The sequence below is a fragment of the Hyperolius riggenbachi genome, chromosome 5 (genome assembly GCF_040937935.1).
Source record: "Hyperolius riggenbachi isolate aHypRig1 chromosome 5, aHypRig1.pri, whole genome shotgun sequence".
Taxonomy (NCBI): Eukaryota; Metazoa; Chordata; class Amphibia; order Anura; family Hyperoliidae; genus Hyperolius; species Hyperolius riggenbachi.
The window spans coordinates 4,195,360-4,317,255 of record NC_090650.1 but is presented as its reverse complement, the minus strand read 5'-3'; the positions used below and the strand labels follow the sequence as shown (position 1 = coordinate 4,317,255).

Genomic DNA, 121,896 nt, shown 5'->3' with positions numbered 1-121,896 from the left:
ATGAGGCTTGGGTAAGAAAAACAAAGTTCTGATGCTGTGAAACTGTTAAAGAAACACCAGTCCTTTTCAGTGCTGCTGAGTAGATTTTTAGTCTGGAGGTTCACTTTAAGGCCGCTCGCAGCTCTGCAGGGAGGGAGGGAGGAGAGGAATCCGACCAATCAGAGGCAGGCCAGATTCACAGTGTATGCGGGCCATATACAACCTGTGCACTGTAGTTAGCCCAGCGATGCGCTAGACGCACACCCCACAGATACGGGAGGATTGCACTAGGCGCATGTCCTGCACACAGGATTGCACTAGGCGCACGTCCTGCACACAGGAGGATTGCACTAGGCGCACGTCCTGCACACAGGAGGATTGCACTAGGCGCACGTCCTGCACACAGGAGGATTGCACTAGGCGCACGTCCTGCACACAGGAGGATTGCACTAGGCGCACGTCCTGCACACAGGAGGATTGCACTAGGCGCACGTCCTGCACACAGGAGGACTGCACTAGGCGCACGTCCTGCGCACAGGAGGACTGCACTAGGCGCACGTCCTGCGCACAGGAGGACTGCACTAGGCGCACGTCCTGCGCACAGGAGGACTGCACTAGGCGCACGTCCTGCGCACAGGAGGATTGCACTAGGCGCACGTCCTGCGCACAGGAGGATTGCACTAGGCGCACGTCCTGCGCACAGGAGGATTGCACTAGGCGCACGTCCTGCGCACAGGAGGATTGCACTAGGCGCACGTCCTGCGCACAGGAGGATTGCACTAGGCGCACGTCCTGCGCACAGGAGGATTGCACTAGGCGCACGTCCTGCACACAGGAGGATTGCACTAGGCGCACGTCCTGCACACAGGAGGATTGCACTAGGCGCACGTCCTGCACACAGGAGGATTGCACTAGGCGCACGTCCTGCACACAGGAGGATTGCACTAGGCGCATGTCCTGCACACAGGAGGATTGCACTAGGCGCACGTCCTGCACACAGGAGGATTGCACTAGGCGCACGTCCTGCACACAGGAGGATTGCACTAGGCGCACGTCCTGCACACAGGAGGATTGCACTAGGCGCACTTCCTGCACACAGGAGGATTGCACTAGGCGCACGTCCTGCACACAGGAGGATTGCACTAGGCGCACGTCCTGCACACAGGAGGAATGCACTAGGCGCATGTCCTGCACACAGGAGGATTGCACTAGGCGCATGTCCTGCACACAGGAGGATTGCACTAGGCGCATGTCCTGCACACAGGAGGACTGCACTAGACACACACCTCGCACATACGGGAAGATTTGCTTCGCTGGCCGGGCGCGCTGTCACAGCCACCCTCACAGCAGCAGAAGGAAGATGATAAAAGCTACACGTCTTCACAGCTTGAGTGGTCGCTGAGGCTTTGCGAGCTCGATCTCCGAGTTTAATGACGATACGTCAGAGGTCATTGTCGGATGTGCAGCTCTGCTCATAACAAGTTCCTCAGAAAACGAGAGTTGTCCTGTACAGCCTTATTGGAGACTGTAGCATAAAGCAGCTTCGGCTGTCCGCTTCCCATAGAGAAACTATTTACACCAGAAGGTGAGACGTCGGCGCGGTCACGCACAGGCGCGGTGACGGCACAGGAGTGGTGACACACAGGCGCGGTGACGTCACAGGCGTGGCCACAGTGTCTATAAGAACATGAGGAGGAAGAAGACGCCACAGATGCACAGCAATCGCTTTAGCAGCGCTGCGCTGTCCTTGGGGACGATGATCTGCGCCAGGTCGTTGGTGATGTGCGAGATTTCGTGCGCCGCGCACACAAAGATGAAAGTACTGACGATGATGTTCAGCATGGGGTTCCCGGGGATGAGGACCAGGATTCCCTTGGTGTCGGCCGCCAGCCATATGTGGTACTGACAGATGAAGAGCTGCAAGGAGAAAATACCTGGTTAGTGGGCTGTTTCACACCAGGGTACTGCTGTACAGGAAAGGATTCTTTACAGTAAGGGTGCCCATGTATTATTTGATACTGCTGCCCAACCGACCGTCCGTTTCAATAGTTCTATCAACCGGAAGAGGATGGGTGTTGTGACATAACCGGATTGAGCTTTCAATTTATTTCCACCCAAAATTGGTGAAATGTCCGTTTCAATAGTTCTATCAACCGGAAGAGGATGGGTGTTGTGACATAACCGGATTGAGCTTTCAATTTATTTCCACCCAAAATTGGTGAAATGGATCGATCGGAAATGGTGGAAAAATGTCGGTCACAAGGGCTCGATCATGTGATTGACGCTAACAGTGTAGGATATTACGACAACTAACTGACCCCTAACCAGTGTATAAGGGCCCTTTCACACCAGAGGGATTTTTCGGCGTTTTAACGCCACGGCCGAAGTTGGCGTTTTCCAAGGTAAAATGAAAGTCCATAGACTTTCATTTTACCTTTCACATCTAACTCGGCGTTTTGGAGCGTTGCGTTTCAATGCTCCCAGGAGCTTTTTCAGGGCTGTTTACAGCCGAAGTTGGCTGTTGGCGTTTCAATGATAGTCAATGGAAAACGCCAACTTCAGCGTTTTCAAAGCCTTTTCAAAGTGTTTTACAGCTGACTTGTTCACTTATTTTTATAGAAGAAAAAAAAAAAAAGGACGTTTTCATATGAGCTGTAGTACGCTTTGAAAACGCTATGTATTGGCGTTAAGCAAAAGGCTGAGTTTCAGCCTTTTCTACCGCAGCCTCTAGTGTGAAAGAGCCCTTAGTGTCTCCTGTGGTCACCGTCAGTGCCGGTACCATGTGACATCACAACAAAATGCTGAGTCACATGGTACCCTCGGTGACACCAAACATGGGAGGAGTCCAGGAGCTGCACCGGCAGAGAGGGCACCTGGGGGCGGCCCTGCAGATCGGGACGATTTCCAAGACAATCGATCCCTCTCTGATCAGAATCGATCAGAGAGGGATCTATCTAATGGTGGATCTGGCCACACATCCAGTGATATATAATCAGCTGCATTGCAGTGTGGCTTCCGTTCTGCTGAGCAGCCCCCACACACGGCTACAGGGATTCAGCTGCATAAATCTGCAGAATGCCCTCCAGATTGGCACTGCTATGATATCTGGACGGAACGCCATTAGTTACATAGATTCAGACCGGATTCGGGAGCAGTGGAAATAGGTCCGGCACTAGTTTAGTTTAGGGGACCCAGCAGGAAACCTCATAAGGAACAGTTCTCCAATCACAGCCCCCTCTACAGCACCATACGTTGTGATTGGCTGGATAGAGTGGGCGTATTTTGGAAAGTGAGCAGTTGGAGAGGGCGTGGTCCACCCAATCACTTAAAGAGAACCCGAGGTGGGGGGGGGGGGGGGGGGGGGGCAAAAGGGACAAAGAAGGCATGTACCCTGCCTCATGACATGGCTGCCCCCCCCCCCCCCCCCCCACGCTATAACCACCCCTCCACTGAAATTGGTGACAATGATTGACGCTAATCTGGAGGGGAAAGGAGGAGAGGGATTCCTTGCTCAGAACACCCACTAAGGGCCTTCTTGCAGGCTCTCTCTCCCTGGCCACTCCCCCTGAGGCTCCCCCGCCTCCCTGCACACTGGGAGAGAATCTCTCCCCTTCCAGCGTTGTGACCCCAGAGGTCAGGAAGGTGAAAGTACGATGATGTGGATCACAGGAGCGGCTACCTGATCCGCTCAGCACTCCTGGATCAGGTAGCCCAGGATGTTTTCATTTGATGTCCCCACCTCGAGCTCCCTCTAAGCTGAATTTCTCTATGAGGTTTCCTGCTGTGCCCCCTAAACTAGACTAGCGCCATAGGACTAAATCTTACAGGGGAATGGAATATCCGATCACAAGAATAATAATATAAATCACCCCCACAGACGCTGTTGTACCGCACAGCTATACAATAGTCAGATTTTTGTAATATCACAATCAGAAAATTTTACTTGAATTCTTAAATTGAAAAGAAATGTATAAAATTGTATGGTGTGTGGCCACCTTCATGCCGTGCAGTGTTCTCCCCAGGCTTTTAGGCGGGAGCTCCACCCGGCTAGTTTTGGTGACCCCCCGGCTGTCATCGGCTCACCTCCTCCTATGCTGTAAGCAGAATTGCCCACAGAAGCACCGGCCCTGCATTCTCTCCTCTCGCCCCGCCCGGCTACTATTTCATGCCACCCGGCTGTCATTGGCTCACCTCCTCCTATGCTGTAAGCAGAGTTATGCAGAGAAGCACCGGCCCTGTATTCTCTCCTCTCGCCCCGCCCGGCTACTATTTCATGCCACCCGGCTGTCATTGGCTCACCTCCTCCTATGCTGTAAGCAGAGTTATGCAGAGAAGCACCGGCCCTGTATTCTCTCCTCTCGCCCCGCCCGGCTACTATTTCATGCCACCCGGCTGTCATCGGCTCACCTCCTCCTATGCTGTAAGCAGAATTACTCACAGAAGCACCGCCCTGCATTCTCTCCTCTCGCCCCACCCGGCTACTATTTCATGCCACCCGGCTGTCATTGGCTCATCTCCTCCTATGCTGTAAGCAGAGTTATGCAGAGAAGCACCGCCCTGCATTCTCTCCTCTCGCCCCACCCGGCTACTATTTCATGCCACCCGGCTGTCATTGGCTCACTTCCTTCTCTGATGTAAGCAGAATTGCACACAGAAGCACCGGCCTGCATTCTCTCCTCTCGCCCCGCCCGGCTACTATTTCATGCCACCCGGCTGGAAACATTTTTTGGGGAGGACACTGACATGGTGCGATTTTCACTACCACGTGCTGTTATTGTGGTACAAGGGTATGGGGGCGGGCTCATGCTTACCGTGGCCATTAGCTCCTCCCCCAATTGGTGGTGTATTCTTTCAAAAAGCAATCTCTGCACAACGTCGAGCATTCCCCTCCCCACACTGAGCAATCGGCTGGACTTACCTCTAGAGAGATTTTCCCGAACCAGGCGAAGAAGGAGCTGTAGACAGAGCGAGCGTAGCCAGGAATGTTCCTGATCAGCACAAAGGCTAAAATCTGCAGGAGAGACAACAGGTGAGCAGCCGACAGACAGCAAAGTCACTGCACAAAGGTGCCCATACACGGTACAATAAAAACGTTCAATCTTCCCATTTATTCTACCAAAGCGATCAAATCAAATGAAAGTTTAAAATAATCTTTTTTTGATCAAGAAACAAAGAATGGATTAGCCTGGTTTTTTTCAATGAAAATCCGATCAGACCTGTTGGAAAAATCTTTATATTCGATCTAACAGAATAATTGAACAAAATTATCTAATAAAACAAAATAAAAAATGGTACCATGTATGGGCACCATAAGAAAGCCCACCGAGGCTCCAGAGAGAGCAGAACCTGAACCGTGCGACGCACCTCTGCTGAGCATTGTTACTCGCGCTCCTTAGATCAGGCAGACCACCCGCATCACAACAGCGCCCCCCCCCCCCCCCTCCCTCCACAGGGCGGCACGTACAGTCCCAACCATACAGCCGGCAGCACACCAGCCAAATCCAGGAACTTTACTGGCCAGCCTGCTGAGCTGCCGGCTTCCTGGCTGAAAGTGGTGATCCTTGGATTGTAAAACTGTAATTAATGACAGCAAGCTTCCTCTATGTAACAACCCAGCTAATCCTCCCTCACACCACTAATGAAACGCTGATAAGCTGCATACGCCCAGCTAATCCTCCCTCACACCACTAATGAAACGCTGATAAGCTGCATACATCATAGTATAATATTTCACACCTCAAATTATTGCATAACCAGGAGTGAGACTAAATGGACTTTCAGAAGCTTTTTGTCAGACCACCTGCTGTGCGGACCATGAGAAGCAGATTCTAAAAAGCACTGCATTCTGTATGGTGGGCAAGCTTAAAGGACAACTGAAGTGAGAAAAATATGAAGGCTGCCATATTTATTTCCTTTTAAACAATACCAGTTGCCTGGCAGCCCTGCTGATCTCTTTGGCTGCAGTAGTGTCTGAATCACACGCCTGAAACAAGCATGCAGCTAATCTTGTCTGACTTCAGTCACCTGATCTGCTGCATGCTTGTTCAGGGGCTGTGGGAAGATGTATTAGAGGCAGGGGATCAGCAGGATAGCCAGGCAATCTGCATTGAGTAAAAGGAAATGTGTCAGCCTCCATATCCATAGCAAAGAAATGAACAGCGCTACTTAAAAACAGATGAATGCTTACCTGCAAAAAAGTGCAGACCCCACTCATGGGATACAAATACACAATGAGCACACATACAACCTGTCTACCACTTGGAGGATGTTAGTTTCCACTAACAGCTTGCATGCAATTTGTTAGGTACTCGTCCCTCCCACTGTCGAAGAAGTCTTTCCTCCATGGGAGGGGACCTAACACTAACTAAATCCTACCTATGCATATGCATAGCCTGGGGGCGCTACCAGTAAAATTAAGAATTGCGCAGAAAAAGTGGGATCAGCGCATCACCAGGCCGCCTCCGAATGGCCTCAGCTCAGAGATGCGCTGAGCCCCCCCAGGAACTACAAACGCACCTTGAACCCAAACAGAGGCTCTGCATATACACCAAAGAAAAACTAACAAGTGGGAGCAGCTGACCAGAATTAAATCAAACATAGCAAAGAAATGAACAGCGCTACTTAAAAACTTCTTCGACAGTGGGAGGGACGAGTACCTAACAAATTGCATTGCAAGCTTGTTAGTGGAAACTAACATCCTCCAAGTGGTAGACAGGTCATGTGTGTGCTCATTGTGTATTTGAATCCCATGAGTGGGGTGTGCACTTTTTTGCAGGTAAGCATTCATCTGTTTTTAAGTAGCGCTGTTCATTTCTTTGCTATGTTTGATTTAATTCTGGTCAGCTGCTCCCACTTGTTAGTTTTTCTTTGGTGTATATGCAGAGCCTCTGTTTGGGTTCAAGGTGCGTTTGCAGTTCCCAGGGGGGCTCAGCGCATCTCTGAGCTGAGGCCATCCAGAGGCGGCCTGGTGATGCGCTGATCCCACATTTTCTGCGCAATTCTTAATTTTACTGGTAGCGCGCCCAGGCTATGCATATGCATAGGTAGGATTTAGTTAGTGTTAGGTCCCCTCCCATGGAGGAAAGACTTCTTCGACAGTGGGAGGGACGAGTACCTAACAAATTGCATTGCAAGCTGTTAGTGGAAACTAACATCCTCCAAGTGGTAGCCTCCATATCCCTCTAACATGGCTCTGTGCAGAAGCTCCTCTCTATTCCTCCCCTACACCCAAATCCTCTTCCCCCCCTGCAATTCCTTATTCCAGCCCTTCTATTCCCCCTCCACCCTGGCTCCTCCCATTCTTCATCTCTGGCTCCACCCCTTTCTATTTCCTCCTCCCTCTGGCTCCTCCCATTCCTCCTCCCCCAGCTCCTCAGCACTTACCTGCACCACAGAGACAGACGGGTGCATCTCGTTACACTCAGTCTTGTTCTTGCAGCTGCTGGCCCAGATGGAGTAGGTCTAAAGGAACAATAGACATCGGTTATTTTTCTATAAATACCTGAATATAAACCTAAATGTCGCTGAAATAAGGGGCGTATTACTGAAGTGAGCGTAAGACTGAAAACCATGAATTAAAGCTATAAAAATACTAAATCACGCTGCGATTTTCCCTGCCAACATTTACAAATATATAATAAATGTACCATAACGAATTGCACCAATTCAGACATCCTCAGTGACCTACAGCTGCCTGCTAATGACTGGCAACCTTCCCTCCCCCCTGCAATGACAGGTCATCAGTCAGCAGGGAGGCGTGGCTTACACAGTCTGCATAATCACCCATGTGACCGTAGGGGGAGTATGTCAGGCTGATGGGTGTGTGCAGGCAGTGGTCAGTCGCTGAGGATCTAAGAACTGGTGGAGCACACAGGTTCCTTGTTTATTTATCACTGTAAGGATAAGGTAAAAATAACACTTTGCGAAATGCATATAAAAGGCGGAGTCTGCCCTGGATCGTCCAGCAAAGACGAGCTCATTAAAAACGTCTCTTCAGGTTTGGTCAGTATGTGGGAGGGGCCAGAATACCTCTTTACCGCTGTATTTGGATTCACTACCACACCCCTTCCTGTCCCTCCCATAAAGTCTGGCGGAGGGAGGGTGAGAGGCGGAGACGTGCTGACCCCCCCACACACACACACACTTCCTGTCCCTCCCATAAAGTCTGACGGAGTGAGGGTGAGAGGCGGAGACATGTGCTGACCCCTCCCCTTCCTGTCACTCCCATAAAGTCTAGTGGAGGGAGGGTGAGAGGCGGAGACACGTGCTGACCCCTACACACACACACTTCCTGTCCCTCCCATAAAGTCTGGCGGAGGGAGGGTGAGAGGCGGAGACACGTAATGACCCCCCCTGTCTGTCCCTCCCATAAAGTCTGGCAGAGGGAGGGTGAGAGGCGGAGACACGTAATGCCCCCCCCCCCCTCTGTCCCTCCCATAAAGTCAGGGTGAGAGGCGGAGACATGTAGGCAGGTCAGTGTTTGGACTCACCAGGAAGGAGACCACAGAGATGAAGAGGAGTATGCTGGACACTTTGGTGGAGAAGAGAGGCTCGCCTTTCCCCTCGGACAGGACCTGCTGCTTCTGTAACGCCAGATACATGAACGCAAACAGCATCCCATAGAACACGGCCTGCGGAGGAGAGACGCAAACATCAGCCGACATACAACATCTTACATCAATAATTACACAGCACTGGTACGGCGGCAAAACAGATTCGATCTACACAAGTAAACTTACAGCAAAAAGGACAGTCAAAGAAAAATGAGTTTACAAGCCATGTACAAGAACTGCCTACTTTGGGGTGTCCCAAGCGGTCTTGGGGCCGAGACACACTGCAGAGCACATTTCCATACACTCATTTTTTAAAAACACGATCCATTGACTTGCATTAAATGCGGTGCCTAACCTTAAAACAACCCCCCCCCCCTTCCTTCCCCGTGGTGCATAACCCTAACACCCTCTTCTAAACCTTTCATCGAGCAGACAGACAAATGACAGCGCTCAAGGCTGCACCTGGAATGTAAACCAACAGAGGCAATGCACAGCCCCACTGGGATTAAATACATGCCTTGAATACAAAACAGATGCAAATTATGTACTAATTCTAATCTAGAAATTTTGAAAGTAGATTTGAAGCAGTGAATGCAGCTGGCCACTAGTATACTTACATTCAATTTGCACAACGGGAGAGATGGCAGCGCTTTCAAACAGAAGTTATACCTGAATGATCTATCTGCATTGATGAGTAGAGCTCCAGTAACTGGACTATATTACACAACTAGCACTCAAAACAGGAAAAGGGGGGGGGGGGGGGGTGTTAGCTTCAGTAATAATGTGTGCACAGATTATTACCTAATAGACTTCCCCACGGCGATTACGTACCCCCTGGGGGAAGGCCTAACATTAGTCTAGCAATAAAAACATAATATTCCTTGTGCTGCTAATCATAAATGGTATACATATTTCATCAAACAGACAGACAGACAAATGACAACAGCTGCACCTGAAATGTAAACCAACAGAGGCAATGCAAAGCCCCACTGGGGATAAATACATAAACAGATGCAAATTATGTACTAATTCTAATCTAAAAATTTTGAACCCACCACTGCATACCTGTGCTGTGAACCCATCACTGCATACCTGTTCAGTGAACCTGCCACTGCATACCTGTGCTGTGAACCCACCACTGCATACCTGTTCTGTGACCCATCACTGCATACCTGTTCAGTGAACCCATCACTGCATACCTGTTCAGTGAACCCATCACTGCATACCTGTTCAGTGAACCCATCACTGCATACCTGTTCAGTGAACCTGCCACTGCATACCTGTGCTGTGAACCCACCACTGCATACCTGTTCTGTGAACCCATCACTGCATACCTGTTCTGTGAACCTGCCACTGCATACCTGTGCTGTGAACCCATCACTGCATACCTGTTCAGTGAACCTGCCACTGCATACCTGTGCTGTGAACCCACCACTGCATACCTGTTCTGTTCAGTGAACCCGCTACTGCACACAAAAGATAATAAGGTCGTTGCTTCATTGTGGTCAGACCAAATTTGATCAGCTGGACAGTCACTGTTCTGTCATTCAGCTACATCAGCCAGGCAACCATATGGGCTGTAAAGCCACCAAAACCTGCACTCTCGCCATGGTGCGCACCAGTCCAGCACGGCCGTCACTACACAAACAGCTGTTTGCGGTGCGTTACACGGTGAGTTTGGTGTGTCAGTGTGAAGCAGTACCTTAATTACACTACCTGATTGATGTATACACATGCAAGATGTTTTAAAGCACTTTAGGCCTGTCATTTAGCATTCAATGTGATTTCTGCCCTTAAAACGCTGCTTTGCGTCAAATCCAGACTTTTCCCTGGGACTTTTGGCATGTATCCCACTCCGCCATGCCCCCCTCCAGGTGTTAGACCCCTTGAAACATCTTTTCCATCACTTTTGTGGCCAGCATAATTATTTTTTTTTTCAAAGTTCGCATCCCCATTGAAGTCTATTGCGGTTCGCGAACTTTAACGCGAACCGAACGTTACGCGAAAGTTCGCGAACCCGGTTCGCGAACCTAAAATCGGAGGTTCGGCCCATCTCTAGTGAGTGCTAGTTGTGTAATATAGTCCAGTTGCTGGAGCTCTGCACATCCATGCAAATAGATCATTCAGGTATAACTTCTGTTTGAAAGCGCTGCCATGTCTCCTGGTGTGCACTTCTTAGCCCCCCTCTGCTGCTAAGCTGCAGTATGCGACAAGGAAGGTAAATTTCGACGCCAGGAGGCACCTGATTAGTGGCAGTGACAGTATATTTCGGTGCCCAACACGATCGCAGGCCCCAGGGCTTGTGGAAAACCTGGAGAGGAGTGGTCACCTGTGCGACACAGGCCGGCCCCTGCGGTACAGACTAGGGAGAGGAGCGGTCACCTGTGCATCCTCTATGTACTGCGCATCACTCACTTATCTGATGTGGTCACCTGACTGGACACAGGCCGACCCCTGCGGTACAGACTGGGGAGAGGAGCGGTCACCTGTGCCTCCTCTATGTGCTTTGCATCACTCACTTATCTGATGTGGTCACCTGACTGGACACAGGCCGGCCCCTGCGGTACAGACTGGGGAGAGGAGCAGTCACCTGTGCGTCCTCTATGTGCTGCGCATCACTCACTTATCTGATGTGGTCACCTGACTGGACACAGGACGGCCCCTGCGGTACAGACTGGGGAGAGGAGCGGTCACCTGTGCCTCCTCTATGTGCTTTGCATCACTCACTTATCTGATGTGGTCACCTGACTGGACACAGGCCGGCCCCTGCGGTACAGACTGGGGGTGAGGAGCAGTCACCTGTGCATCCTCTATGTACTGCGCATCACTCACTTATCTGATGTGGTCACCTGACTGGACACAGGACGGCCCCTGCAGTACAGACTGGGAGAGGAGCGGTCACCTGCATGTGCTGCACATCACTCACTTATCTGATGTGGTCACCTGACTGGACACAGGCCAGCCCCTGCGGTACAGACTGGGGAGAGGAGCAGTCACCTGTGCATCCTCTATGTGCTGCGCATCACTCACTTATCTGATGTGGTCACCTGACTGGACACAGGCCGGCCCCTGCGGTACAGACTGGGGTGAGGAGCGGTCACTTGTGCGTCCTGCATGTGCTGCGCATCACTCACTTATCTGATGTGGTCACCTGACGGGACACAGGCCGGCCCCTGCGGTACAGACTGGGGTGAGGAGCAGTCACTTGTGCGTCCTGCATGTGCTGTGCATCACTCACTTATCTGATGTGGTCACCTGACTGGACACAGGCCGACCCCTGCGGTACAGACTGGGGAGAGGAGCAGTCACCTGTGCGTCCTGTATGTGCTGCGCATCACTCACTTATCTGATGTGGTCACCTGACTGGACACAGGCCGGCCCCTGCGGTACAGACTGGGGAGAGGAGCAGTCACCTGTGCCTCCTCTATGTGCATCACTCACTTATCTGATGTGGTCACCTGACTGGACACAGGCCGGCCCCTGCAGTACAGACTGGGGTGAGGAGCAGTCACTTGTGCATCCTGCATGTGCTCCGCATCACTCACTTATCTGATGTGGTCACCTGACGGGACACAGGCCGGCCCCTGCGGTACAGACTGGGGTGAGGAGCGGTCACTTGTGCCTCCTCTATGTGCTGCGCATCACTCACTTATCTGATGTGGACACCTGACTGGTCCTGTGGCTCCCGATTGGTGAGGAGATGGCGGTGCAGGAAACGCAGGTGTGTATGGGCGAGTGATATCTGCTGCCTGATACTGATGACTACCAGAGCGGAATTACAGTCCATCCTCTGTAGCAGTTACCCTGAATGGCCATATACTTCTACATATACACAAAGCAAGTGGTAGGGGCTAGTACTTCTACCTTCAGTTTTCCTGGGCAGGGTTACTGAAGGCTCCTCCCCTTTACTGCCTGGCAAATGACTCCTGATGGGCAATGCTAGATCATAGCAGGTCCTGATCTCTCCACCAAAATACATTGCCTGTGTCCCCGCCCCCAAACTTTCCAGCACGCCCACAACCCCCAGGACACGCTCTGAAGGGAAGAGGACTATAAACTAGTATAAGAGGAAACGGTTGATGACTTACATATCGATCTAACGACCATCGGAACCACCACTCGTAGACGTTGCCATTCAGCTCAAACAGTCTGGATAACGGCCAGATGGAAAAGATGTTCTCAAAAGCACCCTGAAAGGAAGGAAAGAACAGAATTCAGGTAAGACTGCATGTCCGATCACTGCCCACACACACACTGTACACACACACACACACACACACACTGTACACACACACACACACACACTGTACACACACACACACACTGTACACAAACACACACACACACACACACACACACACTGTACACACACACACACACTGTACACAAACACACACACTGTACACAAACACACACACACACACTGTACACACACTGTACACACACTGTACACACACACACACTGTACACACACTGTACACACATACACACACTGTACACACATACACACACTGTACACACACACACACACTGTACACACACACACACACACACACTGTACACACACACACACACACACACACACACACTGTACACACACACACACTGTACACACACACACACTGTACACACACACACACTGTACACACACACACACACTGTACACAAACACACACACACTGTACACAAACACACACACTGTACACAAACACACACACTGTACACAAACACACACACACACACACTGTACACACACACGCACACACTCACTGTACACACACACACACACACACACACACACACACTGTACACACACACACACACACACACACACTGTACACACACACACACACACACACACACACACTGTACACACACACACACACACACACACACTGTACACACACACACACACACACACTGTACACACACACACACACTGTACACACACACACACACACACACACACACTGTACACACACACACACACACAATGTACACACACACACACACACACACTGTACACACACACACACACACTGTACACACACACACACATTGTACACACACACACACACTGTACACACACACTGTACACACACACACACACACTGTACACACACACTGTACACACACACACACACACACACTGTACACACACTGTACACACACTGTACACACACTGTACACACACTGTACACACACTGTACACACACACACACTGTACACACACACACACACACACACACACACTGTATACACACACACACACACACTACACACACACTGTACACACACACACACACACACACACACTACACACACACTGTACACACACACACACACACTGTACACACACACACACACACACACACACTGTACACACACACACACTGTACATGTACACACACACACTGTACACACACCTACACACACTGTACACACACTGTACACGTACACACACACACACACTGTACACACACTGTACACGTACACACACACACATTGTACACACACACACTGTACACACACACTGTACACACACTGTACACGTACACCCACACACACACACATTGTACACACACACTGTACACGTACACACACACACTGTACACACACTGTACACGTACACACACATTGTACACACACACACTGTACACACACCTACACATACTGTACACGTACACACACCACACACACACATTGTACACACACACACACACTGTACACACCTACACACACTGTACACATAGTTACATAGTTATTTTGGTTGAAAAAAGACATACGTCCATCGAGTTCAACCAGTACAAAGTACAACTCCAGCCCGTCCCCCACATACCCCTGTTGATCTAGAGGAAGGCGAAAAAACCCTTACAAGGCATGGTCCAATTAGCCCCAAATGGGAAAAATTCCTTCCCGACTCCAGATGGCAATCAGATAAAATCCCTGGATCAACATCATTAGGCATTACCTAGTAATTGTAGCCATGGATGTCTTTCAACGCAAGGAAAGCATCTAAGCCCCCTTTAAATGCAGGTATAGAGTTTGCCATAACGACTTCCTGTGGCAATGCATTCCACATCTTAACCACTCTTACTGTAAAGAACCCTTTCCTAAATAAATGGCTAAAACGTTTTTCCTCCATGCGCAGCTCATGTCCTCTAGTCCTTTGAAAAGGCCTAGGGACAAAAAGCTCATCCGCCAAGGTATTATATTGCCCTCTGATGTATTTATACATGTTAATTAGATCTCCTCTAAGGCGTCTTTTCTCTAGACTAAATAAACCCAGTTTATCTAACCTTTCTTGGTAAGCGAGACCTTCCATCCCACGTATCAATTTTGTAGCTCGTCTCTGCACCTGCTCTAAAACTGCAATATCTTTTTTGTAATGTGGTGCCCAGAACTGAATTCCATATTCCAGATGTGGCCTTACTAGAGAGTTAAACAGGGGCAATATTATGCTAGCATCTCGAGTTTTTATTTCCCTTTTAATGCATCCCAAAATTTTGTTCGCTTTAGCTGCAGCGGCTTGGCATTGAGTACGATTATTTAACTTGTTGTCGATGAGTACTCCTAAGTCCTTCTCCAAGTTTGATGTTCCCAACTGTATCCCATTTATTTTGTATGGTGCTAGACCATTGGTACGACCAAAATGCATGACTTTACATTTGTCAACATTGAATTTCATCTGCCATGTATGTGCCCATATAGCCATCCTATCCAGATCCTGTTGCAATATGACACTATCTTCCTGAGAGTTGATGATTCTGCACAATTTTGTATCATCTGCAAAAATAGCAACATTGCTCTCTACTGCATCTACTAGGTCATTAATAAATAAATTGAAGAGCACTGGACCCAGAACAGACCCCTGTGGGACCCCACTGCTAACAGTCTCCCATTTTGAGTACGATCCATTGACCACAACTCTTTGTTTTCTGTCCATTAGCCAGTTCCCTATCCATGCACACAAACTCTTCCCCAGTCCTTGCATCCTCAACTTTTGCACCAGACTTCTGTGGGGAACAGTGTCGAAGGCCTTTGCAAAGTCCAAGTATATCACATCTACAGCATTCCCAATATCCATATTAGCATTCACTACCTCATAAAAGCTGAGCATGTTAGTCAAACAGGACCTGTCTTTAGTAAACCCATGTTGATGCTGAGAAATAAGATTATTTTCTACTATGAAGTCATGTATAGTATCTCTTAGTAACCCCTCAAATAGTTTGCATACAACTGATGTTAAGCTTACAGGTCTATAATTTCCTGGATCAGATTTTTTGCCCTTCTTAAATAATGGGAAAACGTGGGCTGTACGCCAATCCACTGGGACTCTGCTAGTTGCAAGAGAGTCACAAAAGATAAGATAAAGGGGCTTAGCTATAACTGAACTTAATTCTCTTAGGACCCGAGGATGCATGCCATCCGGGCCAGGTGCCTTGTCTATTTTTAATTTATTTAGTCTTGCCTTTACTTCTTCCTGCGTTAAGTATTTAATATTACAGTTAGAAGATTGAGACTCTTCTGCCTCTGTAATTTGCAACAGTGCTGTTTCCTTTGTGAAGACAGAAGCAAAGAAAGCATTTAATAACTCTGCCTTACCTTGGTCATCCACCATTGAGTTCCCACCCTCATCCTTTAGGATTCCTATACAGTCAACCTTTCTTTTTTTAGAGTTGATGTACTTGTAAAACTTTTTTGGGTTAGATTTGATATCCCTAGCGATTTGATTTTCAGCTTCGATCTTTGCCAGCCTAATTTCTTTTTTACAATTTTTATTGCACTCCTTATAATTGCTTAGTGCAGCCTCGGTCCCCTCCTGTTTTAGGACCTTATAGGCATTCTTTTTCCTCTTCATTTTATCCCTAACCTTTCTATTCATCCATAGAGGCCTTTTTTTATTCCTAGACATTTTGTTTCCATATGGGATATACATACTACAATATTGATTGAGAATACGTTTAAAAGCTTGCCATTTCCCTTCAGTGTCGTCCCCTTGTAGTACATTATCCCAGTTCACCAAACTTAGTGCCTGCCTAATTTGATTGAACTTTGCTTTTCTAAAATTCATAGTTTTAGTGGTCCCGCTGCCCCGTGGCCTATCAGTCACCAGATCAAACGTTATCATGTTGTGATCACTATTTCCCAAATGTTCTTGAACCTGCACATTTGATACATTATCTGGTCTATTAGAAATGATCAGATCCAGTAACGCATTCCCCCTAGTTGGTTCAGTTACCATTTGAGTCAAGTAATTGTCCTGTAGTGCTGCCAGAAATCTGCTGCTTTTACCAGAATGGGTAGCCTCAATACTCCAGTCAATGTCTGGAAAGTTAAAGTCGCCCATAATTATGACCTCATTTTTACCTGCAGCTTTTTCAATCTGCTGTAGTAATCGCAGTTCTGCAGCTTCATTAATAAGAGGTGGCCTGTAGCATACCCCAATAAGCAATTGACAACTTTTATTTCCACCATGAATATTTACCCAAATGGACTCCACATCTTCGCAATCTTCCTCCATCTCATCGTTGAGGACAGCTGTAAAAGAATTCTTAACAAAGAGACAACCCCCTCCACCTTTTCCCCCTGTTCTATCCCTCCTAAACACATTGTATCCTTTTAAATTAGCTATCCAGTCATGGCTTTCATCCATCCATGTCTCGGTTATTCCCACAATGTCATAGCCTTTGTCATTCAGAATGAACTCTAGTTCGTCTATTTTATTTGCAAGGCTCCGAGCATTGGTTACCATGCACTTTATATTTTTACCACCACATTTACCAATTTTGTTTACACGAAATGGGCTACTTGAAGTTTTACCAACCTCCTTAATCTTTACACTGTCCCCACCCCCCTCTCCACCCCCCATAATGTTAGGCTCCCACTGTCTTTTTACCTTATCTTGTCTACATATTGAGACTTTATCCTCCCGCCTCCCCCCAGATCCTAGTTTAAAATCTCCTCCAATCGTTTAGCCATCTTCTCCCCCAATGCAGCTGCACCCTCCCCATTAACCTTCCTGGCGGTAAGCCCGAGCTGAGCTCGGGCTATGCCGCGCAGGAAGATATCTCAGCCCCTGGTGGAGCGATTTGCTCCATTTAAAATGCTGTACGCGCAGCTAGCACTTTGCTAGCCGCGCGTACAGCTTGATCGCCGCCGCTCTGCGGCGATCGCCCGTACGCAGCGGCGCAAGAGGCCCCCCCCCCCCCGCCAGAGCCCTGCGCTGCCCGGACCAATGAGTTCCGGGCAGCGCTATGGGCTGGATTGGAGGTGTCTGACGTCAGGACGTCGGCTGACGTCCATGACGTCATTCCGATCGTCGCCATGGCGACAGGAGAAGCCAAACAGGGGAGCGCGTTATATACGCGTTCCCCTGTTTGCTATTGATGCCGGCGACGATCGCACTAGAGGGACACATGCGCCCTCTAGTGGTGTTTCATGTAGCTACCACTCTGGTAGCTTTACATGAAACACAAAAAAAAAAAATTAAAAAAAAAAGGATTTTTGCCATTTTGGCAAAAAAAATTAACCGCCAGGAGGGTTAAGGTGCAGCCCATCCCTGCTGTAGAACCTGTAGCCGACTGCAAAGTCTGTCCAGTTCTCCAGGAACCCAAACCCTTCCTTCCTACACCAATTTCTCAGCCACTTATTTAACTCCCTAAGCTCCCTCTGTCTCTCAGATGTAGCGCGTGGCACTGGCAGTATTTCAGAGAACACCACCTTGGAGGTCCTTGCTTTAAGTTTATCTCCAAGTACCTGAAAATCATTTTTGAGGACCTTCCATCTCCCACTAACTTTGTCATTGGTGCCAATGTGTACCATGACAGCCGGGTCTTCCCCAGCCCCACCCAGTAATCTGTCAATTCTTTCCGCTACATGCCGAACCCGAGCACCCGGGAGGCAACAGACTGTACGACATTCACGGTTTCTTCGACAGATTACCCTATCTGTGCGCCTAATAATTGAATCCCCTACCACCAGTACCTGTCTAGCCTTAGCTGCACTCCTATTCCCTTTCTCGTTACAGCAGTCTGCCCCTTGGTTGCTAAAGAGCACATCCTGCTGCAGCATTGCTACTCCTGAATCATCCTCCCCAATATTACGCAAACAAGCATACTTATTAGTGAGGGACAACTCGGGACTAGCCTCCCTGCCACTTTTTCCCCTACCCCTTCTAACTGTGACCCAACTAGCGGCTACCTCTGCTTCTTGCTCCGGCTGTACTCCACCCTCCTCATCTTCAACGGTTCCATCCAGTGTCTGGATCGTGAGATCCAAGCTCTTCTCCATGTTGTGTATGCTTCTCAGTGTTGCGAGATGCTTATTTAGCTCTGCGACTTCCGCCTCTAACTGAGCAACACGCACACACCCAGGGCAACAGTAAACACCCTCAATCCGCTGATCAAGGCATGCATACATGTTGCAGGATGTACACTGTACAGCATAGTCCAACATGATGACTATTGTGTGGGGAAATTTTATTTAAAGTAAACTGTGGCGGTAAAAGTTGAAACGGGAGAGGGAGTGAAGTTCGGGAGTGAGTGCAGCTGGGGTGGAAGAAGGGGAGGGGTGGAGGGGGAGTGAGTGAAGTTGGGGTGGAGGAGGGGGAGTGAGTAAGGTTGGGGTGGAAGAGGGGGAGGGGTGGAGGGGGAGTGAGTGAAGTTGGAGTGGAGGAGGGGGAGTGAGTGTACACACACACACACTGTACACACACACACACACACACACACACACACACACTGTACACACACACACACTGTACACACACCTACACAAACACACTGTACACACACACACACACTGTACACACACACACTGTACACACACACTGTACACACACACACACACAGACTGTACACACACACACTGTACACACACACAGACTGTACACACACACACTGTACACGTACACACACTGTACACGTACACACACACACACACACACACTGTATACACACACACACACAGACTGTACACACACAGACTGTACACACACAGACTGTACACACACACACACACACACACACACACTGTACACACATACACACACTGTATACACACACACACACACACTGTACACACATACACACACTGTACACACACACACACACACTGTACACACACACACAGTACACACACACAGTACACACACACACACACACAGTACACACACAGTACACACACACACACACACTGTATACACACACACACACACACAGACTGTACACACATACACACACTGTATACACACACACACACACACACACACACAGACTGTACACACACACACACACACACACTGTACACACATACACACACTGTACACACACACACAGTACACACACACACACACTGTACACACACACACAGTACACACACACACACACACTGTACACACACCTACACACTGTACACACACACTGTACACACACCTACACACACACACACTATACACACACACACACCTACACTGTACACACACACACACCTACACTGTACACACACACACACACACACACACACACACACACACTGTACATACACACATCTACACACTGTACACACACACACACTGTACACACACTGTACACACACTGTACACGTACACACACACACACTGTACACACACACTGTACACACACCTACACACACTGTACACACACTGTACACACACTGTACACACACTGTACACACACTGTACACACACACACACTGTACACACACACACTGTACACACACACACTATACACACACACACACACTGTACACACACACACACACACACACTGTACACACACACACACACACACACTGTACACACACACACACACTGTACACACACACACACTGTACACACACACACACACACGCTGTACACACACACACACACACACTGTACACACACACACACACACACACACACACTGTACACACACACACACACTGTACACACACACACACACACACACTGTACACACACACTCTATACACACGCACACACACTGTACACACACACTCTATACACACGCACACACACTGTACACACACACACTGTACACACACACACTGTACACACACACACACACTGTACACACACACTGTACACACACACACACAGTACACACACACACACACACACTGTACACACACACACACACACACTATACACACACACACTATACACACACACACTATACACACACACTATACACACACACACACACACACTATACACACACTGTACACACACACACACACACACACACACTGTACACACACACACACTGCAGTACAACAATCAACCCTCCTCTGACTGGAATCTGATCAGAGAGGGATCTGTTCCTTTCACACTTTACACACTGAAAACCGGCCAACATTGGAATTCGAACAATCGGACACTTGGTGCTTTACCGGCAGATTTGAGCAATCTGATCGGTTGGTCGCACCCTCCGTCATTGGGGCAATCACTGCATACCCTCAGTAGCAGGAAGTGCAGTGATCGGCCCAATGACAGACCTGAGGTCCCACTGACCATCAGCTCTCCAATTAAGAAGGGAGCAGTGAGTGGCAGTGATTGGCGGTCTGCGGCAGCGCCCCTCGCCTGATTGGTAGATGGCTCCCCAAAGCTGTTGCGGCTACTTCCTTAGATCGGACAACTGACAGCCGATCTCCCATGACTGTACCTGAGAGCGTGATAGGAGCGTGATACACAGCAGCAGGAGGGACAGCTTCAGCACCAGGCCGACATTCCACAGGTAGTTTGCTGCAGGAAAGAGAAAATACTGATCACTAATGTAACACTGGCAAGTAATGTAAAGGTGGGTACACATCAGGAGATTTAGCGGTCCAATCAGTAGAAGAAAGTCAGTGTAGCAACAAGCATGTCCGATTGGTGATTTGACTGAGTTTGGTCTGAAATCGGTTGAATTTATCGATCGAGCAAGCTGGAAAGTGTCAGTCTGAGGTGGTCAATCGGGTGCGCTGACGAGTGCGATGGACCATCAGCCACTGTCCTCCCAAATGTTAATGTCCCCCCCCCCCCCCCCCGCGTGCCGACTGGACTGTAATTCTGCTCTGGTAGTCATCAGTATCAGGCAGCAGTTATCACTCGCCCGTACACGCCTGCGTTTCCTGCACAGATCCCATTGCATTGTGGCCCCTCCCCCCCGGTGGTACACGCCCCCCACATGGTGGTGGTCTGTGTGACGGCGGCGCTCGGGGCAGACAGCAGAAAGGTCACGACATCAGGACAGGTGAGATCGCAATACACGGGTGCGGTGGGGGTACATTCGTTACCGTCTCCGGAAATTTCACCGCAGGGTGAAGCTGAAAGAAAGCTCACCCCCTGCCTGCATAAACTCCTGCCCGGCAGTGATTACTATTCACCGTCTGAGATCTACCAACTCAGGGGAGACATGTGATTTTGGCACTGGCTATTGCCGGCGGCCAAATAACCTTTTCTTCAAACCTATTTGTGCGGCGCCCAAAAGTAGCAACGCAGTGCTAGTGCTGAAATAATCCGTACAACACTGCGCCAACATCAGCTACCCCGTACCCGGGGGGGGGGGGGGGCTTCCAGACATTGTACACTTGGGAGAGGCCAGAATCTACAGCGTCACAAGGATGATTCCTGATCCATTTTATCCTGAAATGTATCGGAAACCGGTCTGCAGTGTATGGACAGCCAACAGCTCTCTCTCCAATCAGATTGGATCAGACTCGAGATCTGTCTTTTGGCTGATCTGCTCAGACATTAGCAGATCTATGGGCACCTGAATACTGAATGGTCAGTCAGTGAGATGGGCGGAGGTGTCTCTCTCTGTAAAGATGAACACACATCCCTCCATTTTCCTGATAGTTTGACCATTTTATCACATTGGTGGAGAACTGACCATGCTCCATTCTGCACGATTGATGGAGATTGAGCAGCACCTCGAATCGACCGATTGCCTCAATCGGGCAGGATAAATATCAGTGGATTGTAGAGGAAGTGGCTGCTGGTCACATGATTTTGATGCACACAGAATGGGTCTATAATATCTATATCCTACTGACTGCCTGCAACCGATCTCAAGCTCAATATTGATCCCTTTCTCCGTCGGTAGCAGATCGGACATGCTGGAGAATATGGATCTAAATACTGGCTATTGTTCCGTGTGCATCTTCCATTAATCTTCAATCGATATCGAATCGGAAGAAAGATTGGAAATCTGATCGGAAGTTGAAAAAATTGCATCCGTGTGTACATAAGCTTTCTTCTATATCCGATCTGATCACTCGCTCATATAGGGTCTGAGGTGAATATTGCATGTGTGTGTATCGGGCTTAAGGATACAAACACAACATAAAAACCACTGAGTGTACTGGGGGACGGCTGGGAGCGACTGGATCATTATATGAAATATCCCAACATGTTTTCTGTAGATTACAGATATAGGAAGCCCTCTGCCTATATGATTCCATAGTCCCTCTTATTAGCAGAGCCCCCCCATGTCACAGTGTGGAGAGATCTGTCACTTCATCCCACAGATAATGATCTCGTCAGGGGATATTATTACCATTTGCTTTCTTCTGGGTGATCTGAGGCCACAGCGCCATCGATGCATAGATGACCATGAACCAGAACGAGACCAACGGAACAAAGTAATAGAACTGGTACGGGCGATCCATAACGATGCACAGGACAACCACCAGGAAGTTCAAGCGGAACATCACCTGCAAGAGAACGTCGTGTTAACAGACTGCACACTGACACACTAACTGCATGACACACACTGCACACTGACATGATGACTGCACACTGACACTAACTACACACTGACTGCACAGCTGGGAGCGGCGCGTACATGAGGTCACATGGTAGGCGTGTAATCGCTGCAAGCTATGGGAGCGGCATTGCTGGAGTTGAGTTGCCGGCTGCCGTACACACGCCTGTATGTCATCCTCTTGCTTAAAGAATAGCTTAGCACAAAAAAATAAATAAAAATAGAACAGGGAGCAGTCATGTGTAGTGGGCTTTCCTCATGCCCACCTCAGCATGAGAAATATATAATGAATATATACAGTGGAGGAAATAATTATTTGCCCCTCACTGATTTTGTAAGTTTGTCCAATGACAAAGAAATGAAAAGTCTCAGAACAGTATCATTTCAATGGTAGGTTTATTTTAACAGGGGCAGATAGCACATCAAAAGGAAAATCGAAAAAATAACCTTAAATAAAAGATAGCAACTGATTTGCATTTCATTGAGTGAAATAAGTTTTTGAACCCCTACCAACCATTAAGAGTTCTGGCTCCCACAGAGTGGTTAGACACTTCTACTCAATTAGTCACCCTCATTAAAGCCAATGGGTACCGGTTAAAAAAAGAAAAAGTCAGATACTCACCTAAGGAGAGGGAAGGCTCGGTCCTAATGAGCCTTCCCTCTCCTCTCCCGGTGCCCTCGGTGCTGCGCTGGCTCCCCCGTTCGCGTCCTCCGGCGCAGGAACTTCGGAGGTATTCGGGAGCACTCTGGCTTCCGAAGACGGGCCACTCCATACTACGTACGCGCGAGCGCGTCATAGAGGGCACTCGCACATGCGTAGTATGGAGCGGCCACGTCATCGGGAGCCCGAGTGCTCCCGAAGGCTTCCGAAAGGTCCCTTCGGCATGCAGGAGTGGCAGTATTTGACCGAACTGGTCGAATACTGCCACGGGGGATCCTGCGCGGGACCGGGCACCGGGAGAGGAGAGGGAAGGCTCATTAGGACCGAGCCTTCCCTCTCCTTAGGTGAGTATCTGACTTTTTCTTTTTTTAACCGGTAAACATTCACTTTAAGGACACCTGTATTAATTAGTCACCTGTATAAAAGACACCTGTCCACAGAATCAATCAATCAAGCAGACTCCAAACTCTCCAACATGGGAAAGACCAAAGAGCTGTCCAAGGATGTCAGAGACAAAATTGTAGACCTGCACAAGGCTGGAATGGGCTACAAAACCATTAGCAAGAAGCTGGGAGAGAAGGTGACAACTGTTGGTGCGATGGTTCGAAAATGGAAGGAGCACAAAATGACCATCAATCGACCTCGCTCTGGGGCTCCACGCAAGATCTCACCTCGTGGGGTGTCAATGGTTCTGAGAAAGGTGAAAAAGCATCCTAGAACTACACGGGAGGAGTTAGTGAATGACCTCAAATTAGCAGGGACCACAGTCACCAAGAAAACCATTGGAAACACATTACACCGCAATGGATTAAAATCCTGCAGGGCTCGCAAGGTCCCCCTGCTCAAGAAGGCACATGTGCAGGCCCGTCTGAAGTTTGCCAATGAACACCTGAATGATTCTGTGAGTGACTGGGAGAAGGTGCTGTGGTCTGATGAGACCAAAATAGAGCTCTTTGGCATTAACTCAACTCGCTGTGTTTGGATGAAGAAAAATGCTGCCTATGACCCCCAAAACACCGTCCCCACCGTCAAGCATGGGGGTGGAAACATTTTGCTTTGGGGGTGTTTTTCTGCTAAAGGCACAGGACAACTTAATCGCATTAACGAGAAAATGGACGGAGCCATGTATCGTGAAATCCTGAACGACAACCTCCTTCCCTCTGCCAGGAAACTGAAAATGGGTCGTGGATGGGTGTTCCAGCATGACAATGACCCAAAACATACAGCAAAGGCAACAAAGGAGTGGCTCAAGAAGAAGCACATTAAGGTCATGGAGTGGCCTAGTCAGTCTCCGGACCTTAATCCAATAGAAAACCTATGGAGGGAGCTCAAGCTCAGAGTTGCACAGAGACAGCCTCGAAACCTTAGGGATTTAGAGATGATCTGCAAAGAGGAGTGGACCAACATTCCTCCTAAAATGTGTGCAAACTTGGTCATCAATTACAAGAAACGTTTGACCTCTGTGCTTGCAAACAAGGGTTTTTCCACTAAGTATTAAGTCTTTTATTGTTAGAGGGTTCAAAAACTTATTTCACTCAATGAAATGCAAATCAGTTGCTATCATTTTTTCGATTTTCCTTTTGATGTGCTATCTGCCACTGTTAAAATAAACCTACCACTGAAATGATACTGTTCTGAGACTTTTCATTTCTTTGTCATTGGACAAACTTACAAAATCAGTGAGGGGTCAAATAATTATTTCCTCCACTGTATATATATATATATATATATATATATATATATATATATATATATATATATATATATATATATATATATATATATATATATATATATATATATATATATATATATATATATATATATATACACACACATCTGTGCATTATTATGCAGCCCCACCCCTGTGATGACACAGCCTAAGCTGTTTAGCTATGTGGAGTTCTCCTCCCAGAGAATTCTGGTAGACCAAATATATTTTGTACTGGCTTCAGAACTCTCAGTGAGCAAACGTTCAGCAAAGCTCCACCTGTATGTAATGTAAATCGGGGTGAGGAAATATTTTACAATGGCTGTCACAATACGGATGACAGTTACAGGCCTGACATCCACCCGGCAGGAATGTTCAGAGCGATCCCCCCCCCCCTCCCCCGACATACCTGAGCGACGCGGTACAGTCCGAAGTCTCCCTTCAGCCAGAAGTAGAACAAGTGTCCGTAGCCCGTCTGGAAGAGATACGCTGCCACCAGGACCCGCACATGCATGTACACCGGCAGGAACTGGGGGAGAGAGGAGCGTGTTAGGAGAATGCTCATCAGGAGCTCCTGCTTATCCAGCAGGATCTGCCGCCTCCATATACCTCTAACCACAGGTTCTCTTTACAGCCTCCACATTTTCCTAGCCACAGGTCCTCTCCACAGCCTCCCTATTCCCCAACCACAGGTCCTCTTTACAGCCTCCCTATCCCCAACCACAGGTCCTCTTTACAGCCTCCATATCCCCCTAACCACAGGTCCTCTTTACAGCCTCCCTATTCCCAAACCACAGGTCCTCTTTACAGCCTCCCTATTCCCCAACCACAGGTCCTCTTTACAGCCTCCCTATTCCCCAACCACAGGTCCTCTTTACAGCCTCCCTATTCCCCAACCACAGGTCCTCTTTACAGCCTCCCTATTCCCCAACCACAGGTCCTCTTTACAGCCTCCCTATTCCCCAACCACAGGTCCTCTTTACAGCCTCCCTATTCCCCAACCACAGGTCCTCTTTACAGCCTCCATATCCTCCCTAACCACAGGTCCTCTTTACAGCCTTCCTGTCCCCTAACCACAGGTCCTCTTTACAGCTTCCATATCCCCTAACCACAGGTCCTCTTTACAGCTTCCATATCCCCTAACCACAGGTCCTCTTTACAGCCTCCATATCCCCTAACCACAGGTCCACTTTACAGCCTCCCTATACCCCTAACCACAGGTCCACTTTACAGCCTCCCTATACCCCTAACCACAGGTCCTCTTTACAGCCTCCCTATACCCCTAACCACAGGTCCTCTTCACAGCCTCCATACCCCCTAACCACAGGTCCTCTTTACAGTCTCCATATCCCCTAACCACAGGTAGAGATGGCTCAGACCTCAAACGCAAACTTCCGCAAAAGTATGTGTTCGCACGCACCATGCGAACAGCAATAGACTTCAATATGGAGGCGAACTTTGAAAAATACAAACTGTTTCTGGCCACAAAAGTGATGGAAAAGATGTTTCAAGGGGTCCAACACCTGGAGGGGGACGATGACTACAAGATGAAAAAACTTTTTTTTTTTTCAAAAAGACCTTATAGTTTTTGAGAAAATAGATTTTTAAAATGCTTCTTCTGACTGTGGGAAAATTAAACGCCCGCCGACTTTAGCGGTTAATTTTTCCTCTTATACCCACTGTCCCTATTTACATACGCTGCAATTTTGGTGTTTATAACATGTAATGGGGCTTAGCTATAAACCGTTAAAGTCAGCGCCATTAAAAATGCGAACACAAACTTTTTTGAAAAAAATTTGCGTTTCGTGGCGAACGCAAACCACTGAGATTCGTGCAAACAAGTTCGCCAGCGAACCGTTTGGGCCATCTCTAACCACAGATCCTCTTTACAGCCTCCATATCCCCCTAACCACAGGTCCTCTTTACAGCCTCCATATAACCACAGGTCCTCTTTATTCCATATCTCCCTAACCACAGGGCCTCTTTACAGCCTCCATATCCCCCTAACCACAGGTCCTCTTTACAGCCTCCATATCCCCCTAACCACAGGTCCTCTTTACTCCATATCTCCCTAACCACAGGTCCTCTTTACTCCATATCCCCCTAACCACAGGTCCTCTTTACTCCATATCTCCCTAACCACAGGTCCTCTTTACTCCATATCCCCCTAACCACAGGTCCTCTTTACAAACATGTCATCATTCTGGTCTGGGCAGATAGTGGACGGTTCTTCTGGTTGAGTTACAAGAACAAATCTATAAAACTGCCCACAAAACAAACATCATTCACATAAAAGTGCAAGGCCAGGAGGCGGAGCTTATGTGTGTCATCAATCCACAAGCCACGCCTACATCCATCTCACCTGGAGTGTTACTTATTGTTCGGTTATAAAGCGAGAGAGCAGCCAATCACATAGGGCTGTATGAGAAACAGCAATTTCCATACCAGCGTTATCCACCCTTGTGTATTTTTACAAAAAATGTCCAATAAACCCCGCCTTCAGCGCAAGCAGAGGTACCCTTTAAACTGATTGATTGCTGTAGGCTCGCACACTGTACACATGGTTTGGATAAAAGAAGAGTTATCCTTTAATCTGCCGTCTGATTGGCTTCCATAGACTCCTCCTCTGGTATACTTACAGAGCTGGCTCCGGAGATGTGATAGATGAGAATAACCAGCTGCATCCAGCCCTTCCATTCATCCGTCTGATCCCTGTTCAGCAGCTTCGTCTGCAACACAAAAACACAGGTGAGACGCCAACCAATCCCACGCTTCCTGACCGCCAACCAATCCCACGCTTCCTGACCGCTAAGCAATCCCACGCTTCCTGACCACCAACCAATCCCACGCTTCCTGAACGCCAACCAATCCCATGCTTCCTGACGAGCACAGCCAATCCCACTCTTCCTGACCGCCAACCAATCCCACGCTTCCTGACGAGCACAGCCAATCCCACGCTTCCTGACCACCAACCAATCCCACGCTTCCTGACCGCCAACCAATCCCATGCTTCCTGACGAGCACAGCCAATCCCACGCTTCCTGACGGCCAGCCAATCCCACGCTTCCCGACGGCCAACCAATCCCACGCTTCCTGACCGCCAACCAATCCCACGCTTCCTGACCGCCAACCAACCCCACTCTTCCTGACCGCCAACCAATCCCACGCTTCCTGACCGCCAACCAACCCCACCCTTCCTGACCACCAATCAATCCCACGCTTCCTGACGGCCAGCCAATCCCACGCTTCCTGCTGGCCAGCCAATCCCACGCTTCCTGACGGCCAGCCAATCCCACGCTTCCTGACCGCAAACCAACCCCACGCTTCCTGACCGCCAACCAACCCCACGCTTCCTGACCACCAATCAATCTCACGCTTCCTGACCACCAATCAATCCCACGCTTCCTGACGAGCACAGCCAATCCCACGCTTCCTGACCGCCAACCAATCCCACGCTTCCTGACCGCCAACCAACCCCACTCTTCCTAACCACCAACCAACCCCACGCTTCCTGACTGCCAACCAACCCCACGCTTCCTGACTGCCAACCAACCCCACGCTTCCTGACCACCAATCAATCTCACGCTTCCTGACCACCAATCATTCCCACGCTTCCTGACCACCAATCAATCCCACGCTTCCTGACGAGCACAGCCAATCCCACGCTTCCTGAGCGCCAACCAATCCCACGCTTCCTGACCATTAGCCAACCCCACGCTTTCTGAGCGCCAACCAATCCCACTCTTCCTGACCATTAGCCAATCCCATGCTTCCTGACCGCTAACCAATCCCACGCTTCCTGACCACCAACCAATCCCACGCTTCCTGACCACCAACCAATCCCACGCTTCCTGACCGCTAACCAATCCCAAACATCCTGACCGCCAGCCAATCCCACGCTTTTTCACCAACAGCCAATCCCACACTTCCTGACCGCTAACCAATCCCACGCTTCCTGACCATTAGCCAATCCCACGCTTCCTGACCTCCAACCAATCCCAAGCTTCCTGACCGCCAGCCAATCCCAAACTTCCTTACAGCCAACCAATCCCATGCTTCCTGACCGCCAACCAATCCCATGCTTCCTGACCGCCAACCAATCCAACACTTCCTGACCACCGCCAACCAATCCCACGCTTCCTCACTGCCAAACAAACCCACGCTGCCAACCAATCCCACGCTTACTGAAAGCAAACCAATCCCAGGCTTCCTGAGCGCCAACTAATCCTACGCTTCCTGAGCGCCAACCAATCCCACGCTTCCTGACCGCCAGCCAATCCCACGCTTTCTGACCGCCAGCCAATTCGACACTTCCTGACCGCCAGCCAATCCCACGCTTCCTGAGCAACAACCAATCCCACGCTTCCTAACCGCCAGCCAATCCCACGCTTCCTGACCGCCAGCCAATCCCACGCTTCCTGAGCGCCAACCAATCGCACGCTTCCTGACCATTAGCCAATCCCACGCTTCCTGACGGCCAGCCAATCCCACGCTTCCTGACCGCAAACCAACCCCACGCTTCCTGACCGCCAACCAACCCCACGCTTCCTGACCACCAATCAATCTCACGCTTCCTGACCACCAATCAATCCCACGCTTCCTGACGAGCACAGCCAATCCCACGCTTCCTGACCGCCAACCAATCCCACGCTTCCTGACCGCCAACCAACCCCACTCTTCCTGACCACCAACCAACCCCACGCTTCCTGACTGCCAACCAACCCCACGCTTCCTGACTGCCAACCAACCCCACGCTTCCTGACCACCAATCAATCTCACGCTTCCTGACCACCAATCATTCCCACGCTTCCTGACCACCAATCAATCCCACGCTTCCTGACGAGCACAGCCAATCCCACGCTTCCTGAGCGCCAACCAATCCCACGCTTCCTGACCATTAGCCAACCCCACGCTTTCTGAGCGCCAACCAATCCCACTCTTCCTGACCATTAGCCAATCCCATGCTTCCTGACCGCTAACCAATCCCACGCTTCCTGACCACCAACCAATCCCACGCTTCCTGACCACCAACCAATCCCACGCTTCCTGACCGCTAACCAATCCCAAACATCCTGACCGCCAGCCAATCCCACGCTTTTTCACCAACAGCCAATCCCACACTTCCTGACCGCTAACCAATCCCACGCTTCCTGACCATTAGCCAATCCCACGCTTCCTGACCTCCAACCAATCCCAAGCTTCCTGACCGCCAGCCAATCCCATGCTTCCTGACCGCCAACCAATCCCATGCTTCCTGACCGCCAACCAATCCAACACTTCCTGACCACCGCCAACCAATCCCACGCTTCCTCACTGCCAAACAAACCCACGCTGCCAACCAATCCCACGCTTACTGAAAGCAAACCAATCCCAGGCTTCCTGAGCGCCAACTAATCCTACGCTTCCTGAGCGCCAACCAATCCCACGCTTCCTGACCGCCAGCCAATCCCACGCTTTCTGACCGCCAGCCAATTCGACACTTCCTGACCGCCAGCCAATCCCACGCTTCCTGAGCAACAACCAATCCCACGCTTCCTAACCGCCAGCCAATCCCACGCTTCCTTACCGCCAGCCAATCCCACGCTTCCTGAGCGCCAACCAATCGCACGCTTCCTGACCATTAGCCAATCCCATGCTTCCTGACCGCTAACCAATCCCACGCTTCCTGACCACCAACCAATCCCACGCTTCCTAAACACCAACCAGTCCCACGCTTCCTAAACACCAACCAGTCCCACGCTTCCTGACCATTAACCAATCCCAAACATCCTGACCGCCAGCCAATCCCACGCTTTTTCACCAACAGCCAATCCCACACTTCCTGACCGCTAACCAATCCCATGCTTCCTGACCATTAGCCAATCCCACGCTTCCTGACCTCCAACCAATCCCAAGCTTCCTGACCGCCAGCCAATCCCACGCTTCCTGACTTCGAACCAATCCCACGCTTCCTGACCATTAGCTAATCCCACGCTTCCTGACCTCCAACCAATCCCAAGCTTCCTGACCGCCAGCCAATCCCACGCTTCCTGACCGCCAGCCAATCCCACGCTTCCTGACCTCCAACCAATCCCACGCTTCCTGAACGCCTGCCAATCCTACGCTTCCTGACTGCCAGCCAATCCCACGCTTCTTGAGCACCAACCAATCCCACGCTTCCTGAGCGCCAACCAATCCCACGCTTCCGGAGCGCAAACCAATCCCATGCTTCCGGAGCGCCAACCAATCCCACGCTTCCGGAGCGCCAACCAATCCCACGCTTCCTGAGCGCCTGCCAATCCCACGCTTCCTGAGCGCCTGCCAATCCCACGCTTCCTGAGCGCCTGCCAATCCCACGCTTCCTGAACGCCTGCCAATCCCACGCTTCCTGAACGCCTGCCAATCCCACGTTTCCTGAACGCCTGCCAATCCCATGCTTCCTGACCGCCAGCCAATCCCACGCATCCTGAGCGGCAACCAATCCCACGCTTCTTGACCGCTAACCAATCCCACACTTCCTGACCGCCAACCAATCCCACGCTTCCTGACCGCCAACCAATCCCACGCTTCCTGACCGCCAACCAATCCCACGCTTCCTGACCGCCAACCAATCCCACGCTTCCTGACGAGCACAGCCAATCCCACGCTTCCTGACGAGCACAGCCAATCCCACGCTTCCTGACCACCAACCAATCCCACGCTTCCTGACGAGCACAGCCAATCCCACACTTCCTGACCACCAACCAATCCCAAGCTTCCTGACCGCCAACCAATCCCACGCTTCCTGACCGCCAACCAATCCCACGCTTCCTGACCGCCAACCAATCCCACGCTTCCTGACCGCCAACCAATCCCACGCTTCCTGACCGCCAACCAATCCCACGCTTCCTGACGAGCACAGCCAATCCCACGCTTCCTGACCACCAACCAATCCCACGCTTCCTGACCACCAACCAATCCCACGCTTCCTGACCGCCAACCAATCCCATGCTTCCTGACGAGCACAGCCAATCCCACGCTCCCTGACCGCCAACCAATCCCACGCTTCCTGACGAGCACAGCCAATCCCACGCTTCCTGACGGCCAGCCAATCCCACGCTTCCTGACGGCCAGCCAATCCCACGCTTCCTGACCGCCAACCAACCCCACGCTTCCTGACCACCAACGAATCCCATGCTTCCTGACCGCCAACCAATCCCACACTTCCTGACCACCGCCAACCAATCCCACGCTTTCTCACTGCCAAACAAACCCATGCTGCCAACCAATCCCACGCTTCCTGAAAGCAAACCAATCCCAGGCTTCCTGAGTGCCAACCAATCCGACGCTTCCTGAGCGCCAACCAATCCCACGCTTCCTGACCGCCAGCCAATCCCACGCTTTCTGACCGCAAACCAATCCCACTCTTCCTGACCATTAGCCAACCCCACGCTTCCTGAGCGCCAACCAATCCCACTCTTCCTGAACATTAGCCAATCCCATGCTTCCTGACCGCCAACCAATCCCACGCTTCCTGAGCACCAACCAATCCCACTCTTCCTGACCATTAGCCAATCCCATGCTTCCTGACCGCTAACCAATCCCACGCTTCCTGACCACCAACCAATCCCACGCTTCCTGACCACCAACCAATCCCACGCTTCCTGACCACCAACCAATCCCACGCTTCCTGACCGCTAACCAATCCCAAACATCCTGACCGCCAGCCAATCCCACGCTTTTTCATCAACAGCCAATCCCACGCTTCCTGACCGCTAACCAATCCCACGCTTCTTGGCCATTAGCCAATCCCACGCTTCCTAACCTCCAACCAATCCCAAGCTTCCTGACCGCCAGCCAATCCCACGCTTCCTGACCTCCAACCAATCCCACGCTTCCTGAACGCCTGCCAATCCTACGCTTCCTGACTGCCAGCCAATCCCACGCTTCTTAAGCGCCAACCAATCCCACGCTTCCTGAGCGCCAACCAATCCCACGCTTCCTGAGCGCCAACCAATCCCACGCTTCCTGAGCGCCAACCAATCCCACGCTTCCTGAACGCCTGCCAATCCCACGCTTCCTGAACGCCTGCCAATCCCATGTTTCCTGACCGCCAACCAATCCCACGCTTCCTGACCGCCAACCAATCCCACGCTTCCTGACTCCCAGCCAATCCCACGCTTCCTGACCCCCAGCCAATCCCACGCTTCCTGACCGCCGCCAGCCAATCCCATGCTTCCTGACCGTCAACAAATCTCACGCTTCCTGACCACTAACCGATCCCACGCTTCCCGACCGCCAACCGATCCCAAACTTCCTGACCGCCAGCCAATCCCATGCTTCCTGACCGCCAGCCGATCCCACGCTTCCTGACCGCCAGCTGATCCCACGCTTCCTGACGAGCACAGCCAATCCCACATCTCCTGATCACCAACCAATCCCACGCTTCCTGACCGCAAACCAATCCCACGCTTCCTGACCACCAACCAATCCCACGCTTCCTGACGAGCACAGCCAATCCCACGCTTCCTCACCACCAACCAATCCCACGCTTCCTGACCGCTAACCAATCCCAAACATTCTGACCGCCAGCCAATCCCACGCTTTTTCACCAGCAGCCAATCCCACGCTTCCTGACCGCTAAGCAATCCCACGCTTCCTGACCACCAACCAATCCCACGCTTCCTGAACGCCAACCAATCCCATGCTTCCTGACGAGCACAGCCAATCCCACTCTTCCTGACCGCCAACCAATCCCACGCTTCCTGACGAGCACAGCCAATCCCACGCTTCCTGACCACCAACCAATCCCACGCTTCCTGACCGCCAACCAATCCCATGCTTCCTGACGAGCACAGCCAATCCCACGCTTCCTGACGGCCAGCCAATCCCACGCTTCCCGACGGCCAACCAATCCCACGCTTCCTGACCGCCAACCAATCCCACGCTTCCTGACCGCCAACCAACCCCACGCTTCCTGACCGCCAACCAACCCCACCCTTCCTGACCACCAATCAATCCCACGCTTCCTGACGGCCAGCCAATCCCACGCTTCCTGACGGCCAGCCAATCCCACGCTTCCCGACGGCCAACCAATCCCACGCTTCCTGACCGCCAACCAATCCCACGCTTCCTGACCGCCAACCAACCCCACGCTTCCTGACCGCCAACCAACCCCACCCTTCCTGACCACCAATCAATCCCACGCTTCCTGACGGCCAGCCAATCCCACGCTTCCTGACGGCCAGCCAATCCCACGCTTCCTGACGGCCAGCCAATCCCACGCTTCCTGACCGCAAACCAACCCCACGCTTCCTGACCGCCAACCAACCCCACGCTTCCTGACCACCAATCAATCTCACGCTTCCTGACCACCAATCAATCCCACGCTTCCTGACGAGCACAGCCAATCCCACGCTTCCTGACCGCCAACCAATCCCACGCTTCCTGACCGCCAACCAACCCCACTCTTCCTGACCACCAACCAACCCCACGCTTCCTGACTGCCAACCAACCCCACGCTTCCTGACTGCCAACCAACCCCACGCTTCCTGACCACCAATCAATCTCACGCTTCCTGACCACCAATCATTCCCACGCTTCCTGACCACCAATCAATCCCACGCTTCCTGAGCGCCAACCAATCCCACGCTTCCTGACCATTAGCCAACCCCACGCTTTCTGAGCGCCAACCAATCCCACTCTTCCTGACCATTAGCCAATCCCATGCTTCCTGACCGCTAACCAATCCCACGCTTCCTGACCACCAACCAATCCCACGCTTCCTGACCACCAACCAATCCCACGCTTCCTGACCGCTAACCAATCCCAAACATCCTGACCGCCAGCCAATCCCACGCTTTTTCACCAACAGCCAATCCCACACTTCCTGACCGCTAACCAATCCCACGCTTCCTGACCATTAGCCAATCCCACGCTTCCTGACCTCCAACCAATCCCAAGCTTCCTGACCGCCAGCCAATCCCAAACTTCCTTACAGCCAACCAATCCCATGCTTCCTGACCGCCAACCAATCCCATGCTTCCTGACCGCCAACCAATCCAACACTTCCTGACCACCGCCAACCAATCCCACGCTTCCTCACTGCCAAACAAACCCACGCTGCCAACCAATCCCACGCTTACTGAAAGCAAACCAATCCCAGGCTTCCTGAGCGCCAACTAATCCTACGCTTCCTGAGCGCCAACCAATCCCACGCTTCCTGACCGCCAGCCAATCCCACGCTTTCTGACCGCCAGCCAATTCGACACTTCCTGACCGCCAGCCAATCCCACGCTTCCTGAGCAACAACCAATCCCACGCTTCCTAACCGCCAGCCAATCCCACGCTTCCTGACCGCCAGCCAATCCCACGCTTCCTGAGCGCCAACCAATCGCACGCTTCCTGACCATTAGCCAATCCCACGCTTCCTGACGGCCAGCCAATCCCACGCTTCCTGACCGCAAACCAACCCCACGCTTCCTGACCGCCAACCAACCCCACGCTTCCTGACCACCAATCAATCTCACGCTTCCTGACCACCAATCAATCCCACGCTTCCTGACGAGCACAGCCAATCCCACGCTTCCTGACCGCCAACCAATCCCACGCTTCCTGACCGCCAACCAACCCCACTCTTCCTGACCACCAACCAACCCCACGCTTCCTGACTGCCAACCAACCCCACGCTTCCTGACTGCCAACCAACCCCACGCTTCCTGACCACCAATCAATCTCACGCTTCCTGACCACCAATCATTCCCACGCTTCCTGACCACCAATCAATCCCACGCTTCCTGACGAGCACAGCCAATCCCACGCTTCCTGAGCGCCAACCAATCCCACGCTTCCTGACCATTAGCCAACCCCACGCTTTCTGAGCGCCAACCAATCCCACTCTTCCTGACCATTAGCCAATCCCATGCTTCCTGACCGCTAACCAATCCCACGCTTCCTGACCACCAACCAATCCCACGCTTCCTGACCACCAACCAATCCCACGCTTCCTGACCGCTAACCAATCCCAAACATCCTGACCGCCAGCCAATCCCACGCTTTTTCACCAACAGCCAATCCCACACTTCCTGACCGCTAACCAATCCCACGCTTCCTGACCATTAGCCAATCCCACGCTTCCTGACCTCCAACCAATCCCAAGCTTCCTGACCGCCAGCCAATCCCAAACTTCCTTACAGCCAACCAATCCCATGCTTCCTGACCGCCAACCAATCCCATGCTTCCTGACCGCCAACCAATCCAACACTTCCTGACCACCGCCAACCAATCCCACGCTTCCTCACTGCCAAACAAACCCACGCTGCCAACCAATCCCACGCTTACTGAAAGCAAACCAATCCCAGGCTTCCTGAGCGCCAACTAATCCTACGCTTCCTGAGCGCCAACCAATCCCACGCTTCCTGACCGCCAGCCAATCCCACGCTTTCTGACCGCCAGCCAATTCGACACTTCCTGACCGCCAGCCAATCCCACGCTTCCTGAGCAACAACCAATCCCACGCTTCCTAACCGCCAGCCAATCCCACGCTTCCTTACCGCCAGCCAATCCCACGCTTCCTGAGCGCCAACCAATCGCACGCTTCCTGACCATTAGCCAATCCCATGCTTCCTGACCGCTAACCAATCCCACGCTTCCTGACCACCAACCAATCCCACGCTTCCTAAACACCAACCAGTCCCACGCTTCCTAAACACCAACCAGTCCCACGCTTCCTGACCATTAACCAATCCCAAACATCCTGACCGCCAGCCAATCCCACGCTTTTTCACCAACAGCCAATCCCACACTTCCTGACCGCTAACCAATCCCATGCTTCCTGACCATTAGCCAATCCCACGCTTCCTGACCTCCAACCAATCCCAAGCTTCCTGACCGCCAGCCAATCCCACGCTTCCTGACTTCGAACCAATCCCACGCTTCCTGACCATTAGCTAATCCCACGCTTCCTGACCTCCAACCAATCCCAAGCTTCCTGACCGCCAGCCAATCCCACGCTTCCTGACCGCCAGCCAATCCCACGCTTCCTGACCTCCAACCAATCCCACGCTTCCTGAACGCCTGCCAATCCTACGCTTCCTGACTGCCAGCCAATCCCACGCTTCTTGAGCACCAACCAATCCCACGCTTCCTGAGCGCCAACCAATCCCACGCTTCCGGAGCGCAAACCAATCCCATGCTTCCGGAGCGCCAACCAATCCCACGCTTCCGGAGCGCCAACCAATCCCACGCTTCCTGAGCGCCTGCCAATCCCACGCTTCCTGAGCGCCTGCCAATCCCACGCTTCCTGAGCGCCTGCCAATCCCACGCTTCCTGAACGCCTGCCAATCCCACGCTTCCTGAACGCCTGCCAATCCCACGTTTCCTGAACGCCTGCCAATCCCATGCTTCCTGACCGCCAGCCAATCCCACGCATCCTGAGCGGCAACCAATCCCACGCTTCTTGACCGCTAACCAATCCCACGCTTCCTGACCGCCAACCAATCCCACGCTTCCTGACCGCCAACCAATCCCACGCTTCCTGACGAGCACAGCCAATCCCACGCTTCCTGACGAGCACAGCCAATCCCACGCTTCCTGACCACCAACCAATCCCACGCTTCCTGACGAGCACAGCCAATCCCACACTTCCTGACCACCAACCAATCCCAAGCTTCCTGACCGCCAACCAATCCCACGCTTCCTGACCGCCAACCAATCCCACGCTTCCTGACCGCCAACCAATCCCACGCTTCCTGACCGCCAACCAATCCCACGCTTCCTGACCGCCAACCAATCCCACGCTTCCTGACCGCCAACCAATCCCACGCTTCCTGACGAGCACAGCCAATCCCACGCTTCCTGACCACCAACCAATCCCACGCTTCCTGACCACCAACCAATCCCACGCTTCCTGACCGCCAACCAATCCCATGCTTCCTGACGAGCACAGCCAATCCCACGCTCCCTGACCGCCAACCAATCCCACGCTTCCTGACGAGCACAGCCAATCCCACGCTTCCTGACGGCCAGCCAATCCCACGCTTCCTGACGGCCAGCCAATCCCACGCTTCCTGACCGCCAACCAACCCCACGCTTCCTGACCACCAACGAATCCCATGCTTCCTGACCGCCAACCAATCCCACACTTCCTGACCACCGCCAACCAATCCCACGCTTTCTCACTGCCAAACAAACCCATGCTGCCAACCAATCCCACGCTTCCTGAAAGCAAACCAATCCCAGGCTTCCTGAGTGCCAACCAATCCGACGCTTCCTGAGCGCCAACCAATCCCACGCTTCCTGACCGCCAGCCAATCCCACGCTTTCTGACCGCAAACCAATCCCACTCTTCCTGACCATTAGCCAACCCCACGCTTCCTGAGCGCCAACCAATCCCACTCTTCCTGAACATTAGCCAATCCCATGCTTCCTGACCGCCAACCAATCCCACGCTTCCTGAGCACCAACCAATCCCACTCTTCCTGACCATTAGCCAATCCCATGCTTCCTGACCGCTAACCAATCCCACGCTTCCTGACCACCAACCAATCCCACGCTTCCTGACCACCAACCAATCCCACGCTTCCTGACCGCTAACCAATCCCAAACATCCTGACCGCCAGCCAATCCCACGCTTTTTCATCAACAGCCAATCCCACGCTTCCTGACCGCTAACCAACCCCACGCTTCTTGGCCATTAGCCAATCCCACGCTTCCTAACCTCCAACCAATCCCAAGCTTCCTGACCGCCAGCCAATCCCACGCTTCCTGACCTCCAACCAATCCCACGCTTCCTGAACGCCTGCCAATCCTACGCTTCCTGACTGCCAGCCAATCCCACGCTTCTTAAGCGCCAACCAATCCCACGCTTCCTGAGCGCCAACCAATCCCACGCTTCCTGAGCGCCAACCAATCCCACGCTTCCTGAGCGCCAACCAATCCCACGCTTCCTGAACGCCTGCCAATCCCACGCTTCCTGAACGCCTGCCAATCCCACGTTTCCTGACCGCCAACCAATCCCACGCTTCCTGACCGCCAACCAATCACATGCTTCCTGACCGCCAACCAATCCCACGCTTCCTGACTCCCAGCCAATCCCACGCTTCCTGACCCCCAGCCAATCCCACGCTTCCTGACCGCCGCCAGCCAATCCCATGCTTCCTGACCGTCAACAAATCTCACGCTTCCTGACCACTAACCGATCCCACGCTTCCCGACCGCCAACCGATCCCAAACTTCCTGACCGCCAGCCAATCCCACGCTTCCTGACCGCCAGCCGATCCCACGCTTCCTGACCGCCAGCTGATCCCACGCTTCCTGACGAGCACAGCCAATCCCACATCTCCTGATCACCAACCAATCCCACGCTTCCTGACCGCAAACCAATCCCACGCTTCCTGACCGCCAACCAATCCCACGCATCCTGACCTCGAACTAATCCCAAACTTCATTACAGCCAACCAATCCCATGCTTCCTGACCGCCAACCACTCCCACGCTTCCTGACCTCCAACCAATCCCTAACTTCATTACCTCCAACCAATCCCTAACTTCATTACAGCCAACCAATCCCATGCTTCCTGACTATTAGCCAATCCCACGCTTCCTGACCTCCAACCAATCCCAAACTTCATTACAGCCAACCAATCCCATGCTTCCTGACCGCCAACCAATCCCAAACTTCCTGACCGCCAGCCAATCCCACGCTTTTTCACCAACAGCCAATCCCACGCTTCCTGACCGCCAACCAATCCCATGCTTCCTCACGAACAGCCAATCCTATGCTTCCTGACTGCCAGCCAATCCCACGCTTCCTGAACGCCAGCCAATCCCACGCTTCCTGAGCACCAACCAATCCCACGCTTGCGCCAACCAATCCCACGCTTCCTGAGTGCCAACCAATCCCACGCTTCCTGAGCACCAACCAATCCCACACTTCCTGAGCGCCAACCAATCCCACGCTCCCTGAGCGCCAACTAATCCCACGCTTCCTGAGCGCCAACCAATCCCGCGCATCCTGAGTGCCAACCAATCCCGCGCATCCTGAGCGCCAACCAATCCCAAACTTCCTGACCGCTGCTTCCTGACCGCCAACCAATCATACGCTTCCTGACCGCCAACCCCCCCAGCCAATCCCACGCTTCCTGACCGCCGCCAGCCAAACCCACTCTGCCAACCAATCCCACACTTCCTGAGCGCCAACTAATCTCACGTCTCCTGACCATTAGCCAATCCCACGCTTCCTGACCGCTAACCAATCCCACGCTTCCTGAGCTCCAACCAATCCCAAACTTCCTGATCGCCAGCCAATCCCACGCTTCCTGACTGCCAACCAATCCCACACTTCCTGACCATTAGCCAATTCCACACTTCCTGACCGCCAACCAATCTAACGCTTCCTGAGCGCCAACCAATCCCACGCTTCATGACCGCCAGCCAATCCCACGCTTCCTGACCATTAGCCAACCCCACGCTTCCTGAGCGCCAACCAATCCCACTCTTCCTGACCATTAGCCAATCCCATGCTTCCTGACCGCCAACCAATCCCACGCTTCCTGAGCACCAACCAATCCCACTCTTCCTGACCGCCAACCAATCCCACTCTTCCTGACCATTAGCCAATCCCATGCTTCCTGACCGCTAACCAATCCCACGCTTCCTGACCACCAACCAATCCCACGCTTCCTGACCACCAACCAATCCCACGCTTCCTGACCGCCAGCCAATCCCACACTTTTTCACCGCCAGCCAATCCCACGCTTCCTGACCTCCAACCAATCCCACGCTTCCTGAACGCCTGCCAATCCTACGCTTCCTGACTGCCAGCCAATCCCACACTTCTTAAGCGCCAACCAATCTCACGCTTCCTGAGCGCCAACCAATCCCACGCTTACTGAGCGCCAACCAATCCCACGCTTCCTGAGCGCCAACCAATCCCACGCTTCCTGAACGCCTGCCAATCCCACGTTTCCTGACCGCCAACCAATCCCACGCTTCCTGACCGCCAACCAATCACATGCTTCCTGCCCGCCAACCAATCCCACCCTTCCTGACTCCCAGCCAATCCCACGCTTCCTGACCCCCAGCCAATCCCACGCTTCCTGACCGCCGCCAGCCAATCCCATGCTTCCTGACCGTCAACAAATCTCACGCTTCCTGACCGCCAGCCAATCCCACGCTTCCTGACCGCCAGCCGATCCCACGCTTCCCGACCGCCAACCGATCCCAAACTTCCTGACCGCCAGCCAATCCCACGCTTCCTGACCGCCAGCCGATCCCACGCTTCCTGACCGCCAGCTGATCCCCCGCTTCCTGACGAGCACAGCCAATCCCACATCTCCTGATCACCAACCAATCCCACGCTTCCTGACCGCAAACCAATCCCACGCTTCCTGACCGCCAACCAATCCCACGCATCCTGACCTCGAACTAATCCCAAACTTCATTACAGCCAACCAATCCCATGCTTCCTGACCGCCAACCACTCCCACGCTTCCTGACCTCCAACCAATCCCTAACTTCATTACCTCCAACCAATCCCTAACTTCATTACAGCCAACCAATCCCATGCTTCCTGACCGCCAACCAATCCCAAACTTCATTACAGCCAACCAATCCCATGCTTCCTGACCGCCAACCAATCCCAAACTTCCTGACCGCCAGCCAATCCCACGCTTTTTCACCAACAGCCAATCCCACGCTTCCTGACCGCCAACCAATCCCATGCTTCCTCACGAACAGCCAATCCCACGCTTCCTGACTGCCAGCCAATCCCACGCTTCCTGAACGCCAACCAATCCCACGCTTCCTGAGCGCCAACCAATCCCACGCTTCCTGAGCGCCAACCAATCCCACGCTTGCGCCAACCAATCCCACGCTTCCTGAGTGCCAACCAATCCCACGCTTCCTGAGCACCAACCAATCCCACGCTTCCTGAGCGCCAACCAATCCCACGCTCCCTGAGCGCCAACCAATCCCACGCTTCCTGAGCGCCAACCAATCCCAAGCTTCCTGACCGCCAACCAATCATACGCTTTCTGACCGCCAACCCCCCCAGCCAATCCCACGCTTCCTGACCGCCGCCAGCCAAACCCACTCTGCCAACCAATCCCACGCTTCCTGAGCGCCAACTAATCTAAAACGCCAACTAATCTCACGTCTCCTGACCATTAGCCAATCCCACGCTTCCTGACCGCTAACCAATCCCACGCTTCCTGAGCGCCAGCCAATCCCACGCTTTTTCACCAACAGCCAATCCCACACTTCCTGACTGCCAACCAATCCCACGCTTCCTGACCATTAGCCAATTCCACGCTTCCTGACCGCCAACCAATCCCACGCTTCCTGACCTCCAACCAATCCCAAGCTTCCTGACTGCCAGCCAATCCCACACTTCCTGACTGCCAGCCAATCCCACGCTTCCTGAGCGCCAGCCAATCCCACGCTTCCTGAGCACCAGCCAATCCCACGCTTCCTGACCTCCAATCAATCCCACACTTCCTGAGCGCCAACCAATCCCACGCTTCCTGACCACCAGCCAATCCTACGCTTCCTGACCGCCAGCCAATCCCACGCTTCCTGAGCGCCAGCCAATCCCACGCTTCCTGAGCGCCAGCCAATCCCACGCTTCCTGACCTCCAACCAATCCCACACTTCCTGACCTCCAACCAATCCCACGCTTCCTGAGCGCCAACCAATCCCACGCTCCCTGAGTGCCAACCAATCCCACGCTCCCTGACCACCAGCCAATCCCACGCTTTCTGAGCGCCAGCCAATCCCATGCTTCCTGACCTCCAACCAATCCCACACTTCCTGACCTCCAATCCCACACTTCCTGACCTCCAATCCCACACTTCCTGACCTCCAATCTCACACTTCCTGACCTCCAATCCCACACTTCCTGACCTCCAATCCCACACTTCCTGACCTCCAATCCCATACTTCCTGACCTCCAATCCCACACTTCCTGAGCGCCAACCAATCCCACGCTTCCTGACCACCAGCCAATCCTGCGCTTCCTGACCACCAGCCAATCCCACGCTTCCTGAGCGCCAGCCAATCCCACGCTTCCTGACCACCAGCCAATCCCACGCTTCCTGAGCGCCAGCCAATCCCACGCTTTCTGACCACCAGCCAATCCCACGCTTCCTGACCGCCATGCCAATCCCATGCTTCCTGAGCACAAACCAATCCCACGCTTCCTGACTGCCAACCCACCCCACACTTCCATGAGTGCCAACCAATCCCACGCTTCCTGAGCGCCAGCCAATCCCACGCTCCCTGAGTGCCAACCAATCCCATGCTTCCTGACCACCAACCAATCCCACGCTTCCTGACCGCCAACCAATCCCACGCTTCCTGAGCGCCAGCCAATCCCATGCTTCCTGACCACCAACCAATCCCACGCTTCCTGACCGCCAACCAATCCCACGCTCCCTGAGTGCCAACCAATCCCATGCTTCCTGACCGCTAACCAATCCCATGCTTCCTGACGCTAACCAATCCCACGCTTCCTGACCACCAACCAATCCCATGCTTCCTGACCACCAACCAATCCCATGCTTCCTGACCGCTAACCAATCCCACGCTTCCTGAGCGCCAGCCAATCCCACGCTTCCTGACTGCCAACCAATCCCACACTTCCTGACCACCAACCAATCCCATGCTTCCTGACCACCAACCAATCCCATGCTTCCTGACCACCAACCAATCCCACGCTCCCTGAGCGCCAACCAATCCCACGCTTCCTGAGCGCCAACCAATCCCACGCATCCTGAGCGCCAACCAATCCCAAGCTTCCTGACCGCTGCTTCCTGACCACCAACCAATCATACGCTTCCTGACCGCCAACCCCCTTAGCCAATCCCATGCTTCCTGACCGCCGCCAGCCAAACCCACGCTGCCAACCAATCCCACGCTTCCTGAGCGCCAACTAATCTAAAACGCCAACTAATCTCACGTCTCCTGACCATTAGCCAATCCCATGCTTCCTGACCGCTAACCAATCCCACGCTTCCTGAGCTCCAACCAATCCCAAACTTCCTGACCGCCAGCCAATCCCACGCTTTTTCACCAACAGCCAATCCCACGCTTCCTGACTGCCAACCAATCCCACGCTTCCTGACCATTAGCCAATTCCACACTTCCTGACCGCCAACCAATCCCACGCTTCCTGACCTCCAACCAATCCCACGCTTCCTGACTGCCAGCCAATCCCACGCTTCCTGAGCGCCAGCCAATCCCACGCTTCCTGAGCGCCAGCCAATCCCACGCTTCCTGAGCGCCAGCCAATCCCACGCTTCCTGACCTCCAATCAATCCCACACTTCCTGAGCGCCAACCAATCCCACGCTTCCTGACCACCAGCCAATCCTACGCTTCCTGACCACCAGCCAATCCTACGCTTCCTGACCACCAGCCAATCCCACGGTTCCTGACCACCAGCCAATCCCACGCTTCCTGACCTCCAACCAATCCCACGCTTCCTGACTGCCAACCAATCCCACGCTTCCTGACTGCCAACCAATCCCATGCTTCCTGACCACCAACCAATCCCACGCTTCCTGACTGCCAACCAATCCCACGCTTCCTGACTGCCAACCAATCCCATGCTTCCTGACCACCAACCAATCCCATGCTTCCTGACCACCAACCAATCCCATGCTTCCTGACCACCAACCAATCCCACGCTTCCTGACTGCCAACCAATCCCATGCTTCCTGACCACCAACCAATCCCACGCTTCCTGACTGCCAACCAATCCCACGCTTCCTGACTGCCAACCAATCCCATGCTTCCTGACCACCAACCAATCCCATGCTTCCTGACCACCAACCAATCCCACGCTTCCTGACCGCCAACCAATCCCACGCTCCCTGAGTGCCAACCAATCCCATGCTTCCTGACCGCTAACCAATCCCATGCTTCCTGACGCTAACCAATCCCACGCTTCCTGACCACCAACCAATCCCATGCTTCCTGACCACCAACCAATCCCATGCTTCCTGACCGCTAACCAATCCCACGCTTCCTGAGCGCCAGCCAATCCCACGCTTCCTGACTGCCAACCAATCCCACACTTCCTGACCACCAACCAATCCCATGCTTCCTGACCACCAACCAATCCCATGCTTCCTGACCACCAACCAATCCCACGCTCCCTGAGCGCCAACCAATCCCACGCTTCCTGAGCGCCAACCAATCCCACGCATCCTGAGCGCCAACCAATCCCAAGCTTCCTGACCGCTGCTTCCTGACCACCAACCAATCATACGCTTCCTGACCGCCAACCCCCTTAGCCAATCCCATGCTTCCTGACCGCCGCCAGCCAAACCCACGCTGCCAACCAATCCCACGCTTCCTGAGCGCCAACTAATCTAAAACGCCAACTAATCTCACGTCTCCTGACCATTAGCCAATCCCATGCTTCCTGACCGCTAACCAATCCCACGCTTCCTGAGCTCCAACCAATCCCAAACTTCCTGACCGCCAGCCAATCCCACGCTTTTTCACCAACAGCCAATCCCACGCTTCCTGACTGCCAACCAATCCCACGCTTCCTGACCATTAGCCAATTCCACACTTCCTGACCGCCAACCAATCCCACGCTTCCTGACCTCCAACCAATCCCACGCTTCCTGACTGCCAGCCAATCCCACGCTTCCTGAGCGCCAGCCAATCCCACGCTTCCTGAGCGCCAGCCAATCCCACGCTTCCTGAGCGCCAGCCAATCCCACGCTTCCTGACCTCCAATCAATCCCACACTTCCTGAGCGCCAACCAATCCCACGCTTCCTGACCACCAGCCAATCCTACGCTTCCTGACCACCAGCCAATCCCACGGTTCCTGACCACCAGCCAATCCCACGCTTCCTGACCTCCAACCAATCCCACGCTTCCTGACTGCCAACCAATCCCACGCTTCCTGACTGCCAACCAATCCCATGCTTCCTGACCACCAACCAATCCCACGCTTCCTGACTGCCAACCAATCCCACGCTTCCTGACTGCCAACCAATCCCATGCTTCCTGACCACCAACCAATCCCATGCTTCCTGACCACCAACCAATCCCACGCTTCCTGACCACCAACCAATCCCACGCTTCCTGACTGCCAACCAATCCCACGCTTCCTGACCACCAACCAATCCCACGCTTCCTGACTGCCAACCAATCCCACGCTTCCTGACTGCCAACCAATCCCATGCTTCCTGACCACCAACCAATCCCATGCTTCCTGACCACCAACCAATCCCACGCTTCCTGACCACCAACCAATCCCACGCTTCCTGACTGCCAACCAATCCCACGCTTCCTGACTGCCAACCAATCCCACGCTTCCTGACTGCCAACCAATCCCATGCTTCCTGACCACCAACCAATCCCACGCTTCCTGACCACCAACCAATCCCACGCATCTGTGTGTGAAACGCAAAGAGAGACTCTCCCTCCAAAAGAGGCACAGTTGAGAGCTATCGTTACAGGAAAAAGCTATGCACTGAACCATTATAATACGGCTAATATTACAGAATATCACATATGACTACACATGGTGAGAGATGGCTAATCAGAGTGGCTTAATGAGCCAGGAAGGGGCAGGCCAGAGTCTCACTCCACTCGCATAAGAAGTGTGACAGGTGGAGATAGGAGAAAATGGCCGCCTGTAGAGTGAGCTTACAGATGTGCTGCGGAAAGGTTCAGTAGAGAGCGTCACACTGAGCGCGGCACAAAGTCCACCAACCATGGCGAACGTCCCGCGCTCTTATCAGAGAGCTTTACACACTCGTAAAATAATAAATGTGTAGAATGACGCAGGTGAGGCTATATATAAACAAACACTTCCACACCCAACTGCAGAAACAGCCACAAGCCTTATATCTCACATTCACCCCGATATCCCACTCCTCAATCCCCCCACTCATTCCTGCCAGGGGAGGAATATCAAGGGAACTCCGCACATGGGAATCACTCTCAATACTTTAAATGGATATCTGGAGTGTTAGCAGGAGCAGAGTGGAGCAGGGAAGCAGTAGCAGAGCAGGGAGTGGCTGGGGAGACATATGAAGGTGGAGTTGGAGTGTTAGCAAGAGCAGAGGGGAGCAGGGAAGCAGTAGCAGAGCAGGAAGTGGCTGGGGGGACATATGAAGGTGGAGTTGGAGTGTTAGCAGGAGCAGAGTGGAGCAGGGCAGCAGTAGCAGAGCAGGGAGTGGCTGGGGAGACATATGAAGGTGGAGTTGGAGTGTTAGCAGGAGCAGAGTGGAGCAGGGAAACATTAGCAGAGCAGGAAGTGGCTGGGGAGACATATGAAGGTGGAGTTGGGGTGTTAGCAGGAGCAGAGTGGAGCAGGGAAGCAGTAGCAGAGCAGGGAGTGGCTGGGGAGACATATGAAGGTGGAGTTGGGGTGTTAGCAGGAGCAGAGTGGAGCAGGGAAGCAGTAGCAGAGCAGGGAGTGGCTGGGGAGACATATGAAGGTGGAGTTGGAGTGTTAGCAGGAGCAGAGTGGAGCAGGGCAGCAGTAGCAGAGCAGGAAGTGGCTGGGAAGACATATGAAGGTGGAGTTGGAGTGTTAGCAGGAGCAGAGTGGAGCAGGGAAGCAGTAGCAGAGCAGGGAGTGGCTGGGGAGACATATGAAGGTGGAGTTGGAGTGTTAGCAAGAGCAGAGGGGAGCAGGGAAGCAGTAGCAGAGCAGGAAGTGGCTGGGGGGACATATGAAGGTGGAGTTGGAGTGTTAGCAGGAGCAGAGTGGAGCAGGGCAGCAGTAGCAGAGCAGGGAGTGGCTGGGGAGACATATGAAGGTGGAGTTGGAGTGTTAGCAGGAGCAGAGTGGAGCAGGGAAACATTAGCAGAGCAGGAAGTGGCTGGGGAGACATATGAAGGTGGAGTTGGGGTGTTAGCAGGAGCAGAGTGGAGCAGGGAAGCAGTAGCAGAGCAGGGAGTGGCTGGGGAGACATATGAAGGTGGAGTTGGGGTGTTAGCAGGAGCAGAGTGGAGCAGGGAAGCAGTAGCAGAGCAGGGAGTGGCTGGGGAGACATATGAAGGTGGAGTTGGAGTGTTAGCAGGAGCAGAGTGGAGCAGGGCAGCAGTAGCAGAGCAGGAAGTGGCTGGGAAGACATATGAAGGTGGAGTTGGAGTGTTAGCAGGAGCAGAGTGGAGCAGGGAAGCAGTAGCAGAGCAGGGAGTGGCTGGGGAGACATATGAAGGTGGAGTTGGAGAGTTAGTAGGAGCAGAGTGGAGCAGGGAAACAGTAGCAGAGCAGGAAGTGGCTGGGGGGACATATGAAGGTGGAGTTGGAATGTTAGCAGGAGCAGAGTGGAGCAGGGAAGCAGTAGCAGAGCAGGAAGTGGCTGGGGGGACATATGAAGGTGGAGTTGGGGTGTTAGCAGGAGCAGAGTGGAGCAGGGAAGCGGTAGCAGAGCAGGGAGTGGCTGGGGAGACATATGAAGGTGGAGTTGGAGTGTTAGCAGGAGCAGAGTGGAGCAGGGAAGCAGTAGCAGAGCAGGAAGTGGCTGGGGGGACATATGAAGTTGGGGTGTTAGCAGGAGCATAGTGGAGCAGGGAAGCAGTAGCAGAGCAGGGAGTGGCTGGGGGGACATATGAAGGTGGAGTTGGAGTGTTAGCAGGAGCAGAGTGGAGCAGGAAGCAGTAGCAGAGCAGGAAGTGGCTGGGGGGACATATGAAGGTGGAGTTGGGGTGTTAGCAGGAGTAGAGTGGAGCAGGGAAGCAGTAGCAGAGCAGGAAGTGGCTGGGGGGACATATGAAGGTGGAGTTGGAGTGTTAGCAGGAGCAGAGTGGAGCAGGAAGCAGTAGCAGAGCAGGAAGTGGCTGGGGAGACATATGAAGGTGGAGTTGGAGTGTTAGCAGGAGCAGAGTGGAGCAGGGCAGCAGTAGCAGAGCAGGAAGTGGCTGGGGAGACATATGAAGGTGGAGTTGGAGTGTTAGCAGGAGCAGAGTGGAGCAGGGAAGCAGTAGCAGAGCAGGGAGTGGCTGGGGAGACATATGAAGGTGGAGTTGGAGTGTTAGCAGGAGCAGAGTGGAGCAGGGAAGCAGTAGCAGAGCAGGGAGTGGCTGGGGAGACATATGAAGGTGGAGTTGGAGAGTTAGTAGGAGCAGAGTGGAGCAGGGAAGCAGTAGCAGAGCAGGAAGTGGCTGGGGAGACATATGAAGGTGGAGTTGGAGTGTTAGCAGGAGCAGAGTGGAGCAGGGAAGCAGTAGCAGAGCAGGGAGTGGCTGGGGAGACATATGAAGGTGGAGTTGGAGTGTTAGCAGGAGCAGAGTGGAGCAGGGAAGCAGTAGCAGAGCAGGGAGTGGCTGGGGAGACATATGAAGGTGGAGTTGGAGAGTTAGTAGGAGCAGAGTGGAGCAGGGAAGCAGTAGCAGAGATGGGAGTGGCTGGGGAGACATATGAAGGTGGAGTTGGAGTGTTAGCAGGAGCAGAGTGGAGCAGGGCAGCAGTAGCAGAGCAGGAAGTGGCTGGGGGGACATATGAAGGTGGAGTTGGAGTGTTAGCAGGAGCAGAGTGGAGCAGGGCAGCAGTAGCAGAGCAGGGAGTGGCTGGGGAGACATATGAAGGTGGAGTTGGAGTGTTAGCAGGAGCAGAGTGGAGCAGGGAAACATTAGCAGAGCAGGAAGTGGCTGGGGAGACATATGAAGGTGGAGTTGGGGTGTTAGCAGGAGCAGAGTGGAGCAGGGAAGCAGTAGCAGAGCAGGGAGTGGCTGGGGAGACATATGAAGGTGGAGTTGGGGTGTTAGCAGGAGCAGAGTGGAGCAGGGAAGCAGTAGCAGAGCAGGGAGTGGCTGGGGAGACATATGAAGGTGGAGTTGGAGTGTTAGCAGGAGCAGAGTGGAGCAGGGCAGCAGTAGCAGAGCAGGAAGTGGCTGGGAAGACATATGAAGGTGGAGTTGGAGTGTTAGCAGGAGCAGAGTGGAGCAGGGAAGCAGTAGCAGAGCAGGGAGTGGCTGGGGAGACATATGAAGGTGGAGTTGGAGAGTTAGTAGGAGCAGAGTGGAGCAGGGAAACAGTAGCAGAGCAGGAAGTGGCTGGGGGGACATATGAAGGTGGAGTTGGAATGTTAGCAGGAGCAGAGTGGAGCAGGGAAGCAGTAGCAGAGCAGGAAGTGGCTGGGGGGACATATGAAGGTGGAGTTGGGGTGTTAGCAGGAGCAGAGTGGAGCAGGGAAGCGGTAGCAGAGCAGGGAGTGGCTGGGGAGACATATGAAGGTGGAGTTGGAGTGTTAGCAGGAGCAGAGTGGAGCAGGGAAGCAGTAGCAGAGCAGGAAGTGGCTGGGGGGACATATGAAGTTGGGGTGTTAGCAGGAGCATAGTGGAGCAGGGAAGCAGTAGCAGAGCAGGGAGTGGCTGGGGGGACATATGAAGGTGGAGTTGGAGTGTTAGCAGGAGCAGAGTGGAGCAGGAAGCAGTAGCAGAGCAGGAAGTGGCTGGGGGGACATATGAAGGTGGAGTTGGGGTGTTAGCAGGAGTAGAGTGGAGCAGGGAAGCAGTAGCAGAGCAGGAAGTGGCTGGGGGGACATATGAAGGTGGAGTTGGAGTGTTAGCAGGAGCAGAGTGGAGCAGGAAGCAGTAGCAGAGCAGGAAGTGGCTGGGGAGACATATGAAGGTGGAGTTGGAGTGTTAGCAGGAGCGGAGTGTTAGCAGGAGCAGAGTGGAGCAGGGCAGCAGTAGCAGAGCAGGAAGTGGCTGGGGAGACATATGAAGGTGGAGTTGGAGTGTTAGCAGGAGCAGAGTGGAGCAGGGAAGCAGTAGCAGAGCAGGGAGTGGCTGGGGAGACATATGAAGGTGGAGTTGGAGTGTTAGCAGGAGCAGAGTGGAGCAGGGAAGCAGTAGCAGAGCAGGGAGTGGCTGGGGAGACATATGAAGGTGGAGTTGGAGAGTTAGTAGGAGCAGAGTGGAGCAGGGAAGCAGTAGCAGAGATGGGAGTGGCTGGGGAGACATATGAAGGTGGAGTTGGAGTGTTAGCAGGAGCAGAGTGCAGCAGGGAAGCAGTAGCAGAGCAGGGAGTGGCTGGGGAGACATATGAAGGTGGAGTTGGAGAGTTAGTAGGAGCAGAGTAGAGCAGAGAAGCAGTAGCAGAGATGGGAGTGGCGGGGGAGGCATATGAAGGTGGAGTTGGAGTGTTAGCAGGAGCAGAGTAGAGCAGAGAAGCAGTAGCAGAGCAGGAAGTGGCTGGGGAGACATATGAAGGTGGAGTTGGAGTGTTAGCAGGAGCAGAGTGGAGCAAGGAAGCAGTAGCAGAGCAGGAAGTGGCTGCTAAGGCATATGAAGGTGGAGTTGGAGTGTTAGCAGGAGCAGAGTGATGCAGGGCAGCAGTAGCAGAGCAGGGAGTGGCTGGGGAGACATATGAGGGTGGAGTTAGTGAGTTTAGCAGCAGAGGCAGGGAAGCAGTAGCAGGAAGTAGCTGTGCGTCCTCCAGTAGCCGGCATACTGAGCACACATCATACCTCTTTGGTGTTCTCGTTGTAGAAGACTCCCAGCACCAGGATGTAGATGAGGGGGATGAAGAAGGAGGAGTGGGTGTAGAACTTGTTCTCCTTCATGTACAGGTTGGCTCGGTCACAGAAGTAGAAGTAGGCCATGATGAGGCCCAGCTTGCAGAGGGAGAAGAGGGCGACCTCTAGTGTTGAGGCTGCGGGGGTGGCGGAGGCCGGTTTCTTCTCCTCGCCGCTCTCCAGGTCGGTGCACATCTTACTCTTGCGGTGCTTGCTGCGCTGGATGACGGTGATCACCACGTAGCCGGCAATGGACAAGGTGAAGAAACAGGCGGCCAGTTTCTGGATGAGGGTGACGGGGGGGCTGGGCTGGCAGCAGGAGCCATCGATAGGCTTCAGGATACGGTTGCAGTGAGCGTTCATTAGGATCATGGCGCTCTGGATGAGAATGACAGAGATGATCCATGTGAGGTGAGTATATCATCAGCCGTGTCTGGGGCCGGTTATATGAAGACACCGCGAATGTCTCCAGCCTCGTACACCAGACACTCCTCAGCCCAGAGAAATGAATGCATCTCCTTCCCCCGGGCCACAGTATGTTCCGCCTGCCATACCTCCTTCTCCCTCCATAATGGCTACCACCTGTCAGTACACCACTCATTACCCAGAAGTCACTAATGATTGGCCAATCAGCTTGGTGCGTTTACGGCGCCTTGCAATAGCCTATTACTAAACCTGGTAAAAACGTATACTATTCCTTTGTCACCTGCAAAACCGGACAATATCCCCGCCCCACCTGTGCAGCCTTGCTAAAATATCGCCAGGCACCTCCCACTTTCCTCTCTGCATATCAGTACACTGGCCCCTCCCACCACTCAGCAGAGGCGGGCACTCACAATGTCTGCTCTTCTCAGTATAGCTTTACACTGGCCCCTCCAATTACTCCTCAGGGGCGGGTACTCACAATGTCTCCACTGCTCACTGTATATCTACACTGGCTCCTCCCACCACTCCTCTCTGCATATCTCTACATTGGCTGGTCCCATCATTTTTCAAGGACAGGCACTCAATGTCGCTGCTGCTCTCTGTATAGCTACACTGGCTCGTCCCATCACTCCTCAGGGGCGGGCACTCACAATGTCTCTGCTGCTCTCTGTATATCTACACTGGCTGCTCCCATCACTCCTCAGGGGCGGGCACTCACAATGTCTCTGCTGCTCTCCATCGTGTGCAGCCCGTCCAGCGATTGCTCGATAACTTCTCCTGAGATGAGTCGGGAAACGCTGAAGATTTTTATCCTTGATTTGGATTTCCTGTTGGTGCCATTTAATATCCTGGCGGCAGCTTCATTATACGCGTCAATCCTCTCATTGGTGATCATCCTGCGGCTGTCACTCAGCAGCTGCTCATAAACGGGATCTGAAAAGGAGAAAGGCTGCCTGTCAGATACCAGGAATAACCAGAGCATAACCGAGGCTAACCGGGGCATAACATGACATAACCGAGGCTAACCGGGGCATAACATGACATAACCGAGGCTAACCGGGGAATAACATGACATAACCGAGGCTAACCGGGGCATAACATGACATAACCAAGGCTAACCGGGGCATAACATGACATAACCGAGGCTAACCGGCGCATAACATGACATAACCGAGGCTAACCGGGGCATAACATGACATAACCGAGGCTAACCGGGGAATAACATGACATAACCGAGGCTAACCGGGGCATAACATGACATAACCGAGGCTAACCGGGGCATAACATGACATAACCGAGGCTAACCGGGGCATAACATGACATAACCGAGGCTAACCGGAGCATAACATGACATAACCGAGGCTAACCGGCGCATAACATGACATAACCGAGGATAACCGGCGCATAACATGACATAACCGAGGCTAACCGGGGCATAACATGACATAACCGAGGCTAACCGGGGCATAACATGACATAACCGAGGCTAACCGGGGCATAACAGGACATAACCGAGGCTAACCGGGGCATAACAGGACATAACCGAGGCTAACCGGGGCATAACATGACATAACCGAGGCTAACCGGGGCATAACATGACATAACCGAGGCTAACCGGAGCATAACATGACATAACCGAGGCTAACCGGCGCATAACATGACATAACCGAGGATAACCGGCGCATAACATGACATAACCGAGGCTAACCGGCGCATAACATGACATAACCGAGGCTAACCGGGGCATAACATGACATAACCGAGGCTAACCGGGGCATAACATGACATAACCGAGGCTAACCGGGGCATAACATGACATAACCGAGGCTAACCGGGGCATAACAGGACATAACCGAGGCTAACCGGGGCATAACAGGACATAACCGAGGCTAACCGGGGCATAACAGGACATAACCGAGGCTAACCGGGGCATAACAGGACATAACTGAGGCTAACCGGCGCATAACATGACATAACCGAGGCTAACCGGCGCATAACAGGACATAACCGAGGCTAACCGGCGCATAACATGACATAACCGAGGCTAACCGGCGCATAACATGACATAACCGAGGCTAACCGGGGCATAACATGACATAACCGAGGCTAACCGGGGCATAACATGACATAACCGAGGCTAACCGGGGCATAACATGACATAACCGAGGCTAACCGGCGCATAACATGACATAACCGAGGCTAACCGGCGCATAACATGACATAACCGAGGCTAACCGGCGCATAACATGACATAACCGAGGCTAACCGGGGCATAACATGACATAACCGAGGCTAACCGGGGCATAACATGACATAACCGAGGCTAACCGGGGCATAACTGGACATAACCGAGGCATAACAGGACATAACCGAGGCATAACAGGACATAACCGAGGCTAACCGGCGCATAACATGACATAACCGAGGCTAACCGGCGCATAACATGACATAACCGAGGCTAACCGGGGCATAACATGATATAACCGAGGCTAACCAGGGCATAACATGACATAACCGAGGCTAACCGGGGCATAACATGACATAACCCTGGTATAACCCAATCAGGGCTGCCTTAGGTAGGAGTCTGAGATTGGCTAGTTTGCCAGTGTGCCTATTGGTCCATGACAAGTGGGTGGGGATTATGCAGTGACCTTAGAGATTTCTGACGACTGCAGCATGGCAGGATACAGGGCTGTGTATGGATACAGGAAGGCCATAGTGTATACAGGTGGGTGGGGCTTATGTAGCGGTCAGAGATTTCTGATGACTGGCAGCATGGCGGGATACAGGGCTGTGTCTGGATACAGGAAGGCCGTCGTGTATACAGGTGGGCGGGGCTTATGTAGCGGTCAGAGATTTCTGATGACTGGCAGCATGGCAGGATACAGGGCTGTGTCTAGATACAGCGGGACTGTTGTGTATACAGGTGGGTGGGGCTTATGTAGCGTTCAGAGATTTCTGATGACTGCAGCATGGCAGGATACAGGGCTGTGTACGGATACAGGAAGGCCGTCGTGTATACAGGTGGGTGGGGCTTATGTAGCGGTCAGAGATTTCTGATGACTGCAGCATGGCGGGATACAGGGCTGTGTCTGGATACAGGAAGGCCGTCGTGTATACAGGTGGGTGGGGCTTATGTGGCGATCAGAGATGTCTGATGACTGCAGCATGGCGGGATACAGGGCTGTGTCTGGATACAGGAAGGCCGTCGTGTATACAGGTGGGTGGGGCTTATGTGGCGATCAGAGATGTCTGATGACTGCAGCATGGCAAGATACAGGGCTGTGTCTGGATACAGGAAGGCCGTCGTGTATACAGGTGGGTGGGGCTTATGTGGCGGTCAGAGATGTCTGATGACTGCAGCATGGCGGGATACAGGGCTGTGTCTGGATACAGGAAGGCCGTCGTGTATACAGGTGGGTGGGGCTTATGTAGCGGTCAGAGATGTCTGATGACTGCAGCATGGCGGGATACAGGGCTGTGTACGGATACAGGAAGGCCGTTGTGTATACAGGTGGGTGGGGCTTATGTGGCGGTCTGAGAGATTTCTGATGACTGGCAGCATGGCAGGATACAGGGCTGTGTCTGGATACAGCGGGACTGTTGTGTATACAGGTGGGTGGGGCTTATGTAGCGTTCAGAGATTTCTGATGACTGCAGCATGGCAGGATACAGGGCTGTGTACGGATACAGGAAGGCCGTCGTGTATACAGGTGGGTGGGGCTTATGTAGCGGTCAGAGATTTCTGATGACTGGCAGCATGGCGGGATACAGGGCTGTGTCTGGATACAGGAAGGCCGTCGTGTATACAGGTGGGCGGGGCTTATGTAGCGGTCAGAGATTTCTGATGACTGCAGCATGGCAGGATACAGGGCTGTGTCCGGATACAGCGGGACTGTTGTGTATACAGGTGGGTGGGGCTTGTGTAGCGGTCAGAGATTTCTGATGACTGGTAGCATGGCGGGATACAGGGCTGTGTACGGATACAGCTGGACTGTTGTGTATAGAGTCGTCTTCTGTTTATGGAATTTCAGTAAAGAGCTGGTGGTGCTGCCCTTTCCTCGTAGAGGAGGCAGAACAATGACTGCTGGGAGTACAGAGACTGTATATATGGTGCTGGCTGGCACTGATCACTGTAGGTCTATATGCTGAGCCCGGGTATCAGCACTGCCAGGCCAGGGGGGTCTCTATATTCTGTAGGGGGGGGGGGGAAGATACAGAATGGTGTTGGCTGGCACTGATCACTGTAGGTCTATATGCTGAGCTGGCACTGATCACTGTATGTCTATATGCTGCGCTCTGGTATCAGCACTGCCAGGCGGGTCTCTATATTCTGTAGGGAAGGAGGGGGGGGGGGGATACAGAATGGTGCTGGCTGGCACTGATCACTGTATATCTATATGCTGAGCTGGCACTGAGCCCCGGTATCAGCGCTGTGAGGTCACAGTGACATCACGCTCCCCCGCACACATCATCATACCTTGTAAGATCCAGTACACGTCGCTGGTGTCGGCCAGCTTGCCTAGCACGGGCTGTATGTCCGTCAGGTTCACCTTGTATTGGTTGAAGGATTCTGCGCTGGCGTTGTTTATCTTTATGGACCACTGGAAACAAAAGAAAGTAACTCTAAAGGTGGCCACACACCATTACAAATTAAAAGATCCAATTTTATACGCGTTCAATAAATAAAATCGGTTGTACAGAAAACTTTTTTTTGCATTCATTCAAGAAATCTGATTGAATTTCCATTTTTTATTCTATAAAAAGAAGATCAGGAATGTTGGATTTTTCTGACCAATTTATATGAAGATTAAATGGTGTAGGGTAGATTGACAATTTCTTGATGTACAGACCCGAGCAGTTTTGGGCGGTACAGACAGGAAGGTCGGAGAGACCGGAGGATGCAAATAAGTAAACAGAATCATTAGTCAAGAGTAAAGGCCCATACACACGACTGTTTACATACAGCTGCAGCACAGACAGGCGCATGTCTGCCTCTCCTCTTATCCTCCCGGAGGGGGATTAGAAGACAGCATAGCCCGATTGTTTACATCCAGCTGCAGCACAGACAGGCTCATGTCTGCCTCTCCTCTTATGCTCCCGGAGGGGGATTAGAAGACAGCATAGCCCGATTGTTTACATCCAGCTGCAGCACAGACAGGCTCATGTCTGCCTCTCCTCTTATCCTCCCGGAGGAGGATTAGAAGACAGCATAGCCCGATTGTTTACATCCAGCTGCAGCACAGACAGGCTCATGTCTGCCTCTCCTCTTATGCTCCCGGAGGAGGATTAGAAGACAGCATAGCCCGATTGTTTACATCCAGCTGCAGCACAGACAGGCTCATGTCTGCCTCTCCTCTTATGCTCCCGGAGGAGGATTAGAAGACAGCATAGCCCGATTGTTTACATCCAGCTGCAGCACAGACAGGCTCATGTCTGCCTCTCCTCTTATGCTCCCAGAGGGGGATTAGAAGACAGCATAGCCCGATTGTTTACATCCAGCTGCAGCACAGACAGGCTCATGTCTGCCTCTCCTCTTATGCTCCCGGAGGAGGATTAGAAGACAGCATAGCCCGATTGTTTACATCCAGCTGCAGCACAGACAGGCTCATGTCTGCCTCTCCTCTTATGCTCCCGGAGGGGGATTAGAAGACAGCATAGCCCGATTGTTTACATCCAGCTGCAGCACAGACAGGCTCATGTCTGCCTCTCCTCTTATGCTCCCGGAGGGGGATTAGAAGACAGCATAGCCCAATTGTTTACATCCAGCTGCAGCACAGACAGGCTCATGTCTGCCTCTCCTCTTATGCTCCCGGAGGAGGATTAGAAGACAGCATAGCCCGATTGTTTACATCCAGCTGCAGCACAGACAGGCTCATGTCTGCCTCTCCTCTTATGCTCCCAGAGGGGGAGTAGAAGACAGCAAAGCCCGATTGTTTACATACAGCTGCAGCACAGACAGGCTCATGTCTGTCTCTCCTCTTATGCTCCCGGAGGAGGATTAGAAGACAGCATAGCCCAATTGTTTACATACAGCTGCAGCACAGACAAGCGCATGTCTGCCTCTCCTATTATGCTCCCGGAGGATCGAATCTGCTGTGAAATCGTTGCGCAAACACTGACAGAACGATCGATTTCCGTCCCAAATCAATCATTCCCGGCGATCCGCCCGTGTGGAAGATTTTGCTCGATCGCCGGCGGGTCATTAGTGCGTCAATAGCGGCGTTCGAATGCCCAACAACAGACGCTAGCGGCAATACATTACCTGCTCCGGCCGGCGCGACTGCCCCCGTCTCCGCTGTCTTCTTCTCCGCGCTGGTCTCCGGGTCTGGCTGGCTTCACTGAACTTCCTGTCCCGGCAGGAAGTTTAAACAGTAGAGAGCCCTCTACTGTTTAAACTTCCCCTGGCAGGAAGTTCAGTGAAGCCAGCCGGACCCGGAGACCAGCGCGGAGAAGAAGACAGCGGAGACGGGGGCAGTCGCGCCGGCCGGAGCAGGTAATGCATGCGGGGGGGGGGGGGGGGGGGGCGGCGGCAGCTTCACAGATTGCGATCGGTTTCAGGCTGAAATCGATTCACAATCTGTTTGCAGTAAAGGCAGCCATACGATCCCTCTCTGATCAGATTCAATTAGAGAGGGATCTATCGGTTGGTCGATCTGATGGCAAATCGACCAGTGTATGGCTACCTTTATGCTCCTGGAGGGATGGATTAGAAGACAGCAGAGCCCGACTGTTTACATTCAGCTGCAGCACAGACAAGCTCATGTCTGCCTCTCCTATCTTCAGAGAGCAGGCAGGCGTGGCAGGCTGTAGTCTCACTTCACTGGTTTCTATTATTGACAGATATAAGCTGGCTTACCAAGGCGGCTCCGGCTACAATCATCTGAGGCTTTGATACGCCCTGCAAATAAAAGATGTAAAATAATAAAACACACATCAAAGAAAACACAAGAAAATATTCAGCAAGTTAAATGACCACAAACAGAGCAATTCAATCACCGGCAGGAAGAGACACGGTATAATGTACCTGTCCTGCCTGCTAACACAACGCTGTCCAGCCACTCCTGTGAGTCAGGTAACCCAGCCGCACAGCACAGCCAGTGTAATCACCACTGACGTTACTGGTCCTTCTACTTAAGGTGGCCATATATCTGGCGACTTGGCGGCCAATCGACTATGCGATTTAATTAAATATACTCAGATGACAATCGATGCCTCCAAGTGCATGCCCAGTTCACAATGCGACCAATTTGGGGTCAAAATTGGTCGCATTAATCGTTCTGACATGCTGCAAGATGTAGGGCCGACTTGCTTGATCGGGTGTGCGCCGGTCCGTCCGTCTTCTGAATCTGCCGCTCCTCCATAGCCGCATACAAGCAGCCCATAGCATTCCGATGTGATGTCACACGCGCCACGCTGGCAGCATGCGGCTATGGAAGAGCGGCGGATTCAGAAGATGGACGGGCTCCGCGACACAGGACAGGTCATGTATAAGTGCACACATACATACACATTTATACATTACATACACACACAGCGGCGGATTCAGAAGATGGACGGGCTCCGCGACACAGGACAGGTCATGTATAAGTGCACACATGCATACACATTTACACATTACATACATACAGCGGCGGATTCAGAAGATGGATGGGCACGGCGACACAGGACAGGTCATGTATAAGTGCACACATACACGCACATTTACACATTACATACACACACAGCGGCGGATTCAGAAGATGGACGGGCTCCGCGACACAGGACAGGTCATGTATAAGTGCACACATACATACACATTTATACATTACATACATACAGCGGCGGATTCAGAAGATGGATGGGCACGGCGACACAGGACAGGTCATGTATAAGTGCACACATACATACACATTTATACATTACATACATACACAGCGGCAAAGCGGCGGACTCGGACAATTACCGAGAGATTTCAGCATAAAATTGATCAGAAATCAGCCTGTGGTGTATGGGTAGCTGACAGATCTCTCTAATCAGTTTCCATGAGAGAGAGAGGTTTGTCTCTTGGTCAGATCTGCCCATCATTCCTAGATGTATGGCTACCTTGAGAAAAAGATCCTCTGCATGGAGTTTGTATGGAGTATGGAACATGGAGCTTGTATGTTCCCCCAAGTATGTGCGAGTATCCTCAGGGAGCACACCTGATCTGCTGCATGCTTGTTCAGGGGCTATGGCTAAATGTATTACAGGCAGAGGATCAGGTGGGCTGCCAGGCAACTGGTATTGCTTAACAGGAAATAAATATGGCAGCCTCCATACCCCTCTCTCTTCAGTTCTATAAACTATAAAGACACACACAGCGCAGCATCGTGTATTACCCTTGGTTGCTTTATTAGAAGAATTTAAAATCTACTTACGAGATAAAAATAGCAATGGCGCGTATCACAAATGTGATGGAGGAACTGGACCCCCTCTGCTTAGTGTAGCATCTTTCGCCAGGCTATGTACGGCCAGCAGCGCGATGTCCGGCGTCGGGACAGTCGGCAAACGCAGGTGTGAGCGGATCCTAGTTCATACGTGCCTCCAGCATCATTATGCATTTCGCCGTTCACACGTCTTCCTCAGATGACGCTGGGGCACGTAGCTTTTCAATTATTAGCCGTCGTCATTGGAACCGTGGCGGATGACGCGGTCATAACGCGAGCGCACACCACCATGACCTGGATGGTGATAATGATGCGGCCGGGGGAAGGGGGGGTAACTAACCAGCCAACTGTGGATGATGTGGATGACGTAGAGATGGGGTGGAGGCCAACAAAATTATAGTGGAAATAGCCAACTGTAGAGTAGCGGGGCGCAGAGATTCAAAGTATCTAGACAAACTCTGCTCTATTGGCCAATGCAGGCCATGTGACCATAACCCTATATAATATATACATATATACACAGTGCTGCCCATAATTATTCATACCCCTGGCAAATTTTGACTTAAAGTTACTCTTATTCAACCGGCAAGTAATTTTGTGACGGGAATTGACACAGGTGTCTGCCAAAAGATAACGATGTACAAGAGGCATTTAAGCAAAAAGTGTCCAGTCCAAAATTATTCACACCCTTCTCAATCAAAAAAAAGCCTTTATTGGCCATTACAGCAATCAAGCGCTTCCTATAATTGCAGACCAGCTTTTTGCACGTCTCCACAGCTATTTTTGCCCATTTATCTGTAGCAATGAGCTCCAAAACTTTCAGGTTGGAGGGTCCTCTTGCCATCATCCTGATCTTTAGCTCCCTCCACAGATTCTCAATTGGATTCAAGTCACGACTCTGGCTGGGCCACTCCAAAACGTTAATGTTGTTGTCTGCTAACCATTTCCTCACCACTTTTGCTGTGTGTTTTGGGTCATTGTCATGCTGAAATGTCCACTGGTGCTCGAGGCCAAGTTTCTCTGCGGACCGCCTGATGTTGACAAACCTCAATTATTGCTCTTTTTTCATGGTACGTTTACTGTGATTAGGTTCCCTGGTCCACTGGCTGAAAAACACCCCCAAAGCATTAGGTTCCCACAACCATCTGGAGACGTGGCATCCTCCTTGGTCTGCATCCGTGGAACCCAGCAATGTGCAGTGTCCGTTGGATTGTCTGCCTTGAGATATTGCCACCAGCAGAGCCCAGATTCACCAGGATGGCCTTGGTAGTGATCCTTGGATCCTTTTTCTACACTCTCACTATCCTCCTGGCCAGCACAGGTGTCACTTTTGACTTCCGACCACGTCCTCTGAGATTTTCCACACTGCGGAACATATTTTTTAGCCACTGGAACTGTAAAACATTTAGAAATTGCCTTGTAGCCCATTCCTGACTTGTGAGCGGCCACAATGCGCAGCCGCAAGTCTTCACTGAGCTTCTTTGTCTTAGCCATGACTGTCCACAAACCAACTGCAAAGAGCTGCTGTTTTTCACCTGTTGAGTTCATCAAAACAGCTGTTCCCAAATAATCAGGGTAATTAGGATGCTTTAGAACAGCTTTGACTATTTGGAATGGTATAGAACTATGTATTTTCCCAGACTGTGACAGTTTGTGAAGGGTATGAATCATTGTGGACTGGACACTTTTTGCTCAAATGTAATTAAAAGCGGAGAAATGTTTTTTTTCCACAATATTGCCTCTTATACATCTTATTTTTTGGGAGACCCCTATGTCATTTCCCACCCAAAAAATGACTTGCTTGTTGAATAAAAGTAACATTAAAGGGACTCCGAGCAGTGCAGAAACTATGGAAAGATGCATATCATTTTGAAGCTCTCTTTCTCCTCTTTCCAATGATATATAAACCGTCACCCTCTGCCTTTTAGTTTGATATTTTCGCGATCTAAATAGTGGCGGCCGAAAATAGCGAAAACTAAAAGGCGTAGGGTGACTGTTTATATATCATTGGAAAGAGGAGAAAGAGAGCTTCAAAATGATATGCATCTTTCCATAGTTACTGCACTGCTCGGAGTCCCTTTAAGTGAAAATTTGCCAAGGGTATGAATAATTATGGGCAGCACTGTATATATACTCTCATAAACCGATAACTCATTAACAGTTTGTCTACGAATAATTAAAAATAATTACACCAGAACTGCCCATAAATCAATCATGCTGGTAATTGTAGCGTGAGAATTATCGGTTAGTGGCATTAATTATATATACGGTTTGGTGCTTCCCATCTTTCAATTATTTTTTTTCTGTGACCTAAAAAAGGACAACAGCCTCATCTACTGGTTAGAGATGATCAATGATATGCAAATACTTCCGAGTTTATGCAAATATATGCAGCCTGAAAATGAACCAATCAAGTCCCACCCAGGTGTAAATTGATTGGTCCAATTTCAAGTTACATAAATTTGCATCAGAAGTATTTGCATCACACTGATCATCAATACTACTGGTATGGCACCTATAATTGCCCCCTATACTAGGAAACAAGCCTATAATTGCCCCCTATACTAGGAAACAAGCCTATAATTGCCCCCTATACTAGGAAACAAGCCTATAATTGCCCCCTATACTAGGAAACAAGCCTATAATTGCCCCCTATACTATTAAACAAGCCTATAATTGCCCGCTATACTGGGAAACATACAAGGTCTCTCTATGAAGTCTCTTAAGAATCACTTCTGGAGTTTTTATATATCAGATCTGTCATCTCACGTTTGTAAGAGATCTATTGACTGATCTAAGATGTATGGCTGTAATGTGCGATAATGTACCATCCATGGGGTAGAGTGTGAGCTCCTCTGAGGACAGTCAGTGACATGACTATGTACTCTGTAATGTGCTGCAGGAGATGTCAGTGCTATATAAATACATAATAATAATATGGTAGGACATTAGACTATGACTATGGTAGGATTAGAGTGTGAGCTCCTCTGAGGACAGTCAGTGACATGACTATGTACTCTGTAATGTGCTGCAGGAGATGTCAGTGCTATATAAATACATAATAATAATATGGTAGGACATTAGACTATGACTATGGTAGGATTAGAGTGTGAGCTCCTCTGAGGACAGTCAGTGACATGACTATGTACTCTGTAATGTGCTGCAGAAGATGTCAGTGCTATATAAATACATAATAATAATATGGCAGGGACAGTGAGCTCCTCTGAGGACAGTCAGTGACATGACTATGTACTCTGTAATGTGCTGCAGAAGATGTCAGTGCTATATAAATACATAATAATAATATGGTAGGACATTACACTATGACTATGGTAGGATTAGATTGTGAGCTCCTCTGAGGACAGTCAGTGACATGACTATGTACTCTGTAATGTGCTGCAGAAGATGTCAGTGCTATATAAATACATAATAATAATAATAATATAGTAGGACATTACACTATGACTATGGTAGGATTAGATTGTGAGCTCCTCTGAGGACAGTAAGCGACATGACTATGTACTCTGTAATGTGCTGCAGGAGATATCAGTGCTATATCTATATATATAATAGAGTAAGTGCCTCAACCTTCGAGCAAGAAGAAGAAGTACTTTGCATGAGAAAATGTATGCGTGATGATCAAACACCAAGTTTAAGGCCTCTTTTCCACGGACTGTTGAGCTGTGTGCTCAGCAAGCAGTTACCAGGCAGCAGTAAGCAGTTACCAGGCAGCAGTAAGCAGTTACCAGGCAGCAGTAAGCAGTTACCAGGCAGCAGTAAGCAGTTACCAGGCAGCAGTAAGCAGTTACCAGGCAGCAGTAAGCAGTTACCAGGCAGCAGTAAGCAGTTACCAGGCAGCAGTAAGCAGTTACCAGGCAGCAGTAAGCAGTTACCAGGCAGCAGTAAGCAGTTACCAGGCAGCAGTAAGCAGTTACCAGGCAGCAGTAAGCAGTTACCAGGCAGCAGTAAGCAGTTACCAGGCAGCAGTAAGCAGTTACCAGGCAGCAGTAAGCAGTTACCAGGCAGCAGTAAGCAGTTACCAGGCAGCAGTAAGCAGTTACCAGGCAGCAGTAAGCAGTTACCAGGCAGCAGTAAGCAGTTACCAGGCAGCAGTAAGCAGTTACCAGGCAGCAGTAAGCAGTTACCAGGCAGCAGTAAGCAGTTACCAGGCAGCAGTAAGCAGTTACCAGGCAGCAGTAAGCAGTAGCAAGCAGTTGAAAGAGTTTGAGAGGCATTTTACTGCCTATCAACTGTCCGTGGAAAAGAGGCCTACCCTAGCAAGTCTGGCTTTGCAAATCTGGCCTAATTGGCTATTCATGAGGCAATGCTCACGCAAATTTGCTTTTGCATTCCAAACTATATGCAGGGTCAAAAAACCAATAAAGCGGTCGCCCTGCTGATGAGCGAAAATTTTTACAGAATTTTCGCCTAATTTCGTTTTGACAGGCAAATTTTCCATCAAATTTTTTCACGTTAATTTTCGCCTCATGCCAGTCATTTTCGCGTTACTTGCGTATTATTGCGGACATTTTCCGCATAAGGGCATTAGCGTCTGCATTCAGAGAAGTTTCTTGCGCATTATTGCAGACATTTTTCCGTATAAACGTCTGCATAGACTGAATTTCCATGCGGATTATTGTGGACATTTTTCTGCATAAGGGCATAAGCATCTGCATACAATGAATTTTCGAAAACGCAAATATTTCTGAAGATTTGCGTGAAAATTCGCCTAAAACTGGATTTTCGATGCGAAAATGACTTAGGTGACAATTCGCAAGCAACACTGCTACATGCTACATTAGCACTATCCAGGAGCGCCACGGGGAGGATTCCCAATGCCCCCTTTTTATACAACCGGGGTGACCGCAGGGTCCCAGGCTCTCTCACTGCCTGGGAACCACAGCAGCACCCCGGAGGGGGAGACTGGGTGGCGCAGACAACCCCCCCCCCCCCCCCCCCAAGCGTGGCCAGCGCCGGGGAGAGCCGTCCGCACCCACCTCCCAATATTAAAAACAGGCACTTACCTTAACGTCCATTGCGTTCTGCTACATGCGCATTAACTTGGGGGCACCACATGAGAAAGGAGTGAAGCATGGGTCACCCTGAGCTTTAGAGCTCAGGGCTGGCTCACATACAGCTCTCCAGGGGGGGGGGGGGAGGACAGGCGAAGACAACTCACTCCAGGGCTCACACCACCAGAGCAAGCCATCCACCACCTGCCTCCAAAGGATACAACTGCAAAAAATGCTTTCCATGAGAAAATTAATGCGCATGTAGCAGAACGCAATGGACATTAAGGTAAGTGCCTGTTTTTAATATTGGGAGGTGGGTGCGGATGGCTTTCCCTGGCGCTGGCCACGCTTAGGGGGGGGGGGGTCGGCTGCGCCACCCAGCCTCCCCCTCTGGGGTGCTGCTGTGGTTCCCAGGCAGTGAGAGAGCCTGGGACCCCGCGGTTACCCCTGGTTGTATAAAAAGAGTGGCATTGGGAATCCTCCCCGTGGTGCTCCTGGATAGCATGAACTTATTCCCGCAGGGCGACCGCTTTGCAGTATTGGTTTTTTGACCCTGCATAGTTTGGTATGCAAAAGCAAATGCATATTTGCATGAGCATTGCCTCATGAATAACAAATTAGGCCAGATTTGGAAAGCCAGACTTGCTAGAGTTAAACTTGGTGTTTGAGCATGGAAAGAATTTTTTTGCAGTTGTATCCTTTGGAGGCAGGTTGTGAATGGCTTGCTCCGGTGGTGTGAGCCCTGCAGTGAGTTGTCTGCGCCTGTCCCCCCCCCCCCCCCCCTGGAGTGTTGTACGTGAGCCAGCCCTGAGCTCTAAAGCTCGGGGTGACCCATGCTTTACTCCTTTCTCATGTGGGGGGCCCAAGTTAGTGCGCATGAAGCAGAACAGGGGGTATTCGAAAGCCTCCCAATGGCGCTCCTGGATAGTGCTAATGTAGCATGAACTAATTCCTGCAGGGGGACCGCTTTGTGGTATTAGTTTTTTGACCCTGCATAGTTTGGCATGCGAAAGCAAATGCATATTTGCATGAGCATTGCCTCATGAATAGCCAATTAGGCCAGATTTGGAAAGCCAGACTTGCTAGGGTTAAACTTGGTGTTTGAGCACGCATACATTTTCTAATGGAAAGCCTAAAGGTGGGTACACACATCAGATAAAAAAGTCTTTGGAAAATGAAAGATCACAGACCAATGTTATCCCCTTCCATGTAGTATGAGAGCCATAGCTACACAGTTTATTCTATTGAGCTGAACTCCCCATCAGATAAAATTTTTTGCAAGATGCTGCACACACAGATGCTGTACACATGCAACAGATCAGTATCTGCAAAAGATCTGTTCCTGCAAAAAAATCAGTTTCTGCAAAATGCATTTATAGTCTATGATATCTGCAGATCTCATGCTGGACATACACGGTATGTTTTCTACCATGTAATCGAGCCGTGTCCGATACCCTGCCGGATCGATTTTGCTGCGCTTGATACCGGCGGGCAGGACAAAAGAAGAAACGAGTGGAAAATAAGAAAGCGGTCGCGGGGACGAGCGGGAATCGATCCGGGCACCCGCGGGGACGAGCGGGAATCGAGCCAGCGGCTCTATTACATGGTAGAAAACATACCATGTATGCCCAGCATAATGCACACCTTGTTTGACAGATATTCATCTGCAGATCAGACAATCATCTGCAGATCCAAAGATCCATCCTGGTGGATCTGATCTGCAGATGAAGTCCGTTAAACAAGGTGTGTATGAGATCTGCAGATATAGACTATGAATGTATTTTGTAGGTACTGATCTTTTGCAGGAACAGATCTTTTGCAGATACTGATCTGTTGCATGTGTACAGCATCTTTGTGTACAGCATCTTGCAAAGATTTCTGTCTGATGGGGAGTGCAGCTCCATAGAATAGACTGTGAAGGTATGGCTCTCATACTACATGGAAGGGGGTAAGATTTCTGTCTGATGGGGAGTGCAGCACCATAGAATAGACTGTGTAGGTGTGGCTCTCATACTACATGGAAGAGGGTAAGATCTCTGTCTGATGGGGAGTGCAGCTCCATAGAATAGACTGTGTAGGTGTGGCTCTCATACTACATGGAAGGGGGTAAGATGTCTATCTGATGGGGAGTGCAGCTCCATAGAATAGACTGTGTAGGTATGGCTCTCATACTACATGGAAGGGGGTAAGATTTCTGTCTGATGGGGAGTTCAGCTCCATAGAATAGACTGTGTAGGTGTGGCTCTCATACTACATGGAAGGGGGTAAGATTTCTGTCTGATGGGGAGTGCAGCTCCATAGAATAGACTGTGTAGGTGTGGTTCTCATACTACATGGAAGGTGGTAAGATCTCTGTCTGATGGGGAGTGCAGCTCCATAGAATAGACTGTGTAGGTGTGGTTCTCATACTACATGGAAGGGGGTAAGATTTCTGTCTGATGGGGAGTTCAGCTCCATAGAATAGACTGTGTAGGTGTGGCTCTCATACTACATGGAAGGGGGTAAGATTTCTGTCTGATGGGGAGTGCAGCTCCATAGAATAGACTGTGTAGGTATGGCTCTCATACTACATGGAAGGGGGTAAGATTTCTGTCTGATGGGGAGTGCAGCTCCATAGAATAGACTGTGTAGGTGTGGCTCTCATACTACATGGAAGGGGGTAAGATTTCTGTCTGATGGGGAGGGCAGCTCCATAGAATAGACTGTGTAGGTATGGCTCTCATACTACATGGAAGGGGGTAAGATTTCTGTCTGATGGGGAGTGCAGCTCCATAGAATAGACTGTGTAGGTGTGGCTCTCATACTACATGGAAGGGGGTAAGATTTCTTATCTGATGGGGAGTTCAGCTCCATAGAATAGACTGTGTAGGTGTGGCTCTCATACTACATGGAAGGGGGTAAGATTTCTGTCTGATGTGGAGTGCAGCTCCATAGAATAGACTGTGTAGGTATGGCTCTCATACTACATGGAAGGGGGTAAGATTTCTGTCTGATGGGGAGTTCAGCTCCATAGAATAGACTGTGTAGGTGTGGCTCTCATACTACATGGAAGGGGGTAAGATTTCTGTCTGATGGGGAGTGCAGCTCCATAGAATAGACTGTGTAGGTGTGGCTCTCATACTACATGGAAGGGGGTAAGATTTCTGTCTGATGGGGAGTGCAGCTCCATAGAATAGACTGTGTAGGTATGGCTCTCATACTACATGGAAGGGGGTAAGATTTCTGTCTGATGTGGAGTGCAGCTCCATAGAATAGACTGTGTAGGTATGGCTCTCATACTACATGGAAGGGGGTAAGATTTCTGTCTGATGGGGAGTGCAGCTCCATAGAATAGACTGTGTAGGTGTGGCTCTCATACTACATGGAAGGGGGTAAGATTTCTGTCTGATGGGGAGTGCAGCTCCATAGAATAGACTGTGTAGGTGTGGCTCTCATACTACATGGAAGGGGGTAAGATTTCTGTCTGATGGGGAGTGCAGCTCCATAGAATAGACTGTGTAGGTGTGGCTCTCATACTACATGGAAGGTGGTAAGATTTCTGTCTGATGGGGAGTGCAGCTCCATAGAATAGACTGTGTAGGTGTGGCTCTCATACTACACGGAAGGGGGTAAAATTGGTCTGTGATCTTTGATTTTCCAAAGACTTTTATCTGATGTGTGTACCCACCTTTATTCTTCTTGCTTCAAGGTTGAGGCACGTACTCTATTAGATAGATCGAAGATGCGGCGTATGCTACGACGCGGGTCGGCTAGTAAATACATAATAATAATAAGGTAGGATATTAGACTATGACTATGGCAGGATTAGATTGTGAGCTCCTCTGAGGACAGTCAGTTACATGACTATGTACTCTGTAATGTGCTGCAGGATATATCAGTGGTATATAAATGCATAATAATAATATGGGAGGACATTAGAGACTGTGACTATGGTAGGATTAGAGTGTGAGCCCCTCTGAGGACAGTCAGTGACATGACTATGTACTCTGTACAGTGCTGCAGGAGATGTCAGTGCTATATAAATACATAATAATAATATGGTAGGACATTAGACTATGACTATGGTAGGATTAGAGTGTGAGCTCCTCTGAGGACAGTCAGTGACATGACTATGTACTCTGTAATGTGCTGCAGAAGATGTCAGTGCTATATAAATACATAATAATAATATGGTAGGACATTAGACTATGACTATGGTAGGATTAGAGTGTGAGCTCCTCTGAGGACAGTCAGTGACATGACTATGTACTCTGTAATGTGCTGCAGGAGATGTCAGTGCTATATAAATACATAATAATAATATGGTAGGACATTAGACTATGACTATGGTAGGATTAGAGTGTGAGCTCCTCTGAGGACAGTCAGTGACATGACTATGTACTTTGTAATGTGCTGCAGAAGGTGTCAGTGCTATATAAATACATAATAATAATATGGTAGGACATTAGACTATGACTATGTTAGGATTAGATTGTGAGCACCTCTGAGGACAGTCAGTGACATGACTATGTACTCTGTAATGTGCTGCAGAATATGTCAGTGCTATATAAATACATAATAATAATATGGTAGGACATTAGACTATGAATATGGTAGGATTAGATTGTGAGCTCCTCTGAGGACAGTCAGTGACATGACTATGTACTCTGTAATGTGCTGCAGAATATGTCAGTGCTATATAAATACATAATAATAATATGGTAGGGCATTAGACTATGACTATGGTAGGATTAGAGTGTGAGCTCCTCTGAGGACAGTCAGTGACATGACTATGTACTCTGTAAAGTGCTGCAGAAGATGTCAGTGCTATATAAATACATAATAATAATATGGTAGGACATTAGACTATGACTATGGTAGGATTAGAGTGTGAGCTCCTCTGAGGACAGTCAGTGACATGACTGTGTACTCTGTAATGTGCTGCAGGAGATGTCAGTGTTATATAAATACATAATAATAATATGGTAGGACATTAGACTATGAATATGGTAGGATTAGATTGTGAGCTCCTCTGAGGACAGTCAGTGACATGACTATGTACTCTGTAATGTGCTGCAGAATATGTCAGTGCAATATAAATACATAATAATAATATGGTAGGACATTAGACTATGACTATGGTAGGGTTAGAGTGTGAGCTCCTCTGAGGACAGTCAGTGACATGACTATGTACTGTGTAAAGTGCTGCAGAATATGTCAGTGCTATATAAATACATAATAATAATATGGTAGGGCATTAGACTATGACTATGGTAGGATTAGAGTGTGAGCTCCTCTGAGGACAGTCAGTGACATGACTATGTACTCTGTAAAGTGCTGCAGAAGATGTCAGTGCTATATAAATACATAATAATAATATGGTAGGACATTAGACTATGACTATGGTAGGATTAGAGTGTGAGCTCCTCTGAGGACAGTCAGTGACATGACTGTGTACTCTGTAATGTGCTGCAGGAGATGTCAGTGTTATATAAATACATAATAATAATATGGTAGGACATTAGACTATGAATATGGTAGGATTAGATTGTGAGCTCCTCTGAGGACAGTCAGTGACATGACTATGTACTCTGTAATGTGCTGCAGAAGATGTCAGTGCTATATAAATACATAATAATAATATGGTAGGGCATTAGACTATGACTATGGTAGGATTAGAGTGTGAGCTCCTCTGAGGACAGTCAGTGACATGACTATGTACTCTGTAAAGTGCTGCAGAAGATGTCAGTGCTATATAAATACATAATAATAATATGGTAGGACATTAGACTATGACTATGGTAGGATTAGAGTGTGAGCTCCTCTGAGGACAGTCAGTGACATGACTATGTACTCTAATGTGCTGCAGAAGATGTCAGTGCTATATAAATACATAATAATAATATGGTAGGACATTAGACTATGACTATGGTAGGATTAGAGTGTGAGCGCCTCGGAGGACAGTCAGTGACATGACTATGTACTCTGTAATGTGCTGCAGAAGATGTCAGTGCTATATAAATACATAATAATAATATGGTAGAACATTACACTATGACTATGGTAGGATTAGAGTGTGATCTCCTCTGAGGACAGTCAGTGACATGACTATGTACTCTGTAATGTGCTGCAGAAGATGTCAGTGCTATATAAATACATAATAATAATATGGTAGGACATTAGACTATGACTATGGTAGGATTAGAGTGTGAGCTCCTCTGAGGACAGTCAGTGACATGACTATGTACTCTGTACAGCGCTGCAGGAGATGTCAGTGCTATATAAATACATAATAATAATATGGTAGGACATTACCCTGTGACTATGGTAGGATTAGATTGTGAGCTCCTCTGAGGACAGTCAGTGACATGACTATGTACTCTGTAATGTGCTGCAGAAGATGTCAGTGCTATATAAATACATAATAATAATATGGTAGGACATTAGACTATGACTATGGTAGGATTAGAGTGTGAGCTCCTCTGAGGACAGTCAGTGACATGACTATGTACTCTGTAATGTGCTGCAGGAGATGTCAGTGCTATATAAATACATAATAATAATATGGTAGGACATTAGACTATGACTATGGTAGGATTAGAGTGTGAGCTCCTCTGAGGACAGTCAGTGACATGACTATGTACTCTGTAATGTGCTGCAGGAGATGTCAGTGCTATATAAATACATAATAATAATATGGTAGGACATTAGACTATGACTATGGTAGGATTAGAGTGTGAGCTCCTCTGAGGACAGTCAGTGACATGACTATGTACTCTGTAATGTGCTGCAGGAGATGTCAGTGCTATATAAATACATAATAATAATATGGTAGGACATTAGACTATGACTATGGTAGGATTAGAGTGTGAGCTCCTCTGAGGACAGTCAGTGACATGACAATGTACTCTGTAATGTGCTGCAGGAGATGTCAGTGCTATATAAATACATAATAATAATATGGTAGGACATTAGACTATGACTATGGTAGGATTAGAGTGTGAGCTCCTCTGAGGGCAGTCAGTGACATGACTATGTACTCTGTAATGTGCTGCAGAAGATGCCAGTGCTATATAAATACATAATAATAATATGGTAGGACATTAGACTATGACTATGGTAGGATTAGAGTGTAAGCTCCTCTGAGGACAGTCAGTGACATGACTATGTACTCTGTAATGTGCTGCAGGAGATGTCAGTGCTATATAAATACATAATAATAATATAGTAGGACATTAGACTATGACTATGGTAGGATTAGAGTGTGAGCTCCTCTGAGGACAGTCAGTGACATGACTATGTACTCTGTACAGCGCTGCAGGAGATGTCAGTGCTATATAAATACATAATAATAATATGGTAGGACATTACCCTGTGACTATGGTAGGATTAGATTGTGAGCTCCTCTGAGGACAGTCAGTGACATGACTATGTACTCTGTACAGTGCTGCAGGAGATGTCAGTGCTGTATAAATACATAATAATAATATGGTGGGACATTACCCTGTGACTATGGTAGGATTAGATTGTGAGCTCCTCTGAGGACAGTCAGTGACATGACTATGTACTCTGTAATGTGCTGCAGGAGATGTCAGTGCTATATAAATACATAATAATAATATAGTAGGACATTAGACTATGACTATGGTAGGATTAGACTGTGATCTCCTCTGAGGACAGTCAGTGACATGACTATGTACTCTGTAATGTGCTGCAGGAGATGTCAGTGCTATATAAATACATCATAATAATATGGTAGGACATTAGACAATGACTATGGTAGGATTAGAGTGTGAGCTCCTCTGAGGACAGTCAGTGACATGACTATGTACTCTGTACAGCGCTGCAGGAGATGTCAGTGCTATATAAATACATAATAATAATATGGTAGGACATTAGACTATGACTATGGTAGGATTAGACTGTGAGCTCCTCTGAGGACAGTCAGTGACATGACTATGTACTCTGTACAGCGCTGCAGGAGATGTCAGTGCTATATAAATACATCATAATAATATGGTAGGACATTAGACAATGACTATGGTAGGATTAGAGTGTGAGCTCCTCTGAGGACAGTCAGTGACATGACTATGTACTCTGTACAGCGCTGCAGGAGATGTCAGTGCTATATAAATACATAATAATAATATGGTAGGACATTAGACAATGACTATGGTAGGATTAGAGTGTGAGCTCCTCTGAGGACAGTCAGTGACATGACTATGTACTCTGTACAGCGCTGCAGGAGATGTCAGTGCTATATAAATACATAATAATAATATGGTAGGACATTAGACTATGACTATGGTAGGATTAGACTGTGAGCTCCGCTGAGGACAGTCAGTGACATGAGTATGTACTCTGTAATGTGCTGCAGAAGATGTCAGTGCTATATAAATACATAATAATAATAATATGGTAGGACATTAGGCTATGACTATGGTAGGATTAGAGTGTGAGCTCCTCTGAGGACAGTCAGTGACATGACTATGTACTCTGTAATGTGCTGCAGAAGATGTCAGTGCTATATAAATACATAATAATAATAATATGGTAGGACATTAGACTATGACTATGGTAGGATTAGAGTGTGAGCTCCTCTGAGGACAGTCAGTGACATGACTATGTACTCTGTAATGTGCTGCAGGAGATGTCAGTGCTATATAAATACATAATAATAATATGGTAGGACATTAGACTATGACTATGGTAGGATTAGAGTGTGAGCTCCTCTGAGGACAGTCAGTGACATGACTATGTACTCTGTAATGTGCTGCAGGAGATGTCAGTGCTATATAAATACATAATAATAATATGGTAGGACATTACACTATGACTATGGTAGGATTAGATTGTGAGCTCCTCTGAGGGCAGTCAGCGACATGACTATGTACTCTGTAATGTGCTGCAGAAGAGGTCAGTGCTATATAAATACATAATAATAATATGGTAGGACATTACACTATGACTATGGTAGGATTAGAGTGTGAGCTCCTCTGAGGCCAGTCAGTGACATGACTATGTACTCTGTAATGTGCTGCAGGAGATGTCAGTGCTATATAAATACATAATAATAATATGGTAGGACATTAGACTATGACTATGGTAGGATTAGAGTGTGAGCTCCTCTGAGGACAGTCAGTGACATGACTATGTACTCTGTAATGTGCTGCAGAAGATGTCAGTGCTATATAAATACATAATAATAATATGGTAGGACATTAGAATATGACTATGGTAGGATTAGATTGTGAGCTCCTCTGAGGACAGTCAGTGACATGACCATGTACTCTGTAATGTGCTGCAGAAGATGTAGGTGCTATATAAATACATAATAATAATATGGTAGGACAGACTATGACTATGGTAGGATTAGAGTGTGAGCTCCTCTGAGGACAGTCAGTGACATGACTATGTACTCTGTAATGTGCTGCAGAAGATGCCAGTGCTATATAAATACATAATAATAATATGATAGGACATTAGACTATGACTATGGTAGGATTAGAGTGTGAGCTCCTCCGAGGACAGTCAGTGACATGACTATGTACTCTGTAATGTGCTGCAGAAGAGGTCAGTGCTATATAAATACATAATAATAATATGATAGGACATTAGACTATGACTATGTTGGGATTAGAGTGTGAGCTCCTCTGAGGACAGTCAGTGACATGACTATATACTCTGTAATGTGCTGCAGAAGATGTCAGTGCTATATAAATACATAATAATAATATGGTAGGACATTAGACTATGACTATGGTAGGATTAGATTGTGAGCTCCTCTGAGGACAGTCAGTGACATGACTATGTACTCTGTAATGTGCTGCAGAAGAGGTCAGTGCTATATAAATACATAATAATAATATGATAGGACATTAGACTATGACTATGTTGGGATTAGAGTGTGAGCTCCTCTGAGGACAGTCAGTGACATGACTATATACTCTGTAATGTGCTGCAGAAGAGGTCAGTGCTATATAAATACATAATAATAATATGATAGGACATTAGACTATGACTATGTTGGGATTAGAGTGTGAGCTCCTCTGAGGACAGTCAGTGACATGACTATATACTCTGTAATGTGCTGCAGGAGATGTCAGTGCTATATAAATACATAATAATAATATGGTAGGACATTAGACTATGACTATGGTAGGATTAGATTGTGAGCTCCTCTGAGGACAGTCAGTGACATGACTATGTACTCTGTAATGTGCTGCAGAAGAGGTCAGTGCTATATAAATACATAATAATAATATGATAGGACATTAGACTATGACTATGTTGGGATTAGAGTGTGAGCTCCTCTGAGGACAGTCAGTGACATGACTATATACTCTGTAATGTGCTGCAGAAGAGGTCAGTGCTATATAAATACATAATAATAATATGATAGGACATTAGACTATGACTATGTTGGGATTAGAGTGTGAGCTCCTCTGAGGACAGTCAGTGACATGACTATATACTCTGTAATGTGCTGCAGAAGATGTCAGTGCTATATAAATACATAATAATAATATGGTAGGACATTAGACTATGACTATGGTAGGATTAGAGTGTGAGCTCCTCTGAGGACAGTCAGTGACATGACTATGTACTCTGTAATGTGCTGCAGAAGAGGTCAGTGCTATATAAATACATAATAATAATATGATAGGACATTAGACTATGACTATGTTGGGATTAGAGTGTGAGCTCCTCTGAGGACAGTCAGTGACATGACTATATACTCTGTAATGTGCTGCAGAAGATGTCAGTGCTATATAAATACATAATAATAATATGGTAGGACATTAGACTATGACTATGGTAGGATTAGAGTGTGAGCTCCTCTGAGGACAGTCAGTGACATGACTATGTACTCTAATGTGCTGCAGGAGATGTCAGTGCTATATAAATACATAATAATAATATGGTGGGACATTAGACTATGACTATGGTAGGATTAGATTGTGAGCTCCTCTGAGGACAGTCAGTGACATGACTATGTACTCTGTAATGTGCTGCAGAAGAGGTCAGTGCTATATAAATACATAATAATAATATGATAGGACATTAGACTATGACTATGTTGGGATTAGAGTGTGAGCTCCTCTGAGGACAGTCAGTGACATGACTATATACTCTGTAATGTGCTGCAGAAGAGGTCAGTGCTATATAAATACATAATAATAATAATATGATAGGACATTAGACTATGACTATGTTGGGATTAGAGTGTGAGCTCCTCTGAGGACAGTCAGTGACATGACTATATACTCTGTAATGTGCTGCAGAAGATGTCAGTGCTATATAAATACATAATAATAATATGGTAGGACATTAGACTATGACTATGGTAGGATTAGAGTGTGAGCTCCTCTGAGGACAGTCAGTGACATGACTATGTACTCTGTAATGTGCTGCAGAAGAGGTCAGTGCTATATAAATACATAATAATAATATGATAGGACATTAGACTATGACTATGTTGGGATTAGAGTGTGAGCTCCTCTGAGGACAGTCAGTGACATGACTATATACTCTGTAATGTGCTGCAGAAGATGTCAGTGCTATATAAATACATAATAATAATATGGTAGGACATTAGACTATGACTATGGTAGGATTAGAGTGTGAGCTCCTCTGAGGACAGTCAGTGACATGACTATGTACTCTGTAATGTGCTGCAGAAGAGGTCAGTGCTATATAAATACATAATAATAATATGATAGGACATTAGACTATGACTATGTTGGGATTAGAGTGTGAGCTCCTCTGAGGACAGTCAGTGACATGACTATATACTCTGTAATGTGCTGCAGAAGATGTCAGTGCTATATAAATACATAATAATAATATGGTAGGACATTAGAGTATGACTATGGTAGGATTAGATTGTGAGCTCCTCTGAGGACAGTCAGTGACATGACTATGTACTCTGTACAGTGCTGCAGGAGATGTCAGTGCTATATAAATACATAATAATATGGTAGGACATTACACTATGATTATGGCAGGGATTAGAGTGTGAGCTCCTCTGAGGACAGTCAGTGACATGACTATGTACTCTGTAATGTGCTGCAGGAGATGTCAGTGCTATATAAATATATAATAATATGGCAGGACATTAGACTATGGCTATGGTAGAATTAGATTGTGAGCTCCTCTGAGGACAGTCAGTGACATGACTATGTACTCTGTAATGTGCTGCAGGAGATGTCAGCGCTATATAAATACATAATAATAATATGGTAGGACATTAGACTATGACTATGGTAGGATTAGAGTGTGAGCTCCTCTGAGGACAGTCAGTGACATGACTATGTACTCTGTAATGTGCTGCAGAAGATGTCAGTGCTATATATATACATAATAATAATATGGTAGGACATTACACTATGACTATGGTAGGATTAGAGTGTGAGCTCCTCTGAGGACAGTCAGTGACATGACTATGTACTCTGTAATGTGCTGCAGAAGATGTCAGTGCTATATAAATACATAATAATAATATGGTAGGACATTAGACTATGACTATGGTAGGATTAGAGTGTGAGCTCCTCTGAGGACAGTCAGTGACATGACTCTGTACGCTGTAAAGTGCTGCAGAAGATGTCAGTGCTATATAAATACATAATAATATGGTAGGACATTAGACTATGACTATGGTAGGATTAGATTGTGAGCTCCTCTGAGGACAGTCAGTGACATGACTATGTACTCTGTAATGTGCTGCAGAAGATGTCAGTGCTATATAAATACATAATAATAATATGGTAGGGCCTTAGACTATGAATATGGTGGGATTAGAGTGTGAGCTCCTCTGAGGACAGTCAGTGACATGACTATGTACTCTGTAATGTGCTGCAGAAGATGTCAGTGCTATATAAATACATAATAATAATATGGGAGGACATTAGACTATGACTATGGTAGGATTAGATTGTGAGCTCCTCTGAGGACAGTCAGTGACATGACTATGTACTCTGTAATGTGCTGCAGAAGATGTCAGTGCTATATAAATACATAATAATAATAATATAGTAGGACATTAGACTATGACTATGGTAGGATTAGATTGTGAGCTCCTCTGAGGACAGTCAGTGACATGGCTATGTACTCTGTAAAGTGCTGCAGGTGATGTCAGTGCTATATAAATACATAATAATATGGTAGGACATTAGACTATGACTATGGTAGGATTAGAGTGTGAGCTCCTCTGAGGACAGTCAGTGACATGACTATGTACTCTGTAATGTGCTGCAGAAGATGTCAGTGCTATATAAATACATAATAATAATATGGTAGGACATTAGACTATGACTATGGTAGGGTTAGATTGTGAGCTCCTCTGAGGACAGTCAGTGACATGACTATGTACTCTGTAATGTGCTGCAGGAGATGTCAGTGCTATATAAATACATAATAATAATATGGTAGGACATTAGACTATGACTATGGTAGGATTAGAGTGTGAGCTCCTCTGAGGACAGTCAGTGACATGACTATGTACTCTGTAATGTGCTGCAGGAGATGTCCGGGCTATATAAATACATAATAATAATATGGTAGGACATTAGACTATGACTATGGTAGGATTAGAGTGTGAGCTCCTCTGAGGACAGTCAGTGACATGACTATGTACTCTGTAATGCGCTGCAGGAGATGTCAGTGCTATATAAATACATAATAATAATATGGTAGGACATTAGACTATGACTATGGTAGGATTAGAGTGTGAGCTCCTCTGAGGACAGTCAGTGACATGACTATGTACTCTGTAATGTGCTGCAGGAGATGTCCGGGCTATATAAATACATAATAATAATATGGTAGGACATTAGACTATGACTATGGTAGGATTAGAGTGTGAGCTCCTCTGAGGACAGTCAGTGACATGGCTCTGTACTCTGTAATGCGCTGCAGGAGATGTCAGTGCTATATAAATACATAATAATAATATGGTAGGACATTAGACTATGACTATGGTAGGATTAGAGTGTGAGCTCCTCTGAGGACAGTCAGTGACATGACTATGTACTCTGTAATGTGCTGCAGAAGATGTCAGTGCTATATAAATACATAATAATAATATGGTAGGACATTAGACTATGACTGTGGTAGGATTAGAGTGTGAGCCCCTCTGAGGCCAGTCAGTGACATGGCTATGTACTCTGTAATGTGCTGCAGAAGATGTCAGTGCTATATAAATACATAATAATAATATGGTAGGACATTAGACTATGACTATGGTAGGATTAGAGTGTGAGCTCCTCTGAGGACAGTCAGTGACATGACTATGTACTCTGTACAGCGCTGCAGAAGATGTCAGTGCTATATAAATACATAATAATAATATGGTAGGACAGTAGACTATGACTATGGTAGGATTAGAGTGTGAGCTCCTCTGAGGACAGTCAGTGACATGACTATGTACTCTGTAATGTGCTGCAGGAGATGTCAGTGCTATATAAATACATAACAATAATATGGTAGGACATTACACTAGGACTATGGTAGGATTAGAGTGTGAGCTCCTCTGAGGACAGTCAGTGACACGACTATGTACTCTGTAAAGTGCTGCAGAAGATGTCAGTGCTATATAAATACATAATAATAATATGGTAGGACATTAGACTATGACTATGGTAGGATTAGAGTGTGAGCTCCTCTGAGGACAGTCAGTGACATGACTATGTACTCTGTACAGCGCTGCAGAAGATGTCAGTGCTATATAAATACATAATATGGTGGGACACAAGAGCTGGAGACGCACCTCAGCCAGAGACTGGAAGTATTGCTTCATGGAACCATTGACCTCAGGATACCACAGGAAATCCTGCAAGGAAAGGAAAATCATCAGAATAATGATTGTGAGAGTGTTGCAGAGAGCTGTGCTGTCAGATGACGCAGGTGGGTATGGAGCCACTAGCACTGCACTGGCTGGGATCAGTGATCTGTAGAGGAGGCTGGAGCTGTGAGCAGAGGGCGAGTGTAACGGTGGCCATACATGTAGGGATGATGGGCAGATTCCACCAAGAGACAGATCTCTCTCTAATCCAATCTCATAAGAGAGAGATCTGTCAGCTGCCCATACACACCAGGCCGATTCCTGATCAATATAATGCTGAAATCGATCCGGAATCATCCCTTGTGCACCGTATACGCTGCTGTGCCCCCCTAGTGCCCCGTGTAAGGTATACATTACCTGTCCGCGGCCTCCGCTTGTCCCCCGCTGGCTTCTGGGATTCCTTCTCTGCATACACACCCCCACGTGGTTTCCTAGCAAAGGCGAGCGACGTCACATGCTCGCATTTGTGATGTCACACGTGCGCCCTTACGAGGAAACCACATGGGGTGCCTGTCACGGAACAGCCTTGAGAAACGCAGGTGAATCGAAGATTCGCAGTCGATTTTCTGATCGCTACCTTGGTTAGATTGGCCAGTCATTGCAGCGATCAGAGAATGACATTTCTTAGTATAAAAGACAGGTTTTTTTTTTTCTTTTCTCCTTCCACCGAAAGGCAGGAGCCCTCAGCAGACGTGTCCCAGGCACCCAGCTGTGCTAAGGGCCCATCCATCAGATGAAGTTGATAAGCAGCCTGACAGAACCAATTTACTCGAGAAAGAGTCAGACTCTCTGGCTACAATCCCAGCAGGGGAGCGGACCACGCAGCCTGCTGCCCTAAGCTTCAAAAGAGCCTTCACCTAGAACTGACCTTCTGTTACTCCTAGATGTATATAATATTCCATAAACTGCTATACGTGTCATATTTCCTGTGTTGCCAGGCTGGCAGGCCATCCAAACTCACAGAGCATGCTTGGCCCTATCTGGCGCTGGTTCTGAGGAAGTTTCAGAACATTCTGAGGAAACGGCTGCCAGTTAGGCAGTTCGAAAGTGCCCTGATGATACCACAGGGGTCCTACCCCATGCAAAAACTCAGATGTTAGACCCCTTGAAACATCTTTTCCATCACTTTTGTGGCCAGCATAAATGTTTCTAATTTTCGAAGTTCGCCTCCCCATTGAAGTCTATTGCGGTTCCCAAAAGTTCGCACGAACTGAACTTGTGCGCTCGAGGTTCGCGAACCGAAGTTCGACCATCTCTAGTAGAGACACAGCAGGGTATACAGTGTGGGTGAGGGAGGCCTGACAGCTGTTTCACTTTGACAAAAGCTTCCTCAGAGGCCAATAGAAAGTTCTTACTATTGGCCTCTGAGGAAGCTTTTGTCAAAGCGAAACAGCTGTCAGGCCTCCCTCACCCACACTGTCAGGCCTCCCTCACCCACACTGTATACCCTGATGTGTCTCTACACTGTGGATTAAAGGTATCTTCTTTTGCAACGACAGTGTCTCACTACTTTTTTTGCTACAAGTTACAAAACATCATCTAAACGTGAACCTATCTAGGTGATCCAGTGGGTGAATGGCAAACAAACAAAAACTGCTTATAGAGAGAGGGTGGAGTTTCTTTATGGGCTCACATGCAATTAGTTTAGAATATCTTTCAGGTGTTTCCAGGTGGGGAGGAGACATACAATGTCTCAGCAGCAGCCGTCCTGGAGGACGATGGGAGAAAGATGGTCTGAGGCAACATACAGGGCCATAGTGGAAGTAGCATAACTCTGATTGGCCGTTCGCAATCATGTGATCATTTCTAACTTCCGCTTCTTCTCTAGGGCAGAAGGTGATCACATGACTGCGACCAGCCAATCAGAGACAGATAAGATCAGTCACATGCTTCTGGGCGCCTCCCCCCTGGCGTAGCCTGACGTTCTGTAATCAGCGGTAATCGCAGGCGATCGGAGGAAGCACTTACCACCTGCACGTTGTTGCTGTGCTCTGTGAACGGGATGTTCTCGTGCTGTGAAGACAAAAATAAAGATCAGAACAGCTCCTCGCACCACGACATCGGGGGTCATTCATCACTTATATACAGGACGGCCACATGGGGGGTGAAGAGGATTACAGCCAGTTCAGAGATCGAGCTGCACAAGAACTAGCACTCAGCAAGCAGTGTAAGCCACTCACGCTAAGGGGGCCACCACACGGATAAAGGCCATTTTATTCTTTAAAGTGAACCCGAGGTGAAAATAAATTGATGAGATAATTAGATTTATCCTCCTAGTCCTAAAAATGACTTTTTAAGTCATCCCAGGATTTTACTTTATATTTAAACATTTAGAAAGTAGATTGAATGTTTTGTTGTCTCTGCTCAGTTGCAGTCTATTATGTGTCCCTAAATGAAAATACATGAACTATATTGACCCCTTCTCTCTCCCTCTGCTCTCAGAAATGTGTAGAAAAATGTATCCTGCCAGGAAAACTTTTATGGCTGCAATTTGCTGATCAGGGATGATTACTGTATTCCCAGCAAGTTTCCGATAAGACAGAAGCTGTCACTTCCATGCCTGAAAGCTAACTCTTTCAGGCAGCAAAATAAAACAAGTAATGAATATGTTTAGTACTGTACATACACAGGATTATCCCATCATGTCACCTCATGTTACACTTTAAAGCTAATAGGAAGCAGGAAAAAAAAACAGACCTTCACCTAAGGAGAGGGAAGGCTCTGGGAGGTTCTATAGAGCCTTCCACTCCTCTCCTGGTGCCCTCGTTACACCTCTGGCTTTGCCATGGGAGGCTTTGGAGAGGGCGAAGGGGAGAGAGGGCGAGAGAGGGGGAGAGAGGAGGAGAGAGCGAGGGGGTGCGAGGGAGAGAGGGCGCGAGGAGAGGGCGCGAGGAGGGGGGGAGAGGGGGCGCGAGGGAGAGGGGGCGAGGAGAGGGCGCGAGGAGGGGGGGAGAGGGGGCGCGAGGGAGAGAGGGCGCGAGGGAGAGGGGGCGAGGAGAGAGGGAGAGGGGGCGAGGAGAGGGCGCGAGGGAGAGGGGGCGAGGAAAGGGGGCGAGGAGAGGGGGCGCGAGGGAGAGGGCGCGAGGAGGGGGGGGAGAGGGGGCGCGAGGGAGGGCGAGGGGGCGCGAGGGAGAGGGGGCACAAGGGAGGGCGAGGGGGAGCGAGGGAGATAGGGCGCGTATGGAGCTGCCTATCTTCGGGAGCACTCTGGTTCCCAAAACACATCTGGCCTTCTGCATCGGCAGAGAGCAGTATTCGACCTACCAGGGAAGGCAGCGCTGGAACGCGGGGACTGTGAGAGGAGCAGCAAGGCGAGTGCTGTAATAACAGCGCAGGAGATTTGGGCGCAGGCGGCGCCGCCAGAGGCCGTAATGTGAATTACAGCTATTACAGCAGCACTCTGAGTAATTTGGGCGCCATCAGAAAACGGAGCACAAATTAATATAAAAACACTGTAATCGGGCCGTCAGCAATAGCTGGAAGCCGGATTGCATAGTGGGTATTCATGGCGGCCTGGAGGGGGAATAGTAATTACCTCCGCCGGGACTTGTGCAGGAGCAGGGAAGCAGTATATCGGCTTACTTATACCTATGCACAGGAAGGATCTATACGGCCCAGAGCCCATTGACTTTACCACTTATGGTTCCTGGATGCAAGACTGATTTCCAGCACTAAAAGCCGCTGCCACTGTGTGTGCGCCCCCCGTTGCTGGTGTCTACTAGAATTTGTATCACTGTGTGTGCGCCCCCCGTTGCTGGTGCACAAACTGATTGCTGCCACCAGCAACTACACACAAAGTTACTGTACAAAAAAGTTTTTTTTTTAAAGTGGCAGTGTCCAATTTTTTTTTTGTGTGAACCCCTACCAGACTAATTAACCCCTTGCGTCACCTATACTTGGCCTAAAGATTCACGGACACCTGTAATGGCGACAGCTCGGGGAAAATGTGGTTGCCTAGCAATGCAGCTGGGAGTCGCCAAACTGTGCCCCCGAGCGCGTTGGCACGCAATGGCTGCAGACGCACAGGCTGGCGATAATAGTGCGCTACATGCACAACTAGCGATGACATATGGCATGTAGGGTATAGAGTTACCATTGTGCCACTTGTCATGTAAAAATTACTATGGGGAAAACATGAAAAAATGCGTAATTTTTGCATTTCTGCCTTAATTTTCCTCAATAAACTTCCTGTGAAATTAAAAAATACTTTGAAAAAAATATTCCCCAAAGAAAGCCTAGATTGTCCTAAAAAAACCCATATCTGGATCACTTTGTTAGCAAAGGTAATAAAAAGTTATTGCCGTATCGATAGCGACACAGCTCTCGAACCTCTTGTCAGGAACCTGTAGTGGTTAACCTTTAGCCAACCAACGCGGCGCCCGCCCCAGGACTGCTCCATGCCGATTGGTGTGAACGGCCTTCTATGGGGCTAGCAGGAGATCGCGCACATCTCCGCCTTCAGTCTCCCAGCGGCGATCGCGAAGTAGGCTGTACAGCGCTACGATCTAAGACACAGGAGAGCAATCAGCTCTCATATGACAGCCGATCGCCGTGACTGGCTGGCTAGCTGGGGGGGGGGGGGGGGGGAGTTATTTAAAAAAATAAAAAAATACTACAATTTATAAATAAATAAATAAAAAAAAAAAAGCACAAATATTTATATAAAAAAAAACACACACACACACACACACACACACACACGGGGAGCAATCAGACCCCACCAACAGAGAGCTGTCAGTGGGGAGGAAAGGGGGGTCACTTGTGTGCTGTGTTGTGCCGCCCTGCAGCGAGGCCTTAAAGGGGAACTGAAGAGAGAGGTATATGGAGGCTGCCATGTTTATTTCCTTTTAAGCCATACCAGTTGCCTGGCAGCCCTGCTGATCCTCTGCCCCTAATACTATTAGCCATAGCCCCTGAACAAGCATGCAGCAGATCAAGTGTTTCAGACTTTAAAGTCAGATCTGACAAGACTAGCTGCATGCTTGTTTCTGGTGTTATTCAGATACTACTGCAGAGAAATAGACCAGCAGGGCTGCCAGGCAACTGGTATTGATTAAAAGGAAATAAATATGGCAGCCTCCGTATACCTCTTACTTCAGTTCCCCTTTAAAGCTGCAGTGGCCCATTTAACAAAACACGGCCTTGTCAATAGGGGGGTTTAACACTGCGGTCCTCAAGTGGTTAAAGTGTACCAGAGTTCAAAAGCAATAAAGAATCAATACTTACCCGGGGCTTCCTCCAGCTATATAAACTATGTGCGTCCCTCTCCGGCCTCCCGTGGTCTGCCGTTCAGCCGCAACCAGCACCGGTAACAGCTCAGTCATGTCCAGTCTGGGTCCTCTACGCATGGGTGGGACGGTCCCGTGCATGGGTGGGACGGTCCCGTGCATGGGTGGGACGGTCCCGTGCATGGGTGGGGCGGTCCCGTGCATGGGTGGGGCGGTCCCGTGCATGGGTGGGGCGGTCCCGTGCATGGGTGGGGCGGTCCCGTGCATGGGTGGGGCGGTCCCGTGCATGGGTGGGGCGGTCCCGTGCATGGGTGGGGCGGTCCCGTGCATGGGTGGGACGGTGCCGTGCATGGGTGGGACAGTGCCGTGCATGGGTGGGACAGTGCCGTGCATGGGTGGGACAGTGCCGTGCATGGGTGGGACAGTGCCGTGCATGGGTGGGACAGTGCCGTGCATGGGTGGGACAGTGCCGTGCATGGGTGGGACAGTGCCGTGCATGGGTGGGACAGTCCCGTGCATGGGTGGGACAGTCCCGTGCATGGGTGGGACAGTCCTGTGCATGGGTGGGACAGTCCTGTGCATGGGTGGGACAGTCCTGTGCATGGGTGGGACAGTCCTGTGCATGGGTGGGACAGTCCTGTGCATGGGTGGGACAGTCCTGTGCATGGGTGTTACCGGGGCTGATTGAGGCTGAACGGCAGACCGAGGGAGGCCGGAGAGGGACGCACACAGTTTATGGAGCTGGAGGAAGCCCCGGGTAAGTATCGATTCTTTATTGCATTTGATCTCTGATTTACTTTAAGTTGTTTTCACTCCAGTTCCTCTATTATGTTAGAAAGCGACTTGAGTAGAACTGACATCTCATTATCAGCGGAAGGTAAACTTTGCCTTGAAGTAGAAAACTGGAGGGAAGGGCAGAAGTGCGGCTTATCCAGGCCAAACAATGCCTGTATAGTATGCCTGTGTGTGCTTATGCTTATACTATATATACGCACATACAGACACTGTACAAGTGGGTGTGGGCAGTGGCCGACCAATTATAACCACATCCCGCGCCTCGAGCTATTTTTAGAATAAGTGCGACAGTAATGAGGCTCCGCCTCCAGCGCTGACTCCAGCCAACTGGAATGTTTAACAAGGAAATAAAAACTTTCAGCAACGTCAAGCTTTTTGATGGGGAAGTCTATAGAAAACAAAGTCAATAAAAGAAAATCAAATAAATCTATTTACAAGTTTTGGGCTGAATGCAGGAAGCAGGGCGGGGCTGCAGAGCAGGTGAAACTGAACTTGTATGGGAGGAGACACGTGGGCGGGGCTGCTGAGCAGGTGAAACTGAACTTGTATGGGAGGAGACACGTGGGTGGAGCTACTGAGCAGGTGAAACTGAACTTGTATGGGAGGAGACACGTGGGTGGGGCTACTGAGCAGGTGAAACTGAACTTGTATGGGAGGAGACACGTGGGTAGAGCTACTGAGCAGGTGAAACTGAACTTGTATGGGAGGAGACACGTGGGCGGGGCTGCTGAGCAGGTGAAACTGAACTTGTATGGGAGGAGACACGTGGGTGGGGCTACTGAGCAGGTGAAACTGAACTTGTATGGGAGGAGACATGTGGGCGGGGCTGCTGAGCAGGTGAAACTGAACTTGTATGGGAGGAGACACGTGGGCGGGGCTGCTGAGCAGGTGAAACTGAACTTGTATGGGAGGAGACACGTGGGCGGGGCTGCTGAGCAGGTGAAACTGAACTTGTATGGGAGGAGACACGTGGGCGGGGCTGCTGAGCAGGTGAAACTGAACTTGTATGGGAGGAGACACGTGGGCGGGGCTGCTGAGCAGGTGAAACTGAACTTGTATGGGAGGAGACACGTGGGTGAAGCTACTGAGCAGGTGAAACTGAACTTGTATGGGAGGAAACACGTGGGTGGAGCTACTGAGCAGGTGAAACTGAACTTGTATGGGAGGAGACACGTGGGCGGGGCTGCTGAGCAGGTGAAACTGAACTTGTATGGGAGGAGACACGTGGGCGGGGCTGCTGAGCAGGTGAAACTGAACTTGTATGGGAGGAGACACGTGGGTGGAGCTACTGAGCAGGTGAAACTGAACTTGTATGGGAGGAGACACGTGGGTAGAGCTACTGAGCAGGTGAAACTGAACTTGTATGGGAGGAGACACGTGGGTGGAGCTACTGAGCAGGTGAAACTGAACTTGTATGGGAGGAGACACGTGGGTGGAGCTACTGAGCAGGTGAAACTGAACTTGTATGGGAGGAGACACGTGGGCGGGGCTGCTGAGCAGGTGAAACTGAACTTGTATGGGAGGAGACACGTGGGTGGAGCTACTGAGCAGGTGAAACTGAACCTGTATGGGAGGAGACACGTGGGGGGAGCTGCTGAGCAGGTGAAACTGAACTTGTATGGGAGGAGACACGTGGGCGGGGCTGCTGAGCAGGTGAAACTGAACTTGTATGGGAGGAGACACGTGGGTGGAGCTACTGAGCAGGTGAAACTGAACTTGTATGGGAGGAGACACGTGGGTGGAGCTGCTGAGCAGGTGAAACTGAACTTGTATGGGAGGAGACACGTGGGCGGGGCTGCTGAGCAGGTGAAACTGAACTTGTATGGGAGGAGACACGTGGGTGGAGCTACTGAGCAGGTGAAACTGAACTTGTATGGGAGGAGACACGTGGGCGGGGCTGCTGAGCAGGTGAAACTGAACTTGTATGGGAGGAGACACGTGGGCGGGGCTGCTGAGCAGGTGAAACTGAACTTGTATGGGAGGAGACACGTGGGTGGAGCTACTGAGCAGGTGAAACTGAACTTGTATGGGAGGAGACACGTGGGCGGGGCTGCTGAGCAGGTGAAACTGAACTTGTATGGGAGGAGACACGTGGGTGGAGCTACTGAGCAGGTGAAACTGAACTTGTATGGGAGGAGACACGTGGGTGGAGCTACTGAGCAGGTGAAACTGAACTTGTATGGGAGGAGACACGTGGGTGGAGCTACTGAGCAGGTGAAACTGAACTTGTATGGGAGGAGACACGTGGGTGGAGCTACTGAGCAGGTGAAACTGAACTTGTATGGGAGGAGACACATGGGCGGGGCTGCTGAGCAGGTGAAATTGAACTTGTATGGGAGGAGACACGTGGGTGGAGCTACTGAGCAGGTGAAACTGAACTTGTATGGGAGGAGACACGTGGGCGGGGCTGCTGAGCAGGTGAAACTGAACTTGTATGGGAGGAGACACGTGGGTGGAGCTACTGAGCAGGTGAAACTGAACTTGTATGGGAGGAGACACGTGGGTGGAGCTACTGAGCAGGTGAAACTGAACTTGTATGGGAGGAGACACGTGGGTGGAGCTACTGAGCAGGTGAAACTGAACTTGTATGGGAGGAGACACGTGGGTGGAGCTACTGAGCAGGTGAAACTGAACTTGTATGGGAGGAGACACGTGGGCGGGGCTGCTGAGCAGGTGAAACTGAACTTGTATGGGAGGAGACACGTGGGCGGGGCTGCTGAGCAGGTGAAACTGAACTTGTATGGGAGGAGACACGTGGGTGGAGCTACTGAGCAGGTGAAACTGAACTTGTATGGGAGGAGACACGTGGGTGGAGCTACTGAGCAGGTGAAACAACTTGTATGGGAGGAGACACGTGGGCGGGGCTGCTGAGCAGGTGAAACTGAACTTGTATGGGAGGAGACACGTGGGTAGAGCTACTGAGCAGGTGAAACTGAACTTGTATGGGAGGAGACACGTGGGTGGAGCTACTGAGCAGGTGAAACTGAACTTGTATGGGAGGAGACACGTGGGTGGAGGTACTGAGCAGGTGAAACTGAACCTGTATGGGAGGAGACACGTGGGCGGGGCTGCTGAGCAGGTGAAACTGAACTTGTATGGGAGGAGACACGTGGGTGGAGCTACTGAGCAGGTGAAACTGAACTTGTATGGGAGGAGACACGTGGGCGGGGCTGCTGAGCAGGTGAAACTGAATTTGTATGGGAGGAGACACGTGGGTGGAGCTACTGAGCAGGTGAAACTGAACTTGTATGGGAGGAGACACGTGGGTGGAGCTACTGAGCAGGTGAAACTGAACTTGTATGGGAGGAGACACGTGGGTGGAGCTACTGAGCAGGTGAAACTGAACTTGTATGGGAGGAGACATGTGGGTGGAGCTACTGAGCAGGTGAAACTGAACTTGTATGGGAGGAGACACGTGGGTGGAGGTACTGAGCAGGTGAAACTGAACCTGTATGGGAGGAGACACGTGGGCGGGGCTGCTGAGCAGGTGAAACTGAACTTGTATGGGAGGAGACACGTGGGTGGAGCTACTGAGCAGGTGAAACTGAACTTGTATGGGAGGAGACATGTGGGTGGAGCTACTGAGCAGGTGAAACTGAACTTGTATGGGAGGAGACACGTGGGTGGAGGTACTGAGCAGGTGAAACTGAACCTGTATGGGAGGAGACACGTGGGCGGGGCTGCTGAGCAGGTGAAACTGAACTTGTATGGGAGGAGACACGTGGGTGGAGCTACTGAGCAGGTGAAACTGAACTTGTATGGGAGGAGACACGTGGGCGGGGCTGCTGAGCAGGTGAAACTGAATTTGTATGGGAGGAGACACGTGGGTGGAGCTACTGAGCAGGTGAAACTGAACTTGTATGGGAGGAGACACGTGGGTGGAGCTACTGAGCAGGTGAAACTGAACTTGTATGGGAGGAGACACGTGGGTGGAGCTACTGAGCAGGTGAAACTGAACTTGTATGGGAGGAGACATGTGGGTGGAGCTACTGAGCAGGTGAAACTGAACTTGTATGGGAAGAGCAGGGGCGGACCTTCCATGATGCTGCCCGAACGACGTGCGTCAGGCGGTGTCTTCCAAGTGGCGGTCTCCCTCCTGCCCCCCATCTCCCTTAGTAACAGCGCACATACAGGAAGTACTTACTTACTTATATGTATATGCACCACCACTAGGGGAGCCACTCTCCTATCTCGACACTGTCTGAGGGTCACCGCTGATCTGAGGTCTAGCGAGGGGGATCTGGAGAGTGTGGTAGAGAAGGGGGGCTGCCCAACTTGAGAAGGTAAATGAGCAGCGGCCTGAGAAGGGACTGGCTACTTTTATTTGAGGCACTACCTGCTAAACCTATACTGGGAGAAACTATTCCTGGCTACTTATACTGGGGGCACCTATACCTGGCTATCCTATACTGGGGGCATCTATACCTGGCTAGCTATACTGGGGGCACCTATACCTGGCTATCCTATACTGGGGGCACCTATACCTGGCTATCCTATACTGGGGGCACCTATACCTGGCTATCCTATACCGGGGGCACCTATACCTGGCTATCCTATACCGGGGGCATCTATACCTGGCTATCCTATACTGGGGGCACCTATACCTGGCTATCCTATACTGGGGGCACCTATACCTGGCTATCCTATACTGGGGGCACCTATACCTGGCTATCCTATACTGGGGGCACCTATACCTGGCTATCCTATACCGGGGGCACCTATACCTGGCTATCCTATACCGGGGGCACCTATACCTGGCTATCCTATACCGGGGGCACCTATACCTGGCTATCCTATACCGGGGGCATCTATACCTGGCTATCCTATACTGGGGGCACCTATACCTGGCTATCCTATACCGGGGGCACCTATACCTGGCTATCCTATACCGGGGGCATCTATACCTGGCTATCCTATACTGGGGGCACCTATACCTGGCTATCCTATACTGGGGGCACCTATACCTGGCTACCTATACTGGAAGCACCTATACCTGGCTACCTATAATGGAAGCACCTATACCTGGCTAACTTATAATGGGGGCACCTATACCTGGCTAACCTATACTGGGGACACCTATACCTGGCTATCCTATACTGGGGGCACCTATACCTGGCTATCCTATACTGGGGGCACCTATACCTGGCTATCTATACTGGGGGTATATATATATATATATATATATATATATATATATATATATATATATATATATATATATATATATATATATATATATATGTATATATATATATACACACACATACATACACACACACATATACATGCATACATACATGCATACATATATATAATATATATGTGTATGTGTGTATGTATATGTGTATATATACCGTCTTTCCCCAAAAATAAGACAGTGTCTGATATTAATTTTTGCTCTAAAAGATGTGCTAGGGCTTATTTTCAGGGGATGTCTTATATTTCTATAAGGAAGTGTCTCTCAGCAGAATATTTCCTGTTCCTTTGTACTGTGATGTTCCTGGATTTGAAGGTATGCTACTGTACTGATCAGGCACCTGCCCTATCATCCCTACACAGCTGATAACCTTGCTGTGTGCTGGGATGACAGGTTCAGTGCCCGATTGCCACTGCACCACGGTGTCCCCACTTACTGGCTGCCTCTTCCTCCTCTCTAACTTCCACTAGGGCTTATTTTCGGAGTAGGGCTTATATTTCAAGCATGCTCAAAATTCCAGCTAGGGCTTATCTTCAGGGTAGGTCTTATATTCAGGGAAAGAGGGTATATATATATATATATATATATATATATATATATATATATATATATATATATATATATATATATATATATATATATATATATATATATATATATATATATACTGTAGCCCCGCCTCTGACTTACCCGGTTGCCTTCTTCCTTGTAGCGGGGATCCAGAATCCTGACGAAGGAAGTGAATAACTGGCGTATCCTCGAATCTCCCACGAATGCCACATGCTGGTTTGCGAGGCAGGATTTGGCTTCACTGCAAAAACCGAGACAAGATTCATTACGAAAAGAGACCCCGGCTTTCCTGAACATAAAGAATGCACAGATTCCAAGTCTTGGGCAGACTATACCTGTTTCATGAGACAAACTAGCTAGTGGTTGCAGTACAGCTCGCTTCCTGTCCTCACTGGATGCAGCTGGTGAGTGGCAAGTGTGATCATGTGACAATAGATACCAGATTACATTTCTCAGCATCCCTGCATTGCATCAGAAACCTGTGTGTCTACATGAGGAGGAGGGACTTGTTACAGGAAGTGGGTAAGCAATTCTAAGACCTGAATCCACTAACAGGAAGCCAGCCAAGCAGGTGAGGTCTTGGGCCAGAAACCTACCAGGAGTGCTTTTCGGAGCGCTTTAGATTTGAAAGCTCTTGCTAATGTAATGCTATGGGTGTGATCCCACCATAGCGATGTGATTTTATACATTTCCCCAGAGAATTGCATTAGCAAGAGCTTTTTCAAATCACTAGTGCTTAGAAATCATCCTAGTGGGTTTCTGGCCTTAAAGAGACTCTGTAAAAACATTTTCATCCTTATTTCTTCTATCCTATAAGTTCCTATACCTGTTCTAATGTGCTCTGTCTAACTGCAGCCTTTCCTAGTTGCACAGTGGTTGTATTATCTCTGTTATATAATCTAATATTCTCTCCTCTGTCGGCTCTGTCGGGCTGAGGCAGTCAGGCTGAAATGTGCTGTGCTGCTTGTGATTGGCTAGAAGCTATACACACCCTCTCCAGGCCCCCTGCACACTCTGTATGACTCACACACTGATCTACTCTCAGCGTATCACTTGCTGTGTGTTTTGTTTGTAAACACTGCCTAAAACTGGCAATTACAAGCCAGGATTGCAGCAGGGAGTGGCAGAAACAGCACAGAGGGGCCCAGGAGAACATAATGATTAGAATGGTATGCTTTTTATTGTAAGAATTTTAGAGTACAGATTCTCTTTAAAGGGACACTTAAGTCAAACGAAAAAAATGAGTTTTACTCACCTGGGGCTTCCAATAGCCCCCTGCAGCTGTCCGGTGCCCTCGCCGGCTCCCTCCGATCCTCCTGGCCCCGCCGGCAGCCACTTCCTGTTTCGGTGACAGGAGCTGACAGGCTGGGGACGCGAGTGATTCTTCGCATTCCTGGTCACAATAGCGCCATCTATGCTGCTATAGCATATATCATATACCATATAGCAGCATAGAGGGTGCTAATGTGTCTGGGAACGCGAAGAATTACTCGCGTCCCCAGCCTGTCAGCTCCTGTCACCGAAACAGGAAGTGGCTGCTGGCGGGGCCAGGAGGATCGGAGGGAGACGGCGAGGGCACCGGAGAGCTGCAGGGGGCTATTGGAAGCCCCAGGTGAGTAAAGCTCATTTTTTTTTGTTTGACTTAAGTGTCTCTTTAAGCCTATTTTGACAGGCGCACAACTGCAGGAGAGTGGAGCTACGCCGTGTTTTTCAGTTTGGAGTGTGCAAAACGATACTTTTTGTACATGACATTACTGTACCGTACATCTGCTACACGAGTCACTATGGCCTCAATTCACTAAGATCATGCTGGAGATAATAAGGCAAGAGAAAACTTACCTCACACAGTGAGAGAGTTATCTTATCTCTTCATTCCTTAAGTTACCTCTTCTGTAGTTAATTTACCTCCTCTGTAGTTATTTTCACACACAGTTAATTAACAGTCTTCTGAAGCTTGTTATCTCAACTGTCAGTCATTGTTGTAATAAATATTAGTTGGTTGCTATAGGCAACAACACTTCACCTTTGTCCGGCACCAATCACAGAAAGTGTGATAACTTGACACTCTATATAGCAATAGCACAGGAGATAGAACTGCTTAGACGACTTCAAATGTTAAAGAGAACCCGAGGCGGGGTTCTTCCATCACAATCCCCATACAGAGGCTGGGTCTGTCTATAGAGCCCAGCCTCTGTTGCTAGTTAGTTTCCTCCAAAGCCCCCCCCCCCCCCCCCCCACGCGCTGTCAGACCCCATAAAACACAGCCGCGCTGGCAACACTCAGCTTGTCGCAGCCGGCTGTGTTTATCTCACTATTGTCAGTCTCGCCGCTCCCCCGCCTCCTGAATCGCTCCGGTCCCCGCCCACATCCCTACCCTCGCCGCTGATTGGAGGGAAGGGACGTGGGCGGGGACCGGAGCGATTCAGCAGGCAGGGGAGCGGCGAGACTGACAGTAGTGAGGTAAACACAGACGCGTCGCGCGGCGGTGTTTTATGGGGTCTGACAGCGCACAGGGGGGTCTTTGGAGGGAACCAACTAGCAACAGAGGCTGGGCTCTATAGACAGACCCAGCCTCTGTATAAGGATTGCGATGTAAGAACCCCGCCTCGGGTTCTCTTTAAAGAGACTCTGTAACAACAAAAAGATCCCCTGGGGGGTACTCACCTCGGGTGGGGGAAGCCTCCGGATCCTAATGAGGCTTCCCACGCCGTCCTCTGTCCCACAGGGGTCTCGCCGCAGCCCTCCGAACAGCCGGCGACTGTGCCGACTGTCAGTTCAATATTTACCTTTGCTGGCTCCAGCGGGGGCGCTGTGGCGACTTTCGGCACGGAAATAGACGGAAATACCCGATCTCCGTCAGGTCCGCTCTACTGCGCAGGCGCCGGAAACTTGCGCCTGCGCAGTAGAGCAGACCCGACGGCGATCGGGTATTTCCGCCTACTTCGGCGCCGAGAGGCATCAGAGCGCCTGCGCAGGAGCCAGGAAGGTAAATATTGCGTCACGGCTGTACGGAGGGCTGCAGCTGGACGCAGGACGGCGTGGGAAGCCTCATTAGGATCCTGAGGCTTCCCCCACCCGAGGTGAGTACCCCCCAGGGGCCGTTTTGTCGTTACAGTTCCTCTTTAAGGTGTTTATTCAGAAAACAGATATACAGATGTGATCAGCAATCTTCGTTACCTCAGCAAAGCAATCGGTCTGTAGAATCTTATGTGTTCCATGCAGACTTGGGCCATCCCTGGTGAATGGTCCAGGCTGTATCTTATAATCTATGATACGTTGCACTTCGCGTATATACAGCATATAGTTACGGAATGAAAGTAAAGTTGAAATGAAAGATTGAAGTGAGAAGTGGCTCTCTGGAGCCCGTTGGCTGTTTAATACCAGCCTCTAAAGAGTTAAATGTGACATCATCTGAGCAGGGACGGGCCAGTCCCCATCGCATGTAATTGCCTGATAATAGCATGTGATGGGTGACCCTATCTGCGCCTGCTCACATGGGACAAGCCAAATATAGCGTTTCCTCTCCTATTACCCAGAAATGAGGCAATCTGTTGCTTAATGTACTTGTGAGCATGTTTTTGTAACATTGGCTCATGTTTATCCTGCGGCAGCCTAGAAGTGAACATTTTCTTTTTCTCTGCAGAGGACAGGTCAATAGTTCATAAGCCTGCTCTGTAAAATCATTTAGAATGCTGAGTGTAATGTGTTAACTGCAAATATTATAGAATGATGCAATGTTATTAAAAAAACAAAAAAAAACAAATATATAACCGAAAATAAAAATGAGAATATTTTCTTTGCTACTAATGTTCTCGTAATTATCTGTACTACACAAGCAATTTATTATATCATCATTTTTTTTCGCTTCAGTGTCTCTTTAAAAGGTCTTAAATTGTCTGCAGTACATTCACTAATCCATTGGTGTAATCAGTAAAAATCTTTATTAATCATATAAATGCTGAAGAAATTCCCTTCTCTGTGTCCTGTGTTTGTTTAGGCGGATTCACCATCTATGCCAAGCCTTCCCAAGCCTGCCAAGTACCACCAACAGGGAATAATCTGCAGAGAACCACAACCAAGTAGGGGAGGTAATCAGGGTCTCAGCAGAGCTCAGCAGCTCCATCTGTGGCTGTCCACACAACATGCACTGCTGCTGGTACCGGAGGACAAGTAAGCTCTGATCTATGCAATGTACACAGTGCACTGTGTGCTGCGGTATATCAGCGTGTGTCCTGGTAACGCGCTGCATGCGTTATGGAGTGAAGCATGCTTTTCATGGACTCTATGCTTCACTGTAATCGTTGCAAGCCAAGCAGAACGTGCTGCTGTTCCAATCCGTAGCGCCGCTATCACAGGGGCAACACAATGCAAAATCCCGTGACCCTGGCCAACAGGTTACCATGCTGGGCCAATCTTTTAGAGCAGAAAGTTCTGAGGTTAGTTGCACTTTAAAGGGAACTTGAGGTGAGACAGATATGGAGGCTGCCATATGTATTTGCCTGGCTGTCCTGCTGTTCTTCTGCCTCTAATACTTTCAGCCATAGTCCCGGAACAAGCATGCAGCAGATCAGGTGCTCTGACTCAGCTGACTCAGCTTTCACGGGATTATCCATATACTTGTTCCGGGGTTTTGACTCAGACATGCATTGTAATAAATATGGCAGCCACCATATCACTCTCCCCTCGGGTTCCTTTTAACACAGAAAGGGCCCTTTGTCACCAAATTTTGCGATCAGCACCACAAACACGTTGCAATGCTGATATCAATTTTCAACATTTAAAACAAGCGCGTTTTTAGTGGTGATTTGCGGCAGATACTGAGAAACCGAATACGTGCCAGTCCCACAGAAAATGCAGCACTTCAGCTGTGGTGATATATTGGGGTGCTTATGATGTAAGGATAACAGGAACATATTCTTTCATTTTTCTGCCTGTGTTCCATGGAGGGAACGGTTGCCTTGGATTGCTTGGGGCAGGGGTCGGCAACCCGCGGCTCCGGAGCCGCATGCGGCTCTTTTACACCTTCGCGGCTCCGGTGGCTGCGGCGCGCGCGTGTGCAGGGCTGCATTCGGGCTGCAATTTCTGACATTACACCGGCAGCCTATTAGAGAGGCCGCCGGACCAGTGCAGTGCAGGGCTTCGGGCGGCCATTTTCCCGTAGCCCTGCAGTGTTAATCAGGCAGGACGTGACGTAGGAAGAGGATCGTGGGAGTTGCGCGCCAGGTCGGGACTGGAGGTCGGAACAGGAGGAGAACGTGTCTTCTGACTAGGTGAGTAAATGGGTTTTTCTTTTCAGATCTTCTGAAGGATTGTGCATATGGGGGTCATATCTGCTAACGATTTGTGCATATGGGGGTCATATCTGCTAACGATTTTTGCATATGGGGGTCATATTTGCTAACGATTTGTGCAAATGGGGGTCATATCTGCTGAAGGATTTGTGCATATGGGGGTCATATCTGCTAACGATTTGTGCAAATGGGGGTCATATTTGCTAACGATTTGTGCAAATGGGGGTCATATCTGCTGAAGGATTTGTGCATATGGGGGTCATATCTGCTGAAGGATTTGTGCATATGGGGGTCATATCTGCTGAAGGATTTGTGCATATGGGGGTCATATCTGCTAACGATTTATGCATATGGGGGTCATATCTGCTAACGATTTGTGCATATGGGGGTCATATCTGCGAAGGATTGTGCATATGGGGGTCATATCTGCGAAGGATTGTGCATATGGGGGTCATATCTGCTAACGATTTGTGCATATGGGGGTCATATCTGCTAATGATTTGTGCATATGGGGGTCATATCTGCTGAAGGATTTGTGCATATGGGGGTCATATCTGCTAACGATTTGTGCAAATGGGGGTCATATCTGCTAACGATTTGTGCATATGGGGGTCATATCTGCTGAAGGATTTGTGCATATGGGGGTCATATCTGCTGAAGGATTTGTGCATATGGGGGTCATATCTGCTGAAGGATTTGTGCATATGGGGGTCATATCTGCTGAAGGATTTGTGCATATGGGGGTCATATCTGCTGAAGGATTTGTGCATATGGGGGTCATATCTGCTGGAGGATTTGTGCATATGGGGGTCATATCTGCTGAAGGATTTGTGCATATGGGGGTCATATCTGCTGAAGGATTTGTGCATATGGGGGTCATATCTGCTGAAGGATTTGTGCATATGGGGGTCCTGTATATAGCATTAAGGTAGTAACAATATATGCAGTGTTAGATTTGTTTTATAATGGTTTTGCGGCTCCCAATTTTTTTTCTCTTTTCGGAAACGGGTCCAAGTGGCTCTTTATGTCTTAAAGGTTGCAGACCCCTGGCTTGGGGCAAGGAAGTGGGTATTGTCTTGAGCATATGAAGTGCTTTGAGTTTCTGCTAATGGGATTATCTGCCTGGCTTTTTGAACTCAGGAGACGGCCCATTGTCTCAATACACAAAGCAAGCCTAGTCAGGAAAAGTCTAACACATGTCAACTTGTGGTGAAGAAACGCAAACATACCCTGTAAATTACATCTATTGGAAGGGGTTTGGAAATCTCTGCAGACTTTAAAAACAGGAGACAGGAAAAAGCCTAATCAAGTTTGCACCTGGAGTTGAAAAGCCTCACTTAACAATCTCTTGATGTATAGACATTGTAACCTGGGGAAATTGGGCTAAGGAAGTCTTTTGTTGGGTGTGGCGGGTACTATAGTGGATGTTGGATCTCTGGAAAAGGAATTGCTTTGAAATCTGTAAGTGTCAAAAGGATATTTGTTGTTCTCAAGATTATGACAAGCGTTCGGTGATGTCACAAACGGGGAAAGTGCATTAGTTCCTGGGGGCTGGACATTAAATGCCCCAGGGGACACTTCGGACTATTTAAGCTGGCCCAGGACAGCCACCGGTATCTTCTCTTGGAGATAGCGCATAGCTAGAGTTGATCTTGACTTCTGGTCGAACAAGCGGCATGCTCCTGCCGACAACGTTGAGACCTTCAAGTTGGTAACATTTTTAATCCCCATTTTTATTTTTACGCAAGTATCCGTGTGTATCTTTGTAACTTTTATCTTTGTAACTTTTATCTTGTAACTATTTTTACTTTGTTTTTTGTAATCTTTTGTATATATTAAGTTCTGCATTGTTCTATGTTTTTCTGGAATATTAAATTATTATTTAATAAGCTTGACTTCTGCCGTACTAAACTAACACTCATAGCCTAGAGGAGACTGCAGTGTAGCTGTGTATAAGTCCGTGCCTAGTTGTATGTGTGAGCAACACTACCATATGAAATTGTAATTGCATTGTGTGTGTGGGGGCGTTTGTCATACGTTGGCCTAAAGCGCGCAGCTGACCCAACGTACGAAACGCCAGTGCGAGTAGCTAACAGTATCGTTTGGAACGACTGTTAGTGGTTTTGCTGCACGACAGTGTAACTTGCATTACAAGTCAGTGTCTGATTGTGCTGTTTTACTGTACAACTGTACTGTGTGTGTGGGTGCGTGGCGTTCTCGTATTCGGCCTAAGCGCAAAGCTGACCCAAATACGAAAACGCGGAGTGTGCGCTGAGGACTCGACAGCAGAGTGGAAGTGTCTAGCGAACCGCTAGTGGTGGCAGTGAGAGGTGTTCTGAGGGGTCCCAGCCTCGTTTTAGCTTGACTAAGGCTGCTTCCCCTCTCAGTCTGGTCAAACCCGCAGTCGGGAGCCGTATACGCAGGCGTGCCGCGGGCCGGTTCCTGACATCAGCGATCGGCCAAAAATCGCAGCGCACCAGTGCAAAGAGGGGACAAGGATTATTAGTGTATTTTTTGGACAATAAGAGTCACTTTTTCTCCCCCCAGAAGTGAGATCTTATATAGGGCTGTGGAGTCGGAGGTTTCATAACCTGAGGAGTCGGAGTATTTTGTACCATCTCCACAGCCCTGGTCTTATAGTCCAAATGCAGGGAGTTTCTGACCTGTGAACGCTGCCAATACCAACCTCCAACCTGCAGCAATGTCGGGACTCCCTGTACTGTGTCCATGCAGAGGAGGACACAGGGGAACACAGAGGGGCATAGAGGGGGACACAAGGGGGAAAGGGCAAGACACATGAAGGACACAAGGATGACAGAGGAGGACACAAGGATGACAGAGGAAGACACAAGAGGTACAAGGGGGCATAATCCACAAGATGCCCCTTCCCCATGGATGCACCAGGTTTAGTATATATCTAAACCTGGGTGCATCTTATGGTCAGGAGCGTCTTATAGTCCAAAGAATACGGTATATTATTCATTGGCAAATTGTGACAATCCAAAAACCGGACACAGTCGTTAAAAAAGGGTGCAAAGGATTGAGAGAAGCCAAACAGCAGCATTGCATAAAGCGGAGGATCCGTACCTGGACTTGTATCTGTGCATCATACAGCTGTACGGCTGCCAAACGTTCTCCCCCAGGAACCGGCCGCTGGATATGAGGTACCCGCACATGTCATCTCCTGCAGCACAAGAAAGGCACCGGTCACTAAATGTATCTAGAGAAATATACATCTCCTGCAGCACAAGCAAAGCACCGGTCACTAAATGTATCTACAGAAACATAAATCTCCTGCAGCACAAGCAAGGCACCGGTCATTACATGTATCTACAGAAACATACATCTCCTGCAGCACAAGAAAGGCACCGGTCACTAAATGTATCTACAGAAACATACATCTCCTGCAGCACAAGGAAAGCACCGGTCACTAAATGTATCTACAGAAACATACATCTCCTGCAGCACAAGAAAGGCACCGGTCACTAAATGTATCTACAGAAATTACTATCATTCATTACATGCATCTAGAGAAACACACAACATCTCCTGCAGCACAAGCAATGCACTGGACATTACATGTATCTAGAGAAACATACATCTCCTGCAGCACAAACAGGGCACCAGTCATTACATATATCTACAGAAACATACATCTCCCGCAGCACAAGCAAGGCACCGGTCATTATACATCTCCTGCAGCACAAGCAGGGCACCGGTCATTAAACATCTCCTGCAGCACAAGCAAGGCACCGGTCATTATACATCTCCTGCAGCACAAGCAAGGCACCGGTCATTATACATCTCCTGCAGCACAAGCAAGGCACCGGTCATTATACATCTCCTGCAGCACAAGCAAGGCACCGGTCATTATACATCTCCTGCAGCACAGGCAAGGCACCGGTCATTATACATCTCCTGCAGCACAGGCAAGGCACCGGTCATTATACATCTCCTGCAGCACAGGCAAGGCACCGGTCATTATACATCTCCTGCAGCACAGGCAAGGCACCGGTCATTATACATCTCCTGCAGCACAGGCAAGGCACCGGTCATTATACATCTCCTGCAGCACAGGCAAGGCACCGGTCATTAAGCATCTCCTGCAGCACAGGCAAGGCACCGGTCATTATACATCTCCTGCAGCACAGGCAAGGCATCGGTCATTAAGCATCTCCTGCAGCACAGGCAAGGCATCGGTCATTATACATCTCCTGCAGCACAGGCAAGGCACCAGTCATTATACATCTCCTGCAGCACAAGCAAGGCACCGGTCATTATACATCTCCTGCAGCACAAGCAAGGCACCGGTCATTATACATCTCCTGCAGCACAGGCAAGGCACCGGTCATTATACATCTCCTGCAGCACAGGCAAGGCACCGGTCATTATACATCTCCTGCAGCACAGGCAAGGCACCGGTCATTATACATCTCCTGCAGCACAGGCAAGGCACCAGTCATTATACATCTCCTGCAGCACAAGCAAGGCACCGGTCATTATACATCTCCTGCAGCACAAGCAAGGCACCGGTCATTATACATCTCCTGCAGCACAGGCAAGGCACCAGTCATTATACATCTCCTGCAGCACAAGCAAGGCACCGGTCATTATACATCTCCTGCAGCACAGGCAAGGCACCGGTCATTATACATCTCCTGCAGCACAGGCAAGGCACCAGTCATTATACATCTCCTGCAGCACAAGCAAGGCACCGGTCATTATACATCTCCTGCAGCACAAGCAAGGCCCCGGTCATTATACATCTCCTGCAGCACAAGCAAGGCACCGGTCATTAAGCATCTCCTGCAGCACAAGCAAGGCACCGGTCATTAAGCATCTCCTGCAGCACAAGCAAGGCACCGGTCACATCCACACAACAGAAATATTCAGTACAGGATTCTCTCACCAAAATGAATCGCTCACATTCCCTGCAATCCACCAACTCAATGATCTCTCCCCCGACCATTCCTCAAGTTGATTCCATTTTTACTTGAGGCACACCTGAAGTGACAGTGACACGGAGGCTGCCATATTTATTTCCTAATGCACAATGCCTGGATCTCTCTGATCCTCAGCCTCCAATACTTTCAGCCATAACCCCTGAACAAGCATGCAGCAGATCAGGTGACTGAAGTGTGGCAGGATTAGCTGCATGCTTGTTTCAAGTGTGTGATTCAGACACTACTGCAGCCAAAGAGATCAGCAGGGCTGCCAGGCAACTTGTATTGTTTAAAAGGAAATAAATATGGCAGCCTCCATATCCCTCTCACTTCAAGAGTGTATACAGCAGAGCCGCAGTATACGTTACTTTATACGTTGTCCGCTGCTTAACCTATTTTGGTTCCTGGACGTAGAAACTACGTCCAGGAACCATGCGCGGAGCGCAGCCGATCGCGCGCGTGCATGCGCACTCCCGGCCACGGATTCGTTAGCCCAGGAATCAATGAATCGGGCTATGGTGCCCGATCATTGATTCCTCTCCCCCGCTGAAAAAGCGACAGCTTCTCTCGGAAGCTGCGCCTTTTCTGGCCGTTCCCTCCCTGATGTGTCACTGTAAGCGTATGTTACGCTTAGAGTGACGTCATGTAAACAAACTCATGGCCGCCATCTTGTGGCCAAAAAGTAATACTACAACTGAAAATAAAAAGAAATTAAAATCAACACACATTTACATTACAAACCTATTGTTTATCTCCCACCCTCCCAAAACTACCCAAATAAAATGTTTACTATAAAAAAAAAACAAAAAAAAAACATTACAATAAAAAAAACAAAAAAAAAACATGTAAATATTTACCTAAGGGTCTAAACTTTTTAAATATCAATGTAAAGATGAAATATTTCTATATTTTTTTTTATTTTAAACTTGTTAATAGTGATAGATGCAAAACGGAAAAAATGCACCTTTATTTCCAAATAAAATATTGTCGCCATACATTGTGATAGGGACATAATTTTAACGGTGTAATAACCGGGACATATGGACAAATACAATACGTGAGTTTTAATTATGGAGGCATGTATTATTTTAAAACTATAATGGCTGAAAACTGAGAAATAATGAATTTTTCCATTTTTTTCTTATTCTTCCTGTTAAAATGCATTTACAGTAAAGTGGCTCTTAGCAAAATGTACCCCCCAAAGAAAGCCTAATTGGTGGCGGAAAAAACAAGATATAGATCAGTGCATTGTGATAAGTAGTGATAAAGTTATAGGCTAATGAATGGGAGGTGAACATTTCTCAAGTTAAAACGACGGAACCTGAATGGGTTAAGCAACTGCCACAAAAAGCACACACATCACCGCCTAAATACTTACCGAGCCTCCAGTGACATCTTGTCTTCCTGCACATCCCAGCGGCTTTCCAGCAACCTCCGCGCACGTAAGCCAGCGTGTCACCTGACCTGCATCGGAGCGAGGAGCTGCCGGGAGGCTACACGACGTCGCTGGGGGCTCCATAAGTATTTTAAGGCCCCCCCCCCCTTTAAAAAAAAAACAAAAAAAAAAAACAGTCCCTGTTATCCCTCGGGCAGGCCAGTTAGTGGCTACCCCTCGGGCAGGCCAGTTAGTGGCTACCCCTCGGGCAGGCCAGTTAGTGGCTACCCCTCGGGCAGGCCAGTTAGTGGCTACCCCTCGGGCAGGCCAGTTAGTGGCTACCCCTCGGGCAGGCCAGTTAGTGGCTACCCCTCGGGCAGGCCAGTTAGTGGCTACCCCTCGGGCAGGCCAGTTAGTGGCTACCCCTCGGGCAGGCCAGTTAGGGGCTACCACTCGGGCAGGCCAGTTAGGGGCTACCACTCGGGCAGGCCAGTTAGGGGCTACCACTCGGGCAGGCCAGTTAGTGGCTACCCCTCGGGCAGGCCAGTTAGTGGCTATCCCTCAGGCAGGCCGGTTAGTGGCTATAAGTTGAGACTTCCCGTTGATTGAGTTCCCGGATAGCGCAGCCTCTGCTGTATAAATGTCTATAGCTGAGCTCCTCTCACAAAGACAATTCCACACACACCCTCTGTGCGTTCATGCTGAAGCTATATTCTGACCTTCTCTGGGAAGACCAATGCCTGGGGGTGGGGAGGCACCCACTAATTCCTATAGAGGGCGCTGCTGAACTCGCCCTGCTGTCTCTCCTCCCCCCCGAGCTCAGCACATTCCTCTGTAAGGTATGAAGGGGAAGGATTCAGTGAGAAGCAATGAGCTCAGGCAGTGCAGTAGCCAGCCCTCCGGGGTCCTCTCAGTCAGCAGTTCCTGTCTGGTGAGACATTCCTGTCAGATCACCTGCCCAGCGGAGATTCAGGTTATTAGTACAGAACCTTTGTGACAGGTCCCCTTGGCTGTGGTCACCTGACCCCATACTTGTTATAAATAGCCTTTCCCAATTACGAGTAATGTGAGCGACCTCTACACAGAGCTATGCACAGGGGCCCAGCAACCTGCACACAGAGCTAATGAGAGCAGTGATCAGTGTGATGTCACGTGCCATGCACAGGGGCCCAGCGACCAGTGCACACAGAGCCATGCACAGGGGCCCAGCGACCAGTGCACACAGAGCCATGCACAGGGGCCCAGCGACCAGTGCACACAGAGCCATGCACAGGGGCCCAGCGACCAGTGCACACAGAGCCATGCACAGGGGCCCAGCGACCAGTGCACACAGAGCCATGCACAGTGGCCCAGCGACCAGTGCACACAGAGCCATGCACAGGGGCCCAGCAACCAGTGCACACAGAGCCATGCACAGGGGCCCAGCGACCAGTGCACACAGAGCCATGCACAGGGGCCCAGCGACCAGTGCACACAGAGCCATGCACAGGGGCCCAGCGACCAGTGCACACAGAGCCATGCACAGGGGCCCAGCAACCAGTGCACACAGAGCCATGCACAGGGGCCCAGCGACCAGTGCACACAGAGCCATGCACAGGGGCCCAGCGACCAGTGCACACAGAGCCATGCACAGGGGCCCAGCGACCAGTGCACACAGAGCCATGCACAGGGGCCCAGCGACCTGCACACAAAGCCATGCACAGGGGCCCAGCACACAAAGCCATGCACAGGGGCCAAGCACCCTGCACACAAAGCCATGCACAGGGGCCCAGAACGCTGCACACAAAGCATTGCCCAGGGGCCCAGAACCCTGCACACAAAGCCATGCACAGGGGCCCAGAACCCTGCACACAAAGCCATGGACAGGGGCCCAGCACCCGGCACACAAAGCCATGCACAGGGGCCCAGCACCCGGGCACACAAAGCCATGCACAGGGGCCCAGCACACAAAGCCATGCACAGGGGCCCAGAACCCTGCACACAAAGCCATGCACATGGGCCCAGCGACCTGCACACAGAGCCATGCACATGGGCCCAGCACCCTGCACACAAAGCCATGGACAGGGGCCCAGCACCCGGCACACAAAGCCATGCACAGGGGCCCAGCACCCGGGCACACAAAGCCATGCACAGGGGCCCAGCGACCTGCACACAGAGCCATGCACAGGGGCCCAGCGACCTGCACACAAAGCCATGCACAGGGGCCCAGCGACCTGCACACAAAGCCATGCACAGGGGCCCAGCGACCTGCACACAGAGCCATGCACATGGGCCCAGCGACCTGCACACAGAGCCATGCACATGGGCCCAGCACCCTGCACACAAAGCCATGCACAGGGGCCCAGCACCCGGGCACACAAAGCCATGCACAGGGGCCCAGCGACCTGCACACAGAGCCATGCACAGGGGCCCAGCGACCTGCACACAAAGCCATGCACAGGGGCCCAGCGACCTGCACACAAAGCCATGCACAGGGGCCCAGCGACCTGCACACAGAGCCATGCACATGGGCCCAGCGACCTGCACACAGAGCCATGCACATGGGCCCAGCACCCTGTTCACAGAGCTAATGCTAGAAATACACAAGCTTTTTGGGCAGATTTACTGTCTGATCGACTTCTATTCACTTCTATGAGAAAATCGATCAGAAAAACAATCAAAATCAGATTGGACCTGTCGGAAATTATCGATCGAGCCATCTATCCGCCAAAACATCTTCTACATAGTGTATTTCTAGCATTTTGAACTTCCAGCGACAAAAATCAATTGATCCATTTGATCACTGATTGCAGAAGATAAGGATCAGCACACACATCAGAGAGTTTCTCTGCGCAGCATTCAGTGACTGGAGGCAGAAGAGGGATCGCTCCTCATTAGAAAAGCTTTGTGAATGAACAAGGTATACCCCCCCCCCCGGTGAGCTGCTGAACTGTGATCATCAGACGGAAGCGCAGCCGTGACATAATTGCCATGTATCTGACTATCTATATAACCTGCCAGACCCAATGCTCTCCCCTCCAACCCCACACACATCTCTATCCCTCACACCATTACCTGTCACTGCAGACACACACACAGCTATCTCTATCCCTCAAACCATTCCCTGTCACTGCAGACACACTCACACAGGATGAGGAGGACCTGTCACTGCAGACACACACACACACACACACACACACACACACACACACACAACTATCTCTATCCCTCACACCATTCCCTGTCACAGCAGACACACACACACACACACCTTTCTCCCTCACACCATTCCTTGTCACTGCAGACACACACACACACACACACACAGGTGGAGGGGGACCTGCCACAGCAGACACACACACAGGAGGAGGGGGGCCTGTCACAGCAGACACACACACGAGGAGGGGGACCTGTCACAGCAGACACACACACACACACACAGGAGGAGGACCTGTCACAGCAGACACACACACACACAGGAGGAGGACCTGTCACAGCAGACACACACACACGAGGAGGACCTGTCCCAGCAGACACAGACACACACACACACACACACACACACACACACACACACACACACACACACACACACACACACACAAGGAGGGGACCTGTCACAGCAGACACACACACACAGGAGGAGGGGGGCCTGTCACAGCAGACACACACACAGGAGAGGGGGGCCTGTCACAGCAGACACACACACAGGAGGAGGGGGACCTGTCACAGCAGACACACACACAGAGGAGGAGGGGGGCCTGTCACAGCAGACACACACACACACACACACACACACACACACACACACACACACGAGGAGGGGGGCCTGTCACAGCAGACACACACACACACAGGAGGAGGACCTGTCACAGCAGACACACACACACGAGGAGGACCTGTCCCAGCAGACACAGACACACACACACACACACACACACACACACAAGGAGGGGACCTGTCACAGCAGACACACACACACAGGAGGAGGGGGGCCTGTCACAGCAGACACACACACAGGAGAGGGGGGCCTGTCACAGCAGACACACACACAGGAGGAGGGGGACCTGTCACAGCAGACACACACACAGAGGAGGAGGGGGGCCTGTCACAGCAGACACACACACACACACACACACACACACGAGGAGGGGGGCCTGTCACAGCAGACACACACACACACACAGGAGGAGGACCTGTCACAGCAGACACACACACACACACACACACACACACACACACACACACACACACACACACAGAAGGAGGGGACCTGTCACAGCAGACACACACACACAGGAGGAGGAGGAGGGGGACCTGTCACAGCAGACACACACAGGAGGAGGGGGCCTGTCACAGCAGACACACACAGGAGGAGGGGGACCTGTCACAGCAGACACACACACAGGAGGAGGGGGGCCTGTCACAGCAGACAGACACACACAGGAGGAGGAGGAGGACCTGTCACAGCAGACACACACACAGAGGAGGAGGGGGGCCTGTCACAGCAGACACACACACAGGAGGAGGAGGAGGAGGACCTGTCACAGCAGACACACACACACACAGGAGGAGGGGGACCTGTCACAGCAGACACACACACACAGGAGGAGGGGGACCTGTCACAGCAGACACACACACACAGGAGGAGGGGGACCTGTCACAGCAGACACACACACACAGGAGGAGGGGGACCTGTCACAGCAGACACACACACAGGAGAGGGGGACCTGTCACAGCAGACACACACACACAGGAGGAGGGGGACCTGTCACAGCAGACACACACACACAGGAGGAGGGGGCCTGTCACAGCAGACACACACACACAGGAGGAGGGGGCCTGTCACAGCAGACACACACACACAGGAGGAGGGGGACCTGTCACAGCAGACACACACACACAGGAGGAGGGGGAGGAGGACCTGTCACAGCAGACACACACAGGAGGAGGGGGACCTGTCACAGCAGACACACACACACAGGAGGAGGGGGCCTGTCACAGCAGACACACACACACAGGAGGAGGGGGCCTGTCACAGCAGACACACACACACAGGAGGAGGGGGACCTGTCACAGCAGACACACACACACAGGAGGAGGGGGCCTGTCACACACACAGTGATGGTTGGATGGATAGTAGTAGGGAAGGGGGAGGGGCGTCGCTCCGTCTCTCTCACCTCCTCCTCCTCCCCCGGCGGTGGCGGCCCGGGACAGGGCGTGGCAGGCGGAGAGCAGCAGGGCGGCGCTCAGGGCCAGCAGCTTGGCGTTCCTCACACTGAAGTGATGGTTGATCTCCCGCTTGCCCAGGTTGTAGGCCAGCGCCGCCATCTTGGCTCCTCCATGACAGCAGCGTGCGAGCAGAGCGGCGGCCCGGGGGGCGGGGACTGCTGCCGGGGAGACACTGGCGGGGCGGGGCTCCGGCGGGGCGGGGTCTCTCTCCTCCACAGACAGCAGCGGCTCCGACTCCTCCTCCTGCTGCTGCTGCGACCCCGCCTTCTCTTCTCTGTGCTTTAGCTCCGCCTCCATCACGCGCCGCGTGCCTCACCTCACTGACTCCCTACTGCCTGCACTGACCCCTGACTGCTTGCCTGCAGCCTGCACCTCACTGCCTGCCTCACCTCACTGACTCCCTGCTGCCTGCACTGACCCCTGCCTACTGCCTGCACTGACCCCTTACTGCTTGCCTGCACCTCACTGACTCCCTGCTGCCTGCACTGACCCCTGACTGCTTGCCTGCACCTCACTGCCTGCCTCACCTCACTGACTGCCTACTGCCTGCACTGACCCCTTACTGCTTGCCTGCACCTCACTGACTCCCTGCTGCCTGCACTGACCCCTGACTGCTTGCCTGCACCTCACTGCCTGCCTCACCTCTCTGCTTCCCTGCTGCCTGCACTGACCTCTGACTGCTGCCTGCACCTCACTGCTTGCCTCACCTCACTGACTGCCTACTGCCTGCACTGATCCCTGACTGCTTGCCTGCAGCCTGCACCTCACTGCCTGCCTCACCTACACTGACTCCCTGCTGCCTGCACTGACCTCTGACTGCTGCCTGCACCTCACTGCTTGCCTCACCTCACTGACTGCCTACTGCCTGCACTGATCCCTGACTGCTTGCCTGCAGCCTGCACCTCACTGCCTGCCTCACCTACACTGACTCCCTGCTGCCTGCACTGACCTCTGACTGCTGCCTGCACCTCACTGCTTGCCTCACCTCACTGACTGCCTACTGCCTGCACTGACCCCTGACTGCTTGCCTGCACCTCACTGCCTGCCTCACCTCACTGACTTCCTGCTGCCTGCACTGACCCCTGACTGCTTGCCTGCACCTCACTGCCTGCCTCACCTACACTGACTGCCTACTGCCTGCACTGACCCCTGACTGCTTGCCTGCACCTCACTGCCTGCCTCACCTCACTGACTTCCTGCTGCCTGCACTGACCCCTGACTGCTTGCCTGCACTTCACTGCCTGCCTCACCTCACTGACTGCCTACTGCCTGCACTGCCTACTGCCTGCACTGACCCCTGACTGCTTGCCTGCAGCCTGCACCTCACTGCCTGCCTCCCTGCTGCCTGCACTGACCCCTGACTGCTTGCCTCACCTCACTGACTGCCTACTGCCTGCACTGACCCCTGACTGCTTGCCTGCACCTCACTGCCTGCCTCACCTCACTGACTCCCTGCTGCCTGCACTGACCCCTGACTGCTTGCCTGCAGCCTGCACCTCACTGCCTGCCTCACCTCTCTGCCTCCCTGCTGCCTGCACTGACCCCTGCCTGCTGCCTGCACTGACCCCTGACTTCCTGCCTGCACTGACTGCTGCCTGCACAGACCCCTGACTGCCTGCCTGCACCTCACCTCTCTGCCTCCCTGCTTCCTGCACTGACCCCTGACTGCTTGCCTGCACTGACCCCTCACTGCCTTCTCTCTGCCTACCTACTGCCTGCACCTCACCGCCTGCTGCCTGCACCGACCCCTCACAGCCTGCCTGCACCTCACCACCTGTTGTCTGCACTGACACCCCTCACCGCCTGCACCTCACTGCCTGCCTACTGCCTGCACCCTCCCCTTACTGTCAACCTGCTGCCTGCACCAACCCTCACGTCCACCTGCACCTACCCCTCACTGGCTGCACCTACCCCTCACTGCCTGCACTGACCCCTCACTGTCTGCACCATGGCCTGCCACCTGTATCCAGCCACACTACCTGCCTACACTCACGCCTCCACTTCCCAGCCTTAGAAGAGTTCCTAGGTGATAACCGGTTAGTCAATAGTTTTCAGTCAATGACGGTGTCCACAGAGAGGAGACTGTCTGCAGCACTCAGATGTTCAGGTTCTGGATGTCTGCGGAGTTCTACAGAGAGGGAGACTATCACCTGAGAGTGGTCAGATAACAACAACAGATAGAAAAGTTACACTTCTCTGTTTCAGCAGAGGTAAAACTTGTCTTGTGCAAAGCCACGGATGTGTCCTCGGTCCTCACACTGGTAGAATCCACTAGTGGCAGCCCGCCACAGACGTGTCCCTGGTCCTCACACTGGTAGAATCCACTAGTGGCAGCTCACCACGGATGTGTCCCTGGTCCTCACACTGGTAGAATCCACTAGTGGCAGCTCACCACGGATGTGTCCCCGGTCCTCACACTGGTAGAATCCACTAGTGGCAGCTCACCACGGATGTGTTCCCAGTCCTCACGCTGGTAGAATCCACTAGTGGCAGCTCACCACGGATGTGTCCCTGGTCCTCACACTGGTAGAATCCACTAGTGGCAGCTCACCACGGATGTGTCCCCGGTCCTCACACTGGTAGAATCCACTAGTGGCAGCTCACCACGGATGTGTTCCCAGTCCTCACGCTGGTAGAATCCACTAGTGGCAGCTCACCACGGATGTGTCCCTGGTCCTCACACTGGTAGAATCCACTAGTGGCAGCCCGCCACAGATGTGTTACCGGTCCTCACGCTGGTAGAATCCACTAGTGGCAGCTCGCCACGGATGTGTTCCCAGTCCTCACGCTGGTAGAATCCACTAGTGGCAGCTCACCACGGATGTGTCCCCGGTCCTCACGCAGGTGAATTCACTAGTGGCAGCCCGCCACAGACGTGTCCCCGGTCCTCAGCCCGCCACGCTTTCCGCTGCACTTACAATTGGGGGAAACAAGCTCATCTGCAGCAGCTGTGAAATGATCCGCCTGCCGCCACTCCCCACCGCTGGCCACAAATTGAAGGGGATTGGTGAAGAGTTCAGCTCCGTCCGGAGTGGCTCCACGGAATGGGCAGGTGTCCTCTGGCTGCCGCAGGATTGCACAAAGCGAGCGATATCTATGTGTGTGTATTTATATATATATATATATATATATATATATATATATATATATCTGTCTCCTCCGCCGGGCAGTCTCCCGCGTGTGACCTGCTCGCTGCTCTCACGCGACTGCTGCAGATCTTGGCTGCGAGTTGCTCTCCCAGCTGGGCAGAGGGGAGGTGTATCACACAACCTGTTTGGCCAGAATGGCTCGTCAGTCTCGCTGTCGGCTGATCTTTGCTCTCACATTTATTTTCAGTTATTTTTATTCTCTATTCTTCCTGCTCCACCTTTGACTCCTCCAGCGATCTGCAAGCAGCTGATTTCACCAAAGCCAAGCTGCCGTCGCAGTGTGCAGTAATGTCAGGGTGCAGGCGTACCCCCAGTTCCAGGCTACCTTCATTCAGTCTGTATTATCTGTAATTGCATCTCACTGACCCTTCCTACACCTCCACATAAAACTCGAAAAACTAGAATATTGTGCAAAAGTCCATTTATTTCAGTACTTCAACTTAGAAGGTGAAACTAACAGAGGAATTAGGAACCCTTTGATGGGGTTCAGGATTTAATTATCTGATTGGAGTCGGACACTTTGAGCCGAGAATATTCAACCTTTTCACAATATTCTAATAGGCTGGGATTTTAATTTTGGGGTTCCCATAAGCTGTAAGCCATAATCATCAACATAAAGGCTTGAAATATCTGGCTTTGCAGGTAATGAGTGGCGTATTTTTCAGGGCAGTGGAGTCGGAGCAATTTTGGGTACCTGAAGTCGGATTTGTGATTTCATAAACTAAGGAGTCGGATGATTTTTGGACACAATTCACAGCCCTGGTAAGTATTCGACTAACGAGTCGCAGTCGAGGGAGGAGTCGGAGGCTATTTTTCGCTGTATAAGACACACTTTCTCTTCCAAAAATGGGGAGAAAAAGCCCCTGCCTCTTATACGGCAAAGGCAGGGAATCCCCGACCTCCGAACGTCCGCCGATACGAACTGCCGACCCGTCACCATCGGGCAGGGCCGGCCTTAGGTTTCACAGCGCCCTGAGCGTAACCAGAGTTTGGTGCCCCCCCCCCCCACCCCCCCACTCATCCTCTTCGCCTGTGAGTGCACCACACACATACACTAATGGGGGGGGGGGATGGCGGGGGGATCTGCTGCCTAAATACACTAAAAGGGGATCTGCGACTGCAAGACTAGTAGCCTAAGCCTATATACACTAAAGGGGGGATCTGCCTACATATACAAGACCAGATCCCCCCCTTAGTGTATATGGGCTTAGGCTACTAGTCTTGCAGTCGCAGATCCCCTTTTAGTGTATTTAAGCAGCAGATTTCCCCCCCCCCCCCTTAGTGTAAGTAGCCAGCTATAGATCCCCCCCAGTATAGGTTAGCCAGGTAGGTGCCCACAGTATAGGTAGCCAGTATACTTGCCCCAGTATAGGTTAGATAGGCATTTGTCCTAGCTATAGGTTAGATAGGTAGGTGCCCCCAGTACAGGTTAGATAGGTAGCTGCCCCCAGTGTATAGGTTAGATAGGTAGGTACCTGCAATATAGGTTAGATAGGTAGCTGCCCCAGTATAGATTAGATAGGTAGATGCCCCCAGTATAGATTAGATAGGTAGATGCCCCCAGTATAGGTTAGATAGGTAGCTGCCCCCAGTATAGATTAGATAGGTAGCTACCCCCAGTATAGGTTAGATAGGTAGCTGCCCCCAGTATAGATTAGATAGGTAGCTGCCCCCCAGTATAGGTTAGATAGGTAGGTGCCCCCAGAATAGATAGGTAGGTGCCCCCAGTATTGGCTAGATAGGTAGGTGTCCCCAGTATTGGCTAGATAGGTAGGTGCCCCCAGTATTGGCTAGATAGGTAGGTGCCCCCAGTATTGATTAGGTAGGTAGGTAACACCCCCCCCCCCGTAGGTAGGTAACCCCCCCTCCCCCTCATAGAGGAGGGGGGAGCCGCGGGGAGGGCAGCCCGACCTCTCCCTCCCTTCCTCTCCGGGCACCCTCCGTGCTCCCCCCCTCCGATCCGATGCAGACTGCTAAGAGAACAACTCACCTTCCTGGTTCCGATCACCGGCTCCTCTCACTTGCTGCTGGTCGCCTCTTCTACATAGCCGCTGATACACAATAAACTTCCTGTTAAGCAGGAAGTTTATTGTGCATCAGCGGCTATGTAGAAGAGGCGACCAGCAGCAAGTGAGAGGAGCCGGTGATCGGAACCAGGAAGGTGAGTTGTTCTCTTAGCAGTCTGCATCGGATCGGAGGGGGGGAGCACGGAGGGTGCCCGGAGAGGAAGGGAGGGAGAGGTCGGGCTGCCCTCCCCGCGGCTCCCCCCTCCATTACGGCGGCCACACGGGCATGTTTGCCCCATCACCCCCAGCAGCGCACCAGGGGGCGGAGCGAGACGGACCCAGCCGGGGCCCCGCAGTTCATTAAAACACATGCGGCCAGGTCAGGTGGCACGAGCGCCCCCTGGAAGCCGGCGCCCTGAGCGATCGCACCGGTCGCTCAGGTCAAAGGCCGGCCCTGCCATCGGGGATTCCCTGCCTCTGTCCCCTTTACCACATGGCCTCCAACCACCACTCCCCGCAATGGGACAGGGACTCCCAACACCGTGATTGGGAAGATGAGGAGTCATACCCAGCACAGGATGGAGGTGAGAATTTTCGCAGGAACAGATCTTTTGCAAATACTGATCTTTTGAATGTGTGCAGCATCTGTGTGTGCAGCATCTTTCAAAGATATTTATCTGATGGGGAGTTCAGCTCCATAGAATAGACTGTGTATGTAGGTATGGCTCTCATACTACATGGAAGGGGGTAAGATTTCTGTCTGATGGGGAGTGCAGCTCCATAGAATAGACTGTGTAGGTGTGGCTCTCATACTACATGGAAGGGTGTAAGATTTCTGTCTGATGGGGAGTGCAGCTCCATAGAATAGACTGTGTAGAGTATGGCTCTCATACTACATGGAAGGGGGTAAGATTTCTGTGTGATGGGGAGCTCAGCTCCATAGAATAGACTGTGTAGGTATGGCTCTCATACTACATGGAAGGGGGTAAGATCTCTGTCTGATGGGGAGTGCAGCTCCATAGAATAGACTGTGTAGGTGTGGCTCTCATACTACATGGAAGGGGGTAAGATTTCTATCTGATGGGGAGTGCAGCTCCATAGAATAGACTGTGTAGGTATGGCTCTCATACTACATGGAAGGGGGTAAGATTTCTGTCTGATGGGGAGTGCAGCTCCATAGAATAGACTGTGTAGGTGTGGCTCTCATACTACATGGAAGGGTGTAAGATTTCTGTCTGATGGGGAGTGCAGCTCCATAGAATAGACTGTGTAGAGTATGGCTCTCATACTACATGGAAGGGGGTAAGATTTCTGTGTGATGGGGAGCTCAGCTCCATAGAATAGACTGTGTAGGTATGGCTCTCATACTACATGGAAGGGGGTAAGATCTCTTTCTGATGGGGAGTGCAGCTCCATAGAATAGACTGTGTAGGTGTGGCTCTCATACTACATGGAAGGGGGTAAGATTTCTATCTGATGGGGAGTGCAGCTCCATAGAATAGACTGTGTAGGTGTGGCTCTCATACTACATGGAAGGGGGTAAGATTTCTGTCTGATGGGGAGTGCAGCTCCATAGAATAGACTGTGTAGGTGTGGCTCTCATACTACATGGAAGGGGGTAAGATTTCTGTCTGGTGGGGAGTGCAGCTCCATAGAATAGACTGTGTAGGTGTGGCTCTCATACTACATGGAAGGGGGTAAGATTTCTGTCTGATGGGGAGTGCAGCTCCATAGAATAGACTGTGTAGGTGTGGCTCTCATACTACATGGAAGGTGGTAAGATTTCTGTCTGATGGGGAGTGCAGCTCCATAGAATAGACTGTGTAGGTGTGGCTCTCATACTACATGGAAGGGGGTAAGATCTCTGTCTGATGGGGAGTTCAGCTCCATAGAATAGACTGTAGGTGTGGCTCTCATACTACATGGAAGGGGGTAAGATCTCTGTCTGATGGGGAGTTCAGCTCCATAGAATAGACTGTGTAGGTGTGGCTCTCATACTACATGGAAGGGGGTAAGATCTCTGTCTGATGGGGAGTTCAGCTCCATAGAATAGACTGTGTAGGTGTGGCTCTCATACTACATGGAAGGGGGTAAGATTTCTGTCTGATGGGGAGTGCAGCTCCATAGAATAGACTGTGTAGGTGTGGCTCTCATACTACATGGAAGGGGGTAAGATTTCTGTCTGATGGGGAGCTCAGCTCCATAGAATAGACTGTGTAGGTATGGCTCTCATACTACATGGAAGGGGGTAAGATTTCTGTCTGATGGGGAGTGCAGCTCCATAGAATAGACTGTGTATGTGTGGCTCTCATACTACATGGAAGGAGGTAAGATTTCTGTCTGATGGGGAGTGCAGCTCCATAGAATAGACTGTGTGTAGAGTATGGCTCTCATACTACATGGAAGGGGGTAAGATTTCTGTCTGATGGGGAGTGCAGCTCCATAGAATAGACTGTGTAGGTATGGCTCTCATACTACATGGAAGGGGGTAAGATTTCTGTCTGATGGGGAGTTCAGCTCCATAGAATAGACTGTGTAGGTGTGGCTCTCATACTACATGGAAGGGGGTAAGATTTCTGTCTGATGGGGAGTGCAGCTCCATAGAATAGACTGTGTAGGTATGGCTCTCATACTACATGGAAGGGGGTAAGATTTCTGCCTGATGGGGAGTGCAGCTCCATAGAATAGACTGTGTAGGTATGGCTCTCATACTACATGGAAGGAGGTAAGATTTCTGTCTGATGGGGAGTGCAGCTCCATAGAATAGACTGTATAGGTGTGGCTCTCATACTACATGGAAGGGGGTAAGATTTCTGTCTGATGGGGAGTGCAGCTCCATAGAATAGACTGTGTAGGTGTGGCTCTCATACTACATGGAAGGGGGTAAGATTTCTGTCTGATGAGGAGTGCAGCTCCATAGAATAGACTGTGTAGGTGTGGCTCTCATACTACATGGAAGGGGGTAAGATTTCTGTCTGATGGGGAGTGCAGCTCCATAGAATAGACTGTGTAGGTGTGGCTCTCATACTACATGGAAGGGGGTAAGATTTCTGTCTGATGGGGAGTGCAGCTCCATAGAATAGACTGTGTAGAGTATGGCTCTCATACTACATGGAAGGGGGTAAGATTTCTGTCTGATGGGGAGTGCAGCTCCATAGAATAGACTGTGTAGGTGTGGCTCTCATACTACATGGAAGGGGGTAAGATTTCTGTCTGATGGGGAGTGCAGCTCCATAGAATAGACTGTGTAGGTGTGGCTCTCATACTACATGGAAGGGGGTAAGATTTCTGTCTGATGGGGAGTGCAGCTCCATAGAATAGACTGTGTAGAGTATGGCTCTCATACTACATGGAAGGGGGTAAGATTTCTGTCTGATGGGGAGTGCAGCTCCATAGAATAGGCTGTGTAGGTGTGGCTCTCATACTACATGGAAGGGGTAAGATTGGTCTGTGGTCTTTCAATTTCCAAAGACTTTTATCTGATGTGTGTACCTTACACAAGCAGCTACAGAAACATAACAGATTCCTGCACACAGAAAACCGCACACAATGCTTGGAAGATGACAGGGTCAGATCACAAAATGAAATGATTACTGGAGGAAAATAAGCAATTGCAATCTAAATGACAGGACTTAAAGAACAGATCGAGGCGTAACAATGTAAGAATAGTAGGCCTCCCTGAATCTATGACAGCCCAGGCCCTGTGTAAATTCTGTTTAGTCACACTACCTAAACTTCTAGGCCTGAAGAAAGGGTACAGAGTGGAAAGATCTCACAGAGTTGGCCCCCCACGTAACACAGACGGCAGATGCCCCCCAAGAATTATGACCCAATATCTAGCTTTTGCTGACAAAACCCCCATCCTAAGAGCCTTTCGAGCACTGGAGGGTCTCCTTGACTATCAGGGATCCACCATCCGTCTGTTTAATGATTACTGTTGTGCACTGGCTCATAGCCTCAGTCCTGCATGTCTCCCGCACCACCCCTTCCCACACGCACCACCTACACCAGGTCACAGTTACTCAGGTGGGAGCATGCCACGGCCCCACACCCAGAAGATAGGCTCCTGGCTGCTACCATTTGGAGCCATGTCCAGGAACTCATGGCCTTTCCGACAGAGCCACATGCACGCAAGCGCCGGAGAGGCTGCAGGGCAGGTGCCCACGCAAGGCTACAGAGGAAAGGCTTGAGGTCAGCTATACCGGCAGTCCTCCTAGCGAACGTCCGCTCCCTCCCCAATAAACTAGAGGAGCTGCGTTTTCTCGGGGAAAAGAGGGATCTGGGCAGCAACCAAGGGCGTAGGGCCCGTGGTCGCAGCGGTCGCCTTGGCGACCGGGCCCGGCTCCTGAGGAGGCGGGGGAGGGGCCCGGGGGGCCCATCTCCGTTTGGAGGGCCATGCGCCCGTTCGCGCTGGTAGGAGGGAGCCGCAGCCGCGGGGAGGGCAGCCCGACCTCTTCCTCCCTTCCTCTCCCCGGGGCCCCCCCTCAGATGCAGAGTAAGCGGCTAACGGAAGCGCTATAGGCAGAACTCACCTCCCTGCGTTCCATCCACTCGCCGCTGATCTCCTCTCTGGCTGGCTCTGCATAGATGTTGTTACACACGCAGCTTCCGGCTAAACAGGAAGCTGCGTGTGTAAGCATCTATGCAGAGCCAGCCAGAGAGGAGATCAGCGGCGATTGGAACCAGGGAAGGAGGTGAGTTCTGCCTATAGCGCTTCCGTTAGCCGCTTACTCTGCATCTGAGGGGGGGCCCCGGGGAGAGGAAGGGAGGGAGAGGTCGGGCTGCACTCCCCGCGGCTGCGGCCCCCCCTCCATTATGGGGACGGGCAGCTACCTAATCTATCCTGGGGGGCAGCTACCTAATCTATCCTGGGGGGCAGCTACCTAATCTATCCTGGGGGCAGCTACCTAATCTATCCTGGGGGGCACCTACCTAACCTAATCCTGGGGGGCAGCTACCTAATCTAACCTATACTGGGGGGCACCTACCTAATCTATCCTGGGGGCAGCTACCTAATCTATCCTGGGGGGCACCTACCTAATCTAACCTAATCCTGGGGGGCAGCTACCTAATCTAACCTATCCTGGGGGGCACCTACCTAATCTATCCTGGGGGGCAGCTACCTAATCTATTCTGGGGGGCAGCTACCTAATCTAACCTATACTGGGAGGCACCTACCTAATCTATCCTGGGGGCAGCTACCTAATCTATCCTGGGGGGCACCTACCTAATCTAACCTAATCCTGGGGGGCAGCTACCTAATCTAACCTATACTGGGGGGCACCTACCTAATCTATCCTGGGGGCAGCTACCTAATCTATCCTGGGGGGCACCTACCTAATCTAACCTAATCCTGGGGGGCAGCTACCTAATCTAACCTATACTGGGGGGCACCTACCTAATCTATCCTGGGGGCAGCTACCTAATCTATCCTGGGGGGCACCTACCTAATCTAACCTAATCCTGGGGGGCAGCTACCTAATCTAACCTATACTGGGGGGCACCTACCTAATCTATCCTGGGGGCAGCTACCTAATCTATCCTGGGGGGCACCTACCTAATCTAACCTAATCCTGGGGGGCAGCTACCTAATCTAACCTATACTGGGGGGCACCTACCTAATCTATCCTGGGGGCAGCTACCTAATCTAACCTAATCCTGGGGGGCAGCTACCTAATCTAACCTATACTGGGGGGCACCTACCTAATCTATCCTGGGGGGCAGCTACCTAATCTATTCTGGGGGGCAGCTACCTAATCTAACCTATACTGGGAGGCACCTACCTAATCTATCCTGGGGGCAGCTACCTAATCTATCCTGGGGGGCAGCTACCTAATCTAACGTAATCCTGGGGGGCAGCTACCTAATCTATCCTGGGGGGCAGCTACCTAATCTATCCTGGGGGGCACCTACCTATTCTAACCTAATCCTGGGGGGCAGCTATCTAATCTATCCTGGGGGGCAGCTACCTAATCTATCCTGAGGGGAAGCTACCTAATCTATCCTGGGGGGCAGCTACCTCATCTAACCTATACTGGGGGGCACCTACCTAATCTATCCTGGGGGCAGCTACCTAATCTATCCTGGGGGGCAGCTACCTAATCTAACCTATACTAGGGGGCACCGACCTAATCTAATTTATACTGAGGGCACCTACCTATCTAACCTATACTGGGGGCACTTACTTATCTAACCTGTATTGGGGGCACCTAGCTAGCCTATACAGGTGGCAACTAAACTGGCTACCTATATTGGAGGCACCTACCTATCTAACCTACGCTGGGGGCAACTATTCTGGCTACCTATATTAGAGGCACCCACCTAGCTAACCTGTACTGGGGGCACCTATCTATCTAACTTATACCGGCGGCGCCTGCCTATCTCACCTATACCGGGGGCAACTATACTGGCTTACCTATGCCTGACTACCTATACTGGGGGTACCTATAGCTGGCTATAGGGATTTTGATATGTGTGTGCATCCGTCGGGTGTTGTCGGGGGAGGGGGGGCTGTTGTTGCCGGGGGGGGGGGGGGGGCCCACATCCAGATTCCGCATCGGGGCCCAGAGGTTTGTAGCTACGCCACTGGCAGCAACACTCCAGTCTTCTGTTTCACGGAGACATGGCTCCACGACAACATCCCGGACAGTGCCCTACACCTTCCAGGCTACAACCTCATCCGTGCGGATCGCGACAGCACTCTCTCCGGAAAAAAGAAAGGGGGCGGCATCTGTTTCTACATCAGACCCACCTGGTGCTCCAACACCTCTGTTCTTGCCAAAAAATGCTCACCAGAGCTTGAACTCCTCCTGATAAACTGCAGGCCTTTTTACTCTCCCAGGGAGTTTTCTTCCTATGTGCTCGTCGGCGTGTACATCCCACCTGATGCCGATGTCAAAACCGCTCTGCGTGATCTCAGCGACACTGTCACTCAATGGGAGACGTCCCTGCCGGACTCACTGTTCATCATTCTAGGAGATTTTAACAGGGCCAACCTGCGCCAAGAGCTTCCACGGTTTCATCAGCACATCACCTGCCCCACTAGAAACGCGAACACTCTTGACCACTGTTACACAGTCTTGAGGGACGCATACAAAGCCACCTCATGAGCAGCACTAGGTGCATCTGACCACTGCCTCATCCATCTAATTCCCACCTACAGGAGGCGCCTGGAAACTGCAAAAACAGTCCTTAAATCAACCAAAGTGTGGTCAAGCGAGGCCAAGCTTCGACTCCAAGCCTGCTTCGACTGCACAGACTGGAAGGCCCTGGAGGTACAAAACCTGGATGAGTGGGCAGACAATGTGAGCTCGTACATCAGGTTCTGTGAGGACTCCTGC

At 50.4% G+C, this 121,896-nt stretch overlaps 1 protein-coding gene across 1 annotated transcript; it reads right to left on the bottom strand.

The window, feature by feature from the left end:
- Window positions 1–1,366: 1,366 nt before the first annotated feature.
- Window positions 1,367–109,712, bottom strand: CASD1 (CAS1 domain containing 1). The gene is made up of 18 exons (XM_068235025.1): window positions 109,350–109,712; window positions 100,960–101,056; window positions 92,702–92,822; window positions 82,760–82,804; window positions 80,717–80,779; window positions 59,410–59,451; window positions 57,031–57,154; window positions 53,269–53,483; window positions 52,077–52,502; window positions 28,311–28,400; window positions 26,081–26,200; window positions 23,093–23,249; window positions 21,218–21,297; window positions 12,620–12,721; window positions 8,469–8,609; window positions 7,363–7,440; window positions 4,898–4,990; window positions 1,367–1,896 (listed from the first exon to the last, which is right to left on the bottom strand). Exons 1-18 carry the CDS (start codon window positions 109,696–109,698, stop codon window positions 1,657–1,659), a joined length of 2,583 nt encoding a protein of 860 aa, XP_068091126.1. The 5' UTR covers window positions 109,699–109,712; the 3' UTR covers window positions 1,367–1,656.
- Between the last annotated feature and the right edge of the window lie 12,184 nt (window positions 109,713–121,896).

What these genes read in the sequence shown, in the direction of transcription:
- CASD1 (XM_068235025.1), bottom strand. Translation starts at nt 109,698, where the DNA reads ATGGAGGCGGAGCTAAAGCACAGAGAAGAGAAGGCGGGGTCGCAGCAG. An exon ending in ATGCACAGATACAAGTCCAG is followed by an intron (nt 92,823 to 100,959) that starts GTACGGATCCTC and finishes CGGTTTTTGCAG; the next exon opens with TGAAGCCAAATCCTGCCTCG. An exon ending in TCGGGAAAATCTCTCTAGAG is followed by an intron (nt 1,897 to 4,897) that starts GTAAGTCCAGCC and finishes TTCTCCTTGCAG; the next exon opens with CTCTTCATCTGTCAGTACCA.